The sequence below is a fragment of the Tachyglossus aculeatus genome, chromosome 18 (genome assembly GCF_015852505.1).
Source record: "Tachyglossus aculeatus isolate mTacAcu1 chromosome 18, mTacAcu1.pri, whole genome shotgun sequence".
Lineage (NCBI taxonomy): Eukaryota > Metazoa > Chordata > Mammalia > Monotremata > Tachyglossidae > Tachyglossus > Tachyglossus aculeatus.
In genome coordinates, this window is record NC_052083.1 from 26,437,454 (window position 1) to 26,581,632 (window position 144,179).

At 46.2% G+C, this 144,179-nt stretch overlaps 1 protein-coding gene across 1 annotated transcript; it reads left to right on the forward strand.

Annotated features, from left to right (window-relative positions):
- Positions 1 to 867: 867 nt before the first annotated feature.
- TMEM131 (transmembrane protein 131) lies at positions 868 to 105,878 on the forward strand. Its single transcript, XM_038760122.1, has 42 exons — positions 868 to 1,230; positions 1,366 to 1,474; positions 18,863 to 18,924; positions 24,548 to 24,588; positions 32,617 to 32,685; positions 34,808 to 34,931; positions 39,368 to 39,484; positions 40,361 to 40,483; positions 41,295 to 41,375; positions 43,008 to 43,158; positions 43,263 to 43,319; positions 49,154 to 49,215; positions 52,320 to 52,428; positions 54,579 to 54,687; positions 57,655 to 57,808; positions 57,898 to 58,068; positions 59,453 to 59,563; positions 59,901 to 60,035; positions 61,633 to 61,737; positions 64,071 to 64,157; positions 66,986 to 67,138; positions 67,269 to 67,344; positions 67,490 to 67,607; positions 69,355 to 69,493; positions 69,596 to 69,705; positions 72,772 to 72,838; positions 78,911 to 79,047; positions 79,739 to 79,881; positions 81,764 to 81,950; positions 82,592 to 82,777; positions 84,792 to 84,950; positions 85,980 to 86,557; positions 91,027 to 91,208; positions 94,257 to 94,387; positions 95,779 to 95,903; positions 96,096 to 96,254; positions 97,284 to 97,449; positions 99,501 to 99,622; positions 99,727 to 99,823; positions 100,492 to 100,589; positions 102,379 to 102,545; positions 104,915 to 105,878. The coding sequence occupies exons 1-42, from the start codon at positions 868 to 870 to the stop codon at positions 105,188 to 105,190; spliced, it is 5,916 nt and encodes a 1,971-aa protein (XP_038616050.1). The 3' UTR covers positions 105,191 to 105,878.
- The last annotated feature ends 38,301 nt before the right edge of the window (positions 105,879 to 144,179 follow it).

The window sequence follows — 144,179 nt, forward strand, 5'->3', positions numbered from 1 at the left end:
CACGCTGCTTAGTACAGTGCTCTGCACACAGTCAGCACTCAATAAAAACGATTGAATGACTAAACCTCACTTAACTTCTCTGGGCTTCGGGTTCCCTCAACTGTCAAATGGGAGCCTCATGTGGGACAGGGACTGTGTCCACCCTGACTAGCTTTTATCAGCACTTAGAACAGTAGGCTCAGTGGAAAGAGCCCGGGCATGGCTTGGCACATAGTAAGCGCTTAACAAAAAACCAGAATAATAATAGTTTCTGTTCTAAGAGAAGCAGCGTGGCTCAGTGGAAAGAACACGGGCTTTGGAGTCAGAGGTCATGGGTTCAAACCCCGGCTCTGCCAATTGTCAGCTGCGTGACTTTGGGCAAGTCGCTTAACTTCTCTTCCCCACAGCACCTTCCCCGCCTTCCCTTCCCCACAGCACCTGTATATATGTTTGTACATATGTATTACTATATTTATTTATTTATTTTATTTGTACATATCTATTCTATTTATTTTATTTTGTTAGTATGTTTGGTTTTGTTCTCTGTCTCCCCCTTTTAGACTGTGAGCCCGCTGTTGGGTAGGGACTGTCTCTATATGTTGTCAATTTGTACTTCCCAAGCGCTTAGTACAGTGCTCTGCACATACTAAGCGCTCAATAAATAAATGCGATTGATTGATTGATTGATTCTCTGTGCCTCAGTTACCCTATCTGTCAAATGGGGATTAAGACTGTGAGCCTCACGTGGGACAACCTGATCAACTTGTATCTACCCCAGCGCTTAGAACAGTGCTTTGCACATAGTAAGCGCTTAACAAATACCAACATTATTATTATTATTATCGGTCCCCAGCTCGACGCCCTCTCCCGCACAGACCCGGACGGCGCATGCGCCACCAGGCGGTGACGCGCACGAGGAGGCGGAGGGCCGACGTCCTCCCCCCCGCCCGGCGTCCCGAAGCCCAGACGGCCATCTTGACTCCGGGCAGGTCCCGAGTCCCGCGTCCCGGGGGCGGGGTCTGCGGCCGCGGCCCCCCGAGCACGTCCCCGGGGCCGCCGAGAGCCCGGCCGTCCGCCGGCAGCGTGGCCGGCCCCTCGGGGCTCCCGTCCGCGCCCCGGCCCGGGCCCCGCCGTGCCCGCCTCCAAGATGGCCGTCGGGGGTGGGGGCCGGGCGGCCGGCCGGCGTCGCCCCGAGGGCTTCTGGGAGCGGCCGAGCCTATAAAGGGGAGGCGGGCGGAGCGGGCCACGCACGCAGGGCCCGGCAGGACCGGCCGACGGACTCGTTGACCTCTGACCCCTGGCCCTCCGGCCCACCCACCCGACAGGCCCAGCATGGGGAGGAGGAGGAGGCGGCCGGAGGAGGAGGAGGAGGACCACCGGGAGGAGGAGGCGGCGGCCCCGTCCCCGAGGGTCCCCCCGGGCCCGGCCGGCCGCCTCCTGGCCGCGCTGCACCTTCTCCTGACCGTTGTGGCCGCGGGCCGGGCCCACCAGGAAGGTGCGTGGCATCCCTTCGGTCGTGTGGACTGTGTAGTGGACTGCGCGCCCCGGCGGGGGGTCCCCCGGGCTAGTCCGGGCCCACTTCCGGTAGCCCAAAGCCCGGCCCCGGGTGGCCACCCCCCACCCCCCCTCTCAGGCCGGGAGTGGGGCCTGGCCGGGATCTTTCTCTGGTCGTCGCTCCGCCGGCCTCCCCGAGCGCTTAGTGCAATGCTCTGCGCACAATCATCGCTCACTAAATCAATCATATTTATTGAGCGCTTACTATGTGCAGAGCACTATACTAAGCGCTTGGGAAGTACAAATTGGCAACATATAGAGACAGTCCTTACCCAACAGTGGGCTCACAGTCTAAAATCAATCATATTTATTGAGCGCTTACTATGTGCAGAGCACTGTACTAAGCGCTTGGGAAGTGCAAATTGGCAACATATAGAGACAGTCCCTACCCAACAGTGGGCTCACAGTCTAAAAGGGGAGACAGAGAAAAAAAAAACCAAACATACTAACAAAATTAAATAGAATAGATATGTACAAGTAAAATAAATAAATAAGTAGAGTAATAAATATGTACAAACATATATAAATATATAAAAGGGAGACAGAACAAAACCAAACATACTAACAAAATAAAATAAATAGAATAGATATGTACAAGTAAAATAAATAAATAGAGTAACAAATATGTGCAAACATATACATATATACAGGTGCTGTGGGGAAGGGACGGAGGTAAGATGGGGGGGATGGAGAGGGGACCGAGGGGGAGAGGAAGGAAGGGGCTCAGTCTGGGAAGGCCTCCTGGAGGAGGTGAGCTCTCAGTAGGGCCTTGAAGGGAGGAAGAGAGCTAGTTTGGCGGATGGGCAGAGGGAGGGCATTCCAGGCCCCGGGGATGACGTGGGCCGGGGGTCGATGGCGGGACAGGCGAGAACGAGGTAATGTGAGGAGATTAGCGAAGGAGGAGCGGAGCATTAATCATTCATCCAGTCGTATTTCGCTAGCGCTTCCTGTGTGCGGAGCACCGCACCAAGCGCTTGGGAATGGACAAGAGCTCTGACTCTTAACATAAAGAGAAGCAGCATGGCATAGTGGATAGAGCCAGAAGAGAGTCAGAATGTCATGGGTTCTAATCTCCTTTTAGACTGTGAGCCCACTGTTGGGTAGGGACTGTCTCTGTATGTTGCCAATTTGTACTTCCCAAGCGCTTAGTACAGTGCTCTGCACATAGTAAGCGCTCAATAAATACGATTGATGATGATGATGACAAGTCGGCAACAGAGACAATCCCTCCCCAACAACGGGGTCACAGTCTAGGAGGGGAACACAGACAGCAAAACAAGCAGACAGGTGTCAGTCATCGTCATATTGATTCATTCAGTCGTATTTATGGAACGCTTCCTAATAGTAATAATAATAATGTTGGCATTTGTTAAGCGCTTACTATGTGCAAAGCACTGTTCTAAGCGCTGGGGGGATACAAAGTGATCAGGTTGTCCCATGTGGGGTTCACAGTCTTAATCACCATTTTACAGATGAGGTAACTGAGGCTCAGAGAAGTGAAGTGACTTGCCCAAGGTCACACAGCAGACATGTGGCGGAGCTGGGATTCGAACCCGTGACCTCTGACTCCAAAGCCCGTGCTCTTTCCACTGAGCCACGCTGCTTCTCTGCAGCTTCCTGTGTGCAGAACACTGTATTAAGTGCTTGGAAAGTACAACGGATAGACGCGGTCCCTACCCAACAACGGGATCACTGTCTAGAAGGGAGAGACAGACAACAAAACAAAGCAAGCAGACAGGTGTCAATCATCGTCATAATCATTCATTCATTCATTCAGTCGTATTTACTGAGCGCTTCCTGTGTGCAGAGCACTGCACCAAGCGCTTGGAAAGTACAAGTCGGTAACAGAGACAATCCCTCCCCAACAACGGGCTCTCAGTCTAGGAGGGGGAGACAGACAACAAAGCAAGCAGACAAGTGTCAGTCATCATCATAATGATTTATTCATTCAATCATATTTATGGGGTGCTTACTGTGTGCAGAGCACTGTACTAAGCACTTGGGAAGTACAATCGGCAATGGATAGAGACGGTCTTTATACAACAATGGGCTCACAGTCTTGAAGGGGGACACAGACAACAAAACAAGCAGACAAGTGTCAATCATCATCATTGATTCATTCAATCGTATTTATGGAATTCTTCCTGTGCACAGAGCACTGTACTAAGCACTTGGAAAGTACAATTTGGCAACTGATAGAGACGGTCCCTACCCAACAACGGGCTCACAGTCTAGAAGGGGGAGACACATAACAAAACAAAGCATGTAGACAGGTGTCAGTACTGACAGAATAATTAGAATTATAGCTATATGCACATCATTAATAAAATAGAGTAGTAAATGTGTACAAATAAAATGGAGTAGTATGTACAAATATATGACCCCACCTCACCTTCTAGTTATCACCCTATATCCCTCCTACCATTCCTTTCCAAACTCCTTGAACGAGTTAGTTGTCTATACGCGCTGCCTCAAATTCCTCAACACCAACTCTCTCCTCGACCCCCTCCAGTCCGTCTTCCGTCCCCTACATTCCACAGAAACTGCCCTCTCAAAGGTTACCAATGACCTCCTGCTTGCCAAATCCAGCGGCTCATACTCAGTCCTGATCCTCCTCGACCTCTCAGCTGCCTTTGACACTGTGGACCACCCCCTTCTCCTCAACACGCTATCTGACCTTGGCTTCACAGACTCCGTCCTCTCCTGGTTCTCCTCTTATCTCTCTGGTCGTTCATTCTCAGTCTCTTTTGCAGGCTCCTCCTCCCCCTCCCATCCCCTTACTGTGGGGGTTCCCCAAGGTTCAGGGCTTGGTCCCCTTCTGTTCTCGATCTACGCGCACTCCCTTGTTGACCTCATTCGCTCCCACGGCTTCAACTATCATCTCTACGCTGATGACACCCAGATCTACATCTCTGCCCCTGCTCTCTCCCCCTCCCTCCAGGTTCGCATCTCCTCCTGCCTTCAGGCCATCTCCATCTGGATGTCTGCCCGACACCTAAAACTCAACATGACCAAGACTGAACTCCTTGTCTTCCCTCCCAAACCCTGCCCTCTCCCTGACTTTCCCATCTCTGTTGACGGCACTACCATCCTTCCCGTCTCACAAGCCCTCAACCTTGGTGTCATCCTGGACTCGGCTCTCTCATTCACCCCTCACATCTAAGCCGTCACCAAAACCTGCCGGTCTCAGCTCCGCAACGTTGCCAAGATCCGCCCTTTCCTCTCCATCCAAACCACTACCCTGCTCGTTCAAGCTCTCATCCTATCCCATCTGGACTACTGCATCAGCCTTCTCTCTGATGTCCCGTCCTCATGTCTCTCCCCACTTCAGTCCATACTTCATGCTGCTGCCAGGATTGTCTTTGTCCAGAAACGCTCTGGGCATGTTACTCCCCTTCTCAAAAATCTCCAGTGGCTACCAATCTGCGCATCAGGCAGAAACTCCTCACCCTGGGCTTCAAGGCTCTCCATCACCTCGCCCCCTCCTACCTCACCTCCCTTCTCTCCTTCTCCAGCCCACCCCGCACTCTCTGCTCCTCTGCTGCTAATCTCCTCACCGTACCTTGTTCTCGCCTGTCCTGCTATCGACCCCCGGCGCACGTCATCCCCCGGGCCTGGAATGCCCTCCCTTTGCCCATCCGCCAAGCTAGCTCTCTTCCTCCCTTCAAGGCCCTACTGAGAGCTCACCTCCTCCAGGAGGCCTTCCCAGACTGAGCCCCTTCCTTCCTCTCTCCCTCGTCCCCCTCTCCATCCCCCTCATCTTACCTCCTTCCCTTCCCCCCAGCACCTGTATATATGTATATATGTTTGTACATATTTATTACTCTATTTGTTTATTTTACTTGTTCATATCTATTCTATTTATTTTATTTTGTTAGTATGTTTGGTTTTGTTCTCTGTCTCCCCCTTTTAGACTGTGAGCCCACTGTTGGGTAGGGACTGTCTCTATATGTTGCCAACTTGTACTTCCCAAGCGCTTAGTACAGTGCTCTGCACACATAAATACGATTGATTGCTTGATTGATTGATGCAAGTGCATAATCATCATCATCGTCCTTGCAATGTCAGGCCCAGGCGCTTCGCCTGCCGGGCTCCGCGGCGATTTGCATGGAAAATGGCAAGTGGGCACGAAAGTTTGCAAATTTGTGGGGTGGCAGTGCTCAGCGGGAAGCGGCTCGCTGAAGCGGGCCCTAAAGTTTCCTCTGCACAGCATCAGCTGGTCTGGGGCAATTATTTATTAATAATTAGCATTATTGTGGTGGGACTGTGGCAGTTGTTAATGATGATGGTGGGTCTGTGGCGGTTAATTCATTGGTATTTGTTAAGTACTTACTATGTGCCAAGCACTATTAATGATAATAATTTTGATGACTCTGTGACCATTAACAATAATAATAATGATAATAGTATTTGTTAAGTGCTTACTGTGTGCCAAGCACCGATCTAAGCTCTGGGGTAGGTATATGGTATTGGGGTTGGACAGTCCGTGTCCTACATGGGACTCACAATCTCAATCTCCATTTTACAAATGAGGGAACTGAGGCACAGAGAAGTGAAGCGATTTGCCTAAGGTCATGTAGCAGATGAGTGACGGAGCAGGGATTAGAACCCATGACCTCTGACTCCCAAGTCCATGCTGTTGCCACTAGGCCGTGCTTCTTCACTCAGAGCTATTCGTCCTTGGACGGGCATTGGTCAGCGCTTAGAACAGTGCCTGACACATAATGAGCGCTTAACAAATGCCATAGTTGTTGTATTATTATTGGGAAGGAAACTTAAATGATAGGCACCCTCGTTTCACCCCCAGTTTTGTATCTGTTTATGCTATGTATTCCATTTGAGGGCATACGCATTTGCAAATTGGAGTAAGCTTTTTTAAAAAAAAGTTCATTGAATCCTCCATGCATCAGCTGGACTCGATTTATGCATTGGTGTGGCTTAAGTGCAAATATGCAAAACAGTCAATAATAATAATAATAATAATAATGATGATGGTATTTGTTAAGCACTTACTATGTGCCAGGCACTGTTCTAAGCGCTGGGGTAGACACAAGGTATTTGGTTGTCGCATTTGGGGCTCATAATCTTAATCCCCATTTTACAGATGAGGGAACTGAGGCACAGAAAAATTCAGTGACTTTCTCAAAGTCGCATAACTGTCAAGTGGCACAGCCGGAATTAGAACCCTCGACTTCTGACTCCCAAGCCCGTGCTCTTTCCACTAAGCCACGCTGTATCTCAAAGTGACTGCATTTGAAACGACTAGCCCCGTACATTTCAGGAGCCCCTAATACTGGTGGAAGTTTGTTTGGCCTTAAAGTAGGTGTGCTCTGGAAGAAAAAAAAATAAAAATGAAATCACTCCTCTACTGCAAACTTGAGCTCTCACTGATGGCTTTCTCCTCGCTGAAGGTTTCCTCCAATTGGAGGGTGGCAATCAGTTGTATTTGTTGACTGCCTACTTTGAGCAGAGGATTGTACTGTTTGGGATAGTGCAGGTGTGATGGAGTTTGGGTTGCGGGGAGAAGTGCCTGATGTGGGAAAACTTGGAGGAAGTGGACGGGGATGGGGAAGAGATAGGAAGCCAAGAGCAACAATCCCTTGTTGCTGCTTCGCACAACTTCCCATCTGCCCCTTTCCTTGGTCCTATTGCTATCCAACACGCTCTTCGCTGGGCGAATATGGAATAGAAAAGATTCTCACCGAGGAAAAAAGCAAATGTATTTAGAGAATGGAGATCCGTCCATCAGAGGTATTTATTGAGCGCTTACTGTGTGCAGAGCACTGTATGAAGCGCTTGGGAGAGGAAAATGCCACAGAGTTGGTAGGCACACCCCCTCCCCACAGTGAGCTTTAGTCTAGAAGGCGAGTTGGACATTAATATAAATAGGTGAATTGCAGATGTGTACATAAGTACTGTATGGCTGAGGATGGGGGTGAACATTCATTTATTTATCGTATTTATTGAGCGCTAACTGAATGCAGAGCGCTGTGCTAAGCACTTGGGAAGTTAAGTAAGGGAGTCAGAGGATGTGGGTTCTATTCCTGACTCTGCCACTTGTCTGCTGTGTGACCTTGGGTAAGCCACTTAACTTCTCTGTGCCTCAGTGACCTCATCTGTAGAATGGGTATTAAGACTGTGAGCCCCACGTGGGACAACCTGATTACCTTGTACCTATCCCAGCGCTTAGAACAGTGCTTTCACATAGTAAGTGCTTAACAAATACCATAATAATAATAATAAATACAGCAATAAAGGCACGTTCCCTGCCCACAATGAGCTCACAGTCCCAGTACCCAAGTACCCAAAGGGTACAGTTCCAAGTGTATAGGTGACACAGAAGGAAATCAAATACATAAATGCATTCTTGGATTGAGGTTGAATGCGCGTTTGTGTGTGGTTGCCCCCTCCGCCCCGGCCTCTGTTTTCCTTCTCCCACACTTCCAAAACGTTTCAGTTTTGGTGGCTGGCCTGCAGTGATTGTCCAGGGGGCTTCCAATAACTAGAGCAAGGAAAGGGTTACTCGCAGAACAATCATTGGTAGAGAAGCAGCGTGGATAGAGCACAGATCTGGGAGTCAGAAAGTCCTGGATTCTAATCCCATCTCCGCCGCTTGTCTGCTATGTGATCTTGGGCAAGTCACTTCCCTTCTCTGGGCCTCAGTTCCTTTATCTGAAAACTGGGGATTAAGAGCGTGAGCCCCATGTGGGACAGGGACCGTGTCCAACCTGATTAGCTTCTACCTACCCCAGCCTTAGAACAATGCTTGGCACATAGTAAGTGCATAATAAGTACCAAAATTATTACTATTCATTCATTCATTCAGTCGTATTTATTGAGCGCTTACTGTGTGCAGAGCATTGTACTAAGTGCTTGGGAAGTACAAGTCGGCAACATATAGAGATGGTCCCTACCCAACAGTGGGCTCACAGTCTAGAAGGGGGAGACGGACAACAAAACAAAACATATTAACAAAATAAAATAAATAGAATAAATATGTACAAGTAAAATAAATAGAGTAATGAATACGTACAAACATATTACTCTGGGCCGAGCACTGCAGAGTGTTTGGCAGAGAACAGTACAACAGAGTTGGTAGACACATTGCCTGCCCACAGTGAGCTTGGTACGCAGTGCTTAGAACAGTGCTTTGCACATAGTAAGCGCTTAACAAATACGATCATTATTATTACTTGATGGCTAAAAGGCAGCCTTGTGGAAGGATAGACCATTTGTCTAGTTTCTCCTCAGTTATTTCTAAGTAGAGACACAGTCTTAGTGTAGAGTACATTTAATGTTTTCATAATGCATCTTTCACAGCATTTCTTGGATCTGTTGGTGAATTAGGTCACAGTTTTCCCAGTTCTGTTACTGGTTCTTAGAGAAGTCCGTCAATTGTATTTATTGGGCACTTACTTTGTGCAGACTAGTGTGGCCTAGTGGAAAGGGCACAGGCCTGGAAGACGGGGGACCTGGGTTCTAATCCCAGCTCCGCCACCTGTCTGCTGTATGACTTTGGGCAAGTCACTTCTTCTCTGTGCCTCAGTACCTGCATCGGCAGAATGGGGATTCAATACCTGTTCTTCCGCTTACTTAGACTCTGAGTCCCACTGTGGGAACCTGATTATCTTGTATCTCTCCCAACACTCAATACAATGATGGACACGTAGAAAGTGCTCAACAAGGAACACTTTTATTAATACTATTATTATTGTTTAAATGGTATTTAAGCACTTACTATGCTCCAGGCACTGTTCTAAGCGCTGGGGTAGATGCAAACTAATCAAGTAGGGCATGGTTCGTGTCCCATGTGGGGCTCATGGTTTTAGTCCCCATTTTGCAGAAGAGGTAACTGAGGCCCAGAGAAGAGAAGTGACTTCTCCAAGGTCACACAGCAGACAGCTGACGGAGCTAGGATAAGAACCTAGGTCTTCTGGCTCCCAGGGCTGGGCTCTTCCTGTTAGGCTGCATTTTTATTATTAATATTATCTTCATCATTATTATTATTATCATTGTTGGCATTAGAGGAGCCAAGTGTGGCAGCTGGGTTGTAGCAGGAAATCAGGGAGGTAAGGTAGGAGGGGGCGAGGGCGATGGCCGGTGAGGAGTTTCTGTTTGTAGCGGTGGATAGGCGACCGTTGGAGATTCTTGAGTGGGGAAGCACAGACTGGACGGTTTTCTAGAAAAGTCATTTGGGTAGCAGAGTGAAATGTGGACTAGAGTGGGAGAGACAGGAGGCTGGGAGGTCAGCAAGGAGGCTGATGCAGTAATCAAGGTGGGATAGGAGAAGTGCGTGAATTAACATGGTAGCTGGGATGGAGAGGAAAGAGCTGAAGTTGTGAAGGTTAAACCAACAGAATTGGTGACAGAATGAATGTGTGGGATGAATGAGCGATAAATTGAGGATAACACCAGCGTTACAAGCTTGAGACGGAAGACAGTGGTGCTGTCTACAGTGATGGGGGGAGGACAGGGTTTATGTGGAAAGATGAGGAGTTTCAGGCATGTGAAGTTTGAGGTGTCCACAGGTCGTCAGATTAGAGACATCCTGAAGGCAAGAGAAAATGTGAGATTGAAGAGAAGGCCAGAGTTGTTGATTTGGAAATCATCTGCATAGAGGTGGTAGTCGAAGCCGTGGGAGTGAATGAGTTTCCCAAGGGAGTGGGCGTAGACAGGGAAAGAAGGGGTCCCCAGAACTGAGCCTTGAGGGACTCCCCCAAGTAGGAGGTGGGAGGCAGAGAAGTAGCCTGTGAAAGAAACTAAGAATGAGCAGCCAGAGTGATAGGAGAAGCAGGAGAGGACAGGGTCAGGGAAGCCGAGGTTGGATAACGTTTCCGGGAGAAGGGGAGGTAGATGGTTTCGAAGACAGCTCTGTTGAAGAGTGGGTTTGGAAGTGGGAGGCAGACGGATCTGGAATGGTGAAACATGAAAGCAAAGCCCAGAATTGAAGGAAAATCAGTCGGGTGCTGAGGGTAGAGGAGCAGAACTTGAGGCTTCTTAGGGCCCAGAATTCAGGGTCCAACCATCACCTTTGCAGTCACCATTCTTTCCCGGGGCTTGTGGAGGCCTTGTTCTTTCTCTCTGGGGTGGAGGAAGGCATGATGGGGGAGAGAAGCAGCGTGGTCTAGTGGCTAAAGCTCGGGCTGGGAATCAGAAGGACCTGGGTTCTAGTCCCGGCTCTGCCACTCGTCTGCTGTGTGAGACCATAGGCAAGTCACTTAACTTCTCTGGGCCTCACTTACTTCATCGGTAAAATGGGGGAAAAGACTGTGAGCCCAATGTGGGACAGGGGCTGTGTCCAACCTGATTATGTTGTACCTGCCCCAGTGCTTAGACCTGTGCCTGACACATAGTAAGCACTTAATAAATACCATAAAAAGGGGGATTCATTCAATTGTATTTGAGTGCTTACTGTGTGCAGAGCACTGTACCAAGCGTTTGGAAAGTACCATTTGGCAATAAATAGAGACAATCCTTGCCCAACACTCATGGTCCAGAAGTGGGGAGATGGGATGGTGACTCCTTGGTGTCGGGGAGGAGGAGAGCCAGAGCCAGGTCTTGGGGAGGCAGTGTGGCTGGCTGCCTGGGGGAGGGGAAACCAAAGCCGTTCATCATAACCGAAATTTATCCGGGCTTTAGGACTCCTGTCTGTCTTAGCTGTGTTTACCTCTTAGTGGGGAGTTTATTAGGCTGTGTTCAGCAGAGATAAAAGAAACCCTGAGTGAGAGAGAGAGCGAGCCCACACGTGTGTGTGTGCCCAAAGGTCAGAGGAGACTTTGAGTGATAACCTGACTGGAACATTTGTTCATTCATTCATTCACTTGTATTTATTGAGCACTTCCTTTCTGTAGAGCACTGTACTAAGCACTTGAGATACAATGCTACAATAAACAGTCACATTCCCTGCCCACAACGAGTCCAGAGGGGAGGATTGATATTCATTCTAAACTTGTTACAAGAGTGTCTCAGTGTGGATACCAGTAACCAGTTTTCCGTAGACAGGCCTTTGGTCAGTGGTACTTGTCGACCACTTACTATATGCAGCGCCACTATAATAAGCACTTGGGAGAGTCCAGTACAGTAGACCTATAGTGACAGAGTTAGTTCTCTGTCCATAACAGACTTACAGTCTAGAGGAGGGAGGCAGCCATTAATATAAGTAGTGACTTTCCCATTGCTTTGCCCGCTTCTTTTCCAGACTTAGTATGAACGCAGGGCCTCAGGTGTCCTTTGCGTTTTACCAGCCTACTGTGAGATAGATCTCACAGCCTTTGGCTTCAAAGGTTGGGGCTGTCGGTGAGAAGACTTCTAGCCGCTTGCCAGTTGGTGATCCTCTTGGGGTATTTGACCAGTGTGACTGGTAGGGGATGCTCACAAAGTTGGCCAAGATTGGATTAATTTGTTTCCCCCTGACCCCATGGCTAGATGAAATTTAGTGGCTATTCAGCATTGGCCCTTACCCTCTGTCTCTCAAGGCACAAAGCTGTCTCCTTGGGGAGTGTGTTTATAATAATAATTACTGTACTTGTTAAGTGCGTGCTGTGTGCCAAGCACTGTTCTAAGAGCTGGGATAGATACGAGTCAGTCAGGGTGGACACAGTCCTTGCCCCACATGGGGCTCACACTCTTAATCCCCATTTTCCACATGAGATAACTGAGGCCCAGAGAAGTGAAGTGACTTGCCCAAGGTCGCACAGCAGACAAGTGAGAAGCATTCATTCATTTCATTCATTCAATCGTATTTATTGAGCGCTTACTGTGTGCAGAGCACTGTACTAAGCACTTGGGAAGTGCAGGTTGGCAACATATATACAGTCCCTACCCAACAGTGGGCTCACAGTCTAGAAGGAGGAGACAGAGAACAAAAGAAAACATATTAACAAAATAAAATAAATACAATATGTACAAGTAAAATAGAGTAATAAATATGTACAAACATATATACATGTATACAGGTGCTGTGGGGAAGGGAAGGAGGTAAGTCTGGGAGAATGGAGAGGGGGAGGCGGGGGAGAGGAAGGAGGGGGCTCAGTCTGGGAAGGCCTCCTGGAGGAGGTGAGCTCTCAGAAGGGCTTTGAAGGGAGGAAGAGAGCTAGCTTGGCGGATGTGGGGAGGGAGGGCATTCCAGGCCAGGGGGATGACGTGGGCCGGGGATCGATGGCGGGACAGGCGAGAATGAGGCACGGTGAGGAGGTTAGCGGCAGAGGAGCGGAGGGTGTGGGCTGGGCTGTAGAAGGAGAGAAGGGAGGTGAGGTAGGAGGGGACGAGGTGATGGAGAGCCTTGAAGCCCAGGGTGAGGAGTTTCTGCCTGATGCACAGGTTGATTGGTAGCCACTGGAGACTTTTTAGGAGGGGAGTAACATGCCCAGAGTGTTTCTGGACAAAGACAGTCCGGGCAGCGGCGTGAAGTATGGATTGAAGTGGGGAGAGACAGGAGGGTGGGAGATCAGAGAGGAGGCTGATACAGTAGTCCAGACGGGATAGGATGAGAGCTTGAACGAGCAGGGTAGCGGTTTGGATGGAGAGGAAAGGGCGGATCTTGATAATGTTGTGGAGGTGAGACCGGCAGGTTTTGATGACGGCTTGGATGTGAGGGGTGAACGAGAGAGCGGAGTTGAGGATGACACCAAGGTTGCGGGTTTGTGAGATGGGAAGGATGGTAGTGCCGTCAACAGAGATGGGAAAGTCAGGGAGAGGGCAGGGTTTGGGAGGGAAGACAAGGAGTTCAGTCTTGGACATGTTGAGTTTTAGGTGGCGGGCAGACATCCAGATGGAGGTGTCCTGAAGGCAGGAGGAGATGTGAGCTTGGAGGGAGAGAGAGCAGGGGCAGAGATGTAGATTTGCAGAGAAGCAGAGTGGCTCGGTGGAAAGAGCACGGGCTTTGGAGTCAGAGGTCATGGGTTCAAATTCCGGCTCTGCCAATTGTCAGCCATGTGACTCTGGGCACGTCACTTAACTTCTCTGGGCCTCAGTTCCCTCATCTGTAAAATGGGGATTAAGACTTTGAACCCCCCGTGGGTCAACCTGATCACCTGTAACCTCCCCAGCACTTAGAGCAGTGCTTTGCACATAGTAAGCACTTAATAAATGCCATTATTATTATTATTATTATTATTATTATTATTATGTGACGGAGGCGGGATTAGAAGCCAGGTACTCCTGACTCCCAGGCCTGGGCTCTATCCACTTAGCCATGCTATTTATCCCAGCACTTAGAACAGTGCTTGGCACATAGTAAGCACTTAACAATTATCATCATTACTATTATTATTACGTTCATCCCCCCCTGCCGCCAGAAGGGCAGACCACCTCCCCCTGTACTTCATTCGGCTCGGTTGTTGATGGATGGACCGAGTGGCGTGAAAGCCTTTCCACCCAGAAGCTAGCACCTAACCTCGCTTGTCCTTTGACTAATTGTCCACCCCTAATTGCTCACAGGTGATTATGAACTGCTTTTCAGGAAGGGCAGGCTGTTGGGTGAGCAGGTATGTGCTTTGGGAGCAACCATATATGACCTAATAAAATAACTTCTGGAATTGTCCCTCTGGAGAAACTTCCAACATTGCTGCTCAAAAACAACCCTGTAGACCACAGCCTTACTGTCATACTTCCATAAGAATAGCGGGACGTAGTGGCATCAGGAGGACGTGGGTTCCAATCCCGGCTCCGCCTTGTGTCGGCTGTGTGACCTCGGGCAAGTCACTTCCCTTCTCTGGGCCTCAGTTCCCCATCTGGAAAAGACTGTGAGCCCCATGTGGTCCAGGGGCTGTGTCCAACCCGATTATCTTGTATCTACTCCAGCACTTAGTACGGTGCCTGGGAGGTGGCCTGTGTCCAACCTGATAAGCTGGTGTCTGTCTAGTGCTCAGTACAGTCCCTGGCACAGAGTAAGTTATTAACAAGTACCATAAAAAAAAGGGTTAAGTCGATTTGTCAGCCTTAAAATTTGGGTCAGCTTTTTAGGTCTGTCAGATTTGTTGGGCAGGAGCTGACAGTTGTTAGGCAGCATCTATCTCCGCACTTCAGTCAGTCGTATTTATTGAGCGCTTACTGTGTGTAGTGCCCTTTATTGTACAGTTAGCAATGCTGAATAAACACCACCACTAATCGGTTGCTAAAGAAAAGTTCTTCGTGGGTTTGGTCCTTTTCTATGGTCTGTGAACATCGTGTGATAATAATTGTAGTATGAAGTGCTTGCAGTGTGCCAGGCACTGTACTGAACTCTAGGGTGGAAACAAGTAAATCGGGTTGGACACAGTCCCTGTCCCACATAAGGCTCACAGTCTTAATCCCCATTTTCCAGATGAGGTAACTGAGGCCCAGTGAAGTGATTTGCCCAAGGTCACACAGCAGACAAGTGGCAGAGTCAGGATTAGAACCCAGGTCCTCCTGACTCCTAGGCCTCAGCTCTGTCCACTAGTCAGTGCTGCTTCTCAGACCTGTAGGGAGAGGGAGACTGGGAATGCAGACAGGCTGATTTGGGGATGATGCGAAAAGCCTCCAGAGACTCCTTGGAAAGTGAGCAGAGCAGGTGTTTATTGTTGCATTGGGCTCTCCCAAGCGCTTAGTTCAGTGCTGTGCACACAGTAAGCGCCCAGTAAATACTGTTGAATGAATGAATGAATGAATTCAGGCCACCAGGCAGTAAATTCTTAAGGAACTCTGCATTGAAGAAAATGCACAGAACCATTTCTGCTGACATTGCGGGATCTGTCAGGTGCATGTTGGGAAACACTCCCTAACTGGGTTCTGTCCAAAACATGTGTCATTTTTGTTGTCGTCTTCATCAGTGGTATTAATTACTTCATTCAATCCTATTTATTGTGCGCCTGCTGTGTGCAGAGCATTGTACTAAGCGCTCGGGAAAGTACAATCCAGCAATGAACAGTGACATTCCCTGCCCACAGTGAGCTCACAGTCTAGAGGACGAGCTTCCAGTCTAGTGCTTACTTTGTGCAGAGCACTGTACTAACCGCTTGGGAGAACAGAGTTGGCAGGCAGGTTCCTTGCCTACAATGAGCTTAGAGGGGAAGACAGACATTAATACAAATAAGTAATGCTACATTATTTGATAGGTGCAAAAGTACCATGGGGTTGAGGGTGGGACAAATACCAAATGCCCAAAGGTCACAGATCCAAATGCGTAGATGACACAGAAGGGAGAGGGAGCCTGTAGAAAGAGAGCTTAATTGGGGAAGGCCTCTTGGAGGAGGTGGGGAGAGTGGGGGTCTGGTGGATAAGGAGGGGGAGGGAATACCAGGTTAGGGGGAGGACGTGGGAAAGGGGTCGTCGGTGAGGCATTAGTAATATTGACTGAGCGCTTAATGTGTGCTAAGCTCTGTGCTAGGCCCTTGGGAGAGTACAATGTAAATAGATATCCAGTAGAGAGATGAGATTGGGGCACGGTGAGTAGAGGCCTGTGGAGCTAGAGGCCTGAAATGAGTGAGCTGGGCTGGAGTAGCAGCTCTTTGAGGTGAGGTAGGAGGGGCCCAGCTGATTGCTTGAAAGCCGACGGTAAGGAGTTTCTCTTGGCGGAGGCGGATGGGCAGCCAGAGGTGGTTCTTGAGGAGTCAGGGGACATGGACTGAAAGTATCTGTAGAAAAATGATCCAGGCAGCTGAGTGTAATATGGATTGGAGCGGGGAGAGAGAGGCCGGGAGGTCAGCGAGGAGCCAGGTTGTAGCAGACCAGGCAGGATACAATAAGCGCTTGGAGCAGCGTGGTTGCAGTTTGGATTTTAGTATTGTTGTGACGCTAGAACCCACAGGATTTGGTGACAGATTTAATATTTGGTGTGGTTGAGAGAGATGACTGGAGGGCAATGCCAAGGTTATGGGCCTGTGAGTCAGGGAGGATAGTGGTGCGGTCTACAGTGTTGGGACAGATGGGGAGGACAGGGTTTGAATGAGATGATACGGAGCCCCATTTTGGATATGTTAAGTTTGAGCTGTTGGTGGAGCATCAAGAAGGTAGAGATGTCCTGAAGTCAGGAGGAAATGTGAGACTCCAGAGAAGGAGAGATCGGGGCTGGAGATGGAGATTTAATCATCCTCGGAGAGATGGTAATTGAAGCCATGGGAGTGAATGAGTTCTCCAAGAGAAGGGGTGTGGATGGAGAATAGAAGGGGACCCAGAACTGAGCCTTGAGGGCCCCCCGCTGTCAGAGGAAGAGCCAACAAAAGACACTGAGAAACAGCCGTTAGAGAGATGGGAGGAGAATCAACAGAGGAGAGTGTCAGTTAAGTCAAGGTTGGATAAAGTTGAAGGGGGGGAACAATTGTATTACCCCAAGTGCTTAGTACAGTGGGTCAATCGATCAGTACCCTGGGATTGATTAATTGATTTGTAGGGTTGAGGATGAAGAGGAAATGGGGGTAGAGGAGAGCTTGATTCCTGTGCCCGGCAACCAGTCATCAGCGTGGCCTTCTGGAAAATGGGCATGGCTGTTTCCCTGCTGGGTGGGAGTTTCCTTCCTCTAGACCGTGAGCGTTCCGGGCCGGGAACATGTCTGCCCGCTCTGTTCTATCCTACTCTCCCAAGCACTCCGTACGGCGCTCTGCGCACAGTAAGCGCTCCATAAATGCCATGGATGGAGCGGTTGTTTTGGGCAGAAGCAGCTCTGGAAATGTGACACCCACTGCCTGAGGTGGGCACCCTGCTACCGACCCCGCCTGGTAGCCCTGGCGTCGGAGAGGGCCCCCTCTGAAAAGGCCCTCAGGAGAAGCTTGCAGATCCAGCCGTCCCTGCTGCTTTGCAGTGGCTGGATCCGTCTAATAATAATTGCGGTGTTTGTCAGGCGCTTACCGTGTGCCAGGCACCATACTAAGCGCTAGGGTGCACAGAAGTCAATCGGGTTGGACACAGTAGATCCCTGGAAACACGGGCGTGGCCCCTGGAGCCAAAATGGAAGGGGGAAGTAGACAGTGGCCAGTTGCCCATGGTGGACAACGATGCTGTCCGGGGCGAGGGCCCGCCTGCCCAAGCTCGTCGATGGACGCTCGCGCCACCTCTGCTGGTCCATCCTCCCACCCGACCGCTCCCAGCCAGAGACTCGGTCATCGGGAGGCATCGGCTGGTTGGGGGGTCCCGTCCAGCTGCCGGACGCCCGATCCTTGCCCTCTGGGAGCTCTTTTTCCGCTTTTGGCGTCGGGGCCTGGCAGCCAGTAGAAGAAAGCGGGAGGGCCACCTGTCATTGAAAACCCTTAATGGAAACTTTCTCTTTCCGTCTCTTCCCCTTTCTGTAAATGTGGTCCGTAGGGCAGGGAGGGACAGCCCACCTTCTCGCCATGGGGAACGGGGTCGGGATGGGGTGTGTGTGTGTGGGTGTTTGTGTCGGGCGTGGGCCTGTCTGGGCCATTCATTCATTCAGTTGTATTTAATGAGTGCTTACTGCGTGCAGAGCACTGTACTAAGCACTTGGAAAGTACAATTTGGCAACAGAGAGAGCCAATTCCTCCCCAACAATGGGCTCACAGTCTAGAAAGGGGAAACAGACAACAAAACAAAGCAAGTAGACAGGCATCAGTAGCAACCAGGCTGGGCTCTGCCAGCTGAGCTGAGGTTCCTTCTGGGCTGGGGGCGGGAGGAGGGGGAGGAAGAGGGCGGGGGCAACTGGATGGACTCCCCCAGCCAGCATGCTCAGATCTAGTGGGGTGGTTTCACTTCCTCTCTATCGTCTATAGGGCCCAATAAGTGCAGTTGTAGCTGCTCTCAAAAAAAAAAAAAAGTTCGACAAGGGGATTGCTGGAGCCCTGCTGACGTTAAAGAAGGGGAGTCCTATAAGTCATACCAGATGAGGAGGGCAGGGGGCTCTGGCTGATCCTGATCTACCTTGATCTCTGCCTAGAGATCAGTGTCTGACTAGATGATGATAACTGTAGTGTCTGTTAAGTCCTCACTCTGTGCCAGGCACTGTACTGAGCGCTGGGGTGGATATAAGCAAATCGGGTAGGACACAATCCCTGTCCCACGTGGAGCCCACAGTCTTAATCTCCATTTGACAGATGAGGTAACTGAGGCCCAGAGAAGTGAAATGACTTTCCCAAGGTCGCACAGCAGACAGGTAGCAAAGCAGTGGTGATGGTGTCAGTTCTCAGGTTGAGTGTGAACGTAGTCACTGAATTGCGTTTTGTAGAGTGTATTTCACCTTAACATATCTAGGCGCTTAGGATCAGCCAGTGACCTCGAAGTTAAGCCCGTCTTCAAGTCGAGCCGTTGAACCCAATCGTCACTTAATGTCATGTTTGATTTTTGGGTTCCCATGATGGAAAGCCTCACAGAAAACCATATTCTTCCGTCCAGTGACTTTGACTTTTGTGTTCCTTCACAGCATTCATCCAGTCGGAGAACATAATGGAAGTGCTCCGTTTTGACGATGGCGGTCTATTACAGGTAAAGCGGTGGAAATAGTGAACTTCCTCTCGGGCTCTGATTAGTGAACCAACTCATTCCCCTTTTGAACTGTGAGTTTAAAACAGCTGTTTCCCCTACCGTGTGTTCTGCTGTTGGAGATTTAATTTGAATTTGTCATGAGACTGTGGTTTGGTAAGGAGTGCTCTGGGTAAATGGAGAGAGCTTAAGGACGTGTATTAATTTTAGCATATGCTGAAACATAATTCTGATCAAGTTGTTACCTTATTGTTTCTGTTTGTCGAGCACCAAAATATGCATCCGGAACTCTGGGAAGGTTAGTCTTAACCTTAAAAAGATTATATGAGGTTTTGCATTTTTTCTGCAGGGGATATTAACTGCCTTTTTCATGAAAGTAATCCGTACTAAAGTCCTTTCGAAGGTTAGACTAAGGTAGGTTCTCCTCCTTGCCTTGCTGCATTTCCACCTTGCGATCTAAATTTTTTAATTTAAAACAGCTCCCGAAAAGTCACTACGGGTCCGGGATGGAGCCCTTCCATTTCCTTTAATATTCCAATTTTCTGTATGGGTTTTAACTCTTGAATTTGGAACTTTTAATTGGAAGGCTCCTATCTGTTGTAATACAACAGAGCTCGGCTCGTTCAGTATTTAGACACGACAAACGATTGGGTTATCAGCACATTTTCAAAGGTCTAAAACACATTCCACCCAGGTTTTGGGGGTTTGTCGATAATTGATTCTGTAAGCTGGACCATTGTGCAATATTAGATTCTGTTGTTCCTGTTGTGATGGTCTAAAATGTTTCTTCAGACTGCATGAAGATGTAGCCGGAAAAACAAAGCTAAATGTGTCTATTTTTTTTTCCATGACGGCAAATACGATTTAGGGAAGCAGCTTTTTAGAATGTCTGGCGGCGATGTCTTTGAATAGTGAACCAAAGGTGTCGTTTAGTTAGGTAGCTATCTCATACTTTAACCTTTAGTCTGGCGGATCGTGGATCGTGAACTTTGACTTGGCCTGAAATCCATAAAACTCTACCACCTTATCTCTCTCGCTGACGAATCAATATCCTATGAATGCGGTGGCTTGGCTCGTTTGGCTAAAAACACATCTCTCCGTCCATCTGTCAGAAATTTGAGCACTTGAGTAGTTAGTTTCCAGAGTACCGCTGACCTGAAGGAATTACGGAATGAATCGTTGAACACGTAGACAAAGCTTTTCATTCTCCCAATCCTTGCGATTGGCAAACACAAGGTCGTCAACACTAAAATCTTGTGAAACAAAGGGAGTTAGGGACTCTGGCTTTCTTTATGCTGAGTGAAATTTCAGAAGGCGTGTGACAAAAAAAAAAAGCGACCACCACATTTGAAGCCTATTTGTTACAGTGCAGTTCAGTGAGCAAGAACAATTACTTGAATTTAACTATTAATACCATAACGTCAGTGCTTTCGTAGCCAGAACTCTGGATAGTTTGTGTGGTTGCTATATCAGCATTGCACAGGGAAATAAGTATAATTGAACTTTAACTGGGTACAAAAACCCCCTACTGATTCCATAACCATCCCAGACAACTGGAATGATGGACAGTATTGTGGCCATGGAAAGCCTCGTTTGTGTGCCAAACTCTGCCTTTGATTGCCCAGTTACTATGTAGAATTTGAAGAGTAAGAGGTATAGGGGGGTAGCCCAAAGTCACGACAGAAAAAAGCACAGTTGGCAAAGAAAACCAGTATGCATAAAAAAAAAAAATCTTGTCTCAGAGCAGGTTCCAGAAGCATTGGTGTGCATTTGTATTTGCATTTTATGGTATTTGTTAAGCCCTTAATATGTGCCGGGCACTGTTCTAAGCGCTGGGATGACTACAGCTAAATCAGGTCAGTCCCTGTCCCATGTGGGACTCAATCTCAATCCCCATTTTATAGATGAGGTAACTGAGGCCCAGAGAAGTGAAGTGACATTCCCAAGGTCACACAGCAGACAAGTGGCAGAGCTGGGATTAGAACCCATGACCTTTTGAGTCTCAGGCCCGTGGTCTGTCCACCATGCCATGCTGCTGCTCACGACGTGATCACTTTAATCAGAAATGATTAGGAGACGAGAGGCCTGGTGAAGTTTATTTCACTGTGTCAGTCCATCGCATTTGAGTGCTTTCTCGGCTTCAAGGGTCTCCATCACCTCGCCCCCTCCTACCTCACCTCCCTTCTTTCCTTCTACAGCCCAGCCCACACCCTCTGCTCCTCTGCCACCAACCACCTCACTGTGCCTTGTTCTCGCCTGTCCCACCGTCGACCCCTGGCCCATGTCTTCCCCCTTGCCTGGAATGCCCTCCCTCCGCACATCCGCCAAGCTAGCTCTCTTCCTCCCTTCAAAACCCTACTGAGAGCTCACCTCCTCCAGGAGGCCTTCCCAGACTGAGCCCCTCCTTCCTCTCCCCCTCCCCATCCCCCCATCCTACCTCCTTCCCCTCCCCACAGCACCTGTATATATGTTTGTACAGATTTATTACTCTATTTTACTTGTACATATTTACTATTGTATTTACTTTATTTTGTTAATATGTTTTGTTGTCTGTCTCCCCCTTCTAGACTGTGAGCCCACTGTTGGGTAGGGACTGTCTCTATATGTTGCCAACTTGTACTTCCCAAGTGCTTAGTACAGTGCTGTGCACACAGTAAGTGCTCAATAAATACGATTGAATGAATGAATAAGAGCTTCGGAGAGTACAGTATAACCAACTGGCACATTCCCTGCTCACTGGTCTGTCTTGACATTAGAAACTTGCATTTCCCCTTCTGTTACCATTTCCCTAGGTTACCCAAAAATGATCTTAACAAAAAATTTCAGAGTATTAAGTTTTCTTTACTGCCCTTCTTTGGGAGCTGGGAGGAAGCCAAGAAGATGGGGGAATATGAGCAGGAACCCTACCCACAGCTCTAGTTTTAGGACTCAATTGCAAATCAAAGGCTAACCCACCCAAGCATCCGGATGATTCTGTTTGCTGCAGTATTTCCAGGTACTTAGCATTATCACCAACCCGGATAACTAAGCCCCTCTGAGAAGGGCACCGTCCTAGATGTTGAGGGAGTATCATGGGGTAAGATGTGCTGGAGCCAGGCAAGCTGACAGAAGTCAGCATATATACGATTTCCGGCTGGCGAATCCCAGTTTAGACTGCTGCGTATCAATTGTTTTTGGCTACAAAATCGATAACCAGGGGAAAGGGGAATCGTTGTCGCTGTATCCCCTGTTTTCGGTTCAAAATGATAAACGCTTAGTCCAGTGCTCAGCACACAGTAAGCGCTCAATGAATACGATTGAATGAATTTCAAGCCACCTGCTTGTTTGGCCTTCTCTGTTGACCCTCACCTCAGGGTCTCTGGCTTCCTCCTGATCTGCTTCTTCCCTCACCCATCTATCAATGAGCAGGATTTATTAAGCACTTAGCGTGTGCAGAGCACTATATTAAGCACTTGGGCTGAGCCCTCTTGATGGGAATCCAAAGAGTGCCCTTTCTGGCGTGGGCTCTGCCCCGGCCTGGACGTGACCACAATAGTCGCCTTTGGGGCCCCCGCCCCAGACTGTTCTAGATCTTTTCACTCTTTCCAGAGTTGCCTCTGAAAGCAGTAAGGTGGCCGGAGGCCAAACCACATCCCCTGGGTAGCCCTTCTCTTTTCTCTCCTCCTTGTGGCCATGCTGTCCTTTCCACCCACTCTCAAATCCAGCCCCACCATCTGTGCCCTGCACCGTCAATAATACTGATGGTGATAATGGTGGTATCTACTAAGCATCTACTATGTGGCACACACCGTACTAAGTTCTGGGGTGGATACAAGCAGGTTGGGTTGGACTCAACCCCTGTCCCACGTGGGGTTCACAGACCCTTCTCCGCTCCCACTGTCCTCGCCTGTTTTGGTCCTGAGAGTTCTCCCCGTCCAAAGTCTTACCTCGCCGTATCCGCCTTTCAGTTATCACCCCACCTTCCCGCTCTTCTTCCTGGCCAAGCTTGCGTATTGGGCCAGATGGCCTTCCTTCCTTGCATTCATTCAGTTGTATTTATTGAGCACTTACTGTGTGCAGAACACTGTACTAAGCGCTTGCATCCCCCGAGTCTCTCCTCGATGCCGGGAAGATTGGATTTCTCCTCCTTCACCCCGTCGAGAGCTCGCTCAGCTGGATTTTTGAGGTTCTCTAACCCTCATCGTCCTCTTGAACATTTCTGCTCCTTTGACTCTCTCCTCCTAGAAACTCAATGGCTTTGTGGTAGTAATTAATAATAATAATAATAATTGTAGTATTTGTTAAGCACTTACTATGTGCCAGGCACTGTACTAAGCGCTAGGGTGGATTCAAGCAGGTGGAGTTGGATGCAGTCCCTGTCCCACGTGGGGCCCAGTCTCAATCCCCATTTTATAGATGAGGTAACTGAGGCACGGAGGACTGAAGTGCCTTGCCCAAGGCCACACAGCAGACAAGGGGTGGAGCTGGGATTGGAACCCATGACCTTCTGACTCCCAGGCCTGGGCTCTATCCAGTATGCCATGCTTGTAGTGGAGTACGTTATTGCCTTCAGGGGCTTGGAACTCTCCTCCTCCAGCACCAATATTCTGCTACTTTGGTCTTTTGTATGTGTCTGTCCTTGCCTCTTAGTTTTGTTTGTCTTGAAATAATAATACATGTGGTATTTTTTTAAGCTCTTACTATGTTCCAGGCACTGTACTAAGCGCTGGGGTGGATACATGCAAATCGAGTAGGACAAAGTCCCTGCCCCACATGGAGCTCGCAGTCTTAATCCCCATTTGGCCGATGAGGTAACTGAGTCGGAGAGGAGTGAAGTGACTTGCCCAAGGTCACACAGCAGATAGTGGCGGTGCCAGGATTAGAACCCAGGTCTTTCTGAGTCCCAGGCCCAGGCTCTTTCCACTGAGCAGTGTTGTTTCTATATCATCTTGCCGCGTGTGTATCCCCGGGGGTCTACTACCCTTCCCTTCCCCCCTCCCAGCCCCACAGCATGTCTGTCATTTATTTGTATTAATGTCTGGCTCCCCTCCTCTAGACTGTAAGCTCACTGTGGGCAGGGAATGTGTCTGTTTATTGCTGTGTTGTACGTTCCCAAGCGCTTAGTACAGTGCTCTGCACACAGCAGGTGCTCCATAAATGCGATTGATAGATTGAATGGATGAATACAAGGTTGAGAAGCAGCATGGTGTAGTGGTTAGATGGGCCTGAGAGTCAGAAGATTCTAATCTTAGTTCGGCCACTTGTCTGCTGTATGACCTTGGGCAAGTTACTTCACTTCTCTGTTACCTCATCTGTACGGTGGGGGTTAAGACCGTGTGCCCCACCTGGGATAGGGACCTTGTCCATCCCAATTAGCTTGCATCTACTCCAGCACTTAGTAGAGAGCCTGGCAAGTAGCACTGAATGAATACCATTTTCAAGAAAAGCTAATGGGGTTGGTCACAGTCCCTGTCCCCCACCCAGCTCCGAGTCTTAATTCCCGTTTTACAGATGAGGTAACCGAGTTTACGTGGATGTGACATGGAAAACCCACGGTCCGAGACCATTTAGGATCGCTACCGAGACTAATTTCGAGCATTTAAAAGTCCTTCGTATGGTTTATACTGTTTTTCTTTTGCTTTTCCAGACTGATGCACCCATTGGGCTCGGTTCATATCAACAGAAAAGGTAAGTATTGGGTTTGCGTCTGTTGCTGCAATCGTTTCGGTGGCTGCTGAGCCATACTCCTCTCTTTCTGAGTGGTGGTGCCAGCGGGGAGGGGTGAATTGGGGGGAGGGAGGGCTTTTTACTTTTATTTTTTTCCTGCTGCAGCCAACGTCACACATGGGACAGGAATTGGGCATAGCCACAGGTTTGAGGCTCTTTACCTTCCAAGAGGCTGTCTCGTATATCTGTAACTTCTTTATACATCCGTAACTTACATACCCGTAACTCTACTCATACATCCGTAACTTATACATCTGCAACTTACTTATACATTCGTAATGTGAACTGGGCTGATGTAACAATTGCCACAAAAATGCAAATTGTCAATTCTGTGGTGTTTCCAGTGACAGTATGTGGATCCGAAAGCTGGATGGTGGAAAAAGCAGGATAGAAAGAGCATCTGGTTCTGTTGAAATGTGTTGGAGAAGGCTTTTGCGAATACCACGGACAGCCCAAAAAACAAACTCATTCATTCCATTTTATTTATTGAGTGCTTACTGTGTGCAGAGCACTGTACTGAGAGCTTGGAAAGTGCAGTTCGGCAACATATAGAGACAATCCGTACCCAGCAGTGGGCTCACAGATGGATTTTGGAGCAAATTTAGCCAAAGAGGGGTCTTTAGAAAGGCCACATGACTCGATTTAGATTAACGTATTTTGGACACGTAATCAAGAGGGCCAATTCTCTGGACGAGACATTAATGCTAGGAAAAGTCCAGGGAAAACATGGAAGAGGCAGACCAGCAGCTAGATGGATAGAAACCATAACAACAATAACAGAAGAATCGTTAGCAAGGTTACAGATTATGGCAGAAGACAGGATATTCTGGAGAAAGTATATCCGTAGAGTTGCTATGAATTGGAAATGAGTCTATGGCAGTTGATAATAATAATACCTTATTTATACATCCATAACTTACACATCCATAACTTATTTACACATCTGTAACTTACTTATAAATCCGTAACTTATACACCCGTAACTTATGCAACCGTAACTTAATTATTCAACCGTAACTTATTTATGCATCAGTAACTTATGTATGCATCTGTAATTTAATCATTAAGCTGTAATTTAAGATAGCTGTAATTTATCTTCATCTTGTTTCCGCCTCTGGATTGTAAACTACTAGTGGGCAGGGAACACATCGACCAACTCTGTATTGTACTCTCCCAAGGGCTTAGTATAGTGCCGTGCACACAGTAAGTGCTCGAAAAATACAGTTCACTGATTCATCACGATTGTACATGCCACTGTGTATTTTTATGATAACCGTGCTTGTTGTTAAGTGCTTACTATGTGCCAAACACTGTACTAAATGCCAGGGTAGGTACAAGATGATCAGATCCCACAAGGTGCTCACAGTCAGCCACTTGTCTGCTGCGTGACCTTGGGAAAGTCACTTCACTTCTCTGGACCTCAGTTACCTCATCTGGAAAATGGGGATTAAGACTGGGAACCCTGCGTAGGATAAGGGCTGTGCCCAATCCCATTTGCTTGTGTCCTCCCCAATCCTTGAATTACTATATCAGTCTCCTTGCTGACCTCCCTGCCTCTCCCCACTCCAGTCCATACTTCACTCTGCTGCCTGGATCATTTTTCTACAAAAAAATTCAGTCCATGTTTCCCTACTCCTCAAGAACCTCCAGTGTTTGCCTATCCACCTCTGCAGCTAATCCACCTCCACAGCTAACAGAAACTTCTTACCATCTGCTTTGAAGCACTCAATCACCTTGCCCCCCCCCCACCTCAATCAGTGGTATTTATTGAACACTTGCTATGTATAGAGCACTGTACTAAGTGCTTGAGAGAGTTCAGTATAACAATTAGCAGATACGTTCCCTGCCCATAGCAAGTTTATAGTCTAGAGAGAGAGAGATGGACATTCACGTGACTAAATAAGTAATTTATAATATATAATTTAAAGATATGTACACAAGTGCTGCAGGGTTTGGGGTGGGGCAAATTTCAGATGTCTACGGGTCACAGATCAAAGTGCAAAGCTGATGCAGAAGAGAGAGTGAACCAGGGAAAAGAGGGCTTAATTGGCAAAGGCCACTTGGAGGAGACGGGAACCTTAATAAGGCTGGGTAGGGACCGTCTATATGTTGCCGACTTGTACTTCCCAAGCGCTTAATACAGTGCTCTGCACACAGTAAGCGCTCAATAAATACGATTGATTGATTGATTGATTTGAAAATAGTGAGAGAATGGTGGTGTGCCATATTTGGCGGAGGAGGGACTTCCAGGCTAAGGGGAGGACATGGGGTAGAGATCTGTCTCGGCAGCGAGACAGACAAGATCGGGGCACAGTGAGTAAGATGGCACTAGGGGAATGGAGCGTGTGCGTGGGCTGTAGTAGGAGAATAGTAAGGTGAGGTAGGAAGGGACAAACTGCATTAAAGTCAGTAGTAAGGAGTTTCTGATGCAGAGATGGGCAGCCATTGGAGGTTCTTGAGTGGGGATGCATGGACTGAACGTCTTGGTTAATAAATGATCTGTGCAGCAGAGTGATGTATGGATTGGAGTGGGGAGAGACGGGAGGCCGGGAGGTCAGCGAGGAGGCTGATGTGGTAATCAAGGCAGGCTAGGGTATGTGCTCGGATCAACAGGATAGCTGATGGGATGGAGAGGAAAAGACGGATTTTAGTGGCGTTGTGAAGGTAGAGCCGACAGGATTTGGTCACATACTGAATATGTGGGTGGAATGAGAGAAGTGAATCTATTCATATCAATGTGTGTTTGATGCCTGTCTACTTGTTTTGTTGTCTGTCTCCCCCACTTCTGGACTGTGAGCCCGTTGTTGGGGAGGGATTGTCTCTGTCTGTTGCTGAATTGTACTTTCCAAGCACTTAATACAGTGCTCGAGTTAGGGAATATAGTCGTGGTGTTTACAGTGATAAGAAAGACAGGGGAGGATGGGGTCTGGGTGGGAAGATAAGTTCAGTTTTGGCTCTGTTTAATTTGAAGTGTCCGCAGGACATTCAGGTAGAGATGTCCTGAAGGCAGGAGGTATTGTAAGATTGCAAGGAAAGACGGAAATCAGGGCTGGAAATGTAGATTTGGGAATCATCTGCAGAGAGATGGTAATTGAAGCCATGGGAGCCGAAGAGTTCTCCAAGGGAATGGGTGGAGAGGGAGAATAGAAGGGGACCTAGAGCTGAGCCTTGAGAGACCCCTGCTGTCACAGGGTGGGAGGCAGAGGAGGAGTCACTGAAAGAGATTGAAAAGGAGCAGTCAGGAGAAGAACCAAGAGAGGAGAGGGTCAATGACTCCAAGGTTAGATAAAGTTCCAAGAAGAAAGCGGTGGTCTACAGCATCAAAGGTGGCTGAGCGGTATAGGAAGATTAGGTGGGAGTCAGAGTGGGTGAGAAGAAGGTCATTAATTACCTTAGAGAGGGCTGTTTCTGTGGAGTGAAGGGGGCGGAAGCCAGACTGGAGGGATCTAAGAGTTAGAGGAGAAGTGAACACAGCAGTTGTGAACAACTCTCTCAGGAGAACAGTGCTTGGCACAGAGTAAGTGCTTAATAAATGCCATTATTACTATTATTAAATGGTAGGAGATACATGGGGTGATAACTGGAGGATGGTACGCTTGCCAAACAGGAGCATTTTGGGGAGTTGAATTGTGGAAAGCGTAAAACATGAGGAGTGGATGAAATGCTTGTGGCAGGGTGAAGCAATGTCAAGCAAGGGCGCTTCCATAAACATTTGGGAGGCGACCCATTTTGGACCAGTGCACATTAGGCATTTGTCTTCAGCTGCTAGATGCCTTAGGCCTTTAAGAAGCAGTGTGGCTTAGTGGATAGAGCACGGGCCTGAGAGTCAGAAGGACATCAGAAGTCAGGAGGCCTTCCCAGACTGAGCCCCCTCCTTCCTCTCCCCCTTGTCCGCCTCTCCATCCCCCTCATCTTGCCTCCTTCCCTTCCCCACAGCACCTGTATATATGTATATATGATTGTACATATTTATTACTGTATTTATTTTACTTGTACATATCTATTCTATTTATTTTATTTTGTTAATATGTTTGGTTTTGTTCTCTGTCTCCCCCTTCTAGACTGTGAGCCCACTGTTGGGTAGGGACCGTCTCTATATGTTGCCAACTTGTACTTCCCAAGCACTTAGTACAGTGCTCTGCACACAGTAAGTGCTCAATAAATACGATTGATTGATTGACGTGGGAATCCCGGCTCTGCCACCGATCTGCTTTGTGATCTTGGGTAAGTCACTTCACTTCTCTGGGCCTCAATTCCCTCATCTGGAAAATGGGGGTTAAGAGTGTGAGCCCCATGTGGGACAGGGACTGTGTCCAACCTGATATAACTTGTATCTACCCTAGCTCTTAGAACAGTGCCCGGTACATAGTAAGCACTTAACAGATACCACAATTACTATTATTATTAGTTGATCAATGATTAGTTGGACCTTAAACTGGGAGGAAAGTGACTTTGAGAAGGGAGAAACACAAATTGTGCCATTCTTGGTGGCCAGGGAAGTTAAGAGCAGTCTTGACATGTGTATCCTTGAATTCCAACACACTGTGTTGCCGCTCTTTTCCTTTTTGAAGAGGAAGAAGGCAGTACTGGATTCAGGCCATGTTCAGAAGGGTGGAGAAGTCCGACAGAACTAACTCTGCTTTGGTCTCTTGAGCATTCAGGCGTCCATCGCTGGGTACCTCGGGATCTCTGGGAGGACGATACCAAGCGTTCGTTCATTCAATTGTATTGTGCAGTTACTGTGGGCAGAGCGCACTGTACTAAGTGCTTGGGAGAGTTCAGGACAGCAATAGGATTCTGTGCTGGAAGACCTTGAGCCCACTGTTGGGTAGGGACCGTCTCTATATGTTGCCAACTTGTACTTTCCAAGCGCTTAGTACAGTGCTCTGCACACAGTAAGCGCTCAGGAAATACGATTGATTGATTGACCTGAGGAGAGGCAGACCTTTCCTCTCTTCCTGCAACTCCCACCCTGTCCTGCCTCAGAGACAAATCTGCCTTCACTCCCCGACACAGGGGCACTCGCACACAACACAACGCAGAGGTACAACACACACTCACACCACAGAAAAGCAGCATGGCTTAGTGGGTTCTAACCCCAGCTCTGCCACTTGTCTGCTGTGTGACCTTGGGCAAGCCACTTCACTTCTCTGTGCCAAGCACTGGTCTAAGCGCTGGGGTAGATGCTAGGTAATCAGGTTGTCCCACGTGGGGCTCACAGTCTTTATCCCCATTTTACAGATGAAGTCCCTGAGGCACAGAGAAGTGAAGTGACTTGCCCAAAGTCACACAGCTGACAGGCGGCGGAGCTGGGATTAGAACCCACGACCTCTGACTCCCAAGCCCGTGCTCTTTCCGCTAAGCCACTCTGCTTCTCTGGGCATTATGGAATGCCCCTGAATCCCAGAATTCCGGGAACCGAATGGGATCCTGGATTGAGCGTACTCCAGTCCAAAGTTTTTACAAGAAACAAGAATCCTAGCGGCTCAGTGGAAAGGCATATGGGAAGCTCATCTGGAAAGTGCAAATTCTGGTTCAATTGTATAATAATAATTGCTGTATTTCAGCACTTACTGTGTGGCAAGCACAGTCCTAAGCTTGACACAAGGGGCTCACAGTCTAAATAGGAGGGGGAGCAGGAATTGAAAACCCCATTTTGCAGAGAAGTTAAGTGACCTTCCCAAGATCACACAGCAGACAGGTGGTGAAGGCAGGATTAGAACCTAGGTCATCTGACTCCCAAGTCCATGCTGTTTTCACTAGGTCACTTCTCAATTGTGCATCTGTGTAGGAAGTAGCCCAGGATTATCTTGGCCAAAACAAGATAATCAGTTCAACCTGGCTCTAAAGGAAGTTAGGCTTGAATGCATTATCTACCCCATCAATGGGTACATAAACAGCAACTCTGGGAAGTTCAGAGTAAACTTAACTATCACAGTGCTTGGCACATAGTAAGCGCTTAACAAATACCATCATCGTTATTATTATCATCCAAGTTCCTGTATGCCAGAAGCTGAATTGGCTTACAGAACCACTGGGAAAGCATGGAATCAGAACCTATAATTTATTATTTTAATGTCTCTCCCTAAGGCCGTAAAATCTTTGTGAGCAGGGAGCGTGTCTACCAACTCTATTGTATTGTACTCTTCCGAGCGCTTAGTATGTGGGCTGAAAGAGAGAGAGGAGTCAAGGATAGTGCCAAGGTTATGGGCTTGTGAGATGGGAAGGATGATGGCGCCATCTACAGTGATGGGAAAATCGGGGCAATCAATCAATCGTATTGAGCGCTTACTGTGTGCAGAGCACTGTACTAGACGCTTGGGAAGTACAAGCTGGCAACATATAGAGACAGTCCCTACCCAACAGTGGGCTCACAGTCTAGAAGGGGGAGGGAGGGAACAAAACCAAACATACTAACAAAATAAAATAAATAGAATAGATAGGTCCAAGTAAAATAAATAAATAAGTAAATAGAGTAATAAATATGTACAAACATATATACATATATACAGGTGCTGTGGAGAAGGGAAGGAGGTAAGATGCGGGAGATGGAGAGGGGGACGAGGGGGAGAGGAAGGAAGAGTCTCAGTCTGGGAGGGCCTGCTGGAGGAGGTGCATCTCTGCATCTCTCCTGTTACTCATCATCATCATCATCAATCGTATTTATTGAGCGCTTACTATGTGCAGAGCACTGTACTAAGCGCTTGGGAAGTACAAATTGGAAACATATAGAGACAGTCCCTACCCAACAGTGGGCTCACAGTCTAAAAGGGGGAGACAGAGAACAAAACCAAACATACTAACAAAATAAAATAAATAGAATAGATATGTACAAGTAAAATAGAGTAATAAATATGTACAAACATATATACAGGTGCTGTGGGGAAGGGAAGGAGGTAAGATGGGGAGATGGAGAGGGGGACGAGGGGGAGAGGAAGGAAGGGGCTCAGTCTGGGAAGGCCTCCTGGAGGAGATGAGCTCTCAGTAGGGCCTTGAAGGGAGGAAGAGAGCTAGCTTGGTGGATGGGCAGAGGGAGGGCATTCCAGGCCCCAGGGAGGACGTGGGCCAGGGGTCGATGGAGGGACAGGAGGGCTGAGTAGGTGCGAATGAGGTTGTCCTTAATGTAACTTGGTGATGACAAGGGCCTTTTTCCCGGGGTGGCGGGGGTGGGGGGGGGAGAGTCAGTCAGGACCGGACCAGGAAGGGGGGTTGGGGGGCACTATAAGGAAGGTTGCTTAAGTTGTGGGGGGGGGGTTGGTAGCAGGGGGCGTCTATGGGGGTGCTCGCGCATCAGGCAGAAACTCCTCACCCTGGGCTTCAAGGCTCTCCATCATCATCAATCGTATTTATTGAGCGCTTACTGTGTGCAGAGCACTGTACTAAGCGCTTGGGAAGTACAGGTTGGCAACATATAGAGACAGTCCCTACCCAACAGTGGGCTCACAGTCTAAAAGGGGGAGCCAGAGAACAAAACCAAACATACCAACAAAATAAAATAAATAGAATAGATATGTACAAGTAAAATAAATAAATAAAAGAGTAATAAATATGTACAAACATATATACATATATACAGGTGCTGTGGGGAAGGGAAGGAGGCAAGATGGGGGGATGGAGAGGGGGACGAGGGAGAGAGGAAGGAAGGGGCTCAGTCTGGGAAGGCCTCCTGGAGGAGGTGAGCTCTCAGTTGGGCCTTGAAGGGAGGAAGAGAGCTAGCTTGGCGGATGGGCAGAGGGAGGGCATTCCAGGCCCGTGGGATGACGTGGGCCGGGGGTCGACGGCGGGACAGGCGAGAACGAGGTACGGTGAGGGGCAGCGGGGGCACGGGGAGGAGGACAGGGTTTGGTTGGGAAGATAAAGAAGATAAGACGATAAGCATCTAGTAGAGGCTCATCCCAGGCCATCCATATTAAATGGAGAATGAAGCAGGAAACATGTCTCTTTCGGGATGGTTCATTGCTCTTTTCTCTCCTATTCTTCCCGTTACAGTGTATCCCTATATCGGGGAAATTGCCGACCCATCCGGTTTGAACCCCCAATGTTGGACTTCCATGAACAGTAAGTTTATTTTTTTTTTAATGAATGCTTTTCTGTCTTCACATGATCTTTATGTTCTATATGTTCTTTGACTAAACTTTAGAACTCCCCCAAGAGCAGTGGAGGCCCGTTTATTTGGACACACAAGTCAAAATTTGAGGTTATTGCTCAAAAACAGCAATAGTGCTTCCTCCAAAGGCACCAAACATCTGATTGTGAAAATCACCTTTTCAGAGCTTGGAGGTAGAACTTAATTTTAATGCCTGTCTTCTGAGTACATAACCAAAGGAGCAGTTGAACGGGAGATGTATCTTCAAAATGAATTATGCAGAGGGCAGTGAGTCATTTCGCACAGGCCTTCAGGGGAGTCGCCATCTGAGGACCTTACTGAATTTTGGCAATCCACCGCCTCATTGCAAAATGCCAGCACAGAGGAAGCTACGGGTTTCCTCCTGACAGATTAAATCTCAAGTCCTGCCTCAGTTTTTAAGAGAACAGATTGATTTACAAGATGATCAGAGGAGAGAAGCCGCTTGGCCTAGTGGAAAGAGCATGGGCCTGGGTTCTAATCCTGGCTCTGCTACGTGTCTGCCTTGTGACTGTGGGCAAGTCACTTAATTTTTCTGTGCCAGTTACCCTGTCTGTAAAATGGGAATCAATCCTACTCCCTCCTACTTACACTGTGAGCCCTATGTGGGACAGAAACTCTGTCCCACCTGATTCAATCAATCAATCTTATTTATTGAGTGCTTACTATGTGCAGAGCACTTTACTAAGTGCTTGGGAGAGTAGAATATAACAATATAGCAGTTTGCAGCATAGATTATCTACCCCAGTGGTTGGCACGTAATAAGTGTTTAACAAGTATCATAATAATGAAGCAGCGGGGAAGCAGCATGGGTTAGTAGAAAGAGCCGGGGCTTGGAAGTCAGAGGACATGGGTTCTAATGCCTGCTCTGCCACTTATCTGCTGTATGACCTTCGGCAAGCCACTTAACGTCTCTGTGCCTGTTACCTTATCTGTAAAATAGGAATTAAGACTATGAGCCCCACATGGGACAACCCAATTACCTTGTATCTACCACAGTGCATAGAACAGTGCATGGCCCATAGTAAGCGCTTAAGAAATACCATAGTAATTGTTATTATTATTATTATTATTGTTATATATAATCAGCCAAGGCCCTGGTGGGGCCCAGAGGTGTTGAGGAGAGGTGTTAGTCTGCTTTTAGGAAGAGAAGGATGCCTCTGTGTGACCTGTTTGATAAATTCTTCCCCAAAGTTGAAGAAAGCACGATCACATTGGGCCAGACGTCCATTTCTGCAGACTTCCGCAAAGATTCATTATCGTATTGCAATGCCTCATTTAATATTGTGATAGACTTTGAATTCCTCCAGTCTTAATACTTATTACAGCATAGGTATAAACATTCCATATTACTTTTCTGGAGGTTCTAGAACAAATCCTAATAACAAGTAAATTTACAGGAAACCATACCTAACAATAACAATAATAAAGATAAGGATAAATTGTGGTATTTGTGAAGCCTTACCCCTACACTGTACTAATTGCTGGGGTAGATACAAGATAATTGGGTTGGGTACAGTCCCTGTCCCACATTGGGCTCACAGTCTTAATCCCCCTTTTACAGATGAGGGAATTGAGGCCCGAAGAAGTGAAGTGACTTGCCCAAGGTCACACAGCAGACAAGTGGCAGAGCTGAGATTAGAACCCAGGTCCTTCTGACTCCCAGGCACGTGCTTTATCCACCAGGCCTTGCTGCTTCCCTTGAGAACTGTATCTTCCTGGAGCACAAGGAAGTCCGTGTCCATTTTGCCTTTTACACCAGCTCCACCGAAATGGCACTCGAGTAGACCCGCAACCAAACCAATCGTGAAAGTCAGACACCAAACCACAAAAATTGAGAGCCTGGCAGTGAAGCACAAGTTGGCATAGGTGCGAGGGAATGTGATCCAGAAAGACTAACTCAGGAGGGCATGAATTTGTGAGACGCAGAGTGTTTGAGGAAGGGTAGATCCCAGCTATGGAATGGTATTAAGTCTAAATACTGTTATTTATCACAATTGCTGTGTAACCTGTTTTGGAAGGACTTGTTACATTTCCCCACGTCTCTTTCCACAGGCCAGTTGGGATGCCAAAAATGGAAAAAGTTTACCTTCATAATCCTAGTTCAGAAGAAACTATTACTTTAATATCAATATCTGCGACAACATCCCATTTTCACGCATCATTTTTTCAAAATAGGGTGAGTTGCTCTAGAAATGACTTTCTTCTGACTCTTGAAACCGTAGTAGCGTGGTTTTCTTGGTAGATTTGTGCTGTTTGTTTCTTTAAAATTGTCTGGCTGAACTGTGGTGAATTTTATAGCCTTTTTTAAATTTTATTTTCTTCTTGCCTCTTCCCAAGGGTGAGTAATTCTGTGATCTGTTGTAAAGCATTTTCATTTCTTTATGAAAACATTGCACTTTTTGAATAGGTCGAACTGGAACAGGATTGAGGGCACCTTCCAGCCCTGAAATATTCAATCAGTGGTATTCATTGAGTGTTTATTGCGTGCAGAGTACTGTACTAAGCGCTTGGGAGAGTACATTATAACAATAAACAGACACATTCCCAGCCCACAATGAGCTCTACAGCTGTGGCGTCTCACCTTGGTTTCACATATCTTATGTTGATCTGCTTATTACAAAACAATTTTAGTAGCTCACTCTATTGCAAGAGCCACTACACCTACGTGTAATATCCTTTTTTTTCCTTTTCTTTACCACAAATAGCTCTTAACTGGAATCCTTTGCCTCAAACCGAACTTGGCGGTATTTCCTTGTCATATTATTCGTTCATTCATTTTTGTATTTATTGAGCGCTTACTGTGTGCAGAGCATTGTAGCAAGCGCTTGGGAAGTACAGTTCAGCAACAGAGACAGTCCTTGCCCACAGCGGGTTCACGGTCTAGAAGGGGAGAGACAGACATCAAAACAAGTAAACAGGCATCAGTACCATCTTGACACCTGTCCACATGTTTTGTTTTGTTGCCTGTCTCCCTCTTTTAGACTGTGAGCCCATTGTTGGGTAGGGACCGTCTCTATATGTTGCCGACTTGTACTTCCCAGCGCTTAGTACAGTGCTCTGCACACAGTAAATGCTCAATAAATACGATTGAATGAATGAATGAATCATTATAAATATATAGAATTATAGATGTATACCATCAATAAAAATAAATAGAATTATAATTATAAATATATACATATATACACAAGTGCTGTGGGGTTGGGGGGTGGTATAGCAAAGAGAGTGTGTAGGGGCGATGGGGAGGGGAGAGGGAGCAGAGGAAAAGTCCAATCAAGTAATAATATTAATGAGGGCGTAAAAGTGCTTACTATGTGCCTGACACTGTATAAGGCACTGTGGAAGATACAAGCAAATTGATTCGGACACCATCCCTTTCCCGTGTAGGGCTCTCAATCTCAGTCCCCATTTTCCAGATGAAGTAACTGAGGCCGAGGGAAGAGAAGTAACTTGTCCCAGGTCACACAGCAGACAAGTGGGCAGATATTCCGTCAGGCTCCCAAGAGCCCCAGCAAACACAACGTGGGATAGAAAAGCCCATCTTCCATTCCAGAATAACTACTTACCCTAGAGGTCTTCAAGGCATGGGGTGGTTAATATGACTCACCCTGACTTAATTCTGCTGTTATTGACTTAGCTTCATACGGGGTCTCCAGGGCCGACAGGCCTTCTCACTCTCTAGTCAGTCAGTGGTATTTATTGAGGTGTGCCGAGCTCTGTACTAAGCCCTTGGGAGAGTACAGCAGCATGGTGTAGTGGATAGAGCCCGGGCCTGGGACTCAGAAGGTCATGGGTTCTAATCCCAGTTCTGCCACTTGTCTGCTGGGTGACCTTGGGCAAGCTGCTTTGCTTCTCTGGGCCTCAGTTACTCATCTGTCAAATGGGGAGTTGGATTGTGAGCCCCACATGGGACAGGGACTGTGTCCAACCCAATTTGCTTAAATCCTCCCCAGCGCTCAGTACAGTGCCTGGCACATAGCACTTAACAAATACTATTATTATTATTATTGCTGTGCCTCCCACATAAAGCAGGGGAGCAAAACATCAAGCTTTATTGAGGACCTGAATGAAGAAATTGACAGTACGCTCATAAAATGTGCCGTTGACACCAGATTGGCTGTCAGCAAGCACTTTGGTAAAATAATAATAATAATAATGATAGCATTTGTTAAGTGCTTACTATGTGCAAACCAGTGTTCTAAGCGCTGGGGAGGATACAAGGTGATCAGCTTGTCCCATGTGGGGCTCACAGTCTTAATCCCCATTTACAGATGCGGTAACTGAGGCACAGAGAAGTTAAGTGACTTACCCGAGGTCACACAGCTGACAGTTGGCAGAGCCTAGATTTGAATTCATGACCTCTGACTCCCAAGCCCATGCTCTTTCATTGAGCCATACTGCTTCTCTCTCTGACCCTACACAAATAGATAAAAGACTTATACAGGAACTTATACAGTGGGAAAGGTTATGCACAAGAATTACAAAAATGGCCTAAGGGAACCTGGTTAACTACAAATTGAATATGTCAGCAATGCAGTTGCCATTTGAGTAGTGTGGTATTTTGATGTATTTTTTTTTAAAACAAAGAATATGCTAAGCAGGATTTGGAAGGAGGCCCTTCCATTATCCACTGACCAGGGCTAAGTGTTGTAATCGTTTTTGCTCGAACTTCTTTTAAAAAGGCTGGAGAAAAATCATAAACTATCATCAGGTCTTTAGTCACCATTTTCCTTCCAAAATGACAAGCATGATTAAAGGGGTGAGAAATAGATCCTTTGTGGAAAGTATAAAGGACACGAATGTAGAGTTAGGGGGAGAGAGAAGGTGTTAGAGAAGAGAAGGTTAAGGAGGAACTTATGTGGCTTTGCTGGACTTTTAAGGGGAGGATAGAGAAGCATTGTTGTCTAGTGGAAAGATCACGGGTCTAGGGGTCAGACGGCCTGGGTTCTAATCCCGGCTCCGCCACATGTCTGCTGGGTGACCTTGGGCAAGTCAGCTTCTTGGTGCCTCAGTTACCTCAGCTGTAAAATGGGGATTAAGACTGTAAGCCCCATTTGGGACATGGACTCTGTCCAACCTGATTAGTTTGTGTTATTGTTCTTATTATCATTATTAGCATTATTACATATAAGTGCTTATTGTGTGTCAAGCACTGTTCTGAGTGCCGGGGCAGATACCAGTTAATTAGGTTAGACACAGTCTCTGTCCCACGTCAGAACAGGAGAGGGAACAGGTATCGATCCCCATTTTACAGTTAAGGAAACTGAGCCGCAGAAAAGGTAAGTGACTTGCCCCAGGTCACACAGCAAGCAGTCGGCAGAGCTAGGATTAGAACCCAGGTCCTTTGACTCTCAGGACTGTGCTGTGTCTACCCTGGTATTCAGTACAGTGCTTGACATATAGTAAGCACTTGACAAATACCATTAAAATAAAAAAAAAACCCATTCTCCCTCCTATTTAGGCTGTGAGCCCCATATGGAATGGGAATTGTGTCTGACCTAATTAGTTTGTATCTACCCCAGCGCTTTAGAACAGAGCTTGATACTTAGTAAGCACTTAACAAATACATTAGAAAAGAAAAAGGCCCGCTGTTCCGAGGTCCCAGAATAAGGGTAAAATTTAGTCTGAGCAGGAGAGTTTTCGTGGGGCATAAGAAGAACTTCTTGTCTGAGGTACTGAGGTCTTGTCTTCTTCCTGCCAAGGGATGGTGTCGGATCTGGAGGTTTTTAAGAGGCTGAATTGGCTAGCGATTGCTGCCCCAGCAGCCACAGGCTGAACTAGATGGTATCTCTGCCCTTCCACCTCTAGCCTGGGATTCCGTATTAACCCAGTGTGGCTGTCATCAGGCCCCACTCCAACACATGACCATTATTTCTCCAGCTTAAATGCTTCTCATTCGGCTTAGAAGCAAACTTGAAATGACCTTCTCACCGTAGAAGACTGATGCTAATAAAAGGTCATTTCTCATGCCCACCTGGCAATTACCAGTGCGCATCAAAAAAGGGGGCCGGGGTGGGGCGGACATAATCTGGCAGCTGCAGAGAGGCTAGGCTTATGAGCATATGAGATGCCAGCAGCATTCCAAACCACCGGCAACGGGGTCTCTGGATGCCAGGCCTGACGGCAAGTAACCACCTTCCAACCCTCGTAGGGTGCTTCTTGACCTTGGTTTCCCAGTGGTTTGAAAAGATGAAAAATTTCCTGCAAAAGTGCCTTTGGCATGAAGAAATGGCTTCACACCTACCGGTTGGATTAAAACACAGCTCTCCCTAGCAGTGGATAGAGCACGGAGCCTGAGAGTCAGAAGGTCGTGGGTTCTAATCCCGGCTCCACCACTTGTCTGCTGCCTGACCCTGGATAAGTCACTTCATTTCTCTGGACCGCAGTAATATCATTTGGAAAATGGGGATTGAGACTGGGAGCCCCATGAGGGACAGGGACTGTGTCCAACCCAATTTGCCTGTATCCACCCAGTGCATAGTGCAGTTTCCGACACTTGGTAAGTGCTTAACAAATGCCACAGTTGTTACTGTTAATATTGCTGTTAATTCTCTAACTGCATTTTGATGAGTGTGCGTGACAGAGTTTCACTGCTTTCTTTTTCTCTTTCAGAAAATTCCTCCAGGAGGAAACACGTCCTTTGATGTAGTTTTCCTTGCCCGAGTAGTGGGGAATGTAGAAAACACTCTATTTATTAACACATCTAATCATGGGATATTTACTTACCAGGTGAGATGAAGAAGCAGAAGTTTGTGTGTGTTTTTGAGCAGGCTCACAAGTAGATTTATTCCACCTCTTTAGAGTTGCAAGGAAACATGAAAATATACTAGTGCCCTAAGCCATACTTGTGTTGGTGGAGTCATCCTCTTCACGTGGACATTGGTCTGGGAGTATTTTTTTTTCCCCCAGTGATGGGGAATCCTGTTGTCAAACCAAGCAGTGAACAAAATTCATTCAGTCGTATTTATTGAGCACATAGTGTGTGCAAAGCACTACACTAAGCGCTTGGGAGTTAGAAATGAAGGTAGAAATTAGTTAGAAATGAAGGAAATGAACGATCTAACCCTCCCCAGCATTTTCAGCTCCCCGTGTGGCCCCAAGGCCTCGAGCCGCATCCGAAGCCTAACCCCCTAAGAGCAGTCTGTGGGTGAATGGAATCTCACCCACCCACGGCTCCAGGCTTGACCGTCCCTTGTCGGCGGGCCTCGGGGTCCCGACGTGCCAAGTGCCCCCAAAAAGCCCATTCTGGTAGAAGCGCTGGCACCAAATCACAATTCAGAATTCTGGTTTCGAAACTGCCTAGCGGGGAGCCGTGTGCTTCGTCATGTCAATTTGAGATTTGTTGGTATGGCCTTCTGCAGGACGGGGAAGAGAGAAAGAGGGAGGGAGAGAGAGAGAAAGAAAAGAGTGTTTTATCTTGCAGTTCAAGTAAACCACAAAGCCCTGAGCAGCTATGTCAAGGGCAGTGTCAGGCGAAAGGGGCAGATAAGACATTTCCCTTTGAAAGTCAGTACAGTCTACTTCTTGACATGGGATGAATTGAAACTGCGAGCTGTAAACATAACTAAAATCCCCCCCCCCCATTTTTTTCCTTTCGAAAAACAGGTATTTGGTGTTGGAATTCCCAACCCATATAGACTGCGCCCTTTTCTTGGGGCCAGAGTTCCTGTAAATAGCAGTTTTTCTCCTATCATAAATATACACAATCCTCACAGTGAACCTCTACAGGTATGTCTCTCGGGGCCTGTCGGGGGAGTTTGTGGAGAATGGGATATATGTTCTCTGTGGTTAGCCTCTTCGTCTCGTGGCTTAGTGGAAAGAGCACGGGTTTGGGAGTTGGAGGATGTGGGTTCTAATCCCAGCTCCGCCACTTGTCTGCTGTGTGATCTTGGGCAAGCCACTTCACTTCTCTATGCTTCAGTTACCTCACCTGGATAATGGGGATGAAGTCTGTGAGCCCCACGTGGGACAACCTGATTACCTTGTATCTACCCCAGTGCTTAAAACAGTGCTTGGCACATAGTAAACGCCTAACAGATACTACTGCTACTACTACCACTACTACTACTACCACCACCCCCACCCCCACCCCCTCCCCCCTCCCCCCTCCTGAGAAGCAACCAGGCCTAGTGGAAAAAGCATGGTCTTGGGAGTCGGAGGACCATGGCTCTAGTCCCAGCTTTACCATTTGCTTGCTGCATGATCTTGGGCAAGTCACCTCCTCTCTCTGGGCCTCAGCTTTCTCAATTGTCAAAATAGGGATTTTGAGCTGGTCTCCCTTCTACTTAGACTGTGAGCCCCATGTGGGACAGGGACCGTCTTCAACCTTGCATCTATTGCAGCACTTAGAATGGTGCTTGGTACCGCTATTATTTTGATGATGATCATTAGTATTATCGTGGCACCACTACCACTCTGATGAGTCTTTTAGTTCATCCGCGAGGCCGTGAAAACAGGACCCAACAGACAAAGCATCTTTCAGCTTGGAGCGATTTGAGTGTCGGATTGCAGCAGGGCCTCTTGTCTTCTCTCACTTCAGGTAGTGGAAATGTTCTCAAGTGGAGGGGATCTTCACCTAGAACTCCCCACGGGGCAGCAGAGTGGCACAAGTAAACTCTGGGTGAGTGAGCGGCAGTCCTCGTCTCCTGGAGAGGGCGGTGATCAGAAGCCAGGCGTTGAGAGCGGGCAGCGGAAGATGCGTGGGTCGGGGATGCCAGCTCCTTGGGGGCGAAGGGCGCCGTTGCCCGTCTGGGGAAAGACGGATAACTTCTGCCCAGGGGTCTTTTGGATCGCCGTCATCATCCGTTGTCTCTCCCGTTATTCCGTTGGCGCTCAGTACAGCGTTCGGCCCCAAGTAAGCACTTGGGTGGCGGGCCATTCATTCATTCATTGTCGTATTTATTGAGCGCTTACTGTGTGCGGAGCACTGCACTAAGTGCTTGGGAAGTACAAGTTGGCAGCATATAGAGAGGGTCCCTACCCAACAATGGGCTCACAGGGCCAGACCCGGCAGCTGCAGGTCAGAGGGAGGGGCAAGCTAGCTAGGGCATGAAGCAGTGGCAGCTCCTTGTTGGCAAGGAACCTGTCTACCCACCCTGATGCATTGAACTCTCCCCCCAAAACCAATCAACCGAGGTTACTTAGCAAACGCTTAATGGGTGCAGAGCACTGTACTGAGGGGAGAAGCGGCATGACTAGTGGAAAGAGGCCAGGCCTGGGAGGCAGGGGACATGGGTTTTAATCCTGTCTCTGCCACGTGCCTGCTGTGTGTCCTTGGGCAAGTCACTTCATTTCTCTATGCTTCAGTTACTTCATCTGTAAAATGGGAATCAGTACCGTAAACCCCGTATGAGCCCACTGAGAAGCGGCGTGGCTTAGTGGAAAGAGCACGGTCTTGGGAGTCAGAGGTCATGGGTTCTAATCCCAGCTCTGCCACTAATCAGCTGTGTGACTTTGGGCCATTCACTTAACCTCTCTGTGCCTCAGTTACCTCATCTGCAAAATGGGGATTAAGACTGTGAGCCCCACCTGAGACAACCTGATTACCTTGTATCTACCCTGGTGCTTAGAAGAATGCTTGGCACATAGTAAGCGCTTAACAAATACCATCATTATTTTTATGTGAGACAGGGACTGTATCCAACATGATTAGCTTGGGTCTACCCCAGAACTTGGAACAGTGCTTGGCATAGAGTGAGCACTTAACAAATACCACAATTATTGTTAATATAATTAATTCTGTTAGATTGTACTCTTCTCAAGCACTTAGAATAGCACTCTGCACATAGTAAGAACTCAGTAAATGCCATTGATTGATTGGTTCTGGGGGAGAGTCCAGTACAACAGAGGCCACGTTCCCTGGCCGCAGCGAGTTTACAATCAGCGCTGAAATGCCATTGAGTAAGGGAACCTCGTGGCAAGTGGAACACCAGTGACCCGGAAGAGCGCTGGGCCTAAAGGCGAGGTTATCAGTGCTGGCATCCCTGGTCGTCATCGTGTCCATCCGTTCTCCCCAACCCACTTCCTCCAGCCTCAGGCTCACCACCAGAGTCCCCTGTGCCAACTGGCCCGAATCGGATTATTCTCCAGACCAAACCACTAAACCAGGGCGGATTCATAGATCTGACTCTTTGTTGTGGGAATTTGCCACTGATCCAATTCCTTTTGCCTTGACGATGTTACCCGGCATTTAACATGCTGCGGGATTAACAGTGATTCTGTGGTGTACTGTGTGTCTGTGTGTTGGCGGTAGGAAATTCCACCCTACGAAACAAAAGGAGTGATGAGAGCCAGCTTTTCTTCCAGAGAAGCAGACAATCACACAGCCTTCATCCGCATCAAAACAAACGCTTCAGACAGTACCGAGTTCATCATCCTTCCCGTCGAGGTGGAAGTGACGACAGGTTTGGGGAAAACTGCTAATATTAACCCCCCCTAAAATGTGTTCTGTATTGCTTTGGTAGGATTAAACATGATGGTAACAGTTTTTTCTGTTTTTGTTTCAAAGCCCCCGGGATTTATTCCTCAACAGAAATGTTAGATTTCGGAACACTGCGCAGCCAAGGTAAGGTTTTGTACATTGATACTCTGGGTAAGTTCTTGGGTCCCCTTCTGTTCTCTATCTACACTCACTCCCTTGGTGAATTCATTCGCTCCCACGTCTTCAACTATCATCTCTACGCTGATGACACCCAAATCTACATCTCTGCCCCTGCTCTCTCTCCCTCCCTCCAGGCTCGTATCTCCTCCTGCCTTCAGGACATCTCCATCTGGATGTCTGCCCGCCATCTAAAACTCAACATGTCCAAGACTGAACTCCTTATCTTCCCTCCCAAACCCTGCCCTCTCCCTGACTTTCCCATCACTGTTGACGGCACTACCATCCTTCCCATCTCACAAGCCTGCAACCTTGGTGTCATCCTCGACTCCGCTCTCTCGTTCACCCCTCACATCCAATCCGTCACCAAAACCTGCCGGTCTCACCTCCGCAACATCGCCAAGATCCTCCCTTTCCTCTCCGTCCAAACCACTACCCTGCTCGTTCAATCTCTCATCCTATCCCGACTGGATTACTGTATCAGACTCCTCTCTGATCTCCCATCCTCCTGTCTCTCCCCACTTCAGTCTACACTTCACGCTGCTGCCCGGATCGTCTTTGTGCAGAAACGCTCTGGGCATGTTACTCCGCTCCTCAAAAATCTCCAGTGGCTACCATTCAACCTACGCATCAGGCAAAAACTCCTCACTCTCAGCTTCAAGGCTCTCCATCACCTCGCCTCCTCCTACCTCTCCTTCTCCAGCCCAGCCCGCACCCTCTGCTCCTCTGCCACTAACCTCCTCACCGTGCCTCGTTCTTGCCTGTCCCGCCGTCGACCCCCTGCACACATCCTCCCCCTGGCCTGGAGTGCCCTCCCTCTGCACATCCGCCAAGCTAGCTCTCTTCCTGCCTTCAAAGCCCTACTGAGAGCTCACCTCCTCCAGGAGGCCTTCCCAGACTGAACCCCCTCCCTCCTCTCCCCCTTCTTCCTCTACCCCTCCTCCCCCTCCGCCGCCTTACCTCCTTCCCCTCCCCACAGCACCTGTATATATGTTTGTACATATTTATTACTCTATTTATTTTACTTCTACATATTTATTCTATTTATTTTATTTTGTTAATATGTTTTGTTTTGTTGTCTGTCTCCCATTTCTAGACTGTGAGCCCACTGTTGGGTAGGGTCCGTCTCTATATGTTGCCAACTTGTACTTCCCAAGCGCTTAGTACAGTGCTCTGCACACAATAAGCGCTCAATAAATACGATTGAATGAATGAATGAATGAATGAATGGGTAAAGCAGCGTGGGGCCTAAGTATAGTAACTTTGTGCTGTAGCTTCCATTAGGACTCCTCCTAAGGCCTTGGTGGTCTCAACTTTTGAGCTTAGATGGTTTTGGGGATCTCGCCAGTTTCACTAACTCACATAATAATAATAATAATAGCAATAATAATGATGGTATTTGTTAAGCGCTTACTATGTGCAAAGCACTGTTCTAACCACTGGGGAGGTTACAAGGTGATCAGGTTGTTCCCACGGGGGGCTCACAGTTTTAATCCCCATTTTACAGATGAGGTAACTGAGGCACAGAGAAGTTAAGTGACTTGCCCGGAGTCACACAGCTGACAGCTGGCGGAGCCGGGATTTAAACCCATAACTTCTGACTCCAAAGCCCATGCTCTTTCCACTGAGCCACGCTCCTTCTATGACACTCCTCTAATAACAAAACCGTTACTACTACTTCCCCCAAGCTTCCTACAATCTGGTGAAAGAGGCCAAAGAGCAGCGCAAGTGTCTGGTTGGTGTTCAACCCTCTAAGCTGTAATGGCCTTTGGAGAAGTTGGAATAGAGCCCTTAAAGGATTCATTCATTCAATCGTATTTATTCATTCATTCATTCAATCGTATTTATTGAGTGCTTACTGTGTGCAGAGCACTGTACTAAGCCCTTGGGAAGTACAAGTTGGCAACATATTGAGACGGTCCCTACCCAACGACGGGCTCACAGTCTAGAAGGATGGAATATGTCACTGCCTAGGAGTTTGAGAGGGGCTTGGAGTTTCAGCTTCACTCACTGGATTTACTCGCAAAACCGCCCCACCTTTGGGCATAACCTTTGCAACCCCCAAACAGGGCGGGCTGTTGCCTGAGGTTATAAGAATTGAATCTTGCAATAAGAGGAGCAGAGGGGAAAAAAGACTTAAAAGGAGGGGAGAAGGAAGAGAAGGATAAACAGGCAGTTGAGACTGCACATCCTGTATTGTGTTCTCCCGAGTGCTTCATACCATACGCAGTGAACAGATTGACCCCACTCTTAACTTCTATTTTTCCCTGGCTTCGCGAGCTTACAGCTGCTTCCCCTGCCTGTTCTGCCCCTTCTCCCCACCAAACGCCCAGAGAAGCAGCGTGGCCCAGTGGAAAGAGCAGAGTCTTGAAGTCATCTAATTCCAGCTCTGCCACCTGCTTGCTCTTTGACCTAGCACAAGTCACTCCTCTGCCTGTTAAGTAAGACTGTGAGCCCTGTGTGGCACAAAGATGGTGACCAACCCAATTACCTGGTAATAATAATAATGATGGCATTTGTTAAGCACTTACTATGTGCCAAGCACTGTTCTAAGCACTGGGGTGAACACAGGGTAATCAGGGTGTCCCATTTGGGGCTCACAGTCTTCATCCCCATTTTACAGATGAGGTAACTGAGGTACAGAGAAGTTAAGTGGCTTGCCCAGAGTCGCACAGCTGACAGGTGGCGGTGCCTACCCCAGCACTTAGTATAGTGCCTGGCATGTAGTAAGCATTTAACAGATACCATGTAAAAAGGAATGCTGCCATCACTGTGGATGAAGACACAACTTTTTATTTGCACCTCAGAGATTGAGGGGAGAAATGGGGAGAAGGCAGTTAGGAGATTGTGAGCCCATTGTTGGGTAGGGATTGTCTCTATATGTTGCCGACTTGTATTCCCAAGCGCTCTGCACACAGTAAGCACTCAATAAATACTATTGAATGAATGAATGAGAGTAACAGAGTATTCTCCATGATCAGTGACAAACTTGGAGCCATAGAATGAGAGCACAGTAAAGGAAGGAATACAGTAAAGAAATAAAGGAAGGCAGCCATACTTTAAAGGCCCTACTTGGGGTTTATTTGAGGTTGTGTCATTTTGGTGTTCCAGGTTGATAGTAGGCCAGTTAGCTAAATCTCAACCCCAAAGCAGAGTTCATTATTGTACTGTTAGCCTGTTGCATTGTGCTTCCCAACCTTCGTTACTGTTATTATTATTGTTATATTTAGTGCTTACTCTGTGTCAAACACTTTTCTAAGTGCTGGGGTAGATAGAAGTTAATCAGGTTGGACACAGTCTCTGACCCACATGGGGTTCACTTAAGTAGGAGGAAGAACAGACCTTGAATTCCTATTTCACATATAAAGAAACTGAGGCACAGAGCAGTTAAGTGACTTGCCCAAGGCCACACAGCAGGCAGCTGGCAGAGCTGGGATTAGAACCCAGGTCCTTTGACTCTCAGCGGCCCATGCTCTTTCCACTAGGCTGTACAGCATTGCAGTGTTTGACTTCACCACTTCCGCACCGTGAAATGAATGGGAGCGGGAAGCAGTGTGCCCTAGTGGATAGAGTTTGAACTTAGGAGCCAGATGGTTCCTCTAAACCTGGCTCTGCCACGTATTCAGTCATTCATTCATTCATTCATTCAATTGTATTTATTGAGCGCTTACTGTGTGCAGAGCACTGTACTAAGTGCTTGGGAAGTACAAGTTGGCAACATATAGAGACGGTCCCTACCCAACAGTGGGCTCTCAGTCTAGAAGGGGGAGACAGAGAACAAAACAAAACATATTAACAAAATAAAATAATTAGAATAAATATGTACAAATAATTTATTTTAATAAATTAATAAATTACTCTTTAATAAATTAAAGAGTAATAAATACATACAAACATATACATACACACAGGTGCTGTGGGGATGGGAAAGAGGTAAGGCGGCGGGGAGGGGGAGGAGCAGGAGCGGAAGGAGGGGGCTCAGTCTGGGAAGGCCTCCTGGAGGAGGTGAGCTCTCAGTAGGGCCTTGAAGGGAGGAACAGAGCTAGCTTGGTGGATGTGCGGAGGGAGGGCATTCCAGGCCAGGGGGAGGATGTGGGCCAGGGGTCGACAGTGGGACAGGCGAGACCAAGGCATGGTGAGGAGATTAGCGGCAGAGGAGCGGAGGGTGCGGGCTGGGCTGTAGAAGGAGAGAAGGGAGGTGAGGTGGGTGGGCGAGGTGATGGAGAGCCTTGAAGCCGAGGGTGAGGAGTTTTTACCTGACACTCAGGTTGATTGGTAGCCACTGGAGATTTTTGAGGAGGGGAGTAACATGCCCAGAGCGTTTCTGGAAAAAAGACAATCTGGGCAGTGGCGTGAAGTATGGATTGAAGTGGAGGGAGAGAGGAGGATGGGAGATCAAAGAGGAGGCTGATACAATAATCCAGACGGGATAGGATGAGAGCTTGAATGAGCAGGTTAGCGGTTTGGATGGAGAGGAAAGGGCAGATCTTGGCAATGTTGCGGAGGTGAGACCGGCAGGTTTTGGTGACGGCTTGGATGTGAGGGGTGAATGAGAGAGCGGAGTCGAGGATGACACCAAGGTTGCGGGCTTTTGAGACGGGAAGGATGGTAGTGCCGTCAACAGTGATGGGAAAGTCAGGGAGAGGGCAGGGTTTGGGAGGGAAGACAAAGAGTTCAGTCTTGGACATGTTGAGTTTTAGGTGGTGGGCAGACATCCAGATGGAGATGTCCTGAAGACAGGAGGATATGCGAGCCTGGAGGGAGGGAGAGAGAGCAGGGGCAGAGATGTAGATTTGGGTGTCATCAGCGTAGAGATGATAGTTGAAGCCGTGGGAGCTAATGAGGTCACCAAGGGAGTGAGTGTAGATTGAGAAAAGAAGGGGACCAAGAACTGAACCTTGAGGAACCCCTACAATAAGGGGTTGGGAGTGGGAGGAGAAGCCCGCAAAAGAGACTGAGAATGAACGGCTGGAGAGATAAGAGGAGAACCAGGAGAGGACAGAGTCTGTGAAGCCAAAGTTGGATAGCGTGTTGAGGAGAAGTGGGGGTGGTCCACAGTGTTGAAGGCAGCTGAGAGGTCGAGGAGGATTAGGATAGAGTATGAACCGTTGGATTTGGCAAGCAGGAGGTCATTGGTGACCTTTGAGAGGGCAGTTTCCGTGGAATGTAGGGGACGGAAGCCAGATTGGAGGGGGTCAAGGAGACAGTTGGCATTGATCTGCCATGTAACCTAGGGCAAGTCACTTCACTGCTTGGCGCCTCAGTTTCAACTGCAAAATGGGGATTCAGCATCTCTTCTCCCTTCTACTGGACAGTGAGTCCCATGGGAGATATGATTATCTTGCATTTGCCCCAGCACTTAGAATGGTGCTTGCTTAAACAAATAAAATGGCAAGGCAAAATGTGAAGCCCTCTAGACAAAAAAAAGGGCAAGGCAAAATGTGAAGTCCTCTAGACTGAAAGCTCACTGTTGGTAGGGAATGGCTGTTATATTGTTACATTGTTCTCGCCCAAGTGCTCAATATACTGCTCTGCACGCAGTAAGTGCTCAATAAATGCAATTGACTGACTGACTGAAGCTATAAGCAGTTCTCCAACTAGGAAAGCACTAGCTTTTAAGGGGTGATAGATGAAGTTCTCTGATTCCTATTAGGCTATTGCTGTGTAAAATCTTATGTCCTTTTGAGAGTAAGGTGACTCCTGACTGATTTTATTCCACGTTTTTTTCTTTAAATCTATATGATCAAGTCAATTATTCTAGATAGTGTGTCCTAATTACTGACTTTGTTTTCTTTGAACAGATCTACCGAAAGTTTTAAATCTGCATCTGTTAAATTCAGGAACAAAAGATGTACCTATCACAGTAAGTTCCTATTTTCTAATTTCATGCTTCTTTATTCTGATTTAGGCCAAAAAGCACAAGTTCATTCACAAGTTCAAGGAGGGGTGTGATCTACTATCTAAGTAACAAGAGAAGCAGCGGGGCTTAGTGGATAGAGCATAGGCCTCGGAGTCAGGAGGACCTGGCTTATAGTTCCGGCTCCACCACGTGTCTGCTGTGTGACTTGGCCAAGTCACTTAACTTCTCTGGGCCTCAGTTACCTCATCTATAAAATGGGGATTAAGAGTGTGAGCCCCATGTGGGACAGGGGACTGTCTACTCTTATAACTTGTGCTTAGAACAGTGCTTGGCACACAGTAAGCACTTAATCAGTGCCATTATTATTATTATTATTGTTCCTTAGAATTCTTAGATGAAGGGATTTCCTCTGGTGAATTGTCCCAATATCAGCCTGATCTTTTTCTTAATCACATTTCCTGTAACTTTCATGACTGCATTCATGTAGCGGTTACTAAATGGTAAGCACTTGAGTAGATAGAAGAAGGATTAGATCGGAGATTTATTATTATTATTTAATAATAATGATGGTATTTAAGTGCATATGGGGTGCGAAGCACAGCTTAAGGGTAGATTGAGGATAAGGTAGGGATTGTCTCTATTTGTTGCCGAATTGTACTTTCCAAGCACTTAGTACAGTGCTCTGCACACAGTAAGCTTTCAAAAAATACGATTCAGTGAATAATCGACTGATACAGTCCTTGTCCCGCGTGTCCTGTTCCTGTCCCACAGGGGAGGGAGAACAGGTATTGAACCCCCATTTTACAGTTTGAGGAAACTGAGGTACAGAGAAGTTAAGTGATTAGCCCAAGGTCACACAGCAGGCAGAGCCAGGATTAGAACCCAGGTCCTCTGACTCCCAGGACGGTGCTCTGTCCACCAGGCCAATTTGCTTTCCATTTGGGGTTATTGTCTATTTGATATGGCTTTTGGTGCTGACCACCTAGTATTCCATTGTTAAAACGGATTTTTCTTTCTCGGATAAGTTTTACCAAGATGATCTAGTACAGTGCTCCGTCTTTCACTCCCTAGGCAGCAAACACATTCATTTACGATTCTTCATTTGTCATGTTGATGCTTTGTCTTCTTCGTTTCTGTTCTAATGGGCAAAGGAGTGCATGGAGGTGTTTTGAGAAGACAGGTTTTGAGTACTTACAATATTTAGCATTTCCTATATGCCAGAATGCTGGGGTAGACAGTGATAAAGTGATGGGACAATTCCAATCCATCTGTAGGTTTAGCTGGACAGACTCAGAAGGGCTAAGTAGCGTTTTACAAGGTCCGACTCGGTGCTTGCGACTGCAGGGAAATCCCTAGCCTCAAGCCCCACCTAGCTTGTCCAGTTGGAAGTGGGCAAAGTGGAGATTCCTCACTGTGTCTCCTGAGCAGAGCCTGCCTGGTGCTCACCTATGCTTTCTGTCCCTCCTACCTCTCTCCTCACCATTTGGAGTCTCTCCCCCTCCCCAGGCCTGCTGGCCTGACTCCAGGCCACATGCACACACACTCCTCCCTCTCACCCTCTCCTCTTGCCCTCTCCCCCTCTGTCTCCTCTCCCCCTCTGTCTCCTCTCCCCCTCTGTCTCCTCTCCCCCTCTGTCTCCTCTCCCCCGCTGTATCCTCTCCCCTGCTGTCTCCTCTCCCCCTCTGTCTCCCCTCCCCATCTTGGTGCCCCATGCTGTCCCAATGATCTTGGGAGACGAGCCACAGGGCCCCACATTGGCCATGTGGGTCTTCGGAGAAGACTCCCAAGCCAGAAATGTGGGCCAACCAGAGTGACTTGACTTCTTAGTGTCAGGAGCACACCCACCAGAGCTCACAGGCGGGTGGATGAGGGGTTGACCCTGAGATGAAGGATCGATCCTGGGAACGGGGAAACAACGGTGGTTTCTATCTGTCAGCGGAGAACTGATATGCGAAGGCAGGAAAAAACTGCAGACCAGTTCTCCTCACGTCGAGCGGTCAGAGATCGAGTTGTGGCGTCTTCTCCAAATACGAAGGACTACTGTATATGCAAGTTGAGTGGCCAATGGAAGGTTCTTGATCTTAAGGGCATGGATGCTGTCAGCCTAAACTGCACCACGAAAATCCACGAACTCACAGAAAGCTTCGGTTAGCAAAAACTTCCACGGGCTCTCCTGCTTCCAGTCAGCCGACACCCAGGGCTACGGGGAAGAACTTGGGGAAGGTGCTGCGGAAGGGTCGCTTGCTAGCCAGTCAGTGGTATTTGAGCACTTTCTGCATACAGAGTACTGTGTTAATGGCTCAGGGGAAGACGGAGCAACCGAGTTGGCATGGGTGATCTTGCCCCACGAGGAGCTTACAGTTTAGAGAGGGAGACTGATGTTAAAGTAGACCATGTCTATCTCGTTTTGGAAGAGGGCTTGATGTTGATGATTTGGATTAGTGTCAGCTGAGCAAAAAATCTTTCAGTTGTTGCAACCGGTCCAGTTTCTTAATGCTGTCAACATTGGAAGCAGACATCTTTTTCCCCTCTCTTGTCCTTTCATTCAAGACTATTTGAGTACGTAGTTTGTGGACACTATACTAGGTGCTTGCAAGAAGACAATATGGCACCATTCCTGCCCTCATGAATCTTCTCATCTCATGAGGCGAGGGGGTGGGGGAGGAACTTACGTTTTGGTAGTAATAGCAAGAGCAGGAAGCAAAAATAGTGAATCTGTTGAATACTTAGTTCTGCCATAACATGTGTTTTCAACATAAATTTGGACTAGAACGGTGCTAGGGAATAAAGGAACATGCATTTTTCCAATGACGTGAGCCAGAGAGGGCTTGCTTTGTAGTGCATTATCAGAAAGAGTTGGGAACTGTGCGTCTTCAGGGTGAGTTTTCCTCAGCGGGATGCCTCAGAAGAACATAGCCTTCACGTTTCTTAGGAGAAGTGAGTGTGCATGGTTCTGTATGAATCCCACAGAGAGAGAGATAGTTAAGTGGTAAAGGTGGTCATATGTACAGAAGTGCTGAAAAAAGGTCGGCATGGCAACTGGGAAATTAATTGCAAAGCCTTCTTTCTCTGAGCCAAAATAAGCCTAACCTCTTCTTTCTGTTCAGAGTGTGAGACCGACACCACAAAATGAAGCTATAACTGTACACTTTAAACCGATTACATTGCAAGCTTCAGAAAGTAAATATACCAAAGTTGCGAGCATTAGCTTTGATGGTGAGTATTCCTCTTAAAATTCTAGTTCTACATAGAGAATGTTTCTTATGCGATGGATTCCAAGAGGGTTTTCATTAATGCTGCTCAGGCTAACGTGTAAACGCTTTGTGAACGAATCTTGCTCTTTCTGGTCTGAACTCACAGTTCAGCTTGGCTTGGGAATGTGGCAGTCTCATTCTTGACCAAAAATAACAATCCAGAGACTTAGGTGCAACGTGTACATGCTCTTGGGAAATGAAACAGTTCTTAGCAATACACCTCTATTTGGAACAAAGAGAAATAGCAGTATGTTGATAGCCATCTAAACACTCTGGCCCTTTTGAATTCTGCAGTTAAGGCTCATTTGTCAGACCCTACTAGTCCAAAACGCAGGGTGCTTTCCCTACACTGGCATCCAGTTTGGTGTGAACCAATCTACACCTGTGGCTAAGATGGCCTATTCACTAGCCACAGGAGACCATGTAGAGAGGCAGAGGGACTCGGCTGGAGAGGAAGCAAGGTAGTGGAAAAGACACAGAGCACTTCCTGTCTGCCCATCTTCCCCATAGATCTCACAAAGTAGTCAAAAGACAGAACTGAAGCAGTATCACAACTGGGGCGAGAAGCAGAGCTCGGGCTTGGGAGTCGGACGTCGTGGCTTCTAGTCCCGGCTCCGCCACTTGTCAGCTATGTGACTTTGGGCAGGTCACTTCACTTCTCTGTGCCTCAGTTACCTCATCTGTAAAATGGGGATTAAAACTGTGAGCTCCACGTGGGACAACCTGATTACCTTGTATCTACCCCAGTGCTTAGAACAGTGGTTGGCACATAGTAAGCGCTTAACAAATACCATCATCATCAATTACACTGACAGAGGCATTAGATCTCGAACACATTTGGATGCCTCTTCAATACTGAGCACTTTTAATGTATTAAAAATGTATTTACTATGTGTCAGGCACTGTACTAAACTCTGGGCTAGATACAGGTTAATCAGGTTGGACAGAGTCCATGTCCCTCATGGGGCTCCAAGTCTTAATACCCATTTGGCAGATGAGATAACTGAGGCACAGAGAAGTGAGTGACTTGCCCAAGGTCACAGAGCAGACAAGTGATGATGATGATGATGGTAATAATAATAATAATGATGGTGTTTAAGTGCTTACTATGTGCCAAGCACTGTTCTAAGCGCTGGAGGGGATACAAGGTCATCAGGTTGTCCCACGTGGGGCTCACAGTCTTCATCACCATTTTACAGATGAGGTAACTGAGGCGCAGAGAAGTGAAGTGACTTGCCTGAAGTCACACAGCTGACAAGTGGTGGAATCGGGATTAGAACCCATGACCTGATTCCCAAGCCCAGGCTCTTTCCACTGAGCCACACTGCTTCTCTTGCCCCAAGTCACACAGCTGACAAGTTCATTCAGTAATATTTATTGAGCGCTTACTGTGTGCAGAGCACTGTACTAGCGCTTGGGAAGTACAATTAAGCAACAAATAGACAATCCCTGCCCACAATGAGCTCACAGTCTAAAATTGACAGTCACGATTAGAACCCAGTTCCTTCTGACTCTCAGGCCCATGCTCTATCCATTAGACCATGCTGTTTCACTTTTCCTTTACTTCTCTATATTATTTCCCAAGTAACCTGCTTTTGAAAATGCACATATTGTTTAGAGACAAGTGAAACAGAATTTCCATGGCAAAACGGGAACGTTGTAGGTGTGTTAACTCCAGTTAATTGAAGTCCTTAGCTGTTTATTCAAAATATCACCCCCCAATTTGTTTACTGACATGGGCCTTTGTTTCCCTCCTGGAGGGAGAAGACAAGATATGACTCTGGTGTAGCATGGGGTAAAATCCCCCAAGACAAATGAGTGGTCAGAAGCGGGAAAGCCAAGCCACACAATCTTCTTGGGTTACTCGTTCGTGTGCTACTGCTTATGCGGTTTATGAAAGCCAAGAGATTCTTTCTGTAGGAAAAAGTGGAGTTCCATTCCTAGTCTTGCTTATCAGCAAACTAATATCTTGCCCGCCAAACAGCAGTTCCTTAAGGAGGCTAATTGCCCATGTGTGATATGAGTGGAAGAGCCTACATTTCATTCCCTGAAAACAAACTTCACTGATATGCTTGCCAATCAACTGGTTTGTCACTTTCTTGTTCATTTCAGCATCAAAAGCAAAAAGACCATCTCAATTTTCTGGAAAAATAACAGTTAAGGCGAAAGAGAAGAGTTACTCGAAGCTCGAAATTCCCTATCAGGCAGATGTATTAGATGGGTAAGTTTCGGTTTGTTTTTAAAGTCTCTTAAATCCAATTTCTTAAGTTAATCGTTTAGCAGGTTCTTATTTCATTTATCACCTCCAAGTGAAGGTAGTAAGGTCACTTTCTAGATGGAGGTAAAAACTTATCATTCCACCGTCAGTCTGTTATCATCATTAAAGTCATTCATCCAGAAGCACTTCTGTGAGATGTTGTGAGTTTCTTAAAGGACATAAGCAAGTGAGGCCCCTTTGGCAAGTTATTTCTAATATTTTTCCTTTAAAGACTTCACAGTTATTACATGTAATGACTTGTGTAAGTTGTACCTTACGATAAGTAGAAAGGTGGTCTTTTCACCTGCACTTATGGATTCTCCTCCCTGGTTAGGATTTTTGACATACAGAGTCGCTGCTTTGTATCCAGTGCTTAGAACAGTGCCCAGCGCTTAGAACAGTGCTTTGCACATAGTAAGCGCTTAACAAATGCCATCATTATTATTATCTAGGCACTATTACCTGGAGTAACTACCATATTTACTCCTCTAATTACCTAGTTTCTGTCTTTGGCACAAGTTTTGCAAACCATGGGTTATAAAACTCACATCTGGCCGGAAGATCTTAAGCACCCTTTGGGCATGGAGTGTTGTTGTTTGCTCTCCCAAGCGTTTAGTACAGTGCTCTGCACACAATATGCACTCGAATACTATTGCTTGAAAAGGAGGGGAGATGGAAGAGAAGAGTAAGAGGATGTTTACTGGTCCACCTCTTACTGGTCTTGGCAGTGCTCTAGACCCACATATGCTAGATATTCAGTGAATTCCACTTCCTCTCACAAAATTTACACCTCTCAGTGAGGAAACCTCCTCTCCATGTTTGCCCAAACCTGCAGCGTTGGCACGTTCTGACCCACCTCTCCTTCCTAGCCCCACTTCAGAAAATAAGCCTTCTTCCTTAGGTCGGGCAGGGGGAGGGCAAATTACGCAGTGGAGAAAATCCCACCAGTCAGTATGGTAAGTCATCTTTTGCTCCTGTTGATAACTTCCTGTGAGGCTCGCTGTCCAACGGCATTTGACCCGGTGAAATTCTTACTGTCAGGGTTGACGAGAATTAGATTCAGATGGGGTTGAGCCCTCATCTCATTCATTCATTCATTCAATCATATTTATTGAGCGCTTACTGTGTGCAGAGCACTGTACTAAGCGCTTGGGATGTACAAGTTGGCAACATATAGAGACGGTCCCTAACCAACAGCGGGCTCACAGTCTAGAAGGGGGAGGCAGACAACAAAACAAAACATATTAACAAAATAAAATAAATAGAACAAAAATGTACAAGCAAAATAGATAGAGCAATAAATACGTACAAGCATATATATATATATACAGGTGCTGTGGGGAGGGGAAGGAGGCAGGGCTGGGGGGATGGGGAGGAGGAGAGGAAAAAAGGGGGCTCAGTTAGGTAGGGCTAGGTCACCTGGTGGTCATCAAGGTAGACTTCCTCTTTCTGCTAAAGGAATCTGAGGGCAATCTGAAGCTCCCCAAGGAATAATAATCATCATATAAATGGTATTTGTTAAGTGCTTACTATGTGCCAGGCACTGTACTAAGCACCGGGATGGATACAAGCAAATCGGGCTGGGCGCAGTCCTTGTCCCGCATAGGGCTCACAGTCTCCACCCCCATTTTACAGATGAGGTAACTGAGGCACAGAGAAGTGACTTGCCTAAGGCCACACAGCAGACAGTCTAGCCTGTAGTCCCACCCCTTCCTTCTGGGCAGACACTCCCTGCCGAGGATCTGGGCCTTGGCAAACTAGCCTGGCACTAGAGAAGGACATACCAGTGCAGAGTCAAGTCTCCCTGCTGGTTTGCTAGTCTAATTCTGCTGGCTTCTGATCATGCCCATGTGACCTCATTTGGCTCCAGAGACTCTCAATTAGAGGAGCAGTGAGGCCTAGTGGCTAGAACCTGGGCCTGGGAGTCAGAAGGACCTGGGTTCAAATCCCAGCTCAGTCGCTTGTCTGCTGTATGACCCTAGGCAAGTCACTTTCATTCACTCGTATTTCCTGAATGCCATGGTCCTTGTCCCACAGTCATTCAACAGCACCAGAGGAGCGGACTGTGCGGGCCAGTATATAGAAGGACAGAAGGGAGGTGAGGTAGGAGGGGGCAACTTCACTTCTCTGGGTCTCAGTTATCTCATCTGTAAAATGGGAATCCACTGCCTTTTCTCCCTCCTGCTTAGACTGTGAGCCCCACGTGGGACAGGGATTGGGTCTGGCCCGATCATCTTGTACATACCCCAGCACTTAGAACTACTTGATTTCACGATGCCTCATGTCACTCTTCTTTATTTTTCCCACTTCTAGACTGTAAGCACGTTGTGGGCAGGGAAGGTGTCTGTTCATTGTATTTTACTCTCCCGAACACTTAGTATAGTCCTGTGCACACAGTAAGCGCTCAATAAATATGATGGAATGAATGAATCTTTCCGCCCCTCCTCGGGAGACTTCCGGAATGAAGCTGTTCACAGCAGTTCTGACTCCCTAGGGCCTCTGGGACGGAACTTTCCTTCTGACGGTCAGTCAATCAATCGATATTCATTGAGTGCTTACCGTGTGCAGAGCACCACTTAGGAGGATTCAGTCCAACAGAATTAGCAGACATGTTCCCTGCCCATCGTGCTGACTGTCTAGAGATCGGTCAGAACCAAGTACTGAGGCTGACTCATCCATCTGTTAGGGGCAGAATGATGAACGAGGAAAAATCACGAGCATCTTGTCTTGACAGTCATCCCTATCACAGTCCACTTGTCCGTAGACGCAAGAGAAACCTTTACCAAGTAGCTCTGACCACATTTTCCATTCCAGCAGATTTTTGGGCTACTGTCTGCGACTCTTTCATTCCATATTATTACTGCCTGCGAGGCACTGTCCAGAGATCAAAAGGAAAGAGCTGATCCCGTCTTACTTTTGCTTTGGAAATAGGTATCTGGGATTCGATCACGCCGCTACATTATTTCACATCCAGGACAGACCCTCCAACCCTATCGAAAGACCCATCTACCTGACGAACACTTTCAGTTTTGCCATCCTCATTCATGATATCTTGTTACCTGAGGAAGCCAGAATTATGTTCCAAGTGAGTCTGTGCTCATCAGAGTTCGGGGTTTTCTTCCTAATTGGAATCCAAAGAGGGACTGCTAATACTTTGCTCTTTCTGCCGCCTAGGTACAGAACTTCAGCAAGCCTGTCCTAATTCCTCCAAATGAATCCAGATCGATTTTCACTTTGTTTTTCATCCCTTCTTCCTCCTCCATTCACATTGACAACAATATCTTACTTATTACCAATGCATCAAAATTCCACTTACCTGTACGGGCATACACAGGCTTTTTGGAAGTAAGTATCTTCTTTTCCTTGGAGATTTCAAGTCCTGTAAAGCAACGTGGCCTAGCGAAAAGAGCACGGGCCTGGGAGAAGGGGTCTGTCACTTGTCTGCCGTGTGACCTTTGGCGTGTGTTTTTTTTTAAATGGTATTTGTAAAGCCCTTCCTATGTGCCAGGCACGTAGTAGATACAAGATAATGAAGTTGGACACAGTCCATGTCCCACATTCCTTCAGTCGTATTTATTGAGTGCTTATTGAGAGCAATACAAATGGAGATAATCCCTACCCAGCAATGGGCTCACAGTCTTAATCCCCTTTTTGCAGATGAGGTAAGAGGCACAGAGAAGTTAAGTACTTGCCCAGAGTCACAGAGAAGATAATTGGCAGAGACGGGATTAGAACCCAGGTCCTCTGACTCACAGGCCTGTGCTCCTTCCATTTGACCACCTTGCCTCTCACTTCTCTGAACTCCAGTTTCCTCATCTGTAAAATGAGGATTAAATCCTCCTCCATCCTTACTAGGTTGTGAGCCCCTTGTGGGACAAGGACCATGTCTTCCTTGATTGAAGCAGTGTGGCTTAGTGGCAAGAGCACGGGCTTGGGAGTCAGAGGTTGTGGGTTCTAATCCGTCCTCGGCAACTCGTCAGCTGTATGATTTTGGGCAAGTCATGTAACTTCTTTGTCTCAGTTACCTCATCTGTAAAATGGGAGTTAAGTCTGTAAGCCCCAGGTGGGACAACCTGATTACCTTGTGCCTGTCCCAGTGCTTAGAACACTGCTTGGCACGTAGTAAGCGCTTAACAAATACCATCATCATTATTATTATTATCTCGTATCTACCCCAGCATTTAATACAGTGCTTGGCACATAGTAAATGCTTAATAAGTACCGTAATAATTATTAATAATGCATATCTTAGCTAAATGGATCAAGGAGAGCAAATTCCCATTTCACTTTGGCATACGTGTTCTCGGGCTTGGCTTTTCGAAGGAGAGGTTGTGAGTTCTTTGCACTCAGTAAGTGCTCAATAAATGCTGTTGAGTGAATGGAGTCTGAGGCCTTCTCATCTATACTCTTGCAATCTTATATCACTTGGTTATAAGATCGCACAATCGGTGTGTTTGCTATTTTGGATTGGCTTCTTCCTCAGAGGTCTCTTGGCCTGTCCTAGTGTTGATACTCTTATCTTAATCACGATTATTCTAGATTATTTTAGACTGTGAGCCCACTGTTGGGTAGGGACTGTCTCTATATGTTGCCAATTTGTACTTCCCAAGCGCTTAGTACAGTGCTCTGCACACAGTAAGTGCTCAATAAATATGATTGATGATGATGATGATGATTCTGTGAGCAGTTCACTTCTATGGATTTGTTCATTCTTTTTGTTTTTTTCCAGTACTTTGTAGTTCACCCCCGAGTGGAACAGCCTTTCATAGATTTTGGCATATTGAGTGCTTCAGCAGCAAGTCATATTTTATTTGCAGTCTTTAACAGCAATCCAATTGAGGTAAAGGACCATGTTTTCCCATCTCTTTTTGTTTATCCCTAGCTACCAGAGCTTACTTAATTTTCCTCATTTTCTCTTCTCCCACTCCCTTCTGCATCACCCTTCCACATGGATTTCCACGTCCACCCTCCAACTCTCAGCTTTAGAACACTTGTGTACATATCCGTAATTTGTTTATATTAATGCCCGTCTCCTCTGCTTGGTAAGCTCCTTATGGGCAGGGAATGTGTCTGCGAACTCTTATCATTTTGTACTCTCTCAGGTGCTTAGTACAGCGTTCTGCCCACAGCAAATGCTCAATAAATATTATCGATCCTTTTTCCTTTTTTCCCCCCAGTTGGCGATAAAAGGTTGGCATGTTATCGGTGACGGTTTGACAGTAGAACTCTTAGCTTCTGAGAGGGGCAACAGAACGGCAATAGATGCAAGAGTACCGGAACTCGTAGACGCTTCTGCTTCAGCTCAATCATCAGTAAGTTGCTTAATGGGTGGCCTCTGTGAACTAGAGAATTTTTGCCAAATTAAAACCAAAAGTGCGCATTTGGCCAACTTCTGCTGTAGGGAAGCAAAAGTGGAATGAGGTTTGGTTTGAGCTGAAAAACCCTCTTCTCCTTGGCTCCCTCTCTCTTCTGCGTCGTCTCTGCGCTTGGATCTGTGACCTGAGGGCATTCGATACTTTACCGTCAACTCCACAGCACTTAGTCTTTAAGTCATACATTATAAAGTATTTATATTAATGTTGGCCTTCCCCTCTAGACTCTAAGTTCATCGTGGGCAGGGAACATGCCTGCCAACTCTTTTGAATTGTGCTCTCCCAAGTGCTTAGTACATCGTTCTGCACACAGTGTTCAATAAATACCCTTGATTGGCAGCCAAATATGTGCTTGGCACAATGGCAAAAGGTTGAGGAAACCTGGATTCACTCATTCATTCCATCGTATTTATTGAGCGCTTACTGTGCACAAAGCACTGTACCAATCTCTTGGGAGAATATAGTACAACGACAGATACATTCCCTGCCCACAGTGAACTCACAGAGTAGAGGGGGAGACCGATATTAATATAGATAAATAAATGACAGATATATTCACATGTGCTGTGGGGCTGGAGGGAGGATGAATGAACAGAGCAAGCCAGGGCAAAGCAGAAGAGAGTGGGAGAAGAGGAGAGGAGGGCTTAGTCAAGGAAGGCTTCTTGGAGGAGATGTGCCTTCAATAACGCTTTGAAGTTGGGGAGAGTAATCATCTGTCTATGAGGAGGGAGGGCATTCCAGGCCAGAGGTATGATGTTGGCGAGAGGTCGGTGGTGAGATGGACGAGATCGAGGTACAGTGAGAAGGTTAGCTTTAGCGGAACCAAGTGTGCCGATAAGTTTGGAAATTTGAAGCCTAGAAAAGGAAACCACCTTCTTTCTGTTCATAGATGGCACTACCTGCTTGTTAACTCTTTGTACTCCAGACCGTAGTAGACCCTAGAGTGCTTAGTACAGTTCTCTGCACACAGTTAGCACTCAATAAATATGACAGTGAATGAATGAATGAATGAAGAACCCAGTTGGCAAGGGTGGGTGAAAGTGATGGGCATAGCACAAACCACTACCACTCTAATCGAGTCTTTCACGGAGTTTCTCCATCGTGATGCCTTCTAGACTGAGTCACGTTCTTTGTTGTCTTCTTGTATTGTACTCCTTAGTGCTTAGCACAATGCTCTGCACACAATAAATGTGCAGTAAATACCAGTGATTGATTAGCAGGGATTACATACTAACGCTTTTATACTCTCAAGCGACCGGTACAATGATCTGCAACGAGTAAGTGCTGAATTCGGTTCCAAGTGCTTAGTACAGTACTCTGCCCACAGTAAGTGCTCAATAAATACGATTGAAGGAATGAAATTCAGCTCATTGAGATGTTCCCAGTAGTTGCTCAAATGTGGCAAAGACTGACTAAAGCGTGGAAGGGAACGCTGAGAGAATTTTCAAGGTTCCCATCTAGTCATGATATTTCACATGCAGGCTCCTCGATGCTATGGAAATTGCATGACATTATGTTGGGCTTCTACCACTTACAGGTTATATTAGCTTCTGGTTACTTTGCTGTGTTCAGAGTCAAATTAATTGCCAAAGACCTGGAAGGAATTCATGATGGAGCCGTACAGATAACAACAGATTTTGAGGTACTCTGTCTTTTCGATTAATTTTATCATGACTCTTTTTTTTAACCCAGAGTATTAGAGGTCTTTGAAGTTGCCCTTAATATGGAAAGGGGGAGATATTTGTACTGTCATTGGGAACGTTGGAGCTGACTTTCATTTTGAATCATTGCCCAACGTCTGGCTTCAAACCTCTGAGAAGATCTAAGGACCCCTCCAAGCCCTCTGCATGGATTTATTTGTGGTTTGTTTGTGACTTTTTCCATAAAAGTGTTTTTGATGGAGTCACGTTTATGGCTTTCAAATGGCCTGGTGATGGTATTTAGGTCTTCATGCCTGAAGCAAGCTATAAGGTTTCATTTTCCATTCCCAGAATCCCAAACAAGTAGAACTAATGTTAGAATAAGTCTTTTTTGTGTCAGTTAATGAAAACAAGTCTCTCCCATCTTTGAAGACTTCCAGTATAGCAGCTTTCTCATGACCATCCTAGCCAGACTGTGAAAGAACTACATCGGGAAGCTAGCCAATAATAAAGAGCTGTCTGCATAATATAGTCCTAGTAACTTTTAAAACTCCATCTGCCTTGGCTTTGAATGCTGAGGTACAGCACTGACCAAATTGGTTAATGGATTTTTTTAAAATATGGCAGTATGTTTTAAATCAGGTCCCTTTCTCAAGATCAAGTCTGTTTCTGGTTCTTAAGCACATTCAAAGTTCTTTGCATCATGCTTACACCTGGAGTCTGTGGTGTTCTGGTTTCCTTTGTAATGTTTCACCCCAGCTTCCCTGTTATCGTCAAGAGTTCGGCAAGGAGTTCTGAACCCCAGTTGCTGTGGGAGAGTACAAAAGATGAAACAAATACTTGCCTACCTTGAATGACCCTATAATAGGAAGCCGTGAAGCAGAAAAAGAATCCTAACATTCAAGCCAAACAAAGGTGGAAGGGTTCAGGCAAACAGATGTTGTAAATTTTCAGGCTTAACCTTGGTCCCAGGCCCATCAGAAAAACCAGACCAGAAGGTAGAGGTCATCAAAAAGCACCTTTCTGTCATGGTTCTTGGGATGTCTTCCTCCCGACTGGCTGCCCCCTTCCCTCTGAGAGTGAGGAATATGGAAATTTGAAGCCGAAAAACTTCAAAACCTTTGCTGTGGTTGTAGCGTTAAACCTGACTGCTAAGGAATGGCACAAGCCCAGCTTGACACACCCGCTTCCACGGGGCAGACCAGAAATCTCTGTTTGGCTCTTACTGCTCCACAGCCCCCCCCCCCCCCCCCCCCCAAGCCCCCCCCAAAAATAAAGAGCTTGAAGCGGTCAAGATATGAAAATAATTGTAATCATTGTGGTATTTGTTAAGCACTTATTATGTGCCCAGCACTTTACTAAGTGCTGGGGAGGATACAACCTAATCAGGTTGGACACATTCCCTGTTAATAATAATAACAATAATGATGGTATTTGTTAAATTCTTACTCTGTGCCAAGCACTGTTCTAAGCACTGGCGTAGATACATGGTAATCAGGTTTCTCCCATGTGGGGCTCATGGTCTCATTCCCCGTTTTACAGATGAGGTAACTGAGGTACAGAGAAGTTAATTGGCTTGCCCAAAGTCTCACAACTGACACGTGGCAGAGCCGGGATTAGAGCCTTCCGACTCCCAGGCTCTCTCTCTATCACTATGTCATGCTGCTTTTCTCGGCCATGTAGGGTAATTCCTTAAGCCTAAGGTAGCTTATTCTATAAAGACAAAAACAAAAGTACCGGGAATTGAAGTGAATACTGATCCCAGGACTGGGAAAAATTAATCCAGGAAAGCTTGGTGCAGAAAGTGGCTTTTAGTGACTGCTAGATTGCTTTAAGATTATAGTTGAGTGACTGAATTTTAAGCGGCCAAAGACCTCTATTTTAAATTTGGGGGAAAGGAAGTAACTAAATTAGATATACACTCGAGGAAAGTAGACTTTGGGATGACAGGAACAACACTTTATTGAAGTTTTGTATTTTATACCATTTCCCCTCCCTTTCTTTTCTCCTAACCTTCATGGGGGGAAAAAAACACCTCAATATATAGTGAAAAGTCGTTTTAGCCTAATTTGTCTTTTCTGGTAAGCACCGCTGTACAGTTAATTCACAGGAGGGTCTGTGTGATTTAGGTGTATGTGGCGCGTTTGTTTCTGCCTGTAAAAGTCCAGTTGCATTTTAATGAGGTGTGTAGAACTGGGTTGTTAATGACTCGATTGTAACATATTTCAACATCCGTACCGGTGTTCTCTAAACTTATTTTTTTTTGCCTTCTGTATAACAGTGAAACATCCTGCACACTTTGGATTATTGTACTAGAAACTCTGTTTTCCTACAGATCTTAACCATTCCCGTGAAAGCTGTGATCGCAGTAGGCTCATTGATGTGCTCTCCCAGTCTCATCGCCCTTCCTCCATCCTTCCCGGTAAGATGCTGCATTGGAATGTATTTCTTTGTCTGTCTTTATGTTTCCCTGCATTCCCCCTATTCTGCACCTTCAGAGTCGCACCCTCCACGCTATTGGAGAGAATGGGAATTCATCCATTCAGTTGTATTCACCGAGCCCTTACCGTGTGCAAAGCACTATACTAAGCACTTGGGAGAGTACAATATAACCGCAGACACATTCCTACCCACCACGAGCTCACAGTCTAGAGAATGGTCGTCGAAGAACAATCAGGAAGCGTTAAGTGACAGTAGAGCAAGGCCTTGTGATTTCCAAATTCAGTTTTAATCCAAAATGATGACCTCTGAGTGAAGGGAATTGAAATGCCTGTTGGGAGATTGATGAATTGGCTCCTGCCTTCTTCTCGGCTCTGTGTTTTTTCTTTTGAACTCCCTAGTTCTCTCCGCCACTTGAAGGCTGTAGTAAAGCTTTCAAAGAGAGCAGGGCACTGGGGTGGAACTGATGACCCTCTGCCAGAAAGTGGCTACATCTTGGTTCCTGCCCCTCAACAGAGCCCATTTCCTCTAAGAGAACTACACCAGCTGCATCGGAAATCTCCCTCCCGCTGAGCAGAAGCAGGTCTTCCCACAGTGCACTCCCCAGACGGTGACACATTCCGGGCTCTCTACCAGAAAAGACTCCCGTACAATTCATGGCCCTTCCAGCTGGTGAAATTGGGGCATCTTTCATTTGCTCTTGCTATGGCTCGTTTCTGTCTTCAATTTCCTGATGTCACAGAGTATGAGCCTGGGAGTCAGAAGCACCTGGGTTCTAATCCCGGCTCCACCACTTGTCTGCTTTGTGAACCCTCCTCCTCCCCGCCCCGTCCCCGGCCTCGCGCCGGCGCGCTCACGCCACGGGGACGCGCGTGCATGCGCCCCCCGCCCCGTCCGGAGCCCGGGAGCCGGCTGAGGCGGGTCGCGAGGGTGGCGGTGGCCACGCTCTGGTACTCCTCCTTTCCCCTTTTCCTCGCCTTCTTTGTATCCTTCTCTAACAAGGGACGGAATGGCCTAGAGCGGATTCTGCTCAGCCCTAATTCCCTCCCTTTTCCTTGGAGCGGGCCCGTCCTCCTCACCCCTGACCTCTGGCCCAGGCCAGCCTTTGGGCAGGGTCCCCAGGCCCCCATCACCCCTTCCCCTCCCTGGCCTCGTCTTCCTCCTACCAAGCCAGCCCTCCCTCTGTTTTGTTCTGTTGTCTGTCTCCCCCTTCTAGACTGTGAGTCCATTGTTGGGTAGGGACTGTCTCTATATGTTGCCAACTTGTACTTCCCAAGCGCTTAGTACAGTGCTCTGCACATAGTAAGCGCTCAATAAATACGATTGATTGTTGGGTAAGGACTGTCTCTATATGTTGCCAACTTGTACTTCCCAAGTGCTTAGTACAGTGCTCCCCACACAGTAAGCACTCAATAAATACGATTGATTGATTGACCTTGGGCAAGACACTTCACTTCTCTGGGCCTCAGTTACCTCATCTGAAAAATGGGGTGGGGACTGTGAGCCCTACGTGGGACCAACCCGATTATTTTGTATCTATCCCAGTGTTTAGTACAGTGCCTGGCCCATAGTAAGTGCTTAATAAATACCTCTATCATTGTTATTATTATTAAGAATTGGGCAGCCAGGGGTGCCAGGGACTGTTTAGCTTTCTAAGCTGTCACTAGGTCAAGAAGGTAAATGAGGTCACTGTTCCTACTTCTCCCGCACGTATACTGTGTGCAGAGCACTGTACTAAGCACTTGGGAGAGTACCCTACAGCAGAGTTGGTAGACCCGTTCCCTGCCCACAACAAGCTTACTGGTCTAGAGGAAGTTCTCTGGAGACGATTTGGGCAAAGGCTCCTTCGTCGATGTTAGCACGAGTCTTCAAGTCATTTTGCTGTGCTTTTATGTTTGGCCAGACTTCTTGTCTCCACAGAAATTATCGGCCAGTTTTTCGATTTGCCAAAAGGTTATCACATCCGAAACCCTGGGTTTAGTTCTGAGTACTTTTTGTTCGGAAATATTGCATTGGGTTCACCTTTGTGGGTGGGCGTGTTGTGATAGGTAGTCACTTTTTTAAGATGCCCAGGAAATCCAAACTTAAGAATAATGGTGCTGTACTGAGTTAATTCAGCTAGACAGGTTATTATTAATAATAATGATAATAATGGCATTTATTAAGTGCTTACTATGTGCAAAGCACTGTTCTAAGTGCTGGGGAGGTTACAAGGCGATCAGGTTGTCCCACAGGGAACTCACAGTCTTAATCCCCATTTTACAGATGAGGTAACTGAGGCACAGAGAAGTTAAGTGACTTGCCCAAAGTCACACAGCTGACAGTAGGCAGAGCTGGGATCTGAACCCATGACCTCTGACTCCAGAGCCCATGCTCTTTCCACTGAGCCATGCTGCTTCAAGAGGTTGCAGTGAAACTCTTGAAATGTCCTTGAAGTCAGTCATATTTATTGAGCGCTTACTGGGTGCGGAGCACTGTACTTAGCACTTGGGAGAGTGCTTATAAGAGGCACATTCCCTGTCCTCAATGAGTTTATCGTCTAGAGGGGGAGACAGACATTAATATTAATAAATAAGTGATAGATATGTACATAAATGCTGTGGGGCTGGGAGGGGGGATGAATATAGGGAGCCAGTCAGGATGACGCAGAAGTGGGTGGGAGAAGAGGAAAGAAGGGCTTAGTCTTAGTAGAAAGCTTTGGCGCTTTCCTGTATTTGCCCCCGAGCTTTTATTTTGTGGGGAAATTCCCATTACATGTCAAGTCTGTTGGTAACAAACAACAAATCCTCTCATTCTGTTTCTTTTCTTTAGGGAAAAGTTGTTCATCAGAGTTTAAATATAATGAGTTCCTTCTCCCAAAAGGTGAAAATACAACGTATCCGATCCTTAACAGAAGATGTGCGGTTTTACCACAAGCAATTGAGGAGCAATAAAGAAGATATAGAGCCAGGGAAAAAATCTAAGGTTTGAGAGTTTCAAATTTGTAGGGAATGGAATTTCTTTGACTCTGTTTACATGATCTCCAAATTAAGGTTTCATTGACTTTCTCAAGTTCTGTATAGGTCTGACTTGATTTTCTCATATGTTTTTCCAGGTGGCAAACATTTATTTTGATCCTAGTTTACAGTGTGGGGATCACTGCTACGTAGGACTGCCTTTTCTATCCAGATGTAAGTCACCTTGGCTTTCACAGCATCCAGTACCTAAAAAAAGATGGGCATTAACCCGTTCCCCACTTTTTAAAGGCACAGTTGCCTCTTTCTGTCTTGGCGTACACGCCCTGCCCAAGTAAAACTGTGTTTGGTTTTGTTTTAGCTGAATCTAAAGCACAGCCCGGCCGAGCTATGCAAGAAGATACGTGGGATTCTGATTGGGACTTGCATGAAAACCTATTCCGAGGATGGAAATCAGTAAAAGGAAATGCAGGTCATAGGTAAGCATTTTCTCCCTCAATTCCAGCTTCTGAATGTCACCTGCCGGATTCGATACCCATGTTTCATTACAGTTTAGCTAAAGACATTTCCCTGGCCACACCCAAACTTCCAAGTAATGTGGACTAGATTTCCTTCTGGGCGGCCCTTCCTTGTGAACTGAATGGCATCTGATGTCCTCTTTCTGCAGTTCTGCTCACCACATCACCTTTCAAAGAAAAATGCTGTTAGGTGACTTCTGCCAAATGATGCCACTCGCCCTCCCCCGAAGCTTGTTGAAATTAGCTGTAGAAATAGACCATACCTTCAGACTGTGGAGAAATGCTGATTCAAACTGTAATAGTAATTGTGGTCTTTGTTAAGCGCTTAGTCTTTGTCAAGCACTACTCTGCTCTGGGGTAGATAAAAATAAACAGGTCCTGCATAGATAGGACTCAGAGTCTAAGGAGGAGGGAGAACAGGTATTGAATCCCCATTTTGCAGATGAGGAGCCACAGAGAAGTGTAATGACAGGTCCGTGGCAAAGCCGGGGTAGAACCCAGGTCCTCTGACTCCCAGGCCCGTGCTGTTTCCACTAGGCCATGCTGCTCTGCTGTTAGGCAAAGACTAAAACTCTGGTTTTCACCTTCTCTGTCCTTTTTCCTCCTCATTGATGGAACAAATAAAATAGGCCAGCACAGTCTGAAACTAAAAGGGAAATTACTTTAAGGCACAAATATCCCTATCCAAAATTTTATCATCCAACAAGAACCTTTTAATCTTATACTGTCAACTGTATTAACACTAGTAATAATGATGTTAAGTAAATATTTTAGGCTACATTCCGGGGTAAATACAAGGATGTCCCAATCCCTGTCCCACCCAGGGCTTCCAATCCATCTTTTCCCTATTTTACAAGTGAAGAAACAGAGAGGTTATGTGGTTTGTCCAAAGTCACACAGCAGGCTGGAACTTGAGTGAGATGTATTGTTTAAATTGGGCTCTCACCTTTACGAGGTTGCTTCTCTCACAGCTGTTGCCAAAACCTGTAATTGCTTAGGCTGCCTGGGAGACAGAGGTGCAAACTAGGTGCTAAGCACTAAACAACGTGCTGGGACAGTTGCCAGATAATTGGGTCAGTTCCAGTCAAACATGGGGCTCAGTCTGGAGGAGACCAGATATCGAATCCCCATTTTACAACTGAGGGAAGTGAGGTGCAGGGAAGCTGTGATTTGCCCAAGATCATCAGCTAGCTGAGTCGGAATTAGAACTCAGATCCCCTGATGGTCAGGCCCACGCTGTTTCCTCTAGGCTGTGCCGCTTAGCGGAAAGAGCTGCGCAGGATGGGTAGAAGATTTGTGTTCTCGTTCTGGCTGTGCCATTTGCCTGCTGTGTGACCTTGGGTATGTTTTCCCAACTGGATAATGGGGATAAACACTGTTCTCCCACCCTCCGTGATGAACAGGGGCTGTATCAAATCTTATTATTCTGTTTCTTCACCAGCACTTAGCATTGTTCTTGGGACAGGCTTGCAAGCATTTATTATTATTTTTATTAGTTATTATTACCATGATTTATTACCTGATGTGTAATAAATCTGCAGACTCTGCAGATTAAAATGCTTCAGTTGCACATTTAAAATGCTACACTACTCATTTCAGCAGCAGATACTGTTAAAAGTTGGGAAAAAGGATTCAAACTCATGGACCGGGCCGGGGAAGCAAACCTTATCAGAAAGAAGCACTCTCTTTCATTTTGGTGTTTCTCTAGATCCAGCGCTGTGTTTGAAGTGGACACGGATCTGCAGAAAAACGTCGTATCGAAAATCACAGCCGAGCTGTTGTGGCCGTCTCTCCTGAGTTCTTCCCGCCTCTTGAATTTCCCCCTCACCAACACTAACAGTTCTTCGGTGAGTATCAGCAATGGCGAAACATAACCATCACGCAGTGCCCCAAGCGGGTCTTCAACCTGCGGAGACTCCCCGGGTGATTTGGTTCTTCTTTTCTGCCAGGAAGACGAAGTGGTTATAGAAAATCCAGCTGACGTTCCTGTGCACGTTCAGTTCATCCCTCTGGCTCTGTATTCCAACCCTTCTGCCTTTGTACCCAAACTACTAGAGCGGTAAGTATTTAATCAGAGTGACCAACTTTTTTTTTTTAAACCTCTTGGCCTAAAAAGGAAAGTCTCATTCGTCAGTTAAATCGGCACAGATTTTCCTTGAGGTTCACCTGCAGCTGGTAGGGCCTAAACTGAGATTTTTGCAGATTTTAAATATGAGGGCCAGATGTGGTCTGAACATACAGTAACTTGGTGTGTTTGGACAACTGTAATGTTAGGTTATGTATGTCCTCTAAATATCTCCTCTAGACTGTAAACTCCTCGTTGGCAGGGAATGTGTCTATCCTCTCCCCCAAGCACCTAATCCGGTGCTCTGCACACAGCACCCAATAAATGCGATAGATCGATTTTCTCTGGAAACTACTTAATGAGCGTCGACTGACAGGATTTTCTTGAATTGCGGGTTCAGTGGTTTACTCTGCTTGCAAGGCGAGGCTAGTGGATCCCAAAGAGAGAGATGGGAGAATCTCTTCCGTTTTTTGACCTCTTCAACTTGGCCCAGATTGAGGGGGGACTTCTGCCATGAAAATTCAGAACCAACTCAATAGATAATAGTTTGATAACCAAAGTTCCAAAATCTCACTGAATCAATCAGTTGTATTTATTGAGTGCTGATTTATGGTATTATATATGGTCTTTAAGTGCTCACTGTGTGTCAAACACTTGTCTAAATGCTGGGGTAAGTACAAGTTAATCAGGTTACGACTCCGTTCCTGTCGAACATGGTGCTCACAGTCAAGTAGGAGGGAGAACAGGTATTGAATCCCCATTTTACAGTTGAGGAAACTGAGACCCAGAGAAGTCAGATGACTTGTCCAGCACCAGGTCACACAGCAGGCAAGTGGTGGAGCTGGGATTAGAACCCAGGCCCTCTGGCTCCCAGGCCCGTGCTTTATCCACTAGGCCTCGCTACTTACTACGTGCAGAGCACTTTACTGAGCTCTCGGGAGCGAATGGTACAACAGAGTTGGTAGACACATTTCCTGTCCTTGATTTGCTTGTAGTCTATAAAGCAGCAAGAGCCTGAAAGTCAGATGACCTGGATTCTAATCCTGACTACCACATACTTGCCGTGTGACCTTGGGCAAGTCACTTTTCTCTGATAGTTCCCTCATCCTTATAATGGGGATTAGATACTTGCTTGTTTCCTCCCCACCCCTGACCTTGGTTTTCCACACTTGTCTGACCAGATGATCTATTGATCTACCAGATATCTACTCCATTGTATAGTATTTAGTGATTAGCACAGAGTAAGCGCTTAACAAATACCATTATTATAATTATTTTTTTCCTCGGGGTTCATACTCTTAGGGCAGGAAAAACTGGACAAGTCAAGGGGGCCTCAGGAGCAAGGCCTCGGCTCTGTGTGCTGGAATCTCCCGTTTGAGGCGTTAGCCTGAAAAGCTGAGGCTGCCGTCCAAGGCCAGACTGGCAGGAAGGCTGAAAAATCCATCGAGTAGTCAGGAAAGATGGAGGTGCGGGACGGAGGCATTCCAGGGCTGAGATGGCTGAGCGCGGCAGTTTATGGTCTGAGGAGGAGAAAGCAGAGTGAGGAGGAACTCTAAAGGGAGGCCCAACCAAATCCCTCAGTGCAGACGTAGAATGTCGTAACGGCTGCTGGGAACGCCTTCTGATCAGTATGTATTCTGGAGGTGGCCCCGTGTCGAATTCAAGACGTCAGAAGATTCCAAGGAGCCCGTCCTCTGGGCAAACAACCTAGTTGTTATAAAAGATAAACTTTGGTTCTCGAAAGATGTAAATGTTCACCTCCTCTATGGCAAACCTGTGGATTTTGAATCTATTATTAATAATAATTAGGGTACGTATTAAGCGCTATGTGCCAAGCACTGTTCATTCAATTCAGTCGTATTTATTGAGCGCTTACTGTGTGCAGAGCTCTGTACTGAGCAGTTGGGAGAGTACAGTAGACCAGTAAACAGACTCATTCCCTGGCTACAATGAGTTTACAGTCTTGAGTTTGGAACAGTCCACTGTTCTAAGCCTTGAGGTAGATACAAGTTAAATAGGTTGGACACAGTCCCTGTCCCACATGGAGCTCACAGTCTCAATTCTCATTTAACAGATTAGGTAACTGAGGCATAGAGATGTTAAATGACTGGTCCAGGCTCACACAAGCAGACAAGTGGTGGGGCTGGGATTAGAACCCAAGTCCCTTGACTCCCAGGCTCATGCTCTTTCCACTGGGCCATGCCACTTCTGTCAGAAGGTGGACTAAGATTTCAGGATTCCAACTTGATGCAACATGAGGCGACAGGGAAAAAAAGAAAAAAAAATAGAAAAGCAATTCAGCTAATCACTCAGTAGATGTGAGGGTGTCCCTCAAAAATTACAGGGTCTTTTTTTTTTAATTGCTTTTTTTGGTACAAGACACTTTCTGTATTTTCTGCCTTCAGGCCAGCAGCATATTGAGCGCTTCCCATTCTCACCCCTCCTCCCGAGGGCAGGCATAGCTAAACTTCATTCCCTGGACGTCTACATTTTTGTTCACCTCTGTCAAGAATGCCCAGTTCACTTTTATCTTCTCCCATCTGCTAATAACTCCCACCAGTAATACTCTTTCCCAGTGCTTAGTACAGTGTTCCACATACAGTAAGCAGTTAATAAATACTATTACTCTTACTGTGGATGGGGAAGCAGCAATTTTTGAGTCCTCCTCTCCTTCCCCTCCTAGCATCCCTTTTCCTCCTCGCCCCGCCAGCCTGTTTACTTTCACATTTTCTCTCTCTGTGGCTTCCCTCAGTCTGGCTTAGTTTCTCATCAGCTGTTGGCTTCCCTTTGGATGTTTTAGCAGATGGTTACCAAAACGTGGCCCACCTGGCCTTATCCCGGACTGATCCCAGGACTAGCTTCAGTAGAGCCTGGAGTTTTTCCCCCTTCCAAACCTTTAACCTTTCGTCAGCTAAAGCTCACAGGCTCAGTTTTGCTCCTTTTTCTTTGGGCAGTTACTACATCTCCAGAGTTTCTTCTCAACTCTGAATATTTGATCTGAAAACCAGGAGCCTCTATTTTCCTGTAATGTTTAAAAACCAATTATCTCTCCATTTTTAGGTTTAACTTGAGTAAGATGGCAAATCTGGATTTGAAAACACTAGAATTTCAAGTCTCCCGAAACTGTGTAAGTCTTAAGTCATCTTCTACTCTTTACTATGGAAAGCTCACTGTACGATTGAATGCTAACGGAAATATTCAAGAGGCCCCTTAGATTTGCTTTGCTGGCTAGGTATCAGTAGGTTTCCAGGGAAATTTCAGAGCGGTTTAAAGTTAAAGAAAGATGGGCTCAGAGCAGATAGTTGGATGGGAAGTGTCAGTAACTGGGAATGTTTTGAGTATGCTTTGAGAATGGGAAACTGCGTGATGATTAGGCCATGACAGTCCGTTGTTGGATAGGGATAGTCTCTATTTGTTGCCGAATTGTACTTTCCAGGCACTTAGTACAGTGCTCTGCACCCAGTTAAGCGCTCAATAAATTTGATTAAATTAATCAAGCACCTGAACTAAGCGTTTGGAAGGTTACAATGAAACAGTGCATAGACATGTTCCCTGCCCACAACAAACTTACTTACAGTGTATAGGCGGAGACAGACATTAATGTAAATAAAAAATTTATAGCTACGAGTCTAAGTGCTATGCTGAGCGTGGTAAGGTGAGCACCATGGAAACTTCCACATGTCTGGTTGATGAGTATGGTGGGGAATCTGGTTAGGGCAGACAGTCGCAATCCCTCAAGTCTGGCTGATCTTCCAGAAAAACAACACCACTCACCAGGTACTCACCTTCTCTCCTCCACGTGTCCACATCTCTCCCCCCACCCTCCCAAAACCAGCTCTTCCTTGGGAGTCTCTGGGTAAGTCAGTGCTTCCTTCTTGAGATTTTTCTCCTTTAAGGGAAGTAAGTAGCAGTTCATTCTGATATTTACTAAGCACTAATTATTATTGGCCAAGCATTGTCCTAAGCATTGGGGTAGATACAAGGTTGTAACAATAATAGTAATAATTGCAGTATTTGTTAAGTGCTTACTATGTGCAAAGCACCGTTCTAAGCGCTGAAGCGCTGGAGTAGATACAGGGTAATCAGGTTGGAGCACTGTCCATGTCCCACATGATAGTAATATAATAATATTGGTATTTGTTAAGTGCTTACTATGTGCCAGGCATTGTACTAAGCGCTGGGGTGGACACAAGCAAATCGGCTCCCTGTCCCAGATGGGGCTCACAGTCTCAATCCCTCAATTTTGCAGATGAGGTAACTGAGGCCCGGAGAAGTGAAGCAACTTGCTCGGGATCACACAACAGAGGAGTGGCGGGGCCAGGATTAGAACCCATGACCGTCTGACTCCCAGGCCATGCCACTTCTCATGGGGCTCGCAGGGGCCTCACAGTCTAGGTAGGGAGGAATAAAATTTGATGCCTCAATTTTACAGATGTGGAAACTGAGGTACAGAGAAATTAATCAGCATGGAGTAGTGGGTAGAGCACAGACCTGGAGGCCAGAAGGACCTGGGTTCTAATCCCAGCTCTGCCACTTGTCTGCTCTTTGACCTTGGGCAGGTCACTTAACTTCTCTGTGCCGGTCACTTTATCTGTGAAATGGGGATTAAGACTGTGAGCCCCATGTGGGACAAGAACTGTATCCAACCTGATTAGCTATTATCTACCCCAGAGTTTAGTACAGTACCTGGCACATAGTAAGCGCTTAATAAATAGCATAATTTTTTTTTTCCAAATGACTTGCCTAAGGTCACAGAGCAGACAACTGGTGGATCTGGGATTAGAACCCAAGGTCCTCTAGGTTAGAACTATCAGTCCCTAACTCCTGAAGCTCCCCCAGTTTTAGGAGGAAACTCCTAAGGAAGTCATGCTGAACCCCAGGGTCCTCCCCACCTGACCAGATGAAGGGAACCTAAAACTCCAAGTTTGCCCTTTTTATCCCTCCACTTCTGCTTCTGCAGAGATAAAGGAGAGTGGGGAAGCTGAGAAGCCGCCAACTTTGTAGACAATCCCGGAGGAAAGAGGCTTCTTCATACCTCTCCTGTCCATTGTCACTCTGTCTTCTAGGCAGTTACCTTTCCACAGGGGTCTGTAAATGAGAACCCCGACCAGGTAAAGAAATTTGAACTGTGAACTCGTAGCTATTTTGTATAACTACTCATTATAGTTATATTGTACTCTCCCAAGCTCTTAGGACAGTGCCGTGCAGACAGTAAGCGCTCAATAAATGCCATCGATTGATTGATTCTTCTAGACTGTGAGCCCGTTGTTGGGTGGGGACCGTCTCTATATGTTGCTGTCTTGTACTTCCCAAGGGCTTAGTACAGTGCTCTGCATACAGTAAGCGCTCAATAAACACGATTGAATGAATTGATTTATTCAGTCGTATTTATTGAGCGCTTATTTTGTGCAGAGCACTGTACTAAGTGCCCGGAAAGTGCAGTTCAGCAATAAAGACAATCCCTGTCTACACTGGGTTTACAGTCTAGCAGTTAGACAACTGCACTGTAGCATCTGAGGGGAAAATGGGAGGCGGGCTGAAGCCGGCTAGGAGATGGGACTGAGTCAAACGCATTGGCTCGAAACTGGAGCCAAATGAGCAGAGTGTTGCTCTCGGGTCAACAACGAGCCACACAAAAATGAACAGGAGGGGGAACTGGGAGAATACTCAAAGGGAAGTTATTAAGCAATCAATCTGCCGGTACCCAGCCGGGCACAGAATGTCAGCGACTGAAAGGGCCGGGAAGAAAAAGCCTTGCCAGACAAACTGACTCTCCTGTGGTAGTGGCAGGCCTTGGAGAGAAAAGCATAGGAATAAAAGTATCCCGTCTACTTGGAGGCTTCAAGTACTCTTAGAAATGAGCTCTGAGGGACACACAACATGACCCGCTAATGAGTATGGATCACTTTGCAGATACAGCCCAGCGCTATAGGTCTAAAGTGACTTAACCAGCACAGGCCCAGGAATTTCTACCCTGCCGATCTTTTCATCGGCAACTGAGAACTCCCAGCTCGTTACCTAGGCAGTTCACTGCCTGACAATGTGTGAATAAAGGGAATCAAAAACTGCCCCCATGGCTTTAAGCAGGCCAAAATTTCCAGGTCAATTTGAGGGCAAGTCACTTCTCTGAGTCTGTTTTGTCATCTGGAAAATGGGAATTAAGACTGTGAGCCCCATGGGGGACATGGACTGTGTCCAGCCTGATTAGTGTGTAATCACCCCAGAACTTAGTACAGTGTCTGACACACAGTAAGCGCATAACAAATACCATTAGAGGAAGGCCTGGATCTACTTATTGTATTGCACTTTACCCTGGAGCTCACATTCTAGGTGTGTGTATGGATGAAAAGTCCCACAGGGAGACTCTAGTTGTCCCACCCGCACGACGTGAATTCAGACTTCCTTCTTTGTGTTGTGTTGTGCTTGCAGTACTTGGGGCTATCTTCTTTTACCCCTATCTCTTAGTCTTCCCGAAACTTCCTCTTTTGATCCCCGACCACGGCGTGCCATGCCAGTCTGTCTATGTCTGCTGCCTGCAGTCATGTCCTTGAGATAAGCTTCTATCTGAGCCTGTGCCATCTTGTTCCTCAAACCATTTCCTCTCGGGGGACCAGCGTGGTTCAGTGGATAGAGTCTGCCACTTGTCTACTGGGTGGCCTTGGGCAATTCACCTCACTTCTCTGCACCTCCGTTGCCTCATCTGTAAAGTGGGGCTCGAGATTTGGAGCCCCACGTGGGACAAGACTGTGTTCAGCCCAATTTGCTTGGATCTGCCCCAGCGCTTAGTACAGTGCCTGGCACATAGTAAGCACTCAACAAAGCCCACAATTATTATTATGTTGCCCAGTTTACATTTGCCATAGAGCAGCTGTGTGGCTTTCCTTTTGACTTCTAGTCTATGTCCCACCCAACAAAGCTGTATCAAGGGGAGCACAACTTTGGTGTTGAGACACACTTTGTTCTGGGACTGTCGGGTTTATAGTTCTTCCTTGCCACTTGTTGAGTGACTCATAAGTGAAGCTGGTAGAATCGCTCAAGACACTGAATGCTCTGCTTGTGGTGGCCTATTAACCGTTCAGTAGGGCAGACGGCACTAAGACATGTGGTTTTGTCTGAAACCTAATAACCTCACGAATGTCCCACTTTGCCCGAAGATCTCCCAGAAGCCCTCTGTTCTGGCTTTCCTTGTCTGTCAATCGATGGTATTTATTGAGTTCTTACTATGTGCAGAGCATTGTACTAAGGGCACGGGAGAGCCAGAGATGTTCTTTGTATGGATTAGTCTGAAACTGTAGCTGATTTTTAATCATTTTGGGGTGTGAGTTTCTAGGGTGCAGTCACACACCTATAATCGGTCAGTGGAGTTTGAGGGCTTACTGTATACAGAGCACTGTACCAAACACTTGGGAGAATACAACAGAATTAGCAGACACATTCCCTGCCCACTACATTACAATCTAGAGGAGGGAGGCAAATGTTAATATGTATTATAGACATGTATATAGATGCTGCAGAGTGAGGGTGGGTGAATAAAGGATTCACCAGGGTGACGGAGAAGGGAGAGGAAGGAGGGAAAATGAAAGCTTAGTCGGAAAAAGCCACTTGGAGAAGATGTGATTTTAATAAGGCTTTGAAAGTGGGTAGAACATTAATAAAAAAAAATGGTATTTAAGTGCTTACTATGTGCCAAGCACAAGATAGATACAAGGTAATCAGGTTGTCCCACGTGGGGCTCACTGTCTTAATTCCAATTTTACAGATGAGGTAACTGAGGCACACATGTGAAGTGGCTTGCCCAAGGTTACACAGCAGACAAGTGGTGGAGCCGAGATTAGAACCAGTGTCCTCAGACTCCCAAGCCCGGGTTCTTTCCACTAAGCCACGCTGCTTCTGCTAGTCTGTCAGATATGAAAAACAAATCTTGACCAACTGTCTACCCCTCTGACACTCCTAGCCTATTGAATTGGAAGAGAAGTGGGAAGAGCACGGGCCTGGGCGTCAGTGGACCGGGATTCTATTTCTGGTTCTGCCACTTGTCGATTGTGTGACAGTGGGCAATTCACCTAACTTCCCTGGACCCCAGTTAGCTCATCTGTAAACTGGGGAATAAATTTAAATCCTATTCTCTCCTATTTCGACCATGAGCTCTATATATGGCAGGATATATGTGACCGATCTGATTAATTTATATCCGGCCCGCAGTTACTGCAATGCTTAGCAAATACAAGTGCTTAACAAGGGCTACTGTTGTTAGTACTGTCATAATTCTTACGAGTTTGAGGAAGCATGTTCTCCCAACTATGTCCAAGTTGCTCGTTGCATGCTTCAGCATGACTTTGTAGAAGAAACTGTATTGGATCAGGCTCACTACATCTCCTTTATATGGTTTAAAATAAAAGAATGTGCTTAAATATGAGCAAAAAACTCCAATGCTAAATGCTGTAGAAAAGTTATTTCTAGCCAGGTACAAACTAGAAGTTAGTGCTTAGCACATAGTAAGTGCTTAACAAATACCATCATTATTATTATTGAGGGCTTTTTTTTCCCCTCCTAAATGGTATTCATTAACTGTTTACTATGTACCAGCATTGTATTAAGCACTGGGGTAGATACAAGCTAATCAAGTTGGACAAAGTCTCTGTCCCACGTAGCGCTCCCAGTCTTAGTTCCCATTTTACAGATGAGATAACTGAGACTCAGAGAAATGCAGTGACCTGCCCAGAGGCACATAGCAGAGGGACAAGGATTGTCTTTAATTTCCACTTGCATACTTTCAGTGCTTAGTACAGTGCTCTGCACAATATAAGCGCTTAATAAATGCTGTCACTACTACTGCAGGTAACACAGTCTTTGGAATAAAGAGATGAAGTGAATTGGAAACTGTTAATAAAAGTTCCAGACAGGTGGTTCAAAATGTACTGTGTATCTCCCCAAATACTGGAGAAAATCAGGAGTGCTTTCAATGTGGTATTCAGATTCCAAACATTATAAAATTCCCTCTCTTGGGATTATAAGATTTTTGGGGAATGTCCTGATAGTCATTTAAATATTGATTAGCCTGAAACACATGAAGGTAAACTAAAAATGATTTTTCCCATACAAAACATCGTTGAAGCCTTTGCCCTTTCACCTCGCTTTCACCCTAGTGATTTTTAAATTTTTTTTTCCTTTTTTTTTTTCTCAAATTCATCCATTGCAGAGTACACCTGGATTTTCGCCAGGCTCCTCTCGGCACTCAATTTTGCATATGGTTTTAAAACCAGGAGAAAAGAAGGCTGTCAAAGTAAAGTTTACTCCACTTCTCAACAAAACCGTTTCTTCCCTAATCATCATCAGGTACGTCTATGCTGATTTGACCCACAGTATGAGCAGAGAGAGATGGGTGAGGAGTCACTAAATCCATTCAAACCTGCAGATTAGGAAGCAGGTCACAGATTCACTTTTTTTTTTTTAACAATCCATAGAACAAAGCCTAGTTAATCATAAAGCTTTCATTCTTTCTACCATTTGAGCCAATTCAATTCCCTTTATGTGTGTTACATATAATAATAATATATGATGGTATTTATTAAGCGTTTACTATGTGCAAAGCACTGTTCTAAGTGCTGGGGAGGTTACAAGGTGATCAGGTTGTCCCACGTGGGGCTCACAGGCTTAATCCCCATTTTACAGATGAGGTAACTGAGGCACGGAGAAGTGAAGTGACTTGCCCAGAGTCACACAGCTGACAACTGGCAGGGCCGGGATTTGAACCCATGACCTCTGACTCCAAAGCCCGCGCTCTTTCCACTGAGCCATGCTGCTTCTCTAACTAATCAGGATCTCCCTAATCTCCCCGTGACCTTTGCAAATTAAATTCATATAGGCCAAATTAGAGCATATAAAGCTTGAATTTGCTCCTTTGACATCTGCGCATTTATTTTCTCCTTTCTGACATGCACGTCTTAACTCCAGTATTTGTGAAAAGTGGCACAGGGCCGGGGATGGTCTCTAAGTTGACGGAATTTCTCACTCATTTTTTGCCTAGAAATAACTTGACCGTGATGGATGTCCTAATGGTACAGGGGCAAGGCGCGACCGAGAACCTGAGGGTAGCTGGAAAGGCCCCGGGGCCGGGAAGCTCTTTACGGTTTAAGATCACAGAAGCATCATTGAAGGATTGTTCAGACAGTGAGTGTTCGAGGGACACGTGGCTGCCTTGATTCCAAGTCAGTTCCTACTTGGTTACACCCCTGACGCAGTGGTTCATAAAGCGGGCTCAATATTACGTTTTCATCTTTGTAAGTACGTGAAAGATACTAAAGAGATGGATGTCCCCTGCTCTGAACCACCTTTGCTCTCGCTAGTTGAAAGACGGCTTCCCGCACTACGTCTGTGTCAAAGTCCCAAAGGCCAGCCTGAGAAACCCTAGAACATCCCAGTGCCCCGGGACACAGAAGCAGCATTAGTAGCCTTCAGGGTTCTGCTCCCCGTACCCTCTGCCAACCCCTCCCTCCTGCTTTGATTCAATTAATTAATTAATGATGGTATTTGTTAGCATTTCACTATGTGCCAAGTACTGTTTTAAGCACGGGGGTGGATGCAAGTAAATCAGATACTCTTCCAAGCACTTAGTACAGTGCTCTGCACACAGTAAGCACTCAGCGTACATCCTGTTGCTTGCAAAAACCTGTTCTCAGGTCTGGCTTGGCCTAGTCGACCGGACACCTGGTCAGGGTGCGTCACCTGTGAATCAGGAAGAATCAGGCCCTGTGCTTGCCCTTCCCCCTCTGACTGACCAATGGAAGACCACCCCCATTTTCTAGGTCTGGCCTGAGCCCAGAAGGGTTGAGCTTAGGCAAGCTGACGTGCCCCGAATCTGACCTCCACACCCCATTAGTGACCCTACAGCCTCCACTTACCGATAGGTAGCTCATTGGGGTCCTTCCTGGCCTTCTTGGGGTGCTGCTCCCCTCTTCCAGCTCCCCCTCCCTGCAGTAGGAAGTTGAGCCTGACCCTGTGCCCTAACTGCAGTTGCTCAAAAGCAAAACCACAGTCAAACAAAATAAGGCGTCAGCTCGATGCTTGCAAACACTGTCTTTCTGAATTTTGCCTACAAGTCGAGCGTCCTTTTCCAGAAGCCCTTAGAGAAGCACGCACCCAGTCCAGGCAACTTCCGGTCTCCGGTACAGATGCGTAACTCCACAGTTCGGTAGTCGTCCAAGTGTCTAGGGTCCAAACTACCCCCTTTGTCATGTCCCTAAAATCTCCAGTCTCCAGGAACGTTGCAAATATAGGGCAGCCCCACTTTTCCCACTCGAAAATAATATTGAAGCAAGTCCTCAAAACCAACCTGGTGATGTGTTATCCAAACTCTCCTCCACTCCATTTTTCCCCCCCGTTTCATAAAAGTGGCCTTGAATCTGGTCTCACTTGGTCAAGTGTCAAGTAGCTGGCCCCGCCTGGGACAGTCCATTGGCCCATGTTCATTCCAACGCAGACTTCAGGCCAAGCTTATAAAATCATCCTTAAGGCCCCACTGCTTACGTTGATTTCCCAATTCCAGCACGTGATACTGCCCCAACTGGGCCTCCCTTTCTTGGCATGGTTTTTGTCGAAATTCCCAGCACCCCACAAAAGTGGCTCAGAGTTGGGCTGAAAGAAACATCTGTTGCCTGAAATCTGGCTATTTATTTCAGCTCTGCAAATGGGAAAACTGGCCTCAGGCAGAGCTTTCTCACTTCGACTTCGTCACCCAGTAATTCAGCATCGTAGTCTACCCTAAAGCAGAATCGGTCTTTGGAGAGAGTCACTGTGTCCGCTTTCTAGTTGACAATGCTACCGGGCCACTGGCAGCATTTTGCATGTACTGTCGTTTACAGTGTTTTATCAGTGGTATTTATATAGCGCTCACCATGTGCAGGGCATTATACTAAGTGCGTGGGAGAGAGATGGTAGACACATTCCCTGCCCACAAGGAGCTTCTAGTCTAGAGGATAAGTGAAGGGCTCAGTTACGGGGGATGAGGCCTGGGGTCTGAGGCATCGTACTAATACTCTATCTAAATGTTTAGAACTAAAATTAAGAGAGCCCAATTTCACATTGAAAAGAACGTTTAAAGTGGAGAACGTTGGGCAGCTTCCAGTAACCGTGAAGTCTATTGAAATCAGTGGATACACCTGTGAAGGATATGGATTTAAAGTGGCCAACTGTCAAGAATTTGCCCTAGATGCCAGTGCCTCAAAAGAGATTGTCATCTTGTAAGTAATTTGGGTGCGTCAGACACCGATCTTCGCATTCACCTCCCCGAGGTTGCATGTCCCCAACCCCTTTCTCTAATCGTTAGTATTGTTTCACCACCTTTGTCTGTGCTAAATGTTGGGCGCTTCCTTTCTTTCTTCAAGTCTTAGAAAAAATTGAGATGAGCATCCAGAATCTATGCATCATCATCATCATCAATTGTATTTATTGAGCACTTACTATGTGCAGAGCACTGTACTAAGCGCTTGGGAAGTACAAATTGGCAACATATAGAGACAGTCGCTACCCAACAGTGGGCTCACAGTCTAAAAGGATCTAATGAACGGCTTTCGGTATCCTCCGGAAAACCCTCAGTTTGTAAGAGCTGTGGCTGGTTAGCCAGTGGATCACCTGTCTCGCTTCTAAATTCTAGTTTCTGAATTGGGACCGATAGCTAGCTGAATAGACAGATGCGTCGACGGCAGAACGTTATCTCTGCTTCAGATTTCTCCTCGTCAGCGTAGTTCTGGGCCTTAATGATGTCTGTCCTTTCCGAACCTACCCAGCTTATTGCATTTTGTTATGAAGAATCTGATCACTTCCTTGTGAAAAGACACAGAGGTTCCCCTTCTGTAATAGTTTTTGAATCGTTCTTTTTTAGGTTTACACCAGACTTCACAGCCTCCAGAGTCATCCGCGAACTCAAGTTCATTACAGCAGGTGGCTCCGAATTTCTGTTCGTTTTGAACGCTTCCCTTCCATATCATATGTTAGCAACCTGTGCGGAAGCCCTGCCCAGACCCAATTGGGAGTTGGCGTTGTACATAATCATCTCAGGGATGATGAGGTATGTTTTGTACTCTTAGTAATAATGATGATATTACTGAAGCAGCATGGCATAGTGGTGAGAGCCCGGGCCTGGGACTTAGGCGGCCATGGGTTCTAATCTCGGCTCCGCCACTTGTCTGCTATGTGACCTTGGGCTAGCCACTTCACTCTGGGCCTCAATTCCCTCATTTGGAAAGTGGGGATGAAGACTGAGCTCTGGGGTGGATACAGGCAAATCGGGTCGGACACAGTCCCTGTCCCACTTGGGGCTCGCAGTCTCAATCCCCATTTTACAGCTGAGGTAACGTTCACAACGTTTCTAAAATGTGCCCTTTCCCTGCCATCTAAACTGCTACCATGTTAGCACAATCACTCATCCTATCCTGCCTGAATAGGATGCATCAGCCTCCTTTTCTGACCTCCCAGCCTCCTGTCTATCCTCACTCCAGTCCATTCTTCACTCTGCCGCCCGGATCGTTTTCCTACAGAAACCTTCAGGACATGTGACCCCACTCCTCCAAAAAACTTCAGTGGTCACCCATCCCCATCTCTGCATCAGACAAAAACTCCTCACCATTGGCTTAAAGCAGTCCACCACCTTGCCCCCTCCTACCTCACCTCTCTGCTCTCCAACAACCCAGCCCACACACTTCACTCCTGTAGTGCTAACCTTCTCACTTGTGCCTCGGTCTCACCTGACTCGCCACCGACCCCTGGCCCACGTCCTGCTTCTGCCCTGGAACGCCTTCCCTCATCAATCCAAATAACAATTACTCTCCCCGCTTTCAAAGCCTTATTGAAGGCACATCTCCTCCAAGAAGCCGTCCCAGACTAGGCCCCCCCCCACCCTTTCCTCTTCTCCCACTCCCTTCTGTGTCACCCTGACTTGCTCCCTTTATTCTTCCCTCCTCCTAGCCCCACAGCACTTATGTCCATATCTGTCATTTATTTATTTGTTTTGATGTCAATCTCCCCACTTTTAGACTGTAAACTCGCTGTGGGCAGGGACTGTGTCCGTTTATTTTTGCATTATGCTTTCCCAAGTGCGTAGTAAAGTGTTCTGCACACAGTATGTGCTTGATAAATAAGATTGAATGAATGAATGAAATAAATATTGAGTGCTTACTGTGTGCAGAGCACTGTGATAAGCCCCTGGGAGAGTACAGTACAACAGAGCTACTCACAAGGAGCTTCCAGTCTAGAGGGGGGACCGACGTTAATATGAATAATAAAAGTAAGGTTATGAACATGAGTGGTGATGATGATGGTGTTTGTTAAGCGCTTACTATGCACCAGGCACTGTTCTAAGCTCTGGGGTAGATACAAGGTTAACAGGTTGTCCCACATGGGGCTCACATTCTTAATCCCCATTTTACAGATGAGATAACTGAGGCACAGACTGGATATCCACGCACCCAAGCTCCTCACTGCTGTGGGGGCGGGCGCGGAACATGGTAGACTATGTCTTGAGCACTCTTAAGTGCTGGCAGAGGTACAAGTTAATCAGATCAGACACAGTCCCTGTCTCACATGGTACTCACATGGTAGGAGGGAGGGTAGGTATTGAATTCCCATTTTACAGTTGAGGAAACCGCTGCACAGAGAAGTTAAGTGATTGCTCAAGGTCACACAGCAGACAGGTGGCAGAGTTGGGATTAGAACGCAGTTTCTCTGATTCCCAGGCCCATGTTCCCTCCACCAGGCCATGCTGAAGTGCTTACAAGGAGGGAAAAACACCGAATATCACCATCTCCTTGAAAGAAGAATAATCTCAAGAAGGAAGAATTTCTTCAACACCTCTAATATTGAGAGTGGCTTCTTTATCCTTTAAGCTTTGTATTTTCTACTCCAGACCACCCCTCCTTCCCCCCCACCACTCCCAAAAAAGCCTGCTACATGGACATTTGACTTCTTTTTTTAAAGTACAAGTCGATTGGTTTGCTATCAAGGAAAAAAATGCCTTAAGTGACTGCAACGGTCAATTCCATTGCCCTGCAGACGAATGATGATTTTCTAACCTCTGTCCCTGACAGCATGCTGTTTCTCTTGGTAATTGGCTCCGCTTATTTGGAAGCTCAAGGAATTTGGGAGCCATTTCGGAGGCGCCTATCCTACGAGGCGGCAAACCCTCCATTCGATGTGGGAAGACCATTTGATCTCAGGAGAATCGTTGGTATTTCATCTGACACAAAGTAAGTATAGACAGCCTTGTGGGCATCTGAGGCTTTGCTTGAGGAAGATGCAAGTTTTTATTTTGTTTTTCCTCCTAGTAAACATTAAGCAGATAGCTAGGAGGTAGCAGGACGGTTCCCTCATTTGTATTTTCAAAGTAGTAGGGGAATGGGTTGAGAAGCAGCGTGTGGAAAGAGCACGGGCTTTGGAGTCAGAGGTCATGGGTTCAAATCCCGGCTCTGCCAATTGTCAGCTGTGTGACTTTGGGCAAGTCACTTCACTTTTCTGGGCCTCAGTTACCTCATCTGTAAAATGGGGATTAAGACTGTGAGCCCCCGTGGGACAACCTGATCACCTTGTAACCTCCCCAGCACTTAGAACAGTGCTTTGCACATAGTAAGTGTTTAATAAATGCCATTAAAAAAAAGTGTCCTCTGAAGGGCTCCATTGTGATAATGCTGACACACAAAATAGTATTGCGTATTAACTCAGAATTTGCACATGCTTAGACAGAAAGATCCCCACTTCAAGTGGGGCTAGTATCAGAGGGGAGTTTGCTAATGATGGTAACAATTATGGTATTGTGCACTTACTGTGCACAAAGCATTGTACAAAATGCTATACAAATGAGGGTGGGCACAGTCTGTGTCCCATATGGGGCTCACAGTCTAAGCAGGAGGGCATAGGATTTAATCTCCATTTTGTTCATTGTCATATTTATTGAGCACTTACTGTGCACAAAGCACTGTACTAAATGCTTGGGAGAGTACAATATAACAACAATCCATTTTATAGGTTAGGAAACTGAGGCACAGAGAAGTGAAGCGACCGGCCCAGGGTCACGCAAGTGGCAGAGGCCGGATTAGAGCCCAGGCCCTCTGCCTCCCAGACCCTTGGTCTTTCTACTACGCCCTGCTGCTTCGCAGAGAACCTTTTTGAACATAAGGCCTGTCCACGTCGTGTTCCTGGTATCAGCTAGAAGTGATTTGACTATGGTACCTGCAGTGAGTGAAGTGGGAGAACTGAATTGGTATCTGTTTTGCTTTCAGCTTGAACGCCCCGGGATCTGAGCCCAACTCCGGGTCCGGGCGAGGGATCTGTGGAGCGGGAGTCTCCTCGGGCCGGTCCACGTCGGGAAGCCAGCGGCAGTTCAACCCGACAACACACCTGCACGGCGGGAGGAGCTCAGCCGAGGCGGAACCCACCAGATCCAAAGTGAATGCCAATGCTGCCAGCAGGGCCTCCTCTCAGGCGGCCTCCAGCCAGCCCGCCGGCAGAGCCGGGGCCCAGGGCCTGGACCCCAGTCCGGCCCCCCAGAGCCACCCAGCCGGCAAAAAATCCAAAGGAGCCAGGCAGAGCCAACCGCACGCTCCAGTGCTGCTGGAACACACCCCGTCTCCACCCCCGGGGCCCCTGCTTCAAGAGGCCCAGGTGGAACATTCCTTGCCCCCCTCACCACCCTTGAGCCAGGCCCACCACGAATACCCTGTCAGTGCCCGGCACAACTCGGAGGACTCGGATTTCAACCGCATTAAGGAGGCCATGGACAAAGACTATCATCACCCCGAGCCCCCAGCCCTAGATGTGTTTACAGAGCAACCGCCATCTCCGGCATCCAAAAACAAAGGTAATCCCGAGTGATAACCGGGCAGGATTTAAGAAGCCGTCACAGTGGCATTCAGACTGATCACCGCTGGGATGGCGTCCGTCTCTGAAGCCGTGAGAGTTAGCAGGAGAGAGGGAGGGGTGGGGAGAGTAAGGTGGGAAACCTGAACTTCAAGCCCCAGTAATGTAGAGCGTTAACTGTATGCCACCCGTTCTTCAGCCTGGAAGTCCTAAGGTCAGCAAGAGCCTCTTGGGGCCCTGGGAGGGCAAGCTGAGGGTTTTAGCCAGAGCGGTCCAATTCTGGAGACACAGAAGTATCTCCAGAATTGTGCTGGAGGGCTGGACGTAACTGAGAAGGTGGGGGATTCAGTGGGGAAGACTTCCTGAAGTTGAGAGCTCTTCCGAAGGACTTTGAAGCAGGAGAATGCGTTGGGAAGAGCAAAAAGTGGAAGTCTAGGTGGATTTGGAGAAGAGGGAGACAGCTGGTAGCCACCTCTGAAGCTCAAGTTCTGGAGTTCTACCTTGGGTAGAAGCTTTTAAGAGAATCCATGGGGGTGTGAGGAGGGGAGTGAGTCACCATCTTAGTTGACTTGAGCAGTTGTAAAAGTTTGAGGTCTGGGAATTGAGCAGGATTTGATGAGAGAGTGGTGAGGGCTGCTTATATACTGTGGTTTCTCTGCTATCGAGGAAGAACAGTAGGATGTGCTGAAAAAATCTGGGAGGTAAATGAGAGAAGCTTGTGTACTCGCGTGCTGACAAGGCTGACGGCATGTGGTCAAGGTTGTAAAGATAAGATGGAGGAAAGAAGGTATGGAATTTAAAGTGAACTATATCAAGTTTAAAGTGCGTTAAGACCGGGGGAAATTCGAGGTTAAGCTATGGAGCCAGAAGCCCTTTTTCTGCCTTGAGCTTCTCTGGCTGTATTTAATGGGGGGCAGGAGAAGAAGGGGTTTCTGCTCTTTTCAGTTGCCCCAAAGAGACCGTCTCCCCCAAACCCTGCAACGGTGATGGCAGAGATAGTACCTTCTGGGCAATGGATCCTTAAAATGAATGTCGTGCCAAATTTTAGTCAGTTGTGCCTGCACCAGGAATACAGCTCCGTGATGGAGGCTGCAGCATCCTTTTGGCAAGTTGGCAGCGATCTCCCCTTTTCCCTCTTGACTGTCAAAAGGAGAATCAGGTGCTCCCAGTGATATAGAAGTGGCAGGGTGTAGCGGAGAGAGCCCGGGCCTGGGAGTCAGAAGATCATGGGTTCTAATCCCGGCCCCACCACTTGTCTGCTGTGTGACCTGGGCAAGTCACTTCTCTATGCCTCAGTTACCTCATCTGGAAAAGTGGGGATTGAAACTGTGAGCCCCACGTGGGACAGGGGCTGTGGCCAACCCAATTTGCTTGTGTCCACCCTAGTGCTTAGTACAGTGCCTGGCACAGAGTAGGCGCTTAAGCAGTACCATTATTATTGTGTAGTGTGGGCACCAGCAGGATTTCCTGATACTGACCACATCAGCAGGGCCCCAGGAATGAATGGGAGAAGTGTATGCCGAGGCCCCAGAGGGAGCTGCGGGGGTCGGCTGTCTGGGTTTGTGGCATTAAGACCCTGCAGGGCCAGAGAAGGGTGTCATTCATTCATTCATTCATTCATTCATTCATTTGTATTTACTGAGTGCTTACTTTGTGCAGAGCACTGTACTAAGCGCTTGAGAAGTACAAGTTGTCATCATAGGCTCCCCAGGGCTCCTTCCACCCAAGTAGGAACATGAAGCAACATGGTCTAATGGAAAGAGCGTGGGTCTGGGAGTCAGAGGACCTGGGTTCTAATCCCACATCTGCAGACTGTTTGCTGTGTGACCATGGGCAAGTCACGTCCCTTATCTATGCCTCAGTTCTCCTGTTCTCCCCCCTACCTAGACTGCGAGCTCCGTGTGGGTCAGGGATTTGTTATGCACTTACTGTGTGCCAAGTACTGTACTAAGCACTTGGGAGGACACAAGCAAATCGGGTTGTACACAGTCCCTGCCCACGTGGAGCTCACAGTCTCAATCCCCTTTTTCCAGATGAGGGAACTGAGGCCCAGGGAAGTGAAGTGACTTGTCCAAGGTCACAAAGCAGACACGTAGCAGGGCTGGGATTAGAACCTGGGTCCTTCTGACTCCCAGGCCCGGGCTCTATGCACTAGGAGAAGCAGCCAAGGGCTTCTTGGGAGATGTGATTTTAGTAGGGCTTTGTCGGGAGTGTAGCGGTCTAGCCGAGAATGTGGCACGGCAAATTGGTTGGGTTAAGGGAATGAAGCGTGAGAGCTGAGGTGTGGGGGGCGGAGGAGTGAGATTCAGGAGCGGGGAGAGCTGATTGAATGCCCTAAAACTGATGGTCTGGAGTTACTGCTCAATGAGGAGAGGAATAGACAACCTCTAGAGGGTTTGAGACCCGAGGAGTACACAAAAATCTTTTGGAAAATTGATCCAGGCAGCAAAGGAACTGAGCTGAACTAGGGCCAAAGGGGCCTGGAGGCCTGCAAGGTGGCTAATGGAGTAGTAGAGTTGGGAAATGACAAGTCCTTGGGGCCAGCATGGTGGCCGTTTGGATGGAAAGATCTCACTGCTGGAGATGTAAATCCTGGCCGTTCGGTGACTGAAAATGAAAAATGAGTTGAGAGTAGGGCCAAGTACCTATCCTGGCATTAGTGTAGAAAAACTAGAGGCTCCAATTCTGTTTGGGGACAGCCCGCGTATATGGCAGTCATCCATGGTTTCTGTGCCTCTTTACCACTATTCCAGCATTGTCTGTCTAAAGTTATTTACTGTGGGAACAGTGAGTTCTGACAAATTGTGATAACGGTTTAGCTAAGGACGTAGAGTGTCTCGAGGCTTAGTCGTACTTAATATTACCTGTTCTCTAAAGGGAAGTCTTAGTGTAGCAGCTAGTTGCTGCGGGAATTTACTGGAGAGCATAAATTCCAAGTTCTGAGATGGAGCCATTTAGGATTCTGGGATTTGTAAATACTACCCAAGTAAACAGTCTGGGACTGTGCCAGTTCAACACTTTATTTGTGCAGAACATTGGGAAAAATAGACACCATTCTGCATGCCTTGGTCTTCAAACGCTTACTGCATACAGAGCACTGTACTGAACACTTCAGAGAGTACAGTATAACAGTCGGTAGGTGTGTTCCCTGCCCACAGTAAGCTTGCAGACTTGGTGGGGAGACAGACATTAATAATGCAGAAAAATTACAGATATATACACAAGGGCTATGGGGCTGAGGGAGGGGTGAATAAAGAAAGCAAATCTAAGTGCAAGGGTGACACAGAAGCGAATGGGAGAAGAGGAGATGAACGCTTAGTCAGGGAAGGCCTCTTGGAGGAGATATGCTTTTAGTAAGGTTTTGAAGATGGAGAGAGTGATAGTCTGTCAGGTATGAAGAGGGAAGGCATTCCTGGCCAGAGAATGAGAATTTGGTGACAGGATAGACAAGATTGAGGTATAGCGAGTAGGTTGGCATTAGAGGAGGCAGGTGTGCAGGCTGGGTTGTAGTAGGAGAGCAGCAAGGTGAGGTAGGAGGGGCCAAGGTGAGAGTTCTTTAAAGCCGATAGTTTTGGGGTTCTGTTCGGTGCAGAGGTGGATGGGCAACCACCGGAGATGCTTGAGGAGTCGGGACACATGGACTGAATGATTTTGTAGAAAAAATGATCCGGGCAGCAGGGTGAAGTATGGACTGGAGAGCAGAGAGACAGGAGGCAGGGAGGTCAGCAAAGAAGCTGATGTAGTAACCAAGGTGGGATAGGAGAAGCACTTGAATTAGCATGGTAGCACTTTGGTAGGAGAGGAAAGGGCTGATTTTTGCGATGAGACAGTTGAACTGACAGGATTTAGTGACAGATTGAATATGTGGGAGATGAGTGGAGGATAATGCCAAAGTTACAGGCTTGTGAGAGAGGGAGGATGGTGGTACTGGTTCTAGTGATGGGAATGTCACGGGGAGAATAGGGTTTGGGCGGAAAGATAAGGAGCTCTGGTTTGGGCATGTGGAGTTAAGCATCTAGGCATTTACTGGAAATCAGCAACCCTTCACTTGAAGCTCTGAAGGTGGTTCACAAAAATTTCCAGTAAATGCCTTTTTGTCATTTATCAGGTTCAGGCTAAATGGTGTACAGTTTTGACTTTATATGTGGAACATTTCCTGTTTTAAAATAGGTTTAAGAACAAAATCTACACAAGTCTCTTAGGGAAGGGCCTAGTAAATCCTAATTCTCCTACGGCCAAGATCTCATCCCGAAGTTGATGTTCTGTGTTCCCCAGCTAAGTGGGTTTTTTGGGGTTTTTTTAAAAACAGCTTCCCCCTTCAGAAAAATTGGAGATATCCTAGGTGGGTGGGTAGTTTCTGGATCAAAACTCTGCTCGTAGTTTGGAAGACTTTGGCTAAAGGGGACTGCCATATCTCTCTGGTCCTGAAATACAGCCGCTCACCATCCGGAATCACGTTTTGCTCCGCAGGGAAAGGGAAACCACTTCCACGCAAGGGCAGAGTCCAGAAGAAACAGGACGAGAAGGAAAAGGAGAAAAGAGTAAAGGGAAAACCTCAGGAGGATGAATCGAAAGACCCGTTGGCTGATGATGACAGTTCTTCAACCACTACAGAAACCTCAAATCCTGATACAGAACCACTTCTGAAAGAGGTAGAAAGCAATACTGGGGTCTTCCGTACTTGGAGTGTTTTTTTGAGAAATTGGTTGATAGCTTAGTTGACCTGCTCTGTCTCCTAACGCTGAAATGGACCAAAGATGGAGCCAACTACAGCAGCCCATCTTACCCACAATGCTCTGGGGGCAAAGCTAAATGCTTCACACTGTTGTTTCCCATCCCAAAGGAAACTGGCAATTATGCTCACACAAGCTGTTTTCATCCCTTTCATCTTCATCGTTCTTCTAGATCCTCTCCACTCTACTCTTTTCCAGTGTCTATTCAGTGTATGATTTAGTAGAAGGTTTAACGGTGTCTTACATCTTAAATGCTTTAGTCTTCTTGGAGTACATGAGACTGCATTCCCTGTTTTTAAATAAAGCACTGCACTGCAGCCTGATATGGATTATTATCATGGTACTTGTCAAGCGCTTACTTTGTGCCAAGCACTGAATTAAGCTCTGGGATAGATAGAATCACGTTTGAACACAGTCCCTGTCCCACATGGGTCTCAGAGTTTAAGAAGGAGGGAGTAGGATTTTTATCCCCCTTTTATAGATGAGGAAACCAAGGCACAAAGCAATTAAGTGACTTGCTGAAGGTTTCACAGCAGGCAGCTGTGGAGTCGGGACTAAAACCCAGGTCCTCTGACTCGTAGGTCTGTGGTCTCTCCACCAGGCCATGCTGTTTCTCTTAACACAGCTTTGGGGTCCATTTTGGCTCTGATCTCTTTCTGCCGTGCCTAGCTTGCCTTTTCCTGATTTTTGGCCCTAAGTGCACAGCCTCTGTCACTTGTCCTATTAAATGTCACATAATTTTCACTGAGGGGTCCCTGAGCCAGCTGTGTGTACATCTAACATGAGAAGCAGTGTGGCTTAGTGGAAAGAGCCCGGGCTTGGGAGTCAGAGGTCATGGGTTCTAATCCCGGCTCCCCCACATGTCTGCTGTGTGACCTTGGGCAAGTCACTTAACTTCTCTTAGCCTGTTAACTCATCTGCAAAATGGGGATGAAGACTGTGAGCCCTACGTGGGACAACCTGATCACCTTGTATCCCCCTCCTCCCCCCAGTGCTTGGAACAGTGCTTTGCATAGTAAGCGTTTAACAAATGCCATTATCATTATTATTATTATCTAACATATTGTGACCAAAGCTGTATGATTAGAGACAGGATCGAAATATGAATCTGGGTCCCAAGGTAACAAAATAGTAGTCCAGCTTGGCTCCTGTCCACTGGTCACTGGAGACCAGAGTTGCCTCTCTTATCCCTAAAATAAGGCAGAGATATGTTGGGTGTGTGTATAAAGTGCTTTGAGAATCCATCCCGGCCCTCCAAAATATATATTTCTGTTTATAAAAGTCAGGAGGATGAGAAGAAATGAGAACGTGCTGCAATTAGACTTCTGTTCTTGTCCATTTTTTTTCTTCCCCCCGCTAGAAAACATTAAACTGACCTTTTGTGGCCTTTAATTCCCTTCCGGAATGAATTGATATGAATGCCCTAAATTAGATTCCAAGTTGCAAGACTTGTAGCAAGAGAAATATGGCCAACAATTGATCAACCAGTAGTATTTGAGTACCTGCAGTGTGCAAAGGAGTCTACTAAGCACTTGGGAGAGCACATCGGATATTTTAGGCATGGTCCCGATCCTCAAGGAAGTTCCCTTATCTGCGATAATCATGGAACTTTCAGATAGGAGGGAAAAGGGTTATTTGCCTGAGTTGATGCTTAAGTAATAGAATATAAAGTTAAGCACCCAATTTCTGTGGTAAGTCCTGAAATGCTGGAGAGGCAGTTTGGGAAGATTAGAAGCCATTTGTGGAAGGTCTCCTAGAGGAGATGTAATTTCAGAAGGACTTTGAATAGGGGAAGGGCTGTGATCTGTCAAATTTGAAGTGGGAGGGCATTTCAGGAAGGGAGCAAGGTGTGAGCAGAGGCCAACTGTGGGAGAGATGAAGAGAGTAGGTGAGTAAGCTTGGCTTGAGAGAAGCAAAAAGCTCGAGCTGAGGTACGGGTAGGGGAGAAGAGGGTATATGTAGAAGGGAAAGAGCCGATTGGGTGTTTTAAAGCGAGTCGTTAGAAGTTTTCCCTGACCTGAAAAGGAATGGGTAACCACCTGAGGGTTTTGAGGAGTGGGGGAAGAGCATCATCGTAGAAGAATGGTCCGGGCAACAGAACGAAGTATAGTGTGGCAAGGGAAACCAGTGAGAGGCTGATCTGGCCCCAGCATGCTGGCCATTTGGTTGGAGAGGAAGGACTGGATCTTGGAAAGTTTGTGGAGGAAGAATCAAAATAACTTGGTGACAAACCGAATCTGAGGGAAGGGATCCAAGAAAACCAGGACCGTAGACTTTAGAGACACGAAAGGGTGTTGTTGTTGCCAATTGTGAGAGGAAAATTAGGTAGTGGAGAGGATTTGGGAGAGAAAATGAGACGTTCAGTCATGGACTTTTAGCTTGAAATGCCGCCTGGGAGTCAGAAGGTCTTGGCTTCTAATCCCGGCTCTGCCACTTGTCTGCTGTGTGACCTTGGACGAATGCTCTGCCACTTGTCTGCTGTGTGACCTTGAACAAATCAGTTCATTTCTTTGGGCTTCAGTTACCTCATCTGTAAAATGGGGATTGAGACTGTGAGGCCCTTGTGGGACAGGGACTGTGTCCAACCCAATTTGCTTGCATCCACCCCAGCGCTTAGTGCAGTGCCCGGCACATAGTAAGCACTTAAAAAATACCATTATTTTTATTACAAAGGGAAGAGAAGCTGTTGGCAATCGTCCTCCCACCTCAGGCTTCCTTGACATGGTCCCTGCCCTACATTTCCTCCCCATGAGTGGCCATTAGCCTTCCTTTGTGGCTCTCAGAGCGAGAGAAAAGGCAGTTGGGAAAGAGAGTAGTCGCAGTCCTAGTGTAGGTGGCCACCCGCCGCTAAGTATGCTGACCTTTTCTGATCGGTCAGTGTCCTCTCCCCTGGCTGCAGTAAAGAACACCTGAACTGCCAGTTTTAATGGACCCTCGTCAGGTCATTCTCCACAAACTGTCTTGCAGGATGCTGAGAAGCAGAAGGGAAAGCAAGCCATGCCGGAAAAACTTGAAGGCGAAACGTTTCAAGTAAAGCAGAAAAGCAAAAAGCTCGTTGCCAACGTCAAGAAAGAAACCCCCAACGACATAAAGTCCAGGTGAGCATCGAGAGCGACCTTTTCCTACAGAGGAGAGAGCAGAGTAGAAGTTCAGCACTTGGTAGGCAGGAGCCATCGATCATTCCTGGCTCAGCACCCCAGACAGGCCAGGAAAGTGCAACAGAAGGCAGGGTGAAATTTCTGGTCCCGTGGCCTAGTGCTCTGCACTCTGTTTTGGGAAAATTTCCTGTGACATCTGTCTTCCGGGGTGAACTTGGGATATACTGAAGAAGTTGAACAGACTCTGGAGTGAATAATAATAATAGTCATATTTGTTAAGCACTGGCTATGTACTAAGCACTGGGATAGATAGTAGATAATCAAGTCAGATGCAGCCCCACAGGGGGCTCACAGCCTAAACAGGGAGAGCATATGGGGGTTTAATCCTCATCTTAGAAATAAGGAAGCTTAGGCACAGAAGTTAGGTAACTTGTCCAAGGTCACACAGCAGGCCAAGCAGCAACCTGGGATTAGAACCCATGCCTCCTGACTCCTCGGCCTCTACTTTTTCCATTAGGTCTCACTGGTTCTCTCAATCCCAGGTCTAGTTTCCCCACTTCTTGAGCCACCTGCAAAGGGCAATCTTGTTGTGGGTAGGGGCCAGAAGGTGGAAATGGAGAATGGAAAAATTTAAGAAATTAGAGCAAAGACCTCTGTACCCTGGAAATATTTTCCAATTTAAAAGTTCCACGTGTAGTCATCCACAAAGCTCTTCACTTGTTTTTTGTGCAGCAGGCAGTTACAGGAAGGAAGTTTTTACTCATAAAAGTGCAGGCTCAAAGAGAATGTGCTCATTTTCTTTGAAGCTCTTGTGCCCCAGAGTATAACATAATCAAATCCCACCAAACTCTTTAAACTGCCTCTTCTCTGTCGAGTCAGAAATAGTGGTGGAGTCCTCGAAAGATCAGGGATTTTCCTCAACTTGAAAGTCAGATCATTTAGCCAGAATATAAAGCCAGGAGTTTGGCTGTGAGAGCTGAGTGCTGTGGCAGTTTGTTTCCACCCCTTATTTCCCTTTCCATTCCATTCCCCTGGGCTCTTGACTATTACAAGAGCTCTGTCCCTTCAAGTTTTTTAGAAGTCCGCCGGTCCTCTTTTTGTCTCTTTTGGGGTTTAAGTCAAGTGACTAAATAGACTAAATCTCATGCAGCGTGGTAGGGAGATTTAAACCTTGATGTAGCACAATCTGTAACAGAGTGAGAATACTTGATTGGTCTTTGTGGTGTTGGCATTCCATTAGAAAAGAAAGTTCCGGGTATTCCAGTAGACAGACTGCCTTCCAGACTGGTGTTTAAACAGAAACATGTGTACCATCTGGAGGTGGGCTGTTTCAAGTCAAATAAAACTTCTGTCACGCCAGCCTGAATCCGTTTTGCTTGCTTCCGTTTCAGTTCTCTGGAACTCCCTTATACCCCTCCATTGGAAAGCAAACCACGCAAAAATTTCTCAGCCAAGATTCCACTTCAGCACGTATTGTCGAGCGGATCGAAATCCCGGAATCCCCAGAAAGCCCGAGGTATCGTCTCTCTTGGTCCTTCAGAACCGTGGATGTCTGTCTGTTACAGGGGAATATTGGAAACATTTGGAACGGGGAGGCTGCAGGTTTGGACCCGGGAAGGTGGAGATATATATGTTTGTGTGTGTGTGTGTGTGTGTGTTTCAGAGAGCTATACCTCAGTGGGCTAATGGTCACTTGACTTTTGTGCAGGTCAAAATAAATCATCAGTGGACAGCAGGCCGCCAGCACTTCCAAAATTTCTTCCGAGTAGTTCTGCTCAGGAACTCGGCAATACCAGCAGCTCAGAAGGAGAGAAGGACTCGCCCCCACCAGAGTGGGATTCGGTGCCAATTCCTAATGCCGGCAGCTGTGAGTACCCAGACTTCTGTAGGTCATTTTTCCAGAGGTATCGGGGACTTCCGTGGCATTTTAATCCCCTCCGCCCAAAATAAGGTTCAGACTTTTCCTTCATTGCCCTCCCTGGTGTTAGCATATACAGGAGTGAATCAAAAAGTGGCCCACTGTCTACAGATCTCATTGACCTGTGGTCCAGAACTCTATTCTGAAATAATTTCAGTCTAAAGTAATGTATCTGTGGTCCTCTGCTATTGGAATGTAATTCAAGATGAGAAACAGTTTGTAATGACAGGATGAGACCGGGTTTTGTGAAAGTTTCTTAAATTTAATTTAGTCTATTTTTTTAAAAATTGTATTTGTTAAGCCAGGCACTGTCCTAAGTGTTGTGAGGCAATCAAGTTGGACGCAGTCCCTGTCCATGTCACCATCTTAATCCCCATTTACAGATGAGGGAACTGAGACTGAGGCACAGAGGAGTTTCATGACTTGCCTAAGGTCAAACAGCCGATTGGTGGCAGAGCTGAGATTAGAATCCAGGTCCTCCGACTCCCAGGCCCGTGCTCTTTCTACTAGGCCACGCTGCTGCCTGTCTTCTGTTTTACGATAAAGGGAAAATGGAGGAGAATAGGGGAAGGGGAGGGCATGGTGGCAGGGGCTGGGGGCATTGAGGTTGAAGACAGGTAGGTCAAACTCCTCCCCACGGGTTTGGGGAAAGGAGTGATGATTTTGCAGCAGCAGAAAGACCAATGGATTTATTGCCTAGAGCTATCCCACCCAGTCGGCTTTCTCGTTTCCTTCAGCCAAGAGAGACAGCTTAGCCCGCGCCTTGGTCAGTAACCCCCTCTGTGTAACCGGGGCGCGGCGGGCGGTTTCCCCGGTGCTTTAAAAAGCCACAGCAGCGAAGTGCATTACAAACACCCCTTGGTCGTGCCCAAGAAACCAAGCTTTGGGTACGCGTACCCGGGACCTCCCAAGCAAATACCTGCCTGTCGAATCTGGTGCCGAACCTCTGAATGAACCTGGCCTCTTTGGATCTCCTAGCTACCGATAGCCTTTACAAACTGTCTCTGCAAACCCACAACGCAGACCTCTTCTTGAAACAACAACAAACCTCACCAACCACTGCCTCTCCATCTCCACCCCCTGCGCCTTACCCCTTCGGACTGCGGGGGACTTACAGCAATATCGTCAACAGCAGCTCTGGCAAGTAAGTTGGAACTTCTCCTGCCTGATGACACACTCAGAGACCCATCTGCCATTGGGATAATTGGAAGGCTGTTTGGAAATACACCTCCTAGACGTACAGGTGATTTTACTTAGGGGACAACTGAAGTATTGAGGCCAGTTTTCTCGGCCTTTGATATACGAAGGAGCGGGTATGTAATCCCCATTTTATAGATGAAGCAACTGAGGCACTTAGAAGTTAAGTGACTTGCCCAAGGTCACACAGCAGAACAATGTGAAAAATACGCCTTGTGCACTACCGGTGATAAACTAGCACATTATTATTGTTATTGTGGCATTTGTCATGTTCCAGGCACTTATCATGTTCCAGGCACTGTACTAAGCACTGGGATAGATACAAGATAATCCAATTGGACACAGTCCCCGACCCACACGGGACTTACGGTCTTCACCCCCATTTTACAGATGAGGAAACTGAGGCCCAGGGAAGTGAAGTGACTTGCCCGAGACCACACAGCAGACAAATGGCAGAGCCAGGATTAGAACCCAGGTCCTTCTGACTCCCGGGCCTGTGCTGTATCCATTATGCCACGCTGCTTCTCAGGATCAGATTTGTTTTCCAGAATCACAAGGAGGGCTGGGGTAGTTTTACACCGCATTCTGCACCAGAGTTCCCCCGGGCGGCAGTTGAGGCTCAGTTTGTAGAAGCCATTCCCTTGGGGAGCTGGGCAAACAGAAAATGCATGTCGACTCAGAAAAGGTTTGGATCAGTTCACAGACCATAAGGTCACCAGGGAGAAAGGTAGGGAAGTATCCAGAGCATTTTAGGGTTTATATTTGTTTGTTTATTTTTCGGGGGAAAGAGGGAAATAGTCCACCCTATCCATATGGGTGGTTGTCACGTAGCCAATCTTCGGTTAGTTACAGTGTCAGGCTGGGTGAATCAGTCAGTGACCTCCCTGACACTCTCCTGTTCAATCCAGCCATCCCCCACTGGATCAGAATACTGCCATTGTTTTGGCCACTCTTTCTGGCTCTTGGGAACACGTAATACCCTATGGAAAACTATACTCATGTACCATTCTTTCACCTAATGCTATTTTCAGGGAACTAACCAAGACTAGTAAATGGAGTTTTCAGGCCTTATTGGTTTTCCAAAATGATTTAATGGACATGAAGTGCATTGATTTCAAAACCTCAAATTATTACCGAAAGAGGTGGATTTTTATGGTATTTAAATGCTCACTTTGTGACAGACACGGTTCTAAGCCCTGGGGTAGATCCAAGTCAGTCAGGTGGGACACAGTCCCTTTCCCACATGGAGCTCACAGTCCAAGTAGGAGGGAGCTCAGGTGTGCAATCTCCATTTTACAGGTGAAGCAGCTGGGGTACTTAGAAGTGAGGTGACTTGCCCGAGGTCACACAGCAAGCAGACAAGTGGCAGAGTAAGGATTAGAAGTCAGGTCCTCTGACTCGCAGGCCGGTGCTTTTTCCACTAGGCTATGATCTGCAAGCAAGAATTTTCCACAGTTACTGTGTCTGAGCCCACCTCCCCAAATACACACACACATTCTCTCTCTCTGTCTCTCTCTCTCCCTCCCTCCCCCCCCCGCCATTCCCACCATGCCCCCTCCCCAAAACCCCCTTGCAAACCTATCATTCCAAGCCCCCTGGGTACTTGACTGCCCAAGTCTCGTCCTGCAGCTGACACCAGAGGGTCACCTGTTCATTACCTCCTCAGTGCCCAGTGGCTATCTTACTAATGGGAAAGTGGGCAGGGCTGGCCTCTCCCCCGCATTTCTAACCAGCCCCAATTTCAGAAACCATCTCAGTCATGGCAAAATGAAGTCCCAAAGTCCCAAGATGAACACGGTCAGCCTGCTCCCACCCACATCAGTCAGTGACCCCGAGGCCTGGCTTCAGACCTGTCTCACTGCAACCGGCTTTTTTGTGTGTGACCTTTCTGCTCTGCTGCTTATCTGGGTGACCAGATCCTTTCTGAAATATATGTTGCCTCCTGGGACAATAGTGTCACTAAACCGAGATTGAACTTGTGTTCCTTTTGTTTTCAAGCGAACCTAAAAGTAAACCACCTACTAGTAGCAAGCACAGGTTGGCGAAGGCAGCCTCTCTCCCCGGCAGAAATGGCAATCCGACGTTCGCTGCTGTCGCCGCAGGCTACGACAGGAGCCCAGGTAAGCAGTCAGATGTGGAATTGTGGTTTAGGCCGGGTGGCTGTGACTTTGCTTTGGTCCCTTCAGAGCTGTAAAGCGACTCACTCGGTTTGTCTTTATCGCAGGTGGCAGTGGACTAACAAAAATTTCTCCAAATAAAAACGTTCTTTCTGGCAACGTCAACATTTCCCACCCACCCGTTGACCCCGACTGCTCAGACAGGTACACTTGCTACCTTTCAGTAGTAGTCCAGAATCTTGTTCCTTTCATGTTCTTCAATCATTGACCCGCCTTTCTGGAATAATGAGGACTTCTATGTGCCAGTCAAGGTGCCAGGGGCTTGAATCTGTTTTTCCTCCTCCTCCCCCATTGCCCACTTCTGCCCCTGCCCTGGATTCCAGCAGCAATTGGGCATTGGGTGGCAATGGGGCCTCAGCTTCTCTCCCACTCGCCAGATGGTAAGGGCTTTGCCCTCCCCTAGGACAGGGAGGAGGACAAAGTGACGGTACTGAGGAGAGGAGGAGCCTGTGGCTTAGGAAGATTGTGGAATCATGGGAATGGGGCTTTGCCATTCCTTGAACCTTCCTCACTGCACCCTTGGCCCAGAAGACCTGAGAATCAGAGCATTTCTAGAAATCCGTAGGCAGAAAGGCCTGAGAATTAAAATGTTTTTCATTTGCTCTGCTTCAATCATTTTTGCTAGCCAAGCTGCCCGTTGTGGTGTTTTGACGCCACTTTCTTAGTCTCTCTCTCTCTCCTTCCTGCTCCCTTCTCTGTGGGGTACTTGAGAAACCAGCTAGTTGTAGGGCTGTTCATGAGTCCTGGATTTGTCAGTGGGCTTAACTGAACAAAGCGTCACTAACGGTTCAACATCCTTCTGTCCCATTTAGCCCTGGCCTGTGGAATCCCAGCAACACCGCAAACAACCCTGATTTTGCACCTCTCAACTCATTCTCCGCTTTTGGGAATTCCTTTAATCTGACAGGTGGTGAGTGTCCGCTAATACAGCCGTCGTTTATCCGGGTGGACGGGGTAGTGGGTTTGGAAGCAGGAAGGCGATGGGGTTGCCTCATGGAACGGGCAGGAAAGCGGGTAAGCATCTAGGTTCGAGGGAGACAGTTTCCAGGTTGACTCGTTTGAGAAAGCACTGCTACTGGGGAGAAGGGAAACATAGGTATTTATGGAGCATTTACTATGTGCAGAGCACTGAGCTAAGTGGGACACTACAGTACAGCCGAGTGAGCACATACGCTCCCTGCCCACAAACGAGCTTAGAGTCGCTATGTCCAGACTAAGGATCCAATGTATGAGCTCCTTACTCTCTAGCAGAACCGGGAAACAGGCCTCAAAAGCTAGCACCGTTGAGGGCAACTCTTTCTTTCCTTCTGGATTGACAGTTTTTAAGAGGCAGGATTCCCGGATCTCCCCAATGCACCTCATCCAGCCGCACCTCGTGCAGAGTAAGGGTCAGTGAAAGGGCTGTCTCTCTTGCTGGAACCAGAAAGCTCAGAGAATCACGGGTGGTTTTCACTCCTGAAAGCAGTGTGCTTGAACAATAACTCTTACCTAGTAGCCATTTGCTCAGAAAAGCCTCAAACTGCCAGCAACTGGTAGGCTGTATTCTAGACTGTAAGCTTGCTGTGGCAGGGAATGGAACTGTTTATGGTTGTATCGTACTCTTCCAAGCTCTTAGAAGTGTGCTGTGCACACAGCAAGTGCTCAGTAAATGTGGTGGTATTGAATGAATGAATTGACATTAAATCTTGACAGTGGGAGGATTTTACTGCACATAATTAAACGAACTGAGGTTATTTTTCTTACCACTTTAGGCATTGCCTACTCCTCCCTGTTTAATAATAATAATAATAATAGTGGTATTTGTTATGCGCTTACTATATGCCAGGCACTGTACTAAGCACTGGGGTGGATACAAGCAAATAAGGTTGGACGCAGTCTCTGTCCCACGTGGGGCTCAAAGTCTCAGTCATTTTACAGATGACGTAATGGAGACCCAGAGAAGTTAAGTGACTCGTCCAAGGGCACACAGCAGAAGGGTGGCGGAGTCAGGATTAGAACCCGTGACCTGACTCCCAGGCCCATGCTCTAACCACTAGCCCATAATGCTTCTCATAAAACCTTCTCATAAAACATAAGATCTAAGCCGAATTAAGGGCTTGTGAAGGGTGACCCCCACTGACAGGCCCAGGATGGGGCAGACCCTCTTCGCATCAGAAGGAACTCTTTCCTCGCAGGCAGTGTGGAAGAGAGTCTGGGTCACCTCTCCGACAAAAAGCCTCATCCTTGAAAATGCTGGATGGAATGGGGGGAACCTGGAACCGAGTGCCTCTTGGAAAATAGTAATAGTGCTACTATGCAGTGCTTACTGTGTGCAGAGCGTTGTACAAAGCTGACCAGGAGAGAATACAGGGGTGGGAATCAGACACAGTCCCTTTCCCTCACGGGGGCTCACGGTCCAAGGAAAAGGGCCTGTCAACTTGGGTTTGGGGGTGCTGGGGTCAAGGAAGATGGAAAAGTCCCAGCCTTGGGTCTTGGTTAGTGTCCCTCTTTATCCCAAACTGCATACCCCCGCAACGAAGAGGCTTGCGATGGAGCTCAGCGTGAATCTCTCTGGCAGGGACGTAGCCTTCAGTGGCTCAGGGGGGTGTTGGTAACTTCGAGCGTCCCATGGCTGGCCCCTTCTTGGCCGTCTCCTCAGATACTTCTGTCCTTTCCCCGGAGAAACCAAAACTTGACTGTGTTGCTCGGTCCTTTTCCAGAGGTGTTTAGCAAGCTGGGACTGTCCCGATCCGCCTATGGCCAGGACCCCCTGAGAAGCTGGAGCGATTCTGGCGCTGGTTCGTCGTCCTACCTGTGGTCGCCAACCGCCACAGATCCGGCCCCTTCTTGGCCTACAAGCTCAGGTGCCCCAGCCCACCCAACATCGGTAAGTGATTGATTTATTTATTCATTCATTCATTCACTGGCAGTGTTTGTTAAGCGCTTACAATAAGTCAAACACTGTTCTAATTGCGGGGGTCACAGTCTAGGAGGGAGAATGGGTATCCCCGCTGGATACCATGCTGGAAAGCAGCATGGCGTAGTGGCTAGAGCCCGGGCCTGGGAGTCAGAAAGTCATGGGTTCTAATTCCGGCTCTGCCACTTGTCTGCTGTGTGACCTTGGACAAGTCACTTCACTTCTCTGGGCCTCAGTTAAGTATCTGTAAAGTTGGGATTGAGACTGTGCACCCCACGTGGGACAGGAACCCTATCCAGCCTGATTTGCTTGTATCTACCCCAGGGCTTAGTACAGTGCCTGGCACATAGTAAGCGCTTAACAAATACCGTCATTATTATTATCATCCCCATTTTACATTTGAGGAAACTGAGGCCCAGAGAAGTGAAGTGACTTGCCCAAGGTCATTGGGCAACACTTGGCAGAATCAGATTTAGAACTCAGGTCCTCTGGACTCCCAGGCGCATGCTCTTTCCACTAGACCGCGCTGCGGCAACCTGGAAACTCTGGTTTTCCAACAGGGCCGAAGGTCCCCATTTGGCTGAAATGCGGGCTGTGTTGTAAGCAGCCAATTAAATGCCAACGCCCCCCACAGTGAAGGCTGGCAGGTCTTATGCCAGAGCGCAGTGGGTGAGATGCCAACCTGATAATAACCCAGAAAGCGTAGTCGGGGTTGCCAAAGAGGGTGGCTCATGAATGGGTATTCTCATGAGACTTGGGGAGGGTAGAAGAACAGTCTTCAGGGGAAAGATCTGGCTGCCCATCGCAGGCTTAAAAACCTTAGGCAGGAGATCACGGGTTTTCCAGCTTTGGGAACAGTGGGTTAAACATCAGCTCTTAAATCTGCCCTCATCAGCCAGGCAAGATCATCGTCATCAGTGGTAATTATCGAGCGCTTACTGTGTGCAGAGCACACTAAAGTAGCTGCAGGGTTCAGTCAATCAGTTCTATGTATTGAGCACTTAGTGTGCAGAGTGTTGTACTAAGCACTTGGGAGAGTACAGTATAACAACAAACAGACGTATTCCCTGCCCACAACAAGCTCACAGCCTAGAGGGATTGGGGGACAGTTCGGCCCTTTTGCAGCAAACTGGGTTTCTTTCGATTCTGCTCTTCCTCTCCGGAGGAGCTTTTCTGCGCTTGCTTTGTGGCACCTCTCAGTCTTCTGAAACGGTCTCACCTCGAAGCGCGATTCCAGCTAAGATCCGAGGGATGACGTTGCTCTCCTCCAGTAAATAACTCGGTGACTCCCATCTCAGTAGTTGAAATCACCGGCATGAGTCGGGAGCTTCAGGATGGACAGCAGAAAACCTGCATGTTCCCCTCCAGACTGTAAATTTGGTGTGGGCAGTGAATGTGTCTGTTTACTGTTATGTTGGACTCTCCCAAGTGCTTAGTACAGTGTTCTGAACCCAGTAAATACTATTGACTGTGAGGATGCCATCTCAGAACTCCTGGAGTAATCAATCATCAGTGGTATTTATCAAGTGCTTCCCGTGTGCAGAGCATTGTACGGACCACTTGAGAGAATTCATTAGAGTACGTAGGCATCCCTGTGCTCAAGGACCTTACCGTACTGGGGGAGAGACAGACATTAGAAAAAATGGCAGGAAAGGGAAGCCACAGAATCAGTCAGTGGTATTTACGGAGTGCTTACTGTGTGCAGAGCACTGTTCTAAGCACTTGGGGGAGTATAGTATGACAGAATTTGGGATCCGTTCCCTGCCCGGGATGTACTTCCAGGGGATATGTACGTAAGAGCTGTGTGGGTAGGGTAAGGATTGAGGTGCCCAGTGGATACAGTAGGCAGGACAAATAGGATGGGGAGATGAGAGATTATTATTATTATTATTATTATTAATATTAATAATAATAATAATAATAATAATAATGAGTGGTAATAAGGGCTTACTATGTGCTAGGCTCTGTATTAGGAGCAGTAGTAGATATAAGGTAATTGGGTTGGACACAGTCCCTGTCCCACATAGGGCTCACTGTATTAATCCCCATTTTAGAGCTGAGGTAACTGAGGCCCAGAGAAGTGAAGCGACTTCCCCAAGATCCCACAGGAGACAAATGGTGTAGCCGGGATCAGAACCCAGCTCCTTCCGACTCCCAGGCTCGGGCTCTATCCAGTAGGCCACGTACATCTAGCCTGGTAATTGTTCTTCCCTTCGTACCCACTTAGTTGTCTTAGCGGGGTTCCCTTCCCCTCAGCCAGCCAGGATCCGAGTAGCATCTGCGGTCCCGTTTCCAGTTCCCACGGCCCGACTGGCTGTAACGTTGTCTGTCTCCCGCAGTTGCTCCTGGGCAGCCCCAATGGACTCTGGGCCGCCACCACTCCGTTCGGCAGTTCCATCTGGTCGAGTTCCCTTCCTTTCGCCACTCCGTCCAATGCGCTGGCGGGCATCCCCCTCATGGGCAGTGAGAGCCAGGCGCCAGCGCCGCCCACCCCAGTGGGCGCCGACCCAGCAGACGGCCTGGGCCAGGCCTACAACCCGTGGCAGGTGTGGGGCCCCATTGCCCGACGGAGCTCTGATCCCTGGTCCAACCCGCCCTACACTCCGGAGAAATAAAAAACCCGACGCCCCCGCCCCCCAAACTTCGTCAGGTCTCCCACCCCACCCTCCCACCCTCTCCCCCGCTATTCCACCCAAAACTATCCTCTCACCGAGTCAGGAGCACTCAAGGCTGGCAGCTGTCCCCCTTCTCAGCGGCCGACTTGGGGGCTTGGGCTGCCAGCAGTCATTAGTTCCAGCAGTCTCTTGGTTCCCTTACCTTTGGCCCTTGTCTTCCATTCCCTCTGGCTGTTCGCACGCAAATTCGGCCTTCCCGACTAAAGAAATTCGTTGGAGATCGGATGTCCCGGCGTAACGCCGTTTTATTCAATTACCAGGTTTGGTTTTTAAGAAATCATTTCTTTCCCAGTATTATGCACCAAAATCTAATTTAAAGAAATATATGAGCACTTTTGTGCTGAGAGTATTTTTTTAAAGCAAGGCTGTCTTTGTTTCGGAGCAGGTGACACAAATGTGAGGCAAACTTTAAGAACAAAATCAGACGACCGTAAAAATATTCTGTTGTCAAGGCGAAGTAATACTCTGAGCTGTTTGTACTTGAGGTCAGTGGCATTTGTAAACCTGAATTCATTTTAAAGTTATTGGAAATACATAACCAAGTCTTGACCACAAGATCCTTTGTGTATTTCGTATTAAAACACGTTTGTGTTGTACTTTGAAATAAACAAATGCTTTTTTTTCCAGGGTCTCGGTTCTGCGGTTTTAAATGAGGTGTGGAGAATCCAAATACGGTCCTTCAGGTTTAGTTTGAGGAAGCTAGGGCAGACCCCAGAGAACGAACTACACTTAAAGAATTCCAGGGATGGGAAGGAGTTTGGTGCTTTTTCATCCGCTGGTCACCAGAAGCCCACAGTTGTTGGCTTAGGAGGGAAGAGGAGGGTTATCTTTTAGCTTTCACCGTAGCATTAGAGAACCTCTGATAATAACTTTGGCATTTGTTAAGTGCATACTATGTGCCAAGCAGTGTTCTAAGTGCTGGGGTAGTTACAAGGTAATCAGGTCGGAAACAGGTGCTGTCCCACATAGGTCTCACGGTTTTAGTCGCCATTGTACAGATGAGGAAACTGAGGCTCAGAGCAGTGAAGTGACTTGCCAAGGTCGCACAGCAGACAGTCGGAGTGTGGATTAGAACCCAGGTCCTTCTGACTCCCAGGACCGTGCTCCCACATACGCTTTAATACTTCGACTACCTCTGTTACTGTAAGGAAATGCCATTTAGCTCTTTTGTAATACGGGACTACATACCCAACTCTGTGTTCCATAAGAGACAGGGTAGGGTCTACTATGATGGGTGACTTAAATGGAGGACGGGGTTTGGGAGAGACTATGAGGAGGTCTAGATCCAGAAGAGATAAATTGTGATGACTCTTTCACTCTAGGTAAAGCATACACTCCCCCACAACCCACACTCTACACAGCCACACCACATTGGGCTTGTAGAGCCAGTCAGTCAGTCGTATTTATTGAGCACTTGGTGTTCAGGGCATGGTACTAAGCACTTCCCAGCAATGCCACTTATGGTTCAACTTCATACAATACATACAAGCATACTTCATACATACAAGTATGAAGTACATAGGGGAACTTCATACAATACATACGAGCTCATACAATAAAGCAAGATCACAGAACTACGAGGTCCTCCGACCACAAGGATGATCAGCACTGATACTCACTGCATCAGACTTCTGTTGGGGAGGAATGCAAGGATAGCCAACGACAGGATATCCAAATGGCGGCTGCATGGTGAGGGAGGAGGGAGGAAATGTTTTCAAGAGGTTGGATGGGCTGGAAGTTTAGCTGCTTTAGACATGGCGTGATGGTCTGAAAGCCCAAGCTACAGGAATTCTGTCACCGAGTGAAGATAAAGTGGAATAGCTCCAAGCACTAAAGGGCAACTTGTGTGATTACCCCATAAGACGGAATCCCCCATCGATCACGTCTCTCCATCTTTGAGGATCTCACGGTGAAACTCGTCAGAATTCCCAAAGTCATTTCGCTGGCCTTTCTCTCTCTCCTCTAACTCTCCGTCCAACTCTGTCTCTCATTGTCTTTCATATTATCGTGTCCTCTTGACATCTCCCGGGCTTAGACTGGCTCTGAGAAAGGGAATTCCCTGGTATGAAGTCTTGAGATGGAGCATTCTAGTTCCCAACTCAGTCCAGAGAGGCTCACATGGACACTGACCCTTGGGGATGCTCCCAGGGTTTCACTGAGCTATTTTGACCTTGCCCTCCCTACCTTGCCAGGACTCTGTTTCACTGAACATGTAACAGTTGCTTGAAGATCTTTCTCCATTTCTTCTATATCACGCCCAGTGAAGAGGGATGAGAATCATTTCAAGTAGAATACCAGTTAACTCTTGATGTCAATGAAACCGCTTACAGTGTTTCTGCTGTCCTTTTCTGTTTTGTTTTTTAATGGTATTTAAGTGCTTACTATGTGCCAGGCACTGTATTAAACATGAGGATAGGTACAAAACTAATCAGGTTGGACACAGTCCCTGCCCTGCTTGGAGCTCACCATCTTAATCCCCATTTTACAGATGAGGTAACTGAGGCACCGAGAGGCGAAGGGATATGCCCAAGGTCACACATCAGAGAAGTGGCGGAGTTGGGATTAGAACAAGTGCTTTTGACTCTCAGGCCCATGCTCTATCCACTAGGCACACTGCTTCTTTGTTTCTTCTAATACTAAATCATAGTCTGCTGTTAGTTTTGCTATCTTTCTCGTTGATAGGTAGCCTGATCTTCACACCATATATGCTCCTCAATTGAAGCTATATTCCAATGAAAGCATTCAAGTTGGAAATATCAATGTAAGTATGTTAAATATTTGAATAGATCAGACTCATTTTCTTTGGTGAATGAGGTAACTTTGCAAGTGTTCAATGTGAGATAATTGTTATTTTGAAATCGCTGCTTCTGAGGTGATATGAATGTAGTTATTTTCTAATTGTATAAGAAATTAGTTTCATTATCCTTCAAACGTTTTTATTAAGCGCTTACTGTGCGCAGAGCTCTGTACTAAGCGTTTGGGAAATTACAGAACAACGATAAACAGTGATATTCCCTGCCCCACAAAGATCTCACAGCCTAGAGGGGAGAGGCAGACATCAATTCAAATAAATAAAATTACAGATATATACATAAGTGCTTCTTGTCCCTGCAAGAACTGTTATGATAATACCAGCAACATCAGAAGAAAGGACTTATGAAAAAACATGAGAAATCATGTTGAAACTAAAATATTGAGGGAAATACGAATATGTGAAGTCTAAGAATAAGCTATCATATGCTTTCCTAAATAAAGCCCCAGACATCTTTTTAGATGTTTGAGCTCATCTGAAACAAATATTTATCAGAACGGACAGAGGCAAGCCAAGAAATATGCCTATGTTATTTATATACTTCTTTCCAACTTTGTTGTAAGCAACTGTTAGACAGATGGCCTCCACCAGATTATTTTAAATCTTCAAGTCCCTCAGTTAAGTATAAAATTATTTTGCCAACTGTTACATTTCTTTCTCACAGTGTTACCAGATGTAAGCTGGATAATCTGTTTTTCTTAGAAGCAAAGGAACTGGTAATGGCATTTGTCAATCAATTACTCAGTGGTCTTTATAGAGCATTTACTGGGTGCAGAGCGCTTGGGAAAATATTTCAAAGTAGGTGCAATCCCCACCTTCAAGGAGTTTACAATTTAGCCGGGTTTTTTTTGTGAATTTAGTAGTCAATTTTCCGTTTGCTCCTGGCACAGTTAATCCCAAGAGAAATGTTGATGATACCTTGAATGTATGGAGTTGCTTCTCCTCAATTAGTGACATTTATTGAGCACTTCTTGTATGCAAAGCACTGTACTATACACTTGGAAGAGTAAAGTCCAACAGAGTTGGTAGACATATTCCCTGCCCATAGCAAGTTTATGGTCTCTTTCAAAGTCTTCATAGCCAAAATCCCAACACACCATGTATCCCCTTAGAATCTGGCTAGATCTCCAAGCTTGGACTCATCCACAGCAGGTGGGTTATTTTCTTCCATTATAAATTATTTACTCTAGCTCTGGGTTGTTATAAGATGGTGCCTTAGCTTCTCCAAGGCCCTGTTCATGGTTGTCTTCCTTAAATTCACAGATCACAAATCCGTTCGTTGTTTGAGTGCTTACTGCGTGCAGGGCACTGTATTAAGTGTTTGAGAGAGGCCAAAACTATAGAGGTAGTACAGATGACCCCTGACCTCAAGGAGCTTAAAATCTAGCTGGGGAGATAGACACCCACATACAGATACGGATCAAAAAGGAGTTTAAAGATGCATAAAAAAAGTCGTGGAGGAAGGAATGGGATGAATATCTAGTGCTTAGGGCAGGAGGACTCGAGTGTTGAGGCGGTGCAGTACAAAGGGAAATAGGATGGGAAGATGAGGAGTTAATCAGGGAAGGCCTCCCAGAGGAGATGTAAATTGAATTCGGCTTAGAAAGATGGGCAGGGGGAGAGCGTTCTGGGCAGAAGAGAGGTGTGATCGAGGGGTCGTCGGAGAGAGGCAAGGATTAGCTTTAGAGCAGTGAAGCGTGTGGGCCGAATTCCAGTGGCAGTTGGCCTGGGCCCAGGGCAGGCGAACACTTTGGGTGGATTTGGCCCCGGTTCCCTTAGCCGTTCCCCATTTGGCTCCACGAGGGAAAGGGCGGAGGCTGCCCTGTACCCGTCGGACAATCATGGTAGCAGCGGAACGCCGCAGTGGAGCCTCTCTGCGCCCCAAAGCTGAGCTAGGCCATCACCTAAAGTAACAAGTGCAGTCGGTCAGTCGATCATATTTATGGAGTACTCACTGTTGCCGAGCACTGAACTAAACATTTGGGAGACTACAGTACAACAATAAAGAGACCCATTCCCTGCCCACAACAAGCTCACAGTCTAGAATGGGGGAGACAGACATTAAAAGAAATAAGTGACTAATATGGACGTAAGTGTTGTGGAGCTTGGAGGAGAGGATGATGAAAGAAGGGAGCAAGTTGGGGTGACTCAGAAAGGAGTGGGAGAAGAGGCAAAAAGGGTTTTATCAGGGAAGGCCTCTTGGAGAGGTGCCTTCAATAAGGCTTTGAAGGGAGGGAGAGTCATTGTCCCTCGTTTATGAGGAGGGAGGAATTAGACTGAGCTCATTGTCAGCAGGGATTGGCACTGTTTATTGTTATATTGTTCTTGCCCAAGCATTTGGTACAGTGCTCTGCACACAGTAAGTGCTTAATAAATACGATTGAATTGAGTGAATGGATGTAGGCCTTAGAATGGAGTTATGATAAAAGAGATCGAGGCACAGTGAGAAGGTTAGCATTGAAGGAGTGAAGTTGGCAGCCTGGGTTGTAGTAGGAGAGTAGTGCGGTGAGGTAGGTGGGGGAAAGGTAATTTAGTGCTTTAAAGCCAAAGGTGAGGAGTTTCTGTTGTTGCGGAGGTGGATGGGCAACCACTGGAGGTTCTTGAGGAGTGCGGAAACATGTCCTGAATGTTTTTGTAGAAAAACATCCGGGCAGCAGAGTGAAGTATGGACTCGAGTGGGGAGAGACAGGAGGCTGGGAGGCCAGCAAGGAGGCTGATGCAGTAATCAAGGCTGCGTGGGTAAATACTTGGATTAATGTCATAGTAGTTTGGATGGAGAGTACAGTGCTTAGCGCTTAGAACAGTGTTCAGTGCTCGGAACAGTGTTTGGCACATAGTGCTTAGCAAATACCATTATTATTATTATGTTAGCGATGTGAAGGTCAAAGCGACAGGATTTAGTAATGGAGCAAGCTGGGCTCTTGTGCATTGGGGGGCCAGTGGTGTTTGCTATTGTTTGATAGCAAACCCCATATGCTGATTTGAGATACAGTGGTTGGGGCAAGGGAAAGACGGGGAGGCAAAATGCCACTTGGCAAGTTCAAAGATCTGCGGTTTTCAAGCTTGCATGCAATGCTACCAGTCGCCTATAGGGGGAGGCAGAGAAGGAAGTTTACCCTGCAATGTACAGACCTTTAATAATTAACAATAATAATAATAATTATTATTATTTTGGTACCTGTTTAGCAAGCTGGTGGTGACATCTCGCTTAGCACCACTCACACTTTCTCATCCTCACCAGCCAAGTTCCCTCTGGGTATTGAGTTATAACAATGGAATAGGCAGGAAAGGGAGACCTCGCTTTGTAAAGTGGGTACAGAATGAAAGACCCATCTATAATAATAATAATAATAATAATTAGGGTATCTGTTAAGCACTTACTCTGGGCCAGGCACTGTACTAAGCGCTGGGATGGACACAAGCAAATCGGGTTCATTCATTCATTCAATCAATTGTATTTATTGGGCGCTTACTGTGTTTTGTCCCCATGGGGCTCACGGTCTCAATCCCCATTTTCTAGATGAAGTCACTGAGGCACAGAGAAGTGAAGTGATTTGCCCAGAGTTACACAACAGACAAGTGGCCAAGGAGGGATTAGAACCCATCACCTTCTGACTCTCAGGTCCATGCTCTATCCGCTTCTCATATGTACTCGCTTTCACTTGTCAGTGCTATCTTTACCAGCTGCACAAAATCTGTTTTTGTGGTGTGTGAAATTTTGAAATGGATTTTTCTGCCACAGCACCCTGTCTTGTGGTTCTTATTATATTTTTGAAGGGTGAAAGTATGACAGTGCTCAGCACACAGTAAGGGCTCAATAAATACGATTGAATGAATGATGGGAAGATACGTTAGACACTTTATTCAAGGTTTGCCTAAGTAGTTCTCCATAGTGACATTTTGAAAGTTGTCATCATTTCCTAAAAACTCAACAACTGATGATAATGAGGATAATATTATTTGTTAAGCACCTACTATGTGCCAAGCACTGGACTAAGCCCTGGGATAGATATGAAGTAATAATAAAAATAATGGTATTTGTTAAGCGCATACTATGTGCCAGGCACTGTACTAAATGCTGGAATGGATACAGGCAAATCAGGTTGGACACGGTCCCTGTCCCACATGGGGCTCACAGTCTTAATCCCCATTTTAGAGCTGAGGTAACTGAGGCACAGAAAAGCGAAGTGACTTGACAAAGATCACACAGCAGACAAGTGGCAGAGCCGGAATTAGAACCCATGACCTTCAGACTCCCAGGCCCATGCTCTCTCCACTACACCATGCTGCTTTAGCTGGATTGTGAGTGCAAGGAGACAGGGGCCATATAATTATGGTATTTGTTAAGTGTTTACTATGTTCCAGGCACTGTAGTAAGCGCTGGGGTGGATATAAGCAAATCGGGTTGGTCCCATGTGGGGCTCACAGTCTCGATCCCCATTTTACAGATGAGGTAATTGAGGCACCAAGAAGTGAAGTGAGGTCACACAGCAGACAAGTGACGGGGCAGAGATTAGAACCCAGCTCCTTCAGACTCCCAAGCCTGTGCTCTATCCACACTACAGCAGGCTGCTCCTCTAGTAGCTATGCAGCTCTCTGATGTGAGGATACCCATTCTTTCGGAGAGGGCGGTAACTGTGAAATGGAGTGACATGGTTTATGAACCACTAGAAGCAGTGTGGTAGAGTGGAGAGGCCCGGAGTCTGGGAGTCAGAAGGGCCTGGGTTCTAATTCTGGCTCCACCACCCATCTCCTGTGTAATCTGGACTGTGAGCTCGTTGTGGGCATAGAACATGTCTGCTAATTCTGGGAGGTTTACTCTCCCAAGTGCTTAGTACAGTGCTCTGCACATAATAACAGATCAGTAAATACTATTGATTGACTTCTCTGTGCCTCAGTTACCTCAACTGTTACATGGATATTAAGACTGTGAGCCCCATGGGAGACAGGAACGTTATCCAACCCTATTTGCTAGTATCTACCCCAGGGCTTATTACAATGCCTGGCACATAGTAAGCTCTCAACCAGTACAAATAATTGTTTGCAAACACAATAGGACAGTCTTCACCCCACTGGAAAGTCCGGCAATAGTAACTCCTGGCCAAGTATCTGCCTTCTGAATGATAATAATAATAATAATAACAATTATGGTATTAAGTGCTTACTATGTGCCAAGCACTGTTCAAATACTGGGGTAGATACAAGGTAATCAGGTTGTCCCACATGAGGCTCACAGCCTTAATCCCCATTTTGCAGATGAAGGAACTGAGGCCCAGAGAAGTGAAGTGGTCTGCCCAAGGTCACACAGCAGACAAGTGGCGGAGCCGGGATTAGAACCCACGTCCTCTGACTCCCACGCCCGGGCTTTTTCCACTAAACCACGCTGCTTCTGCAGGAAGCAGAAGAAGGTACTCAGATGGTAAAGGATATAAACCTAGTTCATTTTGAATCTTTCTCTGGTTCACGCAAATGCTGTGGGTTTCATTTTTCCCGTGCATCCAAACCCGGTAGAATGCAGGATCCCATTGTTTGCTCCTTTCCACAGTGACGGTGGGAATCTGGAATCTCAGATAAGGTTTGCATTTCAAAATGTTCTTTCCCACTGGGTGGTGCTCTCAGCTTGCCACAGATGTGTGATTCTAGAAAGGGCAGAGACCTGAAACCACCTGAAACAAGAGGTCTGGCAAATATGATATTGCTTTCAGGGACAGAGGTTGAAAGGGTGTTAAAGGGACATGAGCTTATGATCTTCCCCCTTTTATCTTCTGTAGTTTCTGTCATCTTAAAATGTTTAGAAAAGGGCATTCAGGGCCACTTCTGACTGGAATTAATGATGGTTTTTGTTAAGCACTTATTGTCTGTTGTATATTTTGAGCACTACTGTGTGCTGGAGAGAGAGCAGTACAATAAACGAACACATTCCCTTCCCACAGTGAGCTTACAGCCTAGAGGGGGAGATACTAATAGAAATAATGAATCACTATGAATCAAGCACGGTTCTAAACCCCAGGGGAGATATTCACGGACAGTCTGTGTCTCACATGGGGCTCACAGTCTAAGAAGGAGGGAGAACAGACACTGAATCCTCCTTTTTCCAGTTGAGGAAACTGAGGCACAGAGAAGTGAAATGATTTGCCCAAGGTCACACAGAAAGGAAGTGGCAGAGCCGGGATTAGCAGCCAGGTACTCTGACTTCAAGGCCCTTGCCTTTTCTGCTGGGCCATGCGGCTCCTCTGTAATCAACGGAAGCCATTGCTTCAGTGCCCCGGCCATTGGCCAAGCCATGAAGGAACTCCCCTAAATGGCAGCTGCCCTGCCGTAGCTAAATACAGAGGCCGTATGGCTTCTTTCAAGAAGGGCAGCACCACTGACCTTCTCAAAGATGGTGGGGCAACTGCCCATCTCAAATATGGAAGCTGCCCTGCTTCTCTCCAAGATGGCCACACCACTGCCTTTCTCAAAGATTGCGGAGGGACAGAAGCTATCCATTAGTGGGGTGGAGGTAGAGCTCTTGGAACAGAGCTGCCTGAGGGGCTCAGGAAAAGGTAGGGGAGGCAAGGGCGTCAGCAGAGAAGCGCTTGTCTGCAAAATGTCACGTTCAACATCATTGTCTACACGTGCCTCTTGCCCTAATGGCACCAAGCGGTAAGTGGAGGGATCCATCTCTGGGGGATTGAGCACCTGAAGTAGGTGTCAATTTGCTTAATAGATGCCGAGCAGGTGAATGACTTGGCAGAGAAGTAGCACAGCAGGAATTTAGGGAAAGAAAATCCGGCATATAAAATGAAATAATCATGTGAACTTTCCTTCCCCAAGTGCTCTTCTCAGAACATTCACACCCCACAGCTGAGATGATAAAAAATGCGGCAAAATTTAAGTTCTACCTGACAGCTTGGTAGTGTGCTGACTGGAGTTCTCATGGCCGGGGAGCCTGCAGAGGTGACATTTTATATAACGTATGGCTTGAAGCCTCTTGTTTTGCTCTAAACACATGAGGGAGTTGGAGGTTTTGCAAAATCTGAAGTCGTTAAAATGGGCAGACAGAAGATAAATCCAGACTGAGAGAATTTTTATTTTGAAATGGTATTTTTTAAGTGCTTACTGTGTGCCAGGCGTTATACTCAGCGCTGGGGTAGATATAGATAGATACAAGGTAGATACACGGTCCCTGCCCCATATAGGGTTCACAGTCATATTTCCCATTTTACAGATCAGGTAACTGAGGGACAGAGAAGTTGTGACTTGCCCAAAATCACACAGCTGACAAGTGGCAAAGCCCCACGTGGGACATCCTGATTACTTTGTATCTACCCCAGTGCTTATAACAGTGCTTTGCACATAGTAAGCACTTAATACCATTATTATTGGGAAGCAGCATGGCATAGTTGATAGATCACGGGCCTGGGAGTCAGAAGGTCATAGGTTCTAATCCCAGCTCTGCCACTTGTTTGCTGTGTGACCTTGGGCTAGTCACTTTACTTCTCTGGTCCTCAGTTACCTCATCTGTAATATGGGGATGAAGACTGTGAGCCCCACGCGGGACAGGGACTGTGTCCAACCCGATTTGCTTGTATCCACCCCAGCGCTTAATACAGTGCCTGGCACATAGTAAGCTCTTAACAAATACCATTATTTTTATTATTACTTCGTATCTATCCCAGGGCTTAGTTCCCTCATCTGCAAAATGGGGTTCTCTTCCTGTTCTCCCTCCTACTTTGGCTGTGAACCCCATGTGGGATCTGCTTATCTTGTATCCTCTCCAGTGCTTAGAACAGTGCATGGCACGTAGTAAGCACTTAACACATCCCACTGTTTCTACCCCGGGAGGAATGCAGAGAATCCCTTGGAGTCTGCCTCTTAGCCCTTGAGAAGTTTGGGATGTAAATGAAGAGTTGAAGATGGCTTAAGTGAGTTTTAGTCACTTTCCCGGACTAAACATTTAGCCCATTTATAATGGTCACTTCCAATTGGAAGCCCCTGCCAGTGATGCATGATAGTTTGAAAAATGCATTAGAATTCCTAGGGGCCACAGGATGCTATTCAAATGGGAGGCATTTATTATATGGAGAGGGATTGGCTTCTTGTGGCTCTGACAGCTCCAAGTGAGCTGAGGAAGCTGGCTTTAGAAAATAGGGAGGACCACTTGATATCGGTGTGATTTCTCCGGGCCTGGGTATAAACGAGCTACCAAAGCACCATTTTCAACTAATCCTGACCCACACATATTTCTCCACACACAGAGTCATTTAAAGGAGGAAACATCCCTAAAGTGTTCATATTTCCCAGCAAGGACCATCGGAAAGGAAGACAATCCTATGCAAAGTTTTGCAGTGAGCTCAAAGACTCAAAACACCGTCATTGGCCTCTGACTCACTTAAAATAAGTTGGCTTCCACAAATGAATGTATTTGTATTTGGAAGAAATGTGGCCTAGTGGAAAGGTCTGGTGAACGGAGCGCCTGGGTTCTAATCCCGGCTCTGTCTCTTACCTGCTGTATGACCTTGGGCAAGTTACTTCTCTTGTCGTCAGTCTCCTCAATTATAAAATGGGGATTCAATACCTGTTCTGTTTCTTACTTAGATTGTGAGCCCCATGTGGGATGGGGTCTGTGGTTGACCTGATTAACTTGTGTCTACCCCAGTACTTAGAACAGTCTCGTCTTATGCTGTCGAGTCATCTCCGACCCATATCGACGCCATGGGCACATCTCTCCCAGAACGCCCTGCTCTCCATCTGCAATTGTTCTGATCCGTCGAGTTTTCTTGGTAAAAATCCGGGAGTGGTTTACCATTGCCCCCTTCCACGCAGTCAACTTGACTTTCCGCCTTCAACTCTCTCACGTGCCGCTGCTGCCCAGCTCAGGTGAGTTTTGACTTGTAGCAGATGGCCTTCCACTCGCTAGCCACTGGCCAAGCTAGGAATGGACAGGCCTCTGCTTGACTCTTCCTCCAGTAATCGATACTGGTAGAGGACTGGAAACTCTCCAGGTGCCACCTTGAGAGGGGACTTAAAACAGTAGTTGACCCATAGTAAGTGCTTAACAAACAACCTTCTCTCTCTCACACACACACACACACACACACACACACACACACACACACATACAGATGCACATACATACATATGTAGAGACGCAGCGTGGCTCAGTGGAAAGAGCACGGGCTTGGGAGTCAGGCTGTGGGCTCTAATCCCTGCTCCACCACTTATCAGCTGTGTGATTTTTGGGCAAGTCACTTAACTTCTCTGTGCCTCATTTACCTCATCTATAACATGGGGATTAAGACTGTGAGCCCCACGTGGGGCAACCTGATTACCTTGTATCTCCCCCAGTGCTTAGAACAGTGCTTGGCACATAGTAAGCGCTTAACAAATACCATCATTATTATCATTAGTATTATATAATTTAGGTAATATAAATGTAATTAATCATATATTAAATGGTTAATTGATGTATTCCATTATGACAAACTTGTGCTACTATCTGTGGTGTCCTCATTCTTTCTCCTACTCCCTCTCTCTGCAAATTATTTTTGTCTTTCTCCCCTATTACGTTGTAAGGGCCCAAATCTCATTATCTGTGTGATCTCAGGCCCTGTGTTCTATGCACAGTAGGTCCTTCATAATAACATTGATAGAGCAAAAAATATTTTGACTAGTGCCTTTACTAATTAAGAAGCATGATCAACCAATCAATGGTCATTATTCAGCCCTTTGTGCAGAACATTGTACTAAGCACTTGGGAGAGTATAGTACAACAAAGTTGGTAGACACATTCCCCACCCTCAATGAGGGTCTAATGAAAACAGCACAAGCCGGGAAGGCAGAGGACCTGAGTTCTAATTTCAGCCTTGCCATTTGCCTGCTGTGGGCATCAGTTTCCTCATCTGTAAATGGGGATTCAATACCTGTTCTCCCACCCCCATAGAATGTAAACCTTGTGAGGGACAGGAATTGTGTCATGATTATCTTATAGCTACCCCAGTGTTTAGCACACCCCTGGCTACAAAGAAAGTGCTTTAACAAATACCACAAATACTAGGGTTTTTTTCCCCTGCCCCTTTTTTTTGGCCTGGAGGAAGGTTCCCTGGCAAACATTTTCCATTCTCATCCCTGCTTTTTTCTTCCAGTGAAATTTCTTGTTGCATTCGCCTTCAAATTGGGTATTCTCAATTAGTGAGTCAGGCCATCTTAGGTTTCCACAGCCCCCACAACCAGTCGGGAAGGTTGTTACGTGCAGTATCAGTTGCGGGCTATGAACAGTGTTCAGATTTAAAAGCCCGTTGTCACATGGTACCGTTGGGTTCCTCCCGTGAAGTTGAGAGCGCTGAATTTAGAAACGACACCTGTTCCGCAGGAAATACCCAGCATCCATTAATTTGCAATTCAGGCATGGGCTTCAGGTTGTTAGAGAGGCATCGGGCGGAAAATCACACAGCAATACTTTCGATCTGTCGGAATCTTGGCTACGACAAGGACAAAGGTGTCGACTAACAGCTTTTAAAAGGTAACGGTTTCTAAGAGGAGTTCCTGTAATCACTATTCTTGTATTTTCTCAATTTCCCATCAAAGTTGCTCATTACCTTCTCATAATGGCCAAGAATAACTGTGGTATTTGCAAAGCACTTACTATGTGTCAAGCAATATACTAAGTGCTGGAGTAGATACAAGGTAATCAAGTCCCACATGGGGCTCACAGTCCAAGTATTCATTCAGTCGTACTTATTGAACACTTACTGTGTACAAAGCACTGTTCCAAGCACTTGGGAGAGTACAATACAACAGTAAACAGACACATTCCCTCCCCACAGTGAGTTTACAGTCTGGAGGGAGAACAGGTATTGAATCCCCAAATTGCAGATGAGGGAGCTGAGACACAGAGAAATGAAGTGATTTACCCACGGTCACCCAGCGGTCAAGTGGCAGAGCCAGGATTTAGACCCCAAATCCTTCTGACTCACAGACCCGTCCATGCTCTTTCCACTAAGCCACACTGGTTCTAAAAATAGGTTGCCACCAACTTGATGCAGTATTATACTCATTAGCTAAAAGTGCAGTCTTCAAAAATGTCACCTCACAAGGATTTATTTCATTTTCTGGCTTTCAGAGCTCCCTAATGAGAGTCTGAGAAGCTTGAAGTACATGGATTATTTCGATTATGTCCTTGTGTGTTTAAGAATCCTGACTCTTTTGATTAGTTGAATAATTTTCTCCAAGCCCTTATGGAAGAGAGTAGTGAAACTGTACTGAGATTGTGATTCCATTTCTCAACCAAGAGGTGCGTGGATTTCTCTCTGGCTCAGTGGGATTATTGAATCATATCAGGATTACTGAATCCCACTCTCCTGATAATTTGATTTGGCTTGCAGTCATTATCGGGGTGGCCTCATTATAGGGGTGGCTGAAGGGAGGGCTGCAGTGGAGTTCTACGCACCTTGTCATCCCAACACTTAGTCCTAAATCTAGACAGCCTTCATTTCTTAAATGGTATTTAAGTGCTTATTCATTTCATTCATTCAATCATATTTATTGAGCACTTACTGTGTGTAGAGCACTGTACTAAGTGCTTATTACATGTCATGCGCTAAGATGGGTAAGTGCCAAAGTGCTGTGGGGCTGGAGGTTGGGTGGTGACTAACAGGAGCAAGTCAGGGTGATGTAGAAGGGAGTTAGAGAAGAAGAAAAGGGGGCTTAATCAGGGAAGACCTCTTGGAGGAGATGCGCCTTCGATAAGGCTTTGAAAGAGGGGAAAGTAATTGTCTGTTGGATATGAAGAGGGAGGGCATTCCAGACCAGAGGCAGCATGTGGGCAAGAGCTCAGCCATGAGAAGGACGAGAACGTGGCACAATAAGAAGGTTGGCATTAGAAGAGTGAAGTGTGCGGGCTGGGTTGTAGTAGGAGAGGAGCGAGAGGAGGTAGAAAGGGGCAAGATGATTGCTTTCAAGCCAATGGTGAGGAGTTTTTGTTTGACGCAGAGGTGGATGAGGAACCATTGGAGGTTCTTGAGGAGTGGGAAATCAGACTGAATGTTTGTATGTAGAAACATGATCCGGGCAGCAATGGACTGGAGTGGGGAGAGACAGTAGTCAGGGAGCTCAGCAAGGAGGCAGAAAAAGGCAAAATAGAAGAAGTGCTTGGATTAATGTGGTAGCAGTTTGGATGGAGAGGAGAAGACGGATATTAGTGATGTTGCCAAAGTTGAACCGACAGGATTCAATGCTAGATTGAATATGTGGGTTGAATAATAATAATAATGATAATGGCATTTATTAAGTGCTTACTATGTGCCAAGCACTGTTCTAAGCACTAGATGAGAGAGAGGAGTCAAGGATTATGTCAAGGGCGAGGACAGAACATTGCTGGAAGCGTGGGTGGACTTGGCAGGTTCTGCTGGGGCTGAGATTCCACATAGTACGTTTCTGAGGGGCCTGGCTGGTCTGGAGCCACGGGGAAGAGAAGGGGCGCGATGGTAGGAAGGACTTTCTTTCTCCTGAGACAGAGGGCAGGCTGCTTCTGGTTTCAGTTTACTTGAAGCCCCACTTAGTTTCCAAATGACTTGTCTCCTGAGCTATTTTTTGATTGATTCTGCATGAATAAATAGCACACAAGGCAAGCATTTGTAAATTGAGGGGGGTTTCAGTTGAATTCGGATTGAATCAATCAATCAATGGTATTTAAAAAGCTCTTCAGTGGCCAGAACACTGTACTAAGCACTTGGGAGAGTACGAGAAGAAGTCTTCCTTCTTGCCTGGCACAGAGGATAGAGCACAGCCCTGGGAGTCAAAGGGACATGGGTTCTAATCCCAGCTCTGCCACTCATCAGCCGTGTGACCCTGGGCAAGTCCCTTCACTTCTCTGGGCCTCCGTTACCTCATCCATAAAATGGGGATTGAGACTGTGAGCTCCACATGGGACAGGGACTGTGTCCAACCCGATTTGCTTGTATCCACCACAGTGCTAAGTGCCTGGCACATAGTAAGCACTTAACAAATACCATAATAATAATAATTATTATTATTATTACTCCATCCTAATTCTCCTTGACCTTTCACCTGCCTTTGACACTGTGGACAACCCCCTTCTCTCCTGGAAACATTATCCAAACTGGGCTTCATCGACACTGTCCTCTCCTGGTTCTCTTCCTATCTCTCGTGTCACTCCTCCTCTGTCTCAGGCTTCCTCCTCTCCTTCCAGCTCTTAATTGTGGAGTCTCTCTTGCTCAGTTCTGACTTCCCTTCTATTCTCCATCTGCACCCACTCCCTTGGAGAATTCATTTGCTTCCATGGCCTCAACTACCATCTCTATATGGATGATTCCCAAATCTGCATCTCCATTCCTCTTCTGTCTCCTCTGCAGTCTCGCATTTCCTCCTGCCTTCAGGACATCTCTACTTGGATGTCTCTCTGACACCACAAGCTTACCATGCTCAAAACAGAACTCCTTGTCTTCCCTCTTTCTGCCTTACCCATCAATGTAGATGGCACCATCATCTCCTCTGTTTCACAAGCCCTCACTGACCTCTTGGCTTCCTGCCTCTCTCCAGTTCCTGCTTCACTCTGCTGCTCAGATCATTTTTCCAAAAAAAAAGATTAGTTCATGTTTCCCTACTTTTCAAGAACTTCCAATGGTTGCCCATCCATCTCTGCTTCCCACAGAAACTCCTATTGGCTTTGAATCACTCAATCAACTTTCCCCCTTTGACCTCACTTCTGTGATTTTGTACTACAACCCATCCAGCACACTTTCCTCCTCTAATATCAACCTACGTGCTGAACCTCACTCTCGTATAGCTCTCTGCTGACCCCTCACCAATGACCTGCCTCTGCCTTGAGAAGCAGCATGGCTCAGTGGAAAGAGCACAGGCTTGGGAGTCAGAGGTCGTGGGTTCAAATCCTGGCTCCTCCACTTGTCAGCTGTGTGATTTTGGGCAAGTCACTTAACCTCCCTGGGCCTCAGCTCCCTCATCTGTAAAATGGGGATTAAGACTGTGAACCCCACGTGGGACAACCTGATCAGCTTGTATCCCCCCAGCGCTTAGAACAGTGCTTTGCACATAGTAAGTGCTTAACAAATACCATCATTATTATAATATTATTGGAGTTTGCAATATTGCGGGTAAGGCAAAAATTAATGCCAATCAAAAAATGTCTCGTAAGTGCAGAGCACTCTACTAAGTGCTTGGGAGAGTACCATATGACAGAGTTGGAAGACACATTCCCTGAGCTTACAGTCTAGAGAGGGAGACAGACATTAATATAAGGAAATAAATTATGCATATGTACATAAGTACTCTGAAACTAAGAGAGGGGTATATAAAGCATGCAAATCCAAGTGCGAAGGTGACACAGAAGGGAGTGGAAGAAGAGGAAATGAGGGTTTAGTCAGGGAAGGCCTCTTAGCGGAGATATGCCTTTAATAAGGTTTTGACAGTGGAGAGAGTGTTATTCTGCCGGACATGAATCGGGAGGGTATTCCAGGCCAGAGACGAGGGAATTACGTCAGGATAGACAAGGTGGAGGTTCAGTGAGTAGGTTGGCATTAGAGGAGCACAGTGTGCAGGCTGGGTTGTAGTAAGAAATCATAGCGGTGGAGTAGGAGTAGGCAAGGTGATGGAGTGCTTTAAAGTTGGCGGTAAGGAATTTCTGTTCAATGCAGAGGTAGATGGGCAGCCACTGGAGATTTTTGAGGAGTGGGAAACGCGGACTGGGACGTTTTTGTAGAAAAACAGAGCATTCCATTCGGCTTGAGTTATCCACTGCCACGGTTGCACAATATTAAAATCAGGAAACAAACTCCATGTAGATTTTGCACAGATAATCCCTAACAGCCCATTAGCCCAGGCTTTGGAAGAAATGGATCCTAATATATGTAACGGCTGCTTACACATCACTTGCTACCAGGCTCCGTGTCATCTGTTTTCAATTTGACATTTTAAAATATTTCTGGTAAAAATCTCAAAATGGCTAAGGACATTTATGACATTTTCCCTCTTTATTTCATAGCACTAGAGAAGAAAATTCAGTGCGAGGCTTATTAACACCATTTTTTCTGTGGAAACTTGAAGTGTCAAGTACACACTGGCTCTAACAAAGAAGGTTATACAATCTGTTCTTGCTCTCAGGGCAACAGGACTGTTTCTTGTACTAAATGGGTTCATTGTGGAGGGAAATGAATAAAATGACTATTGAACTAATAATACATACACTGAATTTACAGTGTCAACCATTCAAAAGTTTCCATGTACTTAGCAGTAAATCAAGGCAGCATAGTCTCTAACCTGTGGTTTCATTGCCATAATAAGCAAAGCTGAAAGGTCATCTTTGTGTCCGTTGTTTCACTCTCTAATTAGAAGGTGAAATATGATGTTTTAATGGCTGGTAAAAAATTAACAGTGGAAGTGTGTGACCTACAGTCAACTTTAAATCAAGTGGAATTCATTAGGTGAGACGAAAGCCACGAAAGGCTCTGAGATGCAGGAACTGTCTAAGGAGAAACATTTTTTCAGAAAGAGAGAAGCCGGGAGGCTTAGTGGAAAGAACACGGGCTTGGGAGTCAGAAGTTCATGGGCTCTAATCCCGGCTCTGGCACTAATCAGCTGTGTGACTTTGGGCAAGTCACTTTACTTCTCTGTGCCTCAGTTTCCTCATCTGTAAAATGGGGATTAAGACTATAAGCCCCATGTGGGACAGCCTGATTACCTTGTATCTGCTTCAGAGCTTAGAACAGTGATTGGCACATAGTAAGCACTTAACAAATACCATCATCATGGTAAATTTGCCCTGTGAGAAAGTCAGTCTCGCTCTTACGATAGAAGGGTTTTCTCTTGTGGGCTCCCGAATGGCTGTCTCAAAGAGCTATGATGAAACTCCCACTTGGTTCTTTGCAAAACATTGTCTTGAGAACTTGGAGAACATACACAGAAATATTAGCTTCATTGTCTTCAAATATCTGAAAGTGAAATCCTGGGTCTGAGTTTGTTGAATTTGCAATTTGGTCCATATTATTCTTTCTTTGGTTAATTTAGCCACAGCACTCTATCACTCTGACATTTGGAAGTCTGGAAATAAATCTAAATTTCTACAGTCAGATTTCTGCATTTCTGCATTTGATCATCCGAAACAAAATAAGAACTTCTTTGATAGCTCAGCAAGACTACATTATGCCCTGTTTCTTGTATTACATGGTGAAAATGAAGAGAAAACATGTAGAGTGTTGAAGGCAGTTTGGAGAAAAGCAGAAAAAATAGAGTAGGTCAGGTTGGTTTCATAAATATGGAAAGATGAAAAATGATTACAAGTATAAATTTGGCATATTGGTTATCCAAGCAGAATCTTGGGCACAAACTAGGCACAAATACCTGAGCTAGAGTGTAAACACTGAGAAGAAAGAATTTTCAAGGATCCTTCAATCAGCCAGTGATACTTACTGAGTGCTTACTGTGTGCAGAGCACCGTACTAAGCGCTTGGCAGAGTGCAGTGCAACAGAACTGATAGACATTGTCCTTGCCCACACCGAGTTTACAGTCTAGAAATCAGGTTAAAAGTCTTTATATGCATATGGAAATCAAATACATAGAGAATAAAATTAGCTGTGTCATTTTGAAAGCAAAAGAAAAAAAATTCCACCACCTTCCACTGGCAGAAATCCTTAAATAATATAACAATTTCTCAAAAGAAGGGGCAAATGTAGCTTTGTAAAATTGTTGACTCTGTACTTAAGCGCCTTAGGGCTTTTGTGACATCTTCAATAAACTATTACCACCTTACTCCTCTGCAATCTTACATTTTCTCCTTCCTCCAGGATGTTCTACATGGTTATCCCCCCGGGATCACAAACTCATTATGCCCCAAACTCCCTGCTCTTTTGCCAAATCCACTCTTCCATCTAACTTGTCCATCTCGGTTGACATCGAGCATTCCCATCCTCCCCGTCACCTCAGGTCAGTAATGTTGGCATTATCCTTGACTCTTCCCTTTTTTTAATAGTATTTGTTAAGTTCTCACTATGTGTCAAATATTGTTCTAAGTGCTAGGTACAGATGAATTAGGGTGGACAGTCTAAATAGGAGGAAGAACAGTTATTTTTTCCCCATTTTGCAGTTGAAGAAATCGAGGCACAAAGAAATGAATAGACTTGCCCAAGGCCACACGACAATCGGCAGAACCGGGATTAGAACCCATGTCCTTTGATTCCCAGGCCCGCATTCTTTCCACCAGGCCATGCTGCTTCCCTTTCTGTCAGCTGATATTCTTAGTCACCAAAATGGCCAGTTCTTTCTCCACAGCATTTCCAAAATTTGTCCCTTCCTCTCTATCCGAATTGCTATGATGCCAATTCAAGCACTTTTCATTCCCAGCTTGACTACTGCATTAGCCTCCTCCCTGATGGCCCTTTCCTTCTGGCTCTTTCCTCTCCCAGATCAGGCTGTCCGGATCATTTTGCTAAAATGTCCATTTAAACAGCCCTCTCCACTCCTCTTAACTCTCCCCTAGTTGTTCTTTCCTCTCTGTATCAAGAAGAAACTCCCACCTTAAGGCACTCAATCACCTCCCTCCCTCCTCCTCCTCCGTTTTCTCCCACTACATTCCAGCTCGACTGCTTTGTTCCTCTCAAACTAACCTACTCACTGCACCTCATTCTCATCAATTCTGCTACTGACTTCTTGTTTATTCCTTGCACCCTTCTCCTCTGTCTTTTATTTTCTTCTCTTTCATATCAGACACATCGCAGCTCCCCCTATCTTCAAAAGTAGTGTGGCCTTAGTGGAATGAGCAAGGGCCTGGGAATCAGAGGACCTGGGTTCTAATCCCTGCTTCACCAGTGCTGTGTGACCTCGAGCTAGTCATTTAACTTCCCTATGCCTTAGTTACCTCATTTATAAAATGGGGATTAAGACTGTGAACCCCTCGTGGGACATGGATTGTGCCCAACCTGATTCCCTGCCCTCAACGAGCGTCCGGTCTAGAGTGATGAGCTTGCAGGCTAGAGAAGAGTGAAGTGCCTTTCTCAAGGTCACACAGAAAACAAATGGTGGAGGTGGGATTAGAGCCCAGGTCCTCTGACTGACACTATCCACTAGAACACTGGAGGAGATGTGCCCCCAATAAGCCTCTGAAGGCGGGGAGCGTAATTGTCCGTTAGATTTGAGGAGGGAGAGCATTCCAGGCCAGAGGCAGGACGTGGGAGAGAGGTCGGTGGCGAGATAGACAAGATTGAAGCACAGTAAGGTTAGCGTTAGAGGAGCAAAATGTGCGGGCTGGGTTGTAGCAGGAGAGTGGCGAGGTGAGGTATTAGAGGGCAAGGTGATTGACTGCTTTAAAGCCAACTGTGAGGAGTTTTTGTTTGTTGCAGAGGTGGGGCGGGCGGCAACCCCTGGAGTTTCATGAGGAGTGGGGAAACATGTTCTGAGCATTTTTGTAGAAAAATAGTTGTAGAAAAATGTGGCGCAGTTTACACAGCGTCAAAGTGACCTTTTCTTCTCCTCACATAATATACTCTACCATAGTCATACTAAATTGTATAGTGAGGTTTCGTTAAATTGGAAAAATATTGGAAAGATTTCATAGCTTAAAGGATTGTATACCACCTCACCATGTTGGCCAATTATTCAGATAAATCAAGCCTCACACTATATTTAGCCCCTATTTTCTGGGCATTTCAGAGGATTCACATTTCTGGAATGAAATATCTGGATGTTTGAGGCCAAAGTATGATTTAAAACCTGATTTATATGGGTAATTTGCTATTGTGCATTACATCCACCTTCTCACACTCTGAGTAAGCATTTTCTGTGGCTGAAGCCATGAAAATGATGCATGGCTCTGGGGATATTCAGAATATGCCAATATGATATTTATGAATAAGGATTCATAATCTAAGGAGGAATTACAAAGGATTTGAAAACTAACCAGCTCTACAGTTTAGTGTCTTGTCATACTGAGAATTTCTGCTTCCTAATTCAATTTCAAACATTGGGTCCTCTCCTGGTCCAGTGAAGGATCTTTGATGTCTATACATTAGACCTCATTAGTATGAATTAGCATTAATAAATCCCCAAACAGGTTATTATGTTCACCTCCTTAGTGTGTTTTGAAAATTATGACTGACTGTGAGCACAATGAAGATGAAAAGAACTGTGGCTAATTATTTTTATTCTGTTTTTCCCATTTGCTGTTAATGGTTTTATCTTAATTAGAGGCATTTTAAGGAAAGAATTGTAACACTGTTGTCCTAAGAGGTTTATGCTTTCCTGAGATCATTTCTTTCTAGGCCTCTGCTGCTTCTAAATTAAGAATCACTGAAATTTGTGTGAATTCTTTCAAGTCTTAGAAGAGTGCTTGGCACGTAGTGTGCTTAACAAATGTATTACTACTCCAACACTTAGAACAGTGCTTGGCACATAGTAAGTGCTTAACAAATACCATCATCATTATTATTATGATTATTATTATCACTACTACTACTACTGTCAGTTAAGTACATTCCATTCTTCCACTACACAGATGTTATGTGCTTGACAAACCCTACGGTAAGGAAGACTTACATTATAATATGTGTGCCTTGACCCACACTGCAAATATACACCTGGATCTCTTTTTTATTTTTTTTTAATTATGGTATTTGATAAGTGCTTATTATGTGCCAGACACTTAACTAAATGCTGGAAAGATCCAAATTAATTGAGTTGGACACAGTCCATGTCCCACAGGAGGCTCAAAGTCTTAATCCCCATTTTACAGATGAGGTAACAGACACAGAGAGGCTAAGTGACTTGCCTAACGTCACACAGCAGACGAGTGGCGGAGCCGGGATTAGAACTCATGTCCGTGCTCTACCCACCAGGCCACACTCTTCTTTCAACTCAATATGTTCAATCCAGATAGATGCAGACTATCAGAAGAATATTGCCTAATCCTGTTCTGTCCATAGCACAAAATGTAAACACGCATTACGGAAGAACGAAGAAAGCTAAATAACACTAAACTGGACCCTGGCAACCTGACAGAGTTGTTGCAGCTCAGAACAATTAGCTCAATATGAAGCCGGGTCAGAGATGAGAACAACCAGTCCGTTCATCACGGCACTACTAATTTTTGCATGACCTATGCCAGTTATACAATCTACTCTTTGAAATGAAGTTTTCCATCTGTTAAACAGGAAATTTCAGGAACATCAGCCATCATAACAATAATTTTTTTGTGACATTCTTTTGCCCGAGGCCGGGCAGTTTACTAAAACGCTAAAATACTTAAGTTGGAAGCACTTGGAAGTTAAGCACTTGGAATTCTGCCCAAATTCCTTCCTTTCCCTAATTTCTTTTAAGCTTCGTTCCTTAAGCAGGTAGGGCTTGTATTGATCTTGGGATTCAGGAAACGCCACCAATTTAAAATAAAGAGTCCTAACTTTATTATAAAGACCTCACAAAGTGGACATTTTTTATAATTGTCTGCCCAAATGATTACACTAAGCGATGTCATTCATCATTTAGGCAACTATCATTTTATTAGGAAAAGAGACTAATAGAAGAAAATTCCATGTAAGTCCCCACGAGGGCATCAACCTTTCACTTGGAGCGTGGGAGTAGATCCAGGGCAGGACTTTGAGGGGTGGGACAGACTCCAAGGGATCGGGACTTCTGGTCCGGAAGTTCCCAGCTAGCCCTGGGATCTGGAGGCATGAAGTAAAGCCAAGGAGTCAGCTTTGGAGCCTGGCATGGGTACCCAAAGACTCTGACTAGTAGAAAAGCTTGTGGGATGCCGAGTTCCCACAGGGCTGTGTAGGCGAGTGAACATATTCATCCTCTGTTGTCATGTAAACCTCAACTAAACCATGCTGTTTCTCTAGAGATGGTAATAGCCAGCTTTTGTTTGCATTAAGCATATTAATCTGATCATGCAAATATCAGTCCATCTTTTTCATCCTGTTGTATTTGTACTGCTTCCTGATTATGCTAGGTCTTCCTCTGGCTTTCATTAGTAGTTATTTTGTTTTGATCTGCCTCGCCCGTTAGGTTGTAAACTTGAGGGCAGCGAATGTATATCTTTCTACAGTGAACTCTCCCAACTGTTCAGTACAATTCTTAGCACAAAGTAGGTGCTCAATAAATGCCATTGATTAATTGAGCTTCACTTTTTCCTCTTCCTCCTTAACTTTTTCCCTCGTGGTTTAGTGGAAAAAGCACAGACTTGGGAGTCAAAGAACAAGGGTTCAAATCCTGGCTCTGCCACTCATCTGCTTTGTGACTGCGGGCAAGCCACTTTTCACTTCTCTGTGCCTCAGTTATCTCATCTGTAAAATAATAATGGTATTTGTGAAGTGCTTACTATGTGCCAAGCACTGTTCTAAGCGCTGGATGGGGATTAAGAGTGAGAGCCCCAAGTGCCACATCTTGAATCTACCCTAGGTCTTAAAACAGTGTTTGGCACATAGTAAGCACTTAACAAATACCATAATAATAATAATAATAATAATTATTATTATTATTATTAATCCATAATATTCATGTGATCAGTGGTATTCATTGAGTGCTGACTGTGTGCTGAGTACCGTACTAAGGTCTTGGAAGAGTATAACTGAGTTGGTAGATGTGTTCCCTGCCCACCAGGAGCTTAATGATAAATATAATAGTAGTTTTTGAGGGATTATTATGTGTCAAGCCCTGGGGTAGGTACAGTGCAGTCATTTCAGACAGAATCCATGTTCTTCGAGGGGCTCATGTCTATGGTGGAGGGAGAACTGGCATTTTATTCCCATTTCAGAGAGGAGGAAATGGAGGCAGAGAGAAGTTGAGTGACTTGCCCAGCAAGAGGTAAAGCTAGGATTCAAATTCACATCTACCAACTCTGAGATCTGCGGTTTTTCCAGTAAGTGCATCTCTCCTGTGAATCTATGAATACTTTCAGCCTGGAAAACTTCCTGGGTTAAAAAAAAAATTCCAGCCATTCACCAACCATTGTGCAAATTGTTTCCTTCTGTGTGTTTGAAACTTACCCCCTTCATGCTTCATGGACCCCGCCCCCCCGTCATCTGGGAGTTGGTGAGGAGAAATTTCCTACCCATCCCATTCATTCATTCATTCATTCAATCTTATTTATTGAGCACTTACTGTGTGCAGAGCACTGTACTAAGTGCTTGGAAAGTACAATTCAGCAATAGAGACAATCTGTGCCCACAATGGGCTTACAGTCTAGAAAGGGGAAAACAGACATCAAAACAAATAAACAGGCATAAATAGCATCAAAATAAACAGATTTATAGATATTTGCACATCAAAAAACAAGTAAACAGGCATTAATACAAATAAATAGAATTATGAATATGTACATAGACAAATGCTGTGGGGTGGGAAGAGGGGGTAAAGCAAAGGGAGCAAGTCGGGGTGATGGGGAGGGGAAGGGGAGCTGAGGAAAAGGGGGGCTTACTCTGGGAAGGCCTCTTGGAGGAGATGAGCCTGTTGGTCAGTGTCCGGCACATGCCAATTCAACCTTCATTGTTCAAATCAGAAGAAACCAAATCCTTTCAGTTGCTCTTCCTACAAAAGCTGCTCCATTTTCCTATTTGTTTTAGTTGTGTCTTCTCTACTTTTTCCAACTCTGTCATTCTTTTATGCTGCGCCTGATCTGCTGATCTTACATCTACCCCAGTGCTTAATACGGTGTTTAGCACATAGTAAGCACTTAACAAATGCCGCTATTATTAGGTGTAGTGGATAGAGGGTGGGCCTGGGAGTCAGAAGGTCATAGGTTCTAATCCAGGCTCTGCCACTTGTCTGCTGTATGACCTTGGGCAAGTCACTGTACTTCTCTGGGCATCAGTGACCTCATCTGTAAAATGGGAATTGAGATGGTGAGCCCCATGTGGGAGGGACAGGGACCATCCCAACTTGATTTGCTTGTATCCACCCCAGCACTTAGTACAGCGCCTGGCATGTGGTAAGTAAAATAATAATAATAATTATTATCACTATGTAACAATTAAAAGTGTACACAAGGCAGAACTGTTGTGGTTTCAAATAGTGGCAGAGCTGTTCTGGTATTCTAGACCCTTTCTGATGATGGTAATAATAATAATAATAATGGAATTTATTAAGCACTTACTATGTGCAAAGCACTGATCTAAGCACTGAGGAGGTTACAAGGTGATCAGGTTGTCCCTCTGGGGGCTCACAGTCTTTATCCCCATTTTACAGATGAGGTCACTGAGGCACAGAGAAGTTAAGTGACTTGCCCAAAGTCACACAGCTGACAAGTGGCGGAGCTGGGCTTTGAACCCGGCTCAGTGATACCTGGCTTCTTCTCCATCTGAGAAGCAGTATGGCCTACGGGAAGGAATATGGGGCTGGGAATCAGAGGGCCTGGATTCTAATCCCAGCTCCACCAGTCACCTGCTGTGTGACTTGGGCAAGTCACTTAACTTCTCTGTTCCTCAATTCCCTCATCTGCAAAAATGGGGATTCAATACTTGTTCTCCCTCCTACTCAGACTGTGAGCCCCATGTGGGACCTAATTATCTACCCCAGTGCTTAGCGGAGTGCTTGGCTCATCATAAACACTTAACTAAAAACACAATTATTCCCTGTTTGTCTATGCTGGTCAGGTGTTCTCTGATTTGCATTATTGGGAGCTGAATTTAACTAACTCAATCAGTTGGCATCATCCAGTTCCTCTTTGACTACCCAATCCCGTGTGAGGGACGATTCTAAACCTCAGTTTGACTAAATCAAAATCAATGGATTGATGCATGTATTCATTGTTTTAATTTATCAAGATTATCAATGGTTATTAATGACCAAGAAGTAAGTAGTAAAAATCCTGATTATCCCTTCCTAATACCAATGAAGGATTTCTTCAAACACCAGTGCATTCTTGAGGTGGTATTTTCGGGGGTTTAATTTGGGGAGGGCTGAAAAGTAATTAGGGGAAGCTTACCAACTTGGCAGCAATAAATAAATCAGAGTGATGCCTTCTTCCAACTCCTATCCATTTTCCAGGAGGTGCTACAATAAGCCACTAACACTCTACACAAATCTCTCCCCAAATCAAAGGCTTTCTCCATCAGGTTTTTAACTGCCTGGATCGATCTTCCCTTCAATCTCTTTGGAGATTATGGAGAGATATAGATGGGCTGTGGAGAAACTTAAAATCTCTAGCAGACACTTTCACCTAACTCTGATTGGAAAACTGCACCTCCTAGTCCCGGAATACTTCACTGAGAATTCCCTGCCGCACACTCAGGCTTTCTGTGACTGAGTCACTCTTTGCAATGTGCAGCATGCTAATTTCCACTTACTGAGAATAAAATCCACGGCAATTAGATGCATCACAGCATCCCAAGGGAATAGGATTCCTACTTTCTTTCTCCTGCTCCTTGTTGACTTGCGATGGGGTTTCAGCCTCTCTGTCTGCTTCTGATGTGGAAATTCCAAGTCACGATTGCTCAACAGCCAGCCTGGCACACTTTCCAAATCATAGTTGACGAATGGCCAATATCTCTCAGTTTGACCTTGCATTCACATTTCCTATCCTAATTCTTAGTGACTCTTCTATAGCATTTCTCAGTAGCAACTGCTTGGATTCACAAATCACTCCTGTTTTGGAGATCTCATTTCTACTACTCCAGGTTTTTATATTCATGTCACACAGGTCTTCATTTTCAAGCTTTAATTCCTTTTAGGCTCTCCAGTGACTCATCTTTCTTTTGTTTCTTCTTGTCGATTTCTTGCAATCTCCATTCAGGTGGACTGCCTGAAAAACTAAATCTACACAAACATGGATTGCAATCTCAGAAGTTTTCTCTGTGCTTGGATATCGAATTAATCACTGAAGTACTTGTGAAGAGCTTACTATGTGCCCAGCACTGGACTAAACACTGGGGTCGATACAAGGTAATCAGGTCAGACATAGCTCCTGTCCTATATGGGACTCACAGTCTAAGAAGGAAGGAGAACGGGTATTGATTCGTCGTTTTATAAAGGGGGGAAATGGGAGCACAGAGAAGTGACTTGCCCAGGGTCACACAACAGGCAGGAGGCAGAATTGGGATTAGAACCCAAGTCTTCTGACTTCTAGGTTTTTTATTCTTTCCACTAAGCCTTACTGCTTCTCAGTGTAAGAAATAACCTTCTAGAGAGCATATTGGATACATGCATAAAATTCCCCGGGCATGTAGGTCACAACCAAAGGAAATCTTTCCTAGTTTAATCATTGTTCTGTCAATCCTTCATTATGGTTTTTACTGTTTTTCTGATGGATACTATCAGGGATTTGTGGTCTGCTTCCCCCTATACCATCTGGATTGATCTGTAGCCTGGGAGAATGGTAATTCACCTTTAATATACCCACATTTATCTATTTATCCTGTCATATTCCTGCTATCAACTGTTGTAGCATTCCTTTTTCTCGCATTCCTACAATTTTCAGTAGTTTATACCTTTCTGACCAAACCCCCCCACCCACCCACCCCCAAGCCATTAGCTTTTAAACTCTTTGGGGAGAGAAAACACATCTTTTACTTGTAATAGCTTAAGTACTCAGTGCAAGGTTCTGCATATGATAGGCACTCAATAAGAACAAATGATAGCTGTATGGATTTAACCACATATAGTAAAATACCTGTTATTTGGCACCCTATTTTCTGGATAACTCTTCTGGTGGACCTTTTTTGATGGTATTTGTTAAACGTTACTATGTGCCAGGAACTGTACTAAGCCTTGGGATAGACACAAGTTAATCAGGTTGGACACAGTCCCTGTCCCAATAGGGCTCACAGTCTTAATCCTCATTTGACAGATGAGGTAACTTAGACCCAAAGAAGCAAAGTGACAAGGTTACATATCAGACAAGTGATGGAGCCGGGAGTAGACCCCAGGTCTTTCTGTGGACCAGGCCTGTGCTCTATTCTCTTAGCCTTCCTTCTTCTCCATGTTGGACCTGTTGGATATTCTCCATTCAGGGGCAGTCTTAATTGATCAATCACCTTGACCCCTCCAACCTTACCTTTCTGCTTTTGCTCCTCTAGTGCTATCCTGGTCACCCTGCCTCCATCTTATCTACCTCGCCACTTACCCCTTGCCCATATCAGGCCTCTGGACCGGAATTGAAGGGACATCTCCTCCCAGAGGCCTTCCCAGGCTAAACCCCACTTTTCCTCATCTCCCACTCCCTTCTGAGCCACCCTGATTTGCTCCCTTTGTTCTTCCCCCCATTCCCAGCCCCTCAGCATTTATATATACATATGTAATTTTATTTATTTGTACTGATGTCTCCCCACTTCTAGACAGTGAGCTTGTTTTGGGCAGGGAATATCACTGCTTATGGTTGTATTGTACTTTCCCAAGTGCTTAGTACAGTGCTCTGAACACAGTAAACGTTTAATAAATACTATTGAATGAATGAATGCCCTCCTTCCTTAGACCTGACAGAGAATTACTCTCCCACCCTTCAGAGCCTTATTGAGGGCACATCTCCTCCAGGAGGCCTGCCCTGACTAAGCCCTCATTTCCTCTTCTCCCTCTCCCTTCTGCCTCACCCTTGCATTTGGATTTGCAAGTTATGCCTGGCAGTTATGTACATAATCATGATTTATTTATATTAATGTCTGCCTCCCGCTCTAGATTGTAAATTTATTGTGCCTATCAACTCTGTTACATTGTACTCTCCCAAGTGCTTAAAAAAACTCTGCACACAGTAAATGGTCAATAAATATGATTGATTATTGATTGAATTGATCCCCTATAGGGAAATAGTTTACGGTGTCTGCCATGAGAGAGTCAGCATGGCAAGGTGGAGAGAGCATGGGCCTGGGAGTCAGAAGATAAAGGTTCTAATCCTGACTCTGCCACTTGTCTGCTGTGTGACTTTGGGCAGCTCACTTCCTTTCTCTGAGCCTCAGTTACCTCATCCAGAAAATGGGGATTGAGACTGTGAGCCCCACGTGGGACAGGGACTGTGTCCAACCTGGTTAACTTGTATCTACCCCAGCGCTTAATACAGTGCCCGGCACATAGTACGCCCTTTCCGAATACCATTGTTATTACTATTATTATTATTCTCCTAAAGGCAGCAAATCCTTTGAGGTATTTGCATTAAGCTTCCTGTTAATCTGTAATTAGGGAACCATTTCAGCACTCCATCCTTCCTCTTCCCTACCGATGTCTGTGCTGCTCTGGCTTCAACATGAAGGTTATTTTCTAATTTGATCAGCGAACACTTCTGCTCTGACACCTGTAGCTATAAATGCATAGAGCTGACTGCAATGGCAGTTCCTTACCATCTTCCTGAGGCTTGGGTGGGATTTAATTCAAGCCTTCAGGGTCATTTTACAAAGCAGTATGCCCAGCAGTTCTGATTGCTTGATGACTGGCAGTTCGATTAACTGGAATTGGAATCTCCCTTTCTCCAAGAAGTGGGCATGATAAAAAAAAAGAGCTGTATTTGTGTGTGGCTTATACTCATCGATGAAAAAAATTCACTGGTAATAGCTTCATCTGTCTTTCAGGGTTTCTTATAGGAAACACTCTTCTCAGCAGTTCCTCTTCAATCTGTGCATATCTTATTTCTGCCCTCAGTCATTGATTTGGATGTGTGATTCACAGCTTGCCAAAGGCCTCTCAGTTTCTGTCAGAATCTCCACGCCAAGCCTGATAGTGATGAGCCTGAAGGGATTTTTCAAGGCCTGTGGGGTTTAAAGAGCTTCTTATCGGCTACTTCATTTTTCTAGTATAGATCATGTAACTCTGAAAACTAGTTTAGTAGTCCACCTTGGGCAAGTCATTTAACTGCTCGGTGCTTCAGTTTCCTCATCTGTAAAATGGGGATTAAAAACTTGTCCTCTCTCCCCCTTAGCCTCCTGTGGGATAGGTACTGAGTTTGACCTAGTTATCTTGTATCTACCCCAGGGTTTAGTTCAGTTTCTTGGCACTTAGTAGGTATTTAACAAATGCTATAATTATTATTATTACCACTATTATTTTTATTGTTGTTACTATTGTATTTGTTAAGCACTTGCTGTGGGCCAGACACTGTACTAAATGCTGAGGTGAAGGCAAACAAATTGGGATGGACATAGTCCCTGTCCCACAAGGGGCTCACAGGCTAAATCCCCATTTTCCAGATGAGGTAACTGAGGCACAAGAAGTGAAGTGACTTGCCCAAGGTCACACAGCAGACAAGGGGCAGAGCCAGGATCAGAACCCATGAACGTCTGACTCCCAGGCCTGTGCTCTATCTATTACATCATGCTGCCACCTACAACATGGGAAAAAAAATCAATCTGTGCCCCAACCAAGTAACAGTAATGCAGGCTAACACTACTCTGGAGCTGTTCTATTTTCTCATTAAGTAAATGATGGGAATGTGACTGAAACATTATGTTCTTATTTTGAAATATTTTTTTCTATCATGTTCAATCCACAAAAATATTTTCATTACTATTATTATTTACTTTTTCACTGTAGGGCAGGATTTTTAAGCCCTGGCTGGGAAATAGACTCTTTTATGAGGAAAATCTGGAGCAAAGATGCAGGAGATCTGTCAGGAGTGCACTGAGTTTCTTTCAGGACTAGTGGAGGGAAATGATGTTTTCCTCTTCCACTTAGAAATCTCTGAGCAGTTATTTCATAAAATTGACAAATGGAAACTTCAGGCTCATTCACTACCATTATTTTAGTTTGTGAAATAAATCAAATATGCTTGCCATTGTATCTTCTGACTTCTTCAGAAAAAAAAATCATGTCAGATCTCAGCAGAATTGTTTTTGCTCCCCCTTAATATAAAATTGCTAAAAGTCTGAGAGAATGGTATTTTGGAAGCACCGAACCTCTGTTTAATAACATAGTAAAATCAAAAAGGCTTTGAACAATGTAGTCTGATTTAAGATTGGAAAAGGTTGTCGTCTCAATGTTCTGGAAGGAAGTTTGGAAGATGTAGGCAGAGTCCTGTCATAAATCTTAGTTTTGTACCTAAAAACCAGCAAAAATGCAACCACACATCACAGATGGAAGAAATGAACAATAATCAATAACCTTAGTAATGCAACAAGTACTGACTTATTGTTCTCTAGACCTCAGCCCTTCATTACCTTCAAGGGCGGTTTTCGGGCAAAGTTCTCAGAATTCTCATACCAGTGACTTCACTTTCTAAGTGAGGAAGCTGGATTGCCTTATGGCCAGTGGTTGGGAAATTGACCAAAGGCCATAAAGCTAAGAAATCACCTCACGTCAAGAGGTAGCTATAGCACTTCTTCTGTCAAGAGGTTTGCTGTTGTTCCTCTTAATCCTACTAATGTCACCGTCAAAGTGGAGAAGAAGAGGGAGGAGGACACCTTCCCTGGGCCTCCATCTCGTCTATATTGCCCACATTCCTTTATCTCCCCCTCGTCCCCCTCTCCATCCCCCCATCTTACCTCCTTCCCTTCCCCACAGCACCTGTATATATGTATATATGTTTGTACATATTCATTACTCTATTTATTTTACTTGTACATATCTATTCTATTTATTTTATTTTGTTAGTATGTTTGGTTTTGTTCTCTGTCTCCCCCTTTTAGACTGTGAGCCCACTGTTGGGTAGGGACTGTCCCAATATGTTGCCAATTTGTACTTCCCAAGCGCTTAGTACAGTGCTCTGCACACAGTAAGCGCTCAATAAATACAATTGATTGATTGATTGATTGATCCTGCCTCTGGCCCGGAACGCCCTCCCTCCTCAAATCCTACACATAACGACGCTCCCCCACTTCAAAGCCTTCTGGAAGGGACGTCTCCTCCAAGAGGCCTTCCCTGACTAAGCCCCCCTTTCTTCTTCTCCTACTCCCATCTGCATAGACTTGACTAGCTCCCTTTGTTCACCCCCTCTTCCAGTTTACAGCACTTATGTATCTGCAATTTATTTATTTTCATGTCTGTCTCTTGCTCCAGAATGTGAGCTCACTGTGGCAGGGAATGCATCCTCTCCCAAGCGCTTAGTACAGTGCTCTGCGCAAAGTAAGCACTCAGTAAATGTGACAGTGAATGAATGATTGATCGATCGATTGATTGTTGATTGTGGGAAGGAGAGGGATAATGGGGGAAGGATGCTATGGAGAGGGATATGTTCATTCATTCAATCATTTATTGAGGCTTATTATGTGCAAAGCATTGTACTAAGCACTTAGGTGAGTACGGTATAACAATAAACAGACACATTCCCTGCCCACAATGAATTTACAGCCTTGAAGACTGTATCTTCACTCTTCCCACCTTCACAGCCTTATTAAAATCACATCTCCCAGGCCTTCCCCAGTTAATCCCACTTTTGCTCTACTCCCTCTCCTTTCTGCCTCACCTATGCGCTAGGATCTGTACTGTTTACGCACTTGTTATTCACCTTATCCTCGGCCTCACAGCACTTCTGTACATATCTGTAATTTATTTATTTGTATTAATGTCTGTCTCCTCCTCTAGACTGTAAGCTCTTCGTTCATTCATTCATTCAATCGTATTTACTGAGTGCTTACTGTGTGCAGAGCACTGTACTAAGCGCTTGGGAAGTACAAGTGCCAGGAAGCGTCTCTACTAACTCTGTTGTATTCTCCCAAGCACTTAGTTCAGTGCTCTGCACATAGTAAGTGCTCAATAAATGTGTGATTGATTGATTGATTCTCTTTCTCTTTCCCTTGTCCTCTCTCTCCTCTTCTCCCTCCCTCTCTTGCTTTCCCTCCTTTCCCTTTCTCTCTCTCTCCCTCTTTCCCTCTCCGTCCCTCTCTGTATCTCTCTCCCTCATCTCTCTTCCTTTCTTCCTCTCTCTCTTCCTTTTTCTCTCTCCTCCTCTATCTCCTCTTCTCCTCTCCCTTTCTTCCTCTCTCTCTTCCTCTTTGCCTCTCCCTCTCTCTCCTTCTTCCTCTCTCTCTCCCTCTTTCCCTCTCCCTTTTTCTCCCTCTCCTCTCTCCCTTTCTTCCTCTCCCTCTCTTCCTCTTTCCTTCTCCCACTGTCTCCCTCTCTCTTCCTCTCCCCCTTCCTTCCTCTTTCACTCTCCCTTTCTCTTATCTTCTCTTTCTCTCCCCCCTCTCTTCCACCTTTCTCTCTCTTCCTTCTCTCTCTTCCTCCTCTCTCTTCCTCTCTCTGTAACTATAAATCTTTGTGTCTTCCTGTCTCTTTTTTACAGTCAGTCTCTCAAAAGACATGCTAGAGTGAAGAAGGTGTTAGGAATGTAGCATCATGGGTCAGACAAAAGTACCAGTCTCTGACTGTGAGCCCATTGTTGGTTAGGGACCATCTCTATATGTTGCCAATTTGTACTTCCCAAGTGCTTAGTACAGTGCTTTGCACACAGTAAGCATTCAATAAATATGATTGAAAGAATGAATGAATGGAGCAAACCCCTGGACCCAACCTCCTTTTTAATTGTGAGAGCAGAAGGTACCACAATGCTTCATCTGACTTGCAATTAGTAGATATCTATTAATAATAATAATAATAATAATAATGGTGTTTGTTAAGCACTTGCTGTGTGCAAAGCACTGTTCTAAGTGCTGGGTGGATACAGGGTGATCAGGTTGTCCCATGTGGGGTTTACAATCTTAATCCCCATTTTACAGATGAGGTGACTGAGGCACAGAGAAGTTAAGTGACTTGCCCAAAGTCACACAGCCGATAAGGGGAAGAGCCGGGATTAGAACCCATGACCTCATCATGACACCTAAGCACCAGAGTTAACACCAAATGGTAAGACAATGGGGTGATAATAAGAATAATACCATAATAACAACTGTGGAATTTGCTAGGTGTTTGCTATGTGCCAAACACTGTACTCAGCATGGGGCGGAGAGACAAGGTCATCAGGAAGGACAGTCCCTTTTCCACTATCCCTCTGGGGGCTCAAGTCACCAGGACCAAAGCGATGTTTGAGGCATTATATGTTTGTAGGAGGAAAATGGATGGCAACTGGATGCCTAAATAGTTGCTGTATGGTTAACAGAAGGGGGGAAGCATAAATTCAGAGGAAGACCTAGTGAAAGAAGATCTCAGTGATGAGGCACAGATTTAAACCACAGAGAAAGAGTAGCAGAAGACTGATTGGCCTAGCATGTAGCAGTTAGAAATGGAGCGACAACTGTCATCTTATACACTTAGATCCATTCTCACTAAGTATTTTGATAGTCACCCTGCCACCACAACATATGTCCACCAGTGCTTAGAGCAGTGCTTGTCACATAGTAAGCACTTAACAGATACCATCATTATTATTATTACTCTACTGCTTCCTTTATCTGTAATTAATTTTAATGTCTACCTCCCTCACTAGACTGTCAGTTCCTTGAGGACAACGATCCTGTCTATCAATTCTACTGTCCTCTCCTAAGCACTTAGTACAGTGCTCTCCAAACAGTAAGTGCTCAATAAATACCACTGATTGATTGATCGTCTTTGGGCTAAAGTAGTCCTAATTCATCTACTTTTCCCAATAAATGTGGCCATATATACATATCTGTACATATCTTTACATGTATAGATATACATATCTATTTATCCATGTATATGTGGTGTATATGTGCATTTTAGGGCTATAATTTAAGAATAAAGATATGAGAGAAAACCCTGTTTCCCAAATACATTGAAAATGTTGATCTTGGCCAAGGTGAAGTGATGGTCTCAATCTGAATTTGTGCAGGAGAGCAATCTATGTTTTAAGATGAGTTTCCGCATTAATGCTGTAGCTGACCTGGGATTCTGATTAGGGGAACCATAAAGATTTAAACTTTCATTTATGATAAGGGCATAGAGGCACCCTCGCTTCTAGGAATGTTTGGTCTCCTGGTTCCAGCTTCAGACTGGCTAAGCCATAGTGAGACATCCAGCATGTGGGGGCCTGTACTTTGAAAGCGGAATAATCATTGAAGTGTTCATTAAAGCTCTTTACTATGTGCCAAACACTGTTCTAAACACTAGGAGAGATACAAGAGAATCAGGTCAGGCCCAGTCCATGCCCCACATAGGGCTCATTGTCTGGAAGAGAGGGAGAACCGGTATTGAATCTCCATTTTTAAGTTGAGGAAACTGAGGCACAGAGTAGCGACTTGCCTACAGACTTGGAGCTCGTTGTGGGCAGGAATGTGCCTGTTGTTACATTGTACTCTCCCAAGCACTTAGTACAGTGCTTTGCACACAGGAAGCGCTCAGTGAATATGATTGAATGAATGAATAAAGTCAAACAGCAGACAAGTGGTAGAGATGGGATTAGAACCCAGGGCTCTTTCCACTAGACCTGGCTGCTCTAATATGCATAAAGTTGCCAGGTATAGATTGGTTTTACTGCCTTTCTGCTTTGGAATGAATACAATTAGTAGATATCTATTATCACCTTTGCTCATCTGAAGCAGATTCCTTTTGATCAGCCAGGCTGAAAGCCCTGTTTGTACTCTGAAATAATTCAATCCAATGATGGCAAAAACGCAGCCTAAATCAACCATTAATAATCCAGTTTTAGTCAATCAATTTGGTTAGAAGAGATAATATTCAAATATGGAAGCATCATTGGGGAAAATCCAATTAGAGGTATGTGGTCTGAGAGCCATTTGCATAAATAATCAGGTAGAGTGTGGCTTTAGAGACACAAGATGAAAATAAAAGCAAGGGAATTTCATGGAAGATGAATGAGAGTTGGAAGAAATCAGAAGATAGAGCTCATTTTCATTTTTTAGCCAGCTTGAGGAGACACAATATGCTTGGCATGGGTCAAAACTTTATGAAAGTTTCCGCTCTCAAAATCAATCACTAGTTTTTTGTGAGTGCCTACTCTGTGCTGGGTGATCTTGGGCAAGTCACTTAACTTCTCGCTGCCTCAGTTGCCTCATCTGTAAAATGGGCATTGAGACTGTGAGCCCCATGCAGGATGTGGACTGTGTCCAACTTTGCAACTGCCCCAGAACGTAGAACTGTGCCTGGCACATAGTAAGCGCTTAACAAATTCCATAAAAAATAAGATAAGCACCTGAGAGAATATAATGGAGTTGGTAGATATAATCCCTGCTCTTAAAGAGTTTACAATCTAACACTGCAGACATACACTTAAAATACTGGCAGATGGAAGCAATCAAGTCTAATATAACTGGCTAATAACTAATATATAACTAACTTACTAATATATCTAACAACCAACCTAGATCTATTAACAATATCTAGGCTGGAGGTTCATTATGGAGGGGGAGCTTGCCTGCTAATTCTGTTGTTTTGTGCTCTCCCAAGCACATAGTACAGTGTACAGCCCATAGTAAGCACTCAATAAATACCACTGATTGATTGAACAAATGCGACCGGAGCACTCAAAAGCTTAGATGTCATTTAAGTGCAAGAGTGTTAAAACTAATCCTACTCTCTCCTACTCGGAATGTGAGCCATTTGAGAAGAGGTTGGTTTTCTCCTAGATTATCTTGTTTCTACCCCAATGCTTAGTTCAGTGTCTGACACATAGTAAGTGCTTGAGAAATATAATCATAATGATAATAAATGGAAATAGAGCATGGAGATGAGCGATTAATCAGGGAATTAATCAGGAATTAATGGAGTGGGTAGATATAATCCCTGCCCTTAAGGAGTTTCCATTCTAACACAGCAGGCATACACTCAAAATGCTGATAGATGGAAGCGACCATGTGTGGGGGTACATTGACAGTATCTAGGCAGGGGGTTCATTATGGGTGGGGAGCTTGTCTACTAATTCTGTTGTATCGTTCCATTAATCAGGGAAGGCCCCCTGGAGGAGGTGCGATTTTAAAAGCACTTTAGAGATGGGGAGAGAAATGACCTGGTGGATATGAAGGGAATTCCAGGTAGGATGGAGCGAGCGGTCAGCAGTCAGCAGCGAGGAAGACATGGCGGAGACGTAGCCGGTTGGCTTGAGAGGAGTGAAGCGTGTGAGTGGATATAGCAGCAGAGATGGTTACCCTGGCAACCGCCCGCTAGGTCACAGGGCTACATCTTTGTCGCATGCACTGTGGAAGAAATAATAATAATGATGGTTTTTGTTAAGCGCTTAGTATGTGCCACGCACTGTACTAAGCGCTGGGGTGGGTATAAGGAAATTGGGTTGGACGCAGTCCCTGCCCCACTTGGGGCTCACAGTCTCAATCCCCATTTTACAGATGAGGTAACTGAAGCCCAGAGAAGTAAAGTGACTTGCCCAAGGTTACACAGCAGACAAGTGGTGGAGTCGAGATTAGAACTCACTACCTTCTGACTCCCAGGCTTGGGCTCTATCCACTACACCATGCTGCTTCTGAAGTAGAGAAGCAGAAGTTATTCTTGCACAGAAAATTCTTTTGTGCCCCTTCTATCTTACTGTACCCTCTGCCCTTTTAATCACTGCTTCATATCCACTCTTCCAGTACGGTGTAATAGGTAGAGCACGGGCCTGGAAGTCAGAAGGTCATGGGTTGCAATCCTGGCTCCACTACTTGTCTCTTGTGTGACCTCGGGCAAGTCATTTCACTTCTCTGGGCCTCAGTTACCTCATCTGTATAATGGGGATTGAGACTGTGAGCGCCACGTGGGACAAAGGACCGTGTCCAACCCAAATTGCTCGTATTCCCCACAGCATTTACTACAGTGTGTGACATCATAGAAAGTGCTTAACAAATACCATAATTATTATTATTGTTAGGAACATGACTGGTAGAGAATCAGAAGGACCTGGGTTCTAATGCCAACTCTGCCACTTCTCTGCTGTGTGACCTTGGGCAAGTCACTTCTCTTCTCAGGGCCTCAGTTACTGCATCTGTCAAATGGGGATGAAGACTTGAGCCCCACGTGGGAACCTGTTAACCTTGTATCTACCCCAGCACTTAGAAGAGTGCTTAGCACATAGTAAGTGCTTAATCAATCAATCATATTTATTGAGCGCTTACTGTGTGCAGAGCACTGTACTAAGCGCTTGGGAAGTATAAGTTGGCAACATATAGAGATAGTCCCTACCCAACAGTGGGCTCACACAAATACCATCGTTGTTATTCTCTGGGCCTGTTACTTCGTCTGTAAGATGGGGATTCAGATTGTGAGCCCCATGTGAGACAGGGACTGTGTCCAACCTGATTAGCTTGTATCCACCTCATTGCTTAGTACAGTGCCTGGAACACAGTGAGTGCATA

What these genes read in the sequence shown, in the direction of transcription:
- TMEM131 (XM_038760122.1), top strand. Translation starts at nt 868, where the DNA reads ATGCGCCACCAGGCGGTGACGCGCACGAGGAGGCGGAGGGCCGACGTC. An exon ending in GTACCCAAACTACTAGAGCG is followed by an intron (nt 69,706 to 72,771) that starts GTAAGTATTTAA and finishes CTCCATTTTTAG; the next exon opens with GTTTAACTTGAGTAAGATGG. An exon ending in ATTGAAGGATTGTTCAGACA is followed by an intron (nt 79,882 to 81,763) that starts GTGAGTGTTCGA and finishes CTAAATGTTTAG; the next exon opens with AACTAAAATTAAGAGAGCCC.